Source organism: Epinephelus lanceolatus, chromosome 6, assembly GCF_041903045.1.
Source record: "Epinephelus lanceolatus isolate andai-2023 chromosome 6, ASM4190304v1, whole genome shotgun sequence".
Taxonomy (NCBI): Eukaryota; Metazoa; Chordata; class Actinopteri; order Perciformes; family Serranidae; genus Epinephelus; species Epinephelus lanceolatus.
The window spans coordinates 23,934,120-24,078,298 of record NC_135739.1 but is presented as its reverse complement, the minus strand read 5'-3'; the positions used below and the strand labels follow the sequence as shown (position 1 = coordinate 24,078,298).

The 144,179-nt window shown below is 43.1% G+C and overlaps 1 protein-coding gene across 13 annotated transcripts; it reads right to left on the bottom strand.

The window, feature by feature from the left end:
- Window positions 1-58,496: 58,496 nt before the first annotated feature.
- On the bottom strand, window positions 58,497-125,398 carry ephb3b (eph receptor B3b). 13 transcript variants are annotated; one of them, XM_033620710.2, is made up of 16 exons: window positions 124,594-125,398; window positions 93,534-93,598; window positions 87,807-88,479; window positions 84,208-84,363; window positions 82,869-83,204; window positions 80,402-80,538; window positions 79,592-79,754; window positions 78,916-79,024; window positions 77,278-77,330; window positions 76,810-77,028; window positions 74,459-74,706; window positions 73,681-73,896; window positions 72,155-72,340; window positions 71,529-71,728; window positions 67,791-67,946; window positions 58,497-65,639 (listed from the first exon to the last, which is right to left on the bottom strand). In XM_033620710.2, the coding sequence occupies exons 1-16, from the start codon at window positions 124,655-124,657 to the stop codon at window positions 65,531-65,533; spliced, it is 3,090 nt and encodes a 1,029-aa protein (XP_033476601.1). In that variant the 5' UTR covers window positions 124,658-125,398; the 3' UTR covers window positions 58,497-65,530. The 13 variants fall into 13 exon arrangements, with proteins under 13 accessions (XP_033476601.1, XP_033476604.1, XP_033476605.1 ...); XM_033620713.2 differs by having other exon boundaries at window positions 72,155-72,304; XM_033620714.2 differs by having other exon boundaries at window positions 76,894-77,028.
- Between the last annotated feature and the right edge of the window lie 18,781 nt (window positions 125,399-144,179).

Genomic DNA, 144,179 nt, shown 5'->3' with positions numbered 1-144,179 from the left:
TTACCACAGCAGAAGTGCAACAGGGCATACCTGCATGTGTCACAGTTTCAGATCCCTATCAACCCACAGTTTTTATCACATGTCACCCTCCCCTCCTCTTTCGCATTTCTTCCTTGACCCGCATCTGTCTGTATATCTCTCATCGCCGTGCCGTACAGTAGCCACCTGAAAGAACAAGGGAGGGGAGGAGTAAAGGGAGGTGGAAGGATGGATGGCGCGAGAGCACAGAGGTCTATGGGAGTGATGACGGCTGTCCACACCTATCTAGAACAACAGTCGTTATGTTTACAGGAAACCAGTCTGACTTGCTGTTCAAACTTGTAGTTCGCAAACACTTCTGGTTAACAGTTTCAAAAGACTTGATTTTACATAGCTTCTTCTTTCAGGTTGTCTCATCCTGGTATTTCTGTCCATACATCATACATGAGGATGAAACAAACAAAACAAAGAATGTCAAACACAATCAACACCACCATACCACCACCTGTCGTACACTCGCTGTCCTACGTGTTCTGGCAAAGGACCAATACAGCGATTTGTCAGGTCAAAAAAAGTTCATTTTTTTCATCAGCATCCCATGGGTACACATCTTATGAAGGCCACCATGTTGACTGCTATTTTCAGAATGTGTATCCAGAAGGTCTTAACTTGCTGTAGAAGAGGAGGAGCCTCATGCTAATTAGCTAAAACTGCAGCAATTTTCAATAGTCCCCTGTGTGTTCAGTGCAGTGTTAGCAGAAACAACTAGAGAGTCTGAAAGAATTAGAAACATGAACAGAAGAATGAGGCAAAAGGCACTTTCAAACCAGAGACAACAAAAAGTGAAGGTCAGTAGTAAATAGTAGAAAGCTTTTTTTTGTGATCGATAGATTTTTTTGTTTTGTTTTGTTTTTGCTGTGGTATGTGCAGTGAAACCAACTATACTGATGACAACACAACTGACTTTATACATAAAGTGTATTGATTTTTGATTGATTTTCTTTTTTTTTTTTGATGTCATGCACACTTACATCCATTTTCACCCACTTATCTGGGGCCGGGTCACGGGGGCAGCAGACCAAGCGAAGCACCCCAGACTTCCCTCCCCCCAGTAATGCTTTCCAGCTCCTCCTGAGGGACCCAAGGTGTTCCCAGGCCAGATGAGATATGAAATCCCTCCAGTGTGTTCTGGGTCTACTCTGGGGCCTCCTCCCAGTAAGACATGCCCGAAACACCTCCAGTGAGGGGCGCCCAGGAAGTATCCTGATCAGATGCCTGAAGGACTTCAACCGACCCCTTTTGACGCAAAGGAGCAGCGGCTCTACTCCGAGCTCCCTCCAGATGTCCAAGCTCCTTACCCTATCTCTAAGGCTGAGCCCACCCACCCCACAGCGGAAACTCATTTGGGCTGGCTGTATCCGCAATCTCATTCTTTCGGTCACTACCTAGACGTTACAGTAACAATTGTCATTGAATCTGATACAAGTTAAATTCTAGTCATTTGCATGTTTCTGTCACTTTAAGTATTCAACACACTAAAGCAGTGACATTGGCATCCTTTGCATGAGTGGAGACTTCAAATAATACATTTTAAATTGAATAAATTCACTAGGGAGAATCAATGAGAATATTGCTGATTGCTCCTTTATACATTGATTTGCTTTCCCTTTAGCTCGTATTTAAACTTTCCCCTGAACTCATTTATCTTTTGGCGAGTAGAAGACTGCATTTCTCACACAGGCCCAGGACACATTAGCCTCCACACTGCTGAAAGAATATGGCCATATGCACCCCAGGTCACCTCTGAATGTGGTCTGATTGACTGAATGTCAAGCCGAATCGAGGATGCACTGGGTGCATTCACGCTTGTACTTAGAGCTGCCCACTTTTGATCTGATAACCCAAGATGTTAATACCAGGTGTAAACAGGGCCAGTTACACTCCTCCAAGTGTCATTTACAGCAGTGTCATTTAAACTGATTTATTCAGCTGATGCTCCTGCTCTGTTTGTATAAGAGCATCAGCTAAATGTCTAAAATGTGAGATAAAAGTGTTAGATGAATGGAATTTTTGTTGTCTAGTGCAGCTGAAAGCACTGCTCTGAGGTTAATTTGTCTTTATCTGCATGCAGCAGTTGCTGTTCTGAGTGAGTATTTAAAGATGCTAGATGCTAATGATTTGCAATTTCATTCAAAGCTTGAGTGGAGCTCAGTGAACAGTGATTGAAGGGTTGCTCTGCAATATGAGCATGTCATGATGATTATTATTATTAACTCAGCAGGCTCACAAGCAGAGGGGCATTGACTACACTGTGTAAAATAATGTTTGCTGTTTCTCCAGAAATATATTGATGTTTACAAAGGATCCTATAGAAGGTTGAAAGCTACTGCAAAAGGTGGCATCAAACAGCTCCAAATGTTAGTGAAAGAATCTATAAAATTAAACATGCTTTGTACCAAACTAAATGTCATGGTAATGTTCTGTATTTTTGGTATGCGCTGAGGAACTATGACCAACATTTTTGGTGTCAGTCCATCCATCAATCCATCTATCCTTTTTCATCCGCTTATCTGGGGCTGGGTCATGGGGGCAGCAGACCAAGCAAGCATCCCAGACATCCCCCCTCCCCACCAATGCTTTACAGCTCCTCCTGGGGGACCCCAAGGTGTTCCCAGGCCAGATGAGATATGTAATCGCTCCAGTGTGTTCTGGGCCTCCTACCAGTGGGACGTGCCTGGAACACCTCTAATGGGAAGCATCCAGGAGGCATTTTGTTTACAAGCTTTCAGTTGTTTGACTACTCTTTTCTTGCCCCATCAGATTTGCTCTAGCAGTGTTACTGCGTGCAAACATTGAAAGCCCAAATCAGACCAAAATTTTGCAACAAGATGAGCTGTAACTTGCAACTACTTGCAATGCATTGGTCTGCTACATTCTGAAAACCTGCCAGTTTACACCAATGCAACTGGTTTAGACGGTATAACGTCTCCATAATAATGGCCCAATATACTTCTGTTCTGATTTCCGTTTTTTCAGGCTTATTTTGTAACAGAATGTAATTTGTAGCTTCTTAAAATATGAATCAGGAAAGTGATACAATGTGATATGATCGATACGATACACTACGATATGATGCGATACGATACGATACAATACACTACAATACGATACGATGCGATATGATACGCTACGATGTGATGCGATGTAGAACGATATACTTTATGGTCCCCGTGTGGAAATTTGTCTTGGACTTAGGAGCTGCACAAGTATTGCTGCCTTACAATAATAGTCCTGAAGAAATGAAAAGTGTGCACCATAAAAACATAAAAACATGGTTCAGGAGTGATAGTGAGATACTTGCTACAGTTGCATTTCTAGTCGTGATGAAACGGCGAAAACAAACAAAATGACCTGAGCCTCATGGATGGACCGTATTCATAATAAATTAACATTAGCCACACTAATTTAAATAACCAACCAATTTATTAGTCAGTGAGTATGTGTGTGACATCTGTGTATACAGCAAGCAGCAGAAGTGACCCACTGTCCGACACCAACGCACCGTGGTGATGGACACCAACATATGTGTCAAGAGCCGTGGGAATATAAATGAGACGCACTCAGGCTCGGCGGGGACGGAGGGCTGTTGTCAGAGTATACCACAGCAAGCAAACACACTGTCTGCAGACTGTTTGCAACTGACTTGGCTAGCAGCCTTTGCTACAAGCCAATTGGCTTTTGAAACAGGTGACATTACGTATGTTCTAAAACCAGCCCCAGGTGACACCTTGAGTCCAGCCGAGACGGACCAGTTCACACCGCTGAAACGTATTTATGCAACGTTAAAATGGTTATGTCTTGTTGCAAATCTTTGGTCTGAGCTGGGCTTTGGCCATTAAGTACAAAAAAACACAATATTATTGTTACGAAAAGTATGGCCAAAACTAGAAAAAAATAAATCCCAAGTTGTATTAAACCTGAGTCATCCTTCAAGGTTCATCTGTCTGTCTGGTATCAATCGTTCCCATCAAGTAAAAAAAAAAGTGACAGCCACAGAGTAAGAGTAATAGGCTGAGGGAGAGTAAGAAAGAGATAGAGCGTACAATACATAGTCTCTTGTACCGCCTAAAGCAATACATCTCCCTGGAGAGGTTACCACTGACAACAAGACATAAAGATAGAGAGAGAGAGAGAGAGAGAGAGAGATGGAACAAGAAGGAGAGAGGGAAGAGGGAGAAAGGTAATCACCTGCTACAGGCATGAGAGGTATGGAGATGAGAGCGCGTACTACTTAGACATTTCACATCACTCACACAGCCATCTTCACATAAGTGAAAAATCACTAACATCAGCTGCATACGGAATTGCTGGGGTAACACCTTGTACCAGGTGGTCACTCATGGATATTCATAAAGAACCCTGGATAGGAAAATTAATGCAAACTTTTAGAATTTCACAGTAGAGAAAATGCTGTTTTCACATCTGTTAGAAGCAGCTGCTCTTAGATTTTAGGTTACAGAGCAATAAGTTCTAGGTATGGTTACATCTATGAAAAGAATCTAGGCAGTGAAAAAGTTTAATTTTTTGGGGGGAGGTGGTTTCTTTCTAATTATATGTCCTTATTTAAAGGAGCAGTGTGTAGGGTTTAGTGGCACCTAGCTGTGAGGATTGTAGATTGCAACCAGCTGAAACTTCTCCTGTGTTCAAAGCGTGAACTTCCATTTAGGATTTCTTCAGTGTTAAATGTTCTAAAGGTTGTTACCAGGAGCTGAATTGACCCTTCGTTAAGTCCCGTCCTCAGATGCAGACTGGCGAATTATAACGTTGCACTGGGCCAACAACAACACAGCTGTGCTCCTTTGACTCTAATGCAGTCGTTTCAGGTTTCCTTCATTTTCAGGCTGGTTTTGTGGATTTGGAGCTAAATGTTGTGCCTGGGGCACATCGTGTATTAATGATACTGGTTACCTGGAGAGGTTGGAAAAAGATATACGTTTCTTCCCTGTTCCAAAACCAAAATCAAACCCTGAAAAGTGTCGGGTTATCTAGCTAGCTACTGAAGATATAGCCTACTGAATGTATACACATGCTGCTTTTGCTTTTTAATGATTATAAGTGAAAAAAAGACCGACCCTGCTGTACAGGAACCAGTGAAGGGAAGCAGGGAAACTTTGTTGATATTCAACCAGCTGTGTATCATCGCATTGGCCACAGATGAACGTTGTTTAACTTCCCCCAGAGATCCCCGCCCATCCGGCAGCGGCGGTCCGAGTGCTGGTGGTGGCATGGGGGTGAAGCCACACACCATTCATCTGCACACACTGCGATCCCACACAGCTGGTTCAATATCAGCAAAGTTTCCCTTTATATTCATTGTCTTCTGTGGCGATCAGCAGTGATGTGGTGGTTCACTTTTACACTGTGATCTGTAGCCTATAGTTCGGCTTTAGCTTAGTCTCGATCCGGGGCTAGTCTAGAGCCAGTGTTTGATATGTCCTTTCCAGGCTACTGTGGAAAAAATGACGGTGCATAATGGTGGATGAGGACCTGGTCCTTATGTAGATATAAACATCTCATTCTAAGGTAACAAAAACACAAGAATTCTTATTTTCAGGTAATTATACATTAGAGGAATAATAAATATCCCCCTAAATCCTACACACTGGATCTTCGATGCAAGTGAAAGACAAGTCACATGCTCAGAGTCGTGGACAGTTTGGGGGAACTGTTTTCTGACTGTAAACTAATTGTGTTGAATGTGTCTGCTTTTTCTGCTTCATTTGAGCTGTTACTGAAGCTTAGTGCAACCATTCGTACAAACTCCAGAATTAATCACACTTCCTTTTGCTTCCTCAGGATTTTAAAGCATTGGGAACTTGTTGCTATCAGATATAAACCTTGGTGTTTCTTAGTGTCATTTGTATTTGCAGCATCACAGCTGAGTTCACGTAAGACAGACACGTTTCCAGTAAGGGTGATTAAGTGTATAATTGTAATACATACAAATATTGCTCACCTGTTACATCTTAGAGGAAGTGACATTTTAAAAAAGGTGGTCAAAGATGATCAGATAGTGTGTACAACAGTTGAGCGTCATTATCCTAAACACTTATTCAGGAAGTAAAGCTGAATGTTAGCACACCCAAAATGCTGGGAATTCCCCTGCAGCAAGTATGGTCAGTAAAGATGAACCAGGAAGTCAGTCTGCAAACTGTGTTTACAGTCGATAATTTGGGTAGTAATTTTGTTTGCCTTAGTTTGCTCTTCCAAACTAGTTTGGTTAACCGCAGGGGTTTGTCTGTCTGCTAATGCTGCTTGTCCTGTCAGACTTCTTTTTAGCCATTCCTCTGTGTTACCAGATATCACCACCTAATTTACTGAGTTACAATCTCATTACTAGTAATATGAATGAAGGCTAAATCTACAAAAATAAGATCCATGTTGTATGAACCACATTCATCCTTTAAGACTTGTCTTTCACTAGATGGTATCTGTTTAAGTAGATGTCTGTAGCTGAAAATGTTTCAGCTGTTTAATATGTCAAAGCTCTTCACTTGTCATCTAAATTTATGAAGAATTCGATAAGGCTTCGCAGCAAGGCTTTGCTCTTAAATGTGTCATTATGGGCTTTGAGAGAGCAACAGCATCTGAGGAATGCAAGCAGCTGACTTGGTTTTCTTGGCACGTTGTGAGTGACACTTGCAGATTGACACTGACTGACTGCGCCTCTGGGAGACTACCAAAGGGTGTGAACCAGTGAGTGTCGGCGTGTGTGACTGTATCTGTTTGAGCATGCGTCTCTCTAGTGACAAATGCACAGATGTGTGTCAGATTGACAGAGTATTGTTGTCCATCAAGGCGGTTGGTTATCTGTCCTTAAAGCCTGTCACAGTAGTTGATTTCACCATATTTGGTTAACATAATGCGTATTCAAAATTCACATTCAATAGGAAACATTTCCTCAGACAGATCACATACATATTTATGCAGTGGAGTGTCTTTGTGGTGTATTTAATTCTAACACTTAAAGACTAATTATGATGTGTTTGGCATTTCTAGCAGAGCACTGCTCAGTGCTGTATTTCTAATGTAAGTTTAGCTTTGATTTGGTTGCCTGTGTTATTCAAGATTGTGCTTTGTTGCTTTAAGTGGCTCAACCGACAAGTGAAAACATTTCACATTGCTGAGAGTCACTGGCGTCTTTAATGTGGTTTGAGTTGTGATTAAAAAACTCTCACACCTTGACATGTTTGTCCCCAAAGAAGACCACAGCGAGGAAAGCTTTGTTCACCAGCCAAATCATTCAGGTAAGTATGCACTCGCACACAGACATAAACAGACCTTGAACATTGCAGACACGGATACAAACACAGCTCAAGACAATGCGGCGACAGCTATACGCATCAGAAGCAGAGCCGCTTGAGTAGGCACATCAATTCAGACAACGAGAGAACGACTTTTTTTATCTGCAAACTTAACAAGACAGGACTGAGGTTAGAATATGCTAAATGTTTTTCAGTCAGAGACACTCACTGTATGTGGAGGGATTGACCACTTATAGCAATTATAGAGTTAGAGAAACGCTCTCAGAGGAGCAATGAGGATTCTGGAGGGACAACTAATCCTCCCTTAACAAACACATGTGAACATTAAATCTTAGCAATATCAACAATACCTAAAGCTTAGTGCATAAATACAATGTTAGGAGTAGTGGATGGAGCTGCATCAGCAAACAGCACTGGCATAAGCATATCTGCAGAGTAATGTGAGTCCTGTTAGGCCTATAAAAGCTGCCCTGTACACCTTTGTTAAAGTGTTTGTATGTATATATTGCAGCTTTCAAAATATTCACAAAATGTTTTAAGAAGGGCTGGGTATCAATACTTGATATCTTTGAGGTATTGACTAAGGTAATGTTAGCTGTGTTAGCCCTGTCATTGTGTGTGGGTGAGGCCAGGTGGACAATTGTCGCTGATGCAGAGCTCACACTCCCACAGCAGCAGCAGCTACAACCTGTGGCATGGTGAAGTCAAGCATGGTGTATTTGATGGAGTTGGCAGTTCAGCGTGCCGATATGCCCCCAAAATGTCAAAAAGTATGGCTATACTACACGCCACTCCATTCACATTATAAGTATCGAATGAAGTACTCTATTGGTATTGGTAACACTTAAGGCCAAAACACACTGGCTCCCGTAGCAGCTCTTTTTCTCTGCTCCTATGGCAGCTCAACTTCTTTCCTCACCATAGATGTATAAGGAGAACTCTGTTGCCGTTGCTGTCTCATGTATGACGAGGAATGGATGATGTGAGACATGTTGTTGAGGTTGAGAAATATCCCGAGCTAGATGACCCACAATCCTGTCCTATAAAGGCAGTGGCCAAAAAGACATTGCCTGGTGAGTCACAGCTCTGGAGATTGGCAGTTAAGATGAGAAATGAGGATTAATTAGGGGCTGTCCACACATGATTTTAAGCTAATGCATACTTTTTCTATCAGTAGAAGTAGTACTAACTTTGCGTGGTCGTCTGTTGATAAGCTGCAGCGCGACACATCCAGTGTGTGCTATGGAGAGCACTTGATGTGCATCAGATGACGCGTTGCGCTGTGGTGGCACTGGTGTGTTTACAGCTTAAGGGTTGTAGTATTAGTACTGTTATTGTACATTTTAAAACGATACTCAGCCTTGGGGCCGTTTCATAGTCGACGCATTGGGACGCATCGAGACGCATTGGCCACCATGATGCGTGCTTGCGTCTCAAAATGTGTAGTCCATTTTTTTGATACGTGACGCAGCAATGTGTGTAATACCATGCGTTGCCAGCGGGGGTGATAATGCAAGCGGCATACCTGAAATTAACCACTTTTTGTTATTCACAGAAGAAGCAGGTATGAAATATGGCGGGGGAGGAGGAAAAACTTTGCGAACTCGTACGGGCACACCCCCATTTATATGACAGTTCTAGTGCCCTGCACCCTAATAGAATAGCAGTACTAGCTAGCCGGAATGTACCGGTGACTCTGCTACCCCCTACTGCGCGAGCAATATATTGCATTTCAAGTGTCGCCCACATCGCTTGCGGTCAATGTGTTGAATATGAAAGGAAGCGCATAGCTAGCGTCACTTGCGTCACTTGCTCACATTGCGTGCATCGACTATGAAATGGCCCTTAGTTTTCAATGCCCTTCATTTAAGAACTAAATATTGAACAATTATGTATAAAACAGATGAATGTTTGCATTGTTAAAATTTAATTCTATCAAAATAATCAAAAATCTAAAAATATTGAACATAGAAATTAACCAGTGCAAAGTTATGTTGAATACAATGTCTTAGTAGTTCTTGCAGTGGCTTTAAACCTTGCAAAGTTCTCTGTGAATGTGTATGGACAGGCACACACACACACACACACACAGTCATGCGTGGACTCACACACCTTGCCCAGAGCCAGTGCGGTCCAATTATAGGAAGAGCCCAAAGTCCTGCTACATCAAAATGAGGAGGAGAGGATTAAGACCTGGGAAGGGGGGGGGGGGGGGGGGGGGGCAGCAGCAAACTGGCATGCAAGTGGCTGACAGGCCCTTCAAGTATCATCCTGCACTGTCTGCCTGGGCATGTACTGGCGCAACCTGTCTGTGTGTGTATGTGGCTGTGGTGCCTCATCATACACTCCACTTGTCGTAATCTGCTTCCTGTACTCTCTGCTGCCAGACCTACATGTATTTGGGCTTCCTGGGCCACAAAGGTTTAGGAAAGTGGCAGCTAGATAGAACCTGTCACTGTGTCAACTAGTGTGAACCAGAATGGTAGTCAAACATTGTGTCCTTTACGTGAGAAACGACTGATCTGGGTTGGGGGTTGCTGTTTTGTCGCTATTAATGTGTGCTATTTATACTATACACATTTATTTGACAGGGTTGATTTTGACAGGGTTTATTTAGGTGAATTGATTTATAGCATCTGAAGTTCTAGACACAAGTAATCTTGATTGAAAATAGGTCCGCGGCCTGATGTCTGAGTTCAACTAAACCAATTTCTTAGAGAGCAAACCGCATTACGTTTGCTGCATTTTAAACATGCTCACATGCTTGCATGAGGTGCAAAGGCTATCGCTTCCCAGCCCCCCTTCTTCAGTCACACACTTCCTATCACAAACAGGCACACACACACATACACATACACGTACAGTTTAGTTATTTATTTTTCTCACAAGCTGTGCCTGGAACAGATGGCCAGTTTCACGGGCATGTTTGTGAACTCATGGGTTGGGTCAATCAAACCATTTTATGGGGCAAAGAAAAGGAGGGAGAGTTGGAGGGACAAAGTGAGAGGGAGGAAGCACATAAAGGTAGAGGACAAAACACACGCTTATCAGATTGTGTTGCTCTGCTGTGCACTCAACTCAGTCTCTGAATGAAGTGTTTCTAATCTTAATCTGAACAAGTCTTACTACAAGCAGAGCTAACACTTTAGTTACATTCATACAGATTAGTCAGCCAACTCACATGGAATGATTATTTAATGTAGGGTATGTCCAGCGTAGATTTCTAGTGTCAAGGCTCTTGACCTCGTCACTCCCCAGAAGAAATCACCAAGATCACAACAGCAGGGAATGGGGAGTGGCAATAATGACATCCACCCTAAGGGGAAGGTCACTCAGAGCCTGCAGGTGGATATTGAGGTAAAGCCAGGGATTGTGAAATGCAATTATGAACAGCCAGTGTAACAGCAGCACGACGGCAGCAAGAGAGCACTCATGGCTTAAAGAGACAGTTCAGATTTTTTTCAAGTGGGGTTGTGTAAGGTAGTTATTCATAGTCAGTGTGTTACCTACAGCAGTGGTTCCCAGCTGGTGGGTCCATTCCGTATGGACCGCAAGTGACTCACAGACAGAGGTTTTATTTTGAGGTACTGTTTCCAGCTGTAGAGTGAGTGACTAACAGACACGTATTTGACCGAGACAGCAAACTGGCTTAGCGACTTGGCAAAGTACGATGCTAAATATGTTAAACTGTGTGGACCTTGAACTAATGACAAAGGAGAAATCTGGACCCCACAGCTGAACCAGATGGGAACCACTGACCTACAGTAGACGGTGGCTGTCACTCCCAGTTTGAGAAGCAGACAGGAGTGCCAGCATGAAAGCTCGGTAATGTACTGCTGTGGACGGGGGCAGCAGCAAGATATATTTTAGCCAAAGACCCACCAAAAAAACTCAGTTTCAGTTAAAGGGAAATTTCGGTTTATTTCAGCCTGTCTCCTATCGTCCTAAATTTGTTTCAAGTGTCTAGTGACATAAAAATAATAGTTAGCATGTTAGTCATTAGCCTAAATACAGCCGGGGCGCATAGTAGCGTCAGACCTGTTAAAACGTAAGTGAAAGGGCAACCTTCAAGTGCAAAGTTAGTCCACTAAACAAGCTTTTTTTTCCACAAAGACCGCCTCATATCGTTAGGATAAATGTCAGAGAACATATAGAAAACGACATGTAAACGTGTTGTCTTACCTTACTGGTGTGGTGCCATGTTTGTTTACCATTTAGCTCTGCTTTCCAAAGCGCTGCCGAAATATCGCGAGAACAAGCAGCAACAGCTGGAAGGCAGAACCGGACAGTAGCCTGAAAAGTTCATTCATTTATTTTATGGAAGATTTATAGAATAATGGCTGACTTTTTGCCAGACTTCGACTTTGTGGAGGAGGAATTTGATTTTGCAGAGTTTGATGGCCGCCCTTATTTATTTGAGCCAGAATACACTGACGAAGAGCTTCGTGAAATTGAAGAACGGAGGAGGAGAGAGAGAGAGAGGCACAACAGGTAGAGGACGAGAGAGGAGGAATGGCTGCTGCAAGGCTGCGTAGCTCTGGAGATTGGTGGTGTACCTGTGAATGCTGTGCCCCAGTGCCCACAGAAGAGGAATGCCTCTGTTGCAAGGAATGGGACTGTTTGCAGCCTTATTTTCAAGGTCTGGATGTGACCGAGGACGAGACACCTCCACCTGGAGTAGTATCCAGCTGGGCTTTATCTAGAGCTCGCGAGATTTCAGGCACGGTATGAGATCGCCACTTGTTCTTGCGATATTTCGGCCGCGCTTTGGGAAGCAGAGGTAAATGGTTTAAAGTGTGCCCTACACTGAGAATCGTTTCAGTGCTTTACCTTGCTATCAGACAGCCCTTTTCTTTGGCACTACATTTTCACAAGAATAAAACTTCCGTATTCCTAGGCTTAAGCAGCCCATTCAGTCTCCGTCTGCAAAATATATTCTTATGTTTACTCTGGTTCATAAAGGTATCCTCTTGCCTCTGCAGACAGCTGCATTTCATCTCTGAATCTCAGAATCAGACATTTTTATCTTCTTGCATTTGTCTCTTCTAATAAAGCTGCTGAAAGTCTGACCCAGACAGTTGATCTGTGGCACAATACAGTGTGCTTACAGTGCACAGTTGCACTTATGTGAAGGAAGACGAAAGTTCTACGGTCGAGAAAATGTTGTGCCAAAGTTAAGGGCTGTCTGCAGCAAGATAAAGCAGTCGAAAAATGTACTCAATATAGGCTGCTTATTTATGTTGCTAAAGTATATCTTGCTGCTGCCTCCGTCCACAGTAGTACATTACTTTGCTTTTGTGTTGGCACTCTTGTCTGCTTCTCCGACTGCCATCTACCGTTGCTAACACATCGACTATGGATAAGTACCTCATAAAACCCCACTTCAAAGAATCCCAACCATCCCTTTAAGTGCACTGCCATAATCAAAGGCGCACGCTGGATATAAAAATCCAGGGAGAAAGGTAAGCCATCTGAGTGTAGTGGCACACTCGAGTTGACTCCCTGAATTAGTTCACAGGCTTCATTTCTGCACATTCATAATTAAAAGCAGTTCGGAAACCTTCCTCTACTGGTCGCTGAATAACATTTCTACTGAAGCTTTTAGAGGAAATTAGCTTCACTCAAAAACCCTATGAATGAGGTTATCGAATGAAAGGAGAGCTCTTGATTTTACCATGTAACAGAAGAATTCAATCTGGAGACTTCAGGTTACAGTGACACTTGAGGCTACTGCCATTAATGTGTAACTCTGTAAAGGAAATAAACAAAATGAATCATTGAAATATTCGTTCTTTTTTATTGCATTGTCATTTTAAGTTTCCTCTCTCATTTCTGGAGAGACTTCAATTTACTACCAAATGTTGATAAAATGTCATTTTGAAGTTAAGCTTGCTGAACTGAAGTGAGAAGAGCTCAAAGGGGCACAATCAGGAGGAAAAGAGTTTGAGTAGGGGGATGGGAAGGATTTTATAGAGTTTGTTCTGGCAGTCAAAGAGACAGTTTAGATTAGAGTAAAACCTCAGGTGAGGATCCAGTAGCATATTCCAACATGAGGGTAGACCTGCTGTAGGGCAGGTAATGGCAGCCCAGCGTAGTTCTCCTTCTCACTAATGAGAGTTCATCTTATATTTGGCCTCTCTGATCTGAGAGACAGCAGCTTGTTAAAGCTAACCCTGCACACTTCACCCCGTATGAGCTTTCCCTATACTTTTAAACTTTTAAAACTGCCTAGAAACAGGAAGTGCAATTACCATATTTTTGTTCAGAGTTGGACAAGGGGCACAGGTCTGGTTTTAAACTTCAGGTGGGATAAGGAGTTGTGAATAGGAGGGGTCAGGGTTGCCACTACATAGTTCCTGATATTAATGTACTGGCAAAGATGACATAACAATATCTACAACAAGTGGAAAACTGATTACCTCTCCTACATGGTCTACTGCTGGCATCTGCACTCTCTCCCCCGTTATGAATGTTGGAGCCTTGAGCTCATTCAAGGATCTTACACGCACATTTATTTACCTAGAACATCTTTTTATTTTTATTTACTGTTGAGATCTGCTTTCTGAAGCTATTCAGTTCCATGTGATATTGCTCTTTCTGTACACCCACTTCTTCAGCTTCTATGTACTGAACCTAAATGTGGGGGTTTGTTATCCAATTCATATAAAAAGTTACAGGAAGTTGGGTGTGACCAAAGTCTGAGATGTTATTAATTGGAAGAGAGTTAAGGGAAACATCAAAATCTCATCAAGAAATTTTATCCATGAAATGATTAATTAGAAATGTATTCATAGGCTGTGACATTCATAGACTTTACTCCCAACTTCAACTTTGCTCCACACCCATGTGCCCCTTATGCAACAACAAAGATAAAGGAACCTATGTGCATACAATGTTGCATTGCCCAGAAGTGGTCTCAAGTGGCCTCTCCAATGCGATATATAATTGGAATCGACATACCCTGTACTCCGACAATTTTACTCCTAAAGGATGCTTCTTCATCATCTCTTGAACTCAGAGACGACTGTTGCTTTTAGGTTTGACAGCTGCAAAGAAAATGCTAATACAAAGGTGGAGGCCCCCACATACGAAGGGTGACTGAAAGGTTTTGAGCCTAACCCAGAAAAGGGGTAGCTAGGCAAAGGGTAGCTAGGCATCATCATTAACCACATTCATGTTTCAAACTCTTTTTGTTTTAGATTTGCGGATTCTTGAAGTGAGTAGTTGTCAGTGATTTCTTGAAAATTGTGGTGTGATCAAATATCTTCATCTCAAAGGAATGTCACTATCTGAAATCCACCAAGATATACTCAGTACTTTACATGACAATGCCCCTTCATATGCCACAGTCAAACACTGGGTACAAGAATTCAAGTGTGGCAGGGAGAGAGTTGAAAATGGGTCTTAGGGTCCCAACCTGAAGAGTTCTTTTCCATTGGGATAAAGGCGCCTCAGCACTGCTGGAAAAAGTGTGTTGCCCTTGAGGGGGATTATCGTGAAAATTAAAAGCACTGAAAAATGTATATATGATTTATTATTAATACTAATACTGCAAAGAAACTAAATAAAAATGTAATCACAAAAAAAGTATCTAATCCATCATTTATGACTACATTTGCATTCTCTCTTCTCTAACCTTAAAGTCTGAATATAACTTACACCAGAATCACAAATCATTACAAAGATAAATTAGATGTTGTCTCAATGTGTATCAACCAGATTTTTCACTGTTTACACGATTGTTGTTTCATTATCTCAGGACATCTGTTGGGTAAGAAATAGTTTCCCAGTCTTGACATAGACCAGTATTTAGTATTTCAACACACAGTGTAAGGATGAAAAAAATTAGACAGTAACACAAGGAGAAACAATGTGTTAATTACCTCCAAGTCAGTTAGAAATAATTGCCCATTACAGCATACTTTTGTTGACCAATTAGCAGGGCAATGGTTTTGGCACCTGAATATTTCCACACAAGAAAACATAACATTTGACTGCTGTGTGGATTAAATATGCTGTGTTATGCTGGCCAAAGTGACTTGATAGACAAGATGAGAACAATTCAATAAAGGGGATACATAAGCACCACTTTATAGTCTTGAAGGCAGACAAGATCAAAACAAATATATCCTTTACATTTATTATATTTATATTGAAACACTAATGAATACAGACCGCCACACAGCTTAGACCAAAGCAGCAGTAGAAAAAAAATCAATCAAAATCGATATGTACTGTGAAAGCCAAACAATGGTTGAGACTGAGAACTGAATTTAAAAAAATGTTTGTGCTCATACACAATATCAGAATTTAGATTTAGCTGCTGTAACTGCTGTATCATCCAATTCTGTCTTTATTCATGAAGGATATGAGGCGGTTGTTACTATCATAAGAACGCTTGAGTGTTTGCTTACAAACTCCATGTTCCTCTGGGTAAGAAGCAATGTTAACACATATTTTGACCCCTCAGATTGTCAGTAAAGTTTGCTTCTAACAATCCCAGCTCTACCAAGCAGCTGCATGCCTTGGATTACATTATTTTCTCCACTTTGCTGCATTGTCTAGTTTGGTACACTGTAGTGTTTGGCTGTGGTGTGGGCTGCCACTGTCAGAACCAACTTGATTGTGTTTGTGTGTGTTTCAGGCTTCCTAGCAGACTGTACCTCCCAAGGTTGTGCCTATGGGGAAAACACTAGGAGAAGAGGATCTCACTGAGACTGCTGTGAAGACAAACACTTGGCAGTGTTACAACTGTCTTGCTCCTCCGAACGTACTCTGGTAGTGCATGTGCAAGAGGAGAAAGATGCCAAAGGAACTGCAATCACGGTTCTTGATAGGAGCAACTTTTTAAGACTTTGCAACAAATGCAGAGGGAAAGAAATGATCTATAATAACAAGGACAGGTCGTGGCAATGAGCACAGATTGAAATCGAAGGAAAAACAAAGACGGGGAAGGTAGTAAATGGCCCTGAGGTTTTATGATCCCGGAGGGCCAAATTTGCTAAATGGAAGTTCTTGTAGCAGAACACGGTGTCTGTGAAATTGCTTCCCTTGAGACGTGATGCCTGTATATGTCACTGTCCTCACAGGGCTCACGTCTCCACATGGCAGGAAGGACCTGCCTTTGGCTCAGGGTCAGACCTCTGAGGAGATGACCTGTCTGTGTCCTGCCTCTGCTTGTTCATGCCTTCCCTCTGCGACTGTCTCTTGCTTTGTCCTCTTTCTGTATCTCATATTCCTCTCCGTCTATAATACTCTGCCTCTTCCCCTCCTGCTTCTCTCTTGCTCACTCCTTCCTTTTATACTTACTTCTCACTCTGCCCTTCTTTGTCCTTGTTACCATGGCTACTGCCTTCTTCGAATGAGGTGGGAAGGCAAGAGGACTGATGGAAGATACAGGGGCCTATGATACTCTTGCCATTCATCATTGTCCTTCTCTCTCTCCTCTTAAATCTTTATCTCTTTCAAGTCTTCAATTAACCGCTGCCAGAGGAAAGTCATGCTGAACGAGTGCCAGATCCGTGCCTTTTTGCTGTCCTGTTTGTCCAGTAATTGTTTACCTCAGATCAAAGACTCAGAAAAAGTCAGTGGTGTTAAGTCGGTGGTGTTAATTTAGACAAGCTTTCAAAGAGTGTATGAGGATTATTTTGAATTCTAATTTGGTTTCAAACCTTTGTCTGGAAGACATAATGAGCAAGAAAATACCAGATGATTTTGGTTGGCTAAAGTACGCAAGTGAGGATGTGTACGTATGAGGAAACATAAGGAATTAAGCAATGGAATAAACCCAAAGGATCTATGGTATATGCTCACAAGATGCATGGGAGAGGAAGACAGATGAGCAGCAACGGAGGAACAAGAAAGGGGAACGGGATGTGCAAGTCTGTGATGCAGATCAAAGTCTAGGTGATACCCAGGGAGGGAAGGAGGAAAGAAAGGAGGAGAAAACACACACACACAGACAGTGTTTGTGTGTGTGTATAGCCACAGAAGGAGTGAGGCCTGTGAAAAGAAAGGGCAGTGATCAAAGAAGAGATGAAGCAATGGAGGAGGCAAGGGGAAGACACAGGGAAGAGTGGGAGGTACAGTCAGAGCCACAAGGCCTGTATGCACACAGCAACTTTATTGTTTCGTGCACTATCTTTATGGGAATGTTTTTCTTTCATGATCTCTTCCCTCTTTTTTACTGGCAGATGCACACACACACACACACACCCACCCACACACAAACAAACTGCCATCACCTTTTATACCAACTTTGCATCTGCCAGGCAGGGGGAAGCTCCACGGCCATAAAAGATGTGGTCACACTGCGCATCACAGCTTCGCCTTGTTATCATGACCATAGAATGCCCACATTCAAAAAACTGGCAACTGATGTTGCAGATGTCACGCCGACTTCCCGCATGACCTCATTTGCCGGGCTTGCCTAACTAATGGACGGGCACCAGTGGAGGCCGAAACAAGGAAACAGCAGGAAAGTTTAAATACACGTGGCTGCTGCGCAGCAGCAGAGGAGGATATTTACATAATGCCTCCCTGATTACCCATCTCCCTGCCTGCTTGCACTTTTATGTGTTGGTCTCGTGGATGAGGTGAGAATGAAAGAAAAAAGTAACATGGGCTTGACTGGGATTTCCTGTGTAGTGGTGTGATGGCTAATGAGATATTAATTTGCAACCTTGACTTTCATGGCCTTGGTGTGCACAGATCAAAGGGAAAGGATTTGTTTTCTTGATGTGGGAGGTGTGGAAAGAATCTTATTTCCCTCCATTTAAGGTTACACCAGGTTTTTTTAAAAATTCTGTTCTTTATATTGTACAAATGTCTATGCAGATCAGAGGTGCTGGGATGCGCGAGTCACGGCAGTAAAGAGTATAGCCCACACATTTTTGTTGACAATGCTACATTAAACAGTACGTGCACAGATCAGTACTGTTAGGACTGTACAGTTACAGTCATATTTGAGTTAAGCTGTTGACTTTGATATTAGAGCGCAGCTTGGGCTGCATTTTCCTGACTTAACCCGACCCGATTCCGAGACAGTTATAACCAAGCCTGGCCGAACCCTGACAGACTTAATGATTTTTAAGTCCGAAACCCGACCTAAGCTCGACACAGTTTGTTACCTGACATAGTTATTGTTATCATGTTTACAGCCTACAGTCTGTTTACCGCGATCACACATGGACAGTGTGTAAATGACCATCAAAAGGCTGCTGTTACGCACAGTCAAACACGCCGCACACACAGCAATTGGAGCATTACCACCCGCATTGACGACTAAATCAAAATGCCTCCATACCGCCGATTTCCCTGCATGGTTTTCGTGATAGCGAGTTTTGTCTAGCATCCTCCATTTTCATTATTTCAGTCTGAATATTTACCTCCTCCTGCCTGATATGTAACGTTTGGCCTGTGTTGCGTTCAGGCGTTGTCATGTAAATAACAAATTCCAGCACTTGAATAGGCCATAGCACAACACAGCAGCATGTCAAGTGGGCCGAGCCTGAATCTAACCCGAGCTAAATTTCTGATTTGTTATCCGAACCCAGCCAACCCATCAGATTCTGACGGATCCCGTCGGGCTCGGGTCGGATATCAACACTCTATTTGATATCCTGCAATTTATTCTCAACAGACTTGTTATCAAAGTATACCGGTCTACCTGTATCCTGTCAATAGACTAAAATAGTATAAAAACACAAGATATTTCCTACCCAGTTTGACTACTTCTAATGCAGGGGAAATAACTGCTTATCCAAACAGAAACACACTTCTTACTATCTTTGTACTTTTTCCCTCAACATCAAAATATACAGCATCGCCCTGAGGAAAACATGGCTGTCAAAAAGCTTTGCTCTAAATAAAAATCATGTATTCCTTGCAACCAGGTTACAAGTGTACAGTAGACTTTCATTTCATAAAATATTTTCTGAATTTGCTGTGCTAGCATCTCTCCAATGCTGGTGAGTGTGTGTCTTGTATCCAAATGTATGCATAATGCTGTGTGAGTCAGAGGTTGACCTGACAGCACACAGAAAGTTAAAGCAATGAATTATTTATATATTTTTTTAAAGAGACAGACTTTATATAAAAGTTCACAAAAAAACAGCTGGTAGAAATAGTTTATTAGAATTTGCTCTCTGCCACTCAAAGCTGCAAAATAATTTCAGAAAAGCTCAGCAGAAATGTTATGACAGGGTTGCTCAAAACAATCCAGACTTTGTTGTGAGTAGTTTCATTTGTTTTCTGCCAAGGTGGCCTCACCAAATTGTGTTAGTGGTCATGGATGAGCAAATGTTTCTGACGACTGTGAACTGGATGTAAAAACACAAGTTTGTAGACGTTTGTGGGATTTTATTTACAGAAATTAAACAATGCTGCTGCAGTTGTTCACCAAGAACCACTGCATCATATCTTAACTGTACACACTGTTTACAATCATATCCATGTTGACAGCAGCACAACTGTTATCCATAGCCACTTTTTCCTTCTGCAAACTCGTGGGTGTTGTTTTATTGTATTCAGTTTGACATGACCCTTTAGTTGTGTCTCTAATGGTTAAACCATGGACCGCGTTGTAACCAAGTTATGACATTTACAGTACACACAACGCTCTTGGTTACTTGAGCAACTCAGTTAAGAAGGGAATTTTCTGCGGCTATAAATAGAGCAAGTGTTAAAATAGACAGTAATTCACATCATCTACGTCACATGAGACGATCCTCGAACCCCGCTCCAATCTGAGTCACTCCATACTCTTCTGCGGGTCAAACCCCGTTCACCCAGATGACAGTTTTACCCGGCAACTGAACACCTTGTTACGTTTGCAGACAGGCAGGAGAGAACATAACTCACAGAGGGCACTGGGGGGCCAGCCTTGGCCTGGAGGTTAGATGGCCCCAGAGCTGCTGAGCTTCTCTTTACACTCCTTATGAATGATGCATGGCTGGCTGGATTTTGGTGTGGTGTGGGGGGAAAGAGACGGAGTGAGAGACAGCAGCCGTAGAGGCAAATGAGCATTGATCAAGGGCGATACAATTACACTGACCTCAGCTAGTTCCTTCCAGTTGGTGCCCCCAGGAGCGGAGGAAATGGCCTTAGACAGATGAAAAGATCTTGCTGCGTGCATGTGTGTGTGTTTGTCTTTTGTGGGAATCTTGTAACTGTAGTTATCTTGCTTGAATTATAAGTGCAGAACAAGATTCTTAAGTCTTGGACCCTTAAAACCTGAAAAAAGGTGGAAAGGAAAGACCTACTTAATTCCTAAAAAACATTTAGCGCACTAACATTTTCTTGTCCAGCACGGTATGGTAATGCCTTAAATGGGACTGTGAGTAGGTGACAGGGATGGAGTAGGATAAGAGGGGGTGAGGGGGTGCAGGGGGGGCTTGGTGTGAGAGAGAGCGAGGTGTGAGATAAAAGGGAAGGATGGGAGGAATGCAAGAGGGAAGAGGAAAGGTGATACGGTGTGCTGGGGAGTCGACAGATTGATGGATGGCTTTGCTGCAGATGGATACTGAGCAGAAACAGAGCTGCAAAAACACACTTTAGCACACACACCTAAATGTATCCAATACACACACTCGCACACACACATTAAGGCTACCATGATGAAAAAACTCACAAATTGGTGTGCGCCGTACATACACATGTGAAAACAATCACACTGGCACTTAAACAGTCAGGTACGCTAATCAGAAGGTGGCATTCAGGTGCAGACATTTAACCCATAACACTTCATCTCTCTCCTCCGCTAACACACGCACACACATTATTAATGTGCGTCATGCAGTATGGGGTAGTGCGCTGACTAATAACTGTAAACAAGTATCACCATGGGGCCTATCACGCAGCCCAGTAATGGTTATTACCATCATCACTCTTCCTATGATTATCTAGGCCCGTCGTTAGCTAGAACATCGTTCTCAGCCAAATGTACCACTGCTATTGCAGAAATATACGAACCCCCTCTCCATTTTGCTCATTTACATTATGAGCACATCTGCTCGCAAGGTGTCACCGCCGCTGCATTAAAGGTTTCAAGCTGATCTACTGTCAAAGACAACAAAAAAAAAGAGAAAGAAAAATAATAACGCTTGGTTTGATGTATCGGCAACAAGCAACAACTTACTCGACAAGACTGGAATGCTCCCATCTGTTGATGTGTTGTAGCGCACGGTGGTGGCAAACTGTGCAAGCTGAGTGTACAATAACCACATGGGGAGCGAGGGCTTGTGGGTTGTAAATGCCAGAGAAGTCTTGTATACTAACAAAACAAAAAACAACTGTGAAACCCTGCGTGCAGCCTAATGTATCTTATTTTGGGATTGAACAAGAGCCGGAATGTATCTGAGATGAGGAGGCGCAGTCCGTGTCTGGGTGGTGTTTGTGTGTATATGGGTCTGGGCGCACATTTGGGATTAGATCTCCTTTTAAGTGTTGCATGTCTTTATCTGCCAATATGAAAACAGTCTTTTTTAGGTCTTCAAAGAATGTGTCAGCAGCTTTTCACTTTACAGTCCTTCAAATTTGGGAGGCTGCAGGTCAGAGGGAGGAGAAAAACATGATTTATCTTTTATATCCTCTCACTTCTCTTTTTCTAAATATGCCATCCTGGCAATCAGAGACCTTCTATCAGAGCTTCTTTTCAGTGTATTTTGTCCTTGGACTTGGAGAGTCCGTTTTATTCCATTTATTACTCAGCGCAGTAATGTTCCTCCCCAACTTGGCCTGATCAATAACTATGCTGTTTGATGATGTGCTAAACAGGCTACTTGAGTGCACATGTATATTGGTGAGTGATCAGGATCCTTACCGTGAACATTATGCCATCAAACATGTTCATAATGTTTAAATTTATCATTCAAACACACGTATAAAGCCACACTGGGATGGTTGTGATGTACAGGACGTCCTGCAATTATATGAGACATTTATTACTCTGGAAATGCAATCAATGTGAGTGATGACCACCATTACACTGTTTACATGGGTGCTAACAAAAATAATCAGATAAGACGTCCACTTTAAATGTGCAATTATATTGGCACTTTTGTTGGACTACCACTGTGATTTTGTACTCGAGGCACAGTTTTATCAGCGTACTAATGGAGTTATTGACGCACTTTATATAGTTCATCAAGTTGCTCAAATTATTTATGTGAAATTACTCAAGGTGACTCCTGATATAATGACACTTGTGCCAGGCAGATCCCTGTATATTTTTAGGAATTCAAAAGCTTTTCAATGCTTGTTGAAGGTCATTCTTATCAATATTGAGGTTTATTGTGTGTGACTGGGGTATATATGTTAAATATTGTGTCAGCTTGGAATTGTAAGGTTCTATCTGACATTTCTGTCACAATTGAATTATTCATATATTCCTATTCTGTGACACTGATTAACATTATGCAAGGTATTTCTTTCATTTATGTGCATTTTTTTTTACTTTTTATTGAGAAAACAAAAAGGTTCTATCTCTAAAATCAAGCTCTAACTTGTTTCTATGAGGTTCTCTTTGTGAGCCAATCAGCACTTTGAAAGCACACACGAGTACCAATGACATTATATTATAATTATCTAGCTTTCAGCTTTTGTAGAATGGCACGTTCCGCTTCTTTGTTGTTTGTTGTTGGGATGAAGTACTAATGCAATTGCAAATGAGCGGTGCCGCTGGCTAGCTCCCACCTGACCCGGCTTGTCCACTTTGCAGAGGCTAACATTAGCTAACCAGGTGAGAATGGAGGGATGGCAGTGGGCACTAAGTTAATGGAGCCAGCTGTCTGTCTGTCAGCAAGCCAACACAAACTAAAATAGATGGCAATATATTTACGGTTCTTCACAAAACATTCAAATTTCACCCCCTCTAAATGGATGGTGCTTTGAAATGCAGTTCTAAAGCTCACTGAGTCAGTGGGGTGCTGGACCAAAATAAAATGCTTCTTGTATTTAACATCATTTTGCATTTTGTGTTTGTGTATTTGTTTTTTTTAGTTAACTGGTTCGTTACTGGTAAATGGGTGCCAGGCTTCCAAAAGCAAAAGTAACCGAAGCAGACATCTCTAGTACAGAGAATATCTAGAATATCATTACACTGTACCTGTCCCACTATCCCCCCATTGTATTAAACCTTGGCCCTTTAAGAAAATGGCTTGATTTCTTTCAAAAACATGGGAAGAAGGCAATGAACGACGGAGAAAGAATTGACCCAAAAAAAAATTCAAAAAAAAAAAAAATTGAGAGCAGGAAAATTATTTTTTAAAAGAAGAAAGAGAGAAAAAGAAAGTTAAAAACAAACCAACAAGGAATGACCTTTTTTGAAAATTATAATAATTATGTACCATTATTTTAAATATGTAATAATATAATAAAAATAGTTTTCCCCACAGTTTTTTTTTAAATATTTTTCTCAATCTATTATTTATTTTGCAATTTGTGGGACATTTCTTACCAACTTTCTCGCTGCCTTTTTTCCTAATGTTTTTGAAAGAAATCAAGCCAGTTTGCTCAGGGTCAAAGGTGAAATACTTGCGAAAGGTGTCTGAAAGCAGCACAAGAAAAGTTAAGTCCCTCCAAAGGGTTTAAAGGGTTAATAATCAACCATATTCCTACCTAAAACTGACCTGTACACTTGACAAAATATTTAGCACTGACCTTTACTTAACCTGCAATGCTTTTTCGAATAAGAAAAATAAGATTTGTCCAGGAACAAGAAATAAATGTAGGAAAAATGCCTAAAGCCCCTTTTACACTGCCAGATTTTCCGCGAATGTTGGGCCGTTTTGCCGGCAAGCCGCGGGCATTTAGACACACACAGCCGGATTGGTGAGCTGACCTCGTAGGGTAGTCATATTGGCAGAACCCTTTTAATTTAAACAGACCGAGGCAGCCTTCCGCAACAGGTGGGGCTGTTGAAGACTTGTGGGAGGAGCTGTTGATGATGCCGTACATGCGACCCACTGGCGGTGGACTAACAGGAAACAGCTGATAGCAGGAATTAGCGAGCAGCTAGTAGCAAGAGGGAAACGCAAACCTGACAGACACTGTAAAGATGAGCAACTGGGGAGACAAGGAACTGCGTGCCCTCCTTGTCCTTGCAAACAAAGAGAGGCCATTAATCGTCAGATGACGGGGACGGTGAAGAACGGACCAATTTACGAGAGAATCGCCGAAGGACTGACTAGTTGTGGCTTCCCTCACATGTCAGTGTTTACATCACACGCCGAGCTACACGTTTTGTTACTTGCTCACGCCCCCCATTGCCCCAAAAAAGGCTTAAACAGAAGTAGGCAGGTGGCATTTTACCGCACTCTCAGATTTTGTTTTTATACTGCCAATGCTGAAAAAAGACTGATTGGGCTTTCCTGCAAATTTGCACAATTCCTATCTAAAAAGGGCTTTAGATAGCACTTTGTCATACATGTAGACACTATGTTACAGCACTGATTTTATGTTTTATAACAAACAATACTTAAACTGTTTGTATTCCATGAAAATCATTGCTTCATTTCATGTTTTGCAAGATAGAATCTCGTATATTATCAAGCAGAAAGTGAGTTCTTTGGATTAGAAGGTTTTATCTGCATTTGACCTGTTCCTGAACACCCCATTTACAAAACTGACAGGATTTTAATATTGTACATTTAAAATAACTTTAGAGTGTCTCTCATTTTCAAGTACGAAAGAGACTTGTTCCACATTTCAGGTAACGCAGATAAAACCTTAAAATCACAAGGTGGCGATTGGTATTGCGCCAAGTCCAGAGTTCGTTTCTTCAAATTTCGGAAGAGTCACTTCATTGTTTGCGTATGTGAAACCGAAAGGCAGAAGTACTCAACAAGCTCTCTGTCGCTGGATAAATGCTTTAAAAGCTGTGTTTCAATAAAGTCTTCAGTTAAAAATAGAGCACACACAATGGGCTTAAACAGGAGACCAAGTGAAAAGCCTCTTGTATCAGGGTACTTTGATATTGGCTGTTCATGGAGTAATAAAGACAGCACAGTCTGCAGTCTACAATTTAAGGTCAGGTATAATGGAGTCACAAGTAGTCAGACACTTGTGATGTTTCCATGAACACTCAATATGAAGCCCAAAGCCGTCCTCATGGTTTGTCCTATGATGGGTGTAAAACCATCGCTGGGCCCCTTTTAAGCTTTGCTGAAACATGATCTTCTGTGTTGCAGCTTGGGACCACGTTTTTTCCAATCAGGAAATGAATGGCCCTTAGTCACAGAGGCCCAGATAATAAACTCATTCACTGTAAATTAATTAACAAACACAACAGTAGATAGTTAGAGGGAATTATGGAAATTGCGGCATGCATACATAATGTCACGTATATAGTATGCTAATGCTGCATATTTTAGTGTGATATCTAATGTTATCCAATGAGACAAACAAACCTTCAAAACAACACAAGGCCTTTATATGACCCATGTGCATTTGTTTTAGTACAAGTAGAATGTATTGATGCTCTCTGTTGATCTGAGGCGAACATTTTGCTTCTGCAGAGATGTCAGGGTCAGCCACAGAAAAGTTACCGTGCTGGGAGAATTTCTTGCTCACGGACACTTCAGCAGAGCCAGTGCCTGGAAAAACTTCTTGGCTTTCATGTGGTTCTTCATTTTCTGCTTCCTCTGAAGAAGTTAGTGGCAAGCAGCAGAAGACATGGTAGAGCCCATGGAAACACAACAACGGCTATAAGCTGGACTTGATCCCACAACAAACCCACGCTAATAACTCCTACTCACTGAGCCTTTCTCTGCCACAAAATTATTACCATTAAAATGCAAGTCATCCATATTTTCCTGGACACTGTCTTGTTCTCTCTGAGGTACCGTGGACGGAGAGCTGCATGCAAGTGATTATGCTTCAGAAATTTCCTCCCACAGAGTGGTTATGATGGGCAAGGACATATTTAATATTCAATAATCATTGCTTTCAAAATTGTGGCAAGAGACACATTTTTGTACATGACATTCTCATTACTCAGTGCAGTGTCTATCTGTTTCCACATACTTGTACACACCTTTTTAAAGTGGCTTGCTAAGTTTGAAACACCTGATGAAATTCTACAAAGGTACTCTACATACACAGGCACTATGGTTTTCCCTTTCCTTCGCTTCTATCCCCTCTACAGTCATCGCAGGCTCACTTTGTAATGGATTGAAACAGCAAGTGGACCAGAAGCTACACTTCCTCAAGATGATGGAAAACAATACTTTCTACTTGACATAAATACACAAGATAAAATTAATTGCTTATATGAACAAGCTCCCGAGAGGCAGAGAAACACCAAAAACCCATTACTGGACCACAGTGGCAACATGAAACACGTGGTTAGTTTGTGTCTGCTTAGTGTACCGAAAGATGTATACGCACACAGATGGATGTAATGTACAGGCACACGTAATTACTATGGAGAAGATGCATGCACTATGATGTGCAAACTGATACTTAGAGTTTGATTTTTTTTTAAGGTTGAGCTGATGATTTTTGTTATATTTACCTTTAACCAATGACCCACACTGTTTAGTAAACAATCAGCTGGAACTGAGCAGCAACGAAGATTCTGCTGAAACAGCTAATTCCCTGCACAACTCTCCAGTTGTGGATTGTAAGTACATTTAGTCAAATATTGTACTTAAGTACAATTTTGAGGTACTTGTACTTAACTTGAGTATTTCCATTTTCATTTATTCATTCATTTTCCATAACCTTTTATCCTGTTGGAGGTGGGTATCCCCTAGTACCCCTTTCAGTACTGTTGACTAAAATCACATGTTCATTTATGCGAGAGTTGCAGCGGTGGGCAAAGTATTCTGATCTCACACTGTAGAAATACTCTGTTACAAGTCCTGCATTCAAAGCAAAAGTACAAAAATATTGGCATCAAAATATATTTAAACTACCAAAAGTAAAAGTATTCATAATGCAGAATGCCCCATTTCAGAATAATATAAAACACATTCATTCATTTTCTGTAACCGCTTATCCTATTGGGGATAGCCTATCCCAGCTGCCATTGGGCGAGAGGCAGGGTACGCCCTGGACAGGTCACCAGACTATCACAGGGCTGACACATAGAGACAGACAACCATTCACATTCACATTCACACCAACAGCCAATCTAAAGTCACCAGTTAACCTGCATGTCTTTGGACTGTGGGAGGAAGACGGAGTACCCAGAAAAATCCCACGCTGACACATGGAGAACATGCAAACTCCACACAGAGTTCGGAGGGCTTGAACCAGGATCCCTCTATGAGGTGACAATGCTAACCACTGCACCACCGTGCCGCCCATTTTATCTTACTTTATACTTATACTTCACTACTTCAAAGGCAACTATTGTACTTTTTAAGACACTACATTAATTTGATAACTTTAGCTACTAATTACTTAGTTTATTTATATTGTGTATCAATAATCTAAATTTGCAAATAGGTTGTAATATATTATCACTGGTTAAGCCACCCAGCAGTATATAGAGTAATCAAACTTAACTTCACCTTTGAGAGTGGCAGCATTAAAGTGATGACCACATTAATCCATCAGTATGTATGATCAAATAATATACATTATTGTCATATTAGTGATATTGTTAAATTATTTGTGGCATGGTGTTGCAGTGGTTAGCCCTGTTGCCTCACAGCAAGGGGGTTCAAACCCCAGGGTGGGGGAGCCCCTCTGTATGGAGTTTGCATATTCTCCTCATGTCAGCATGGGTTTTCTCGGGGTACTCCGGCTTCCTCCCACAGTCCAAAGACATGCAGGTTAATTGGTGACTCTAAATTGGCCATAGGTGTGAATGTGAGTGTGAATGGTTGTCTGTCTCTATGTGTCAGCCCTGTGATAGTCTGACGGTTACAGAAATTTAAGTTATATTATTCTGAAATGAGTCATTCAGCATAATGATTAGTTTAACTTTTGGTAGTTTAAGCATATTTTGATGCTAATACTTTTGCTATTTTACTTAAGTAGGACTTTGGATGCAGAATTTTTACTTCTAACAAGAGTATTTCTACAGTGTCAAGTTAAAGATGAGGATACTTTGCCCAACACTGCAACTCTCACATACATGAACATGTGATTTTAGTCATCAGTTCCAAACGCTACTAGCTGCTGGGGTAGTTGAGTTCTGGCATGAAGTTATTAGTAGGGTGCTAAAAACTCAAGGTCACAAAAGTCATCCTGTACACCTGTGTGAATATGTTTGAATGTTAGTCAGCTGGTGGCAGGAACAGCCATTTCAGCCACTGATGATGACGCACACATGAAACAGCCGGCGGCTGCAACGTCCCTGCTTTACCTGAACTTATACACTGCTCCATGTGTTTTCTATAAATAAAAATAGAAGTAATAAACACAGAAAGCTGTGATAAGAACCATCTGTGGGATTAGCAATCTTTCTGGATGCTAAATAAGAATCCCTATTCCATTAGGGAGGCTGACTGAAAATACACGTTCACTCTCCTCCTGCCAGCTCAGGTCGTAAAACCCAGACACACTCCAGACTCTTTCCTCACAAAAATCTCAATGCTCATTATGTTGAGAAATAATAGCAAATATGCCAGATATGTCTTTAATAATGGGACCCGTCACTGTCGCAGTTTCTTCCAAACCCAAGTCCTCAACTATATTGACCTACCTGCTGTTAAAATAAGAGTGTGACAAGCCTGGAACCTCAATAGGCCAAAAAGTGCCTTCTTGGCAACCTCTACAAACCACCTCTCACTGCACACTGTTGTGTCTATCCATCATATTCTGTGAATGGGCCTTCGAAAGCTCTTTTTCAATAAATGACAGGATTTCCACCTCTTTGGGCAGTAGAATCTATAAACAGGCGACGCACTGTCAGTCATGGCTTCAGTCACTGATCACACTGGTACAGAGCACCTGTGAATAATAAAACAAACAGAGGTTGTTCTGACTATTCTGTGAGTGAAAGTGTTTTATTATCTTTGAATTACCTGGAACTGAAGACCAGAAGTGGTTCATTATTGCCTGGGAGAAGATCTCTGTTTGCTACATTACTTTATCTGTGATCAGACATGTATGATAAGTGACTCCTTGTTAGTAAAGCTAGCTTATCAAAACAGTTTGACAGGCAATACCTGTACTGGCCAAATTGCATTTGCAGACTTGTATGTAGCAGCTGTTGGACTCAGCTGCCTTTCATACCACCTGCAACCATTCAGAAAAGAGAAACACATGAAGCCTTTAGTCACGGCGCATACAGGCAGTAAAGAAGCACTCACTGCTTGTGTGAAAGTGTATATGTGAGTGTATTTGTGTATGTACATTCCATCGCTTTCAATATTGCAGTGTGAACAGATCTGTGTGTGTGTGTGTGTGTATGTGTGCACTTCTTTATCTGTTTGTTTGATTGATTATCCAGCCACCTCTCAGCACCGTTATACTTTCCTATCTATCACTCTCTTTACTCTTTACACCCATACACATATGTACACAAGCCATATAGGGGCTGAAGGAGGCCCAGCTAACGGCATATTAGCCACCTGTGGGCAAGCCAAGTGCTGTGTAAATACCCAGGGGAGGGAGGGGATGAGCCGTGGCGCCCTGTCAGGCCTAATCTAGGAAGACACCTAATCTCCACAATCCCCTGCGGAGCCTTCTCCATCACTCCCAGATGTATAGGAATAGTTCCTAAAGGAACGCCCTGTGGAGTTTTCCAGAAAATAATGTGGGCCACAACAGGCCACACTGGCCAGATCTGAAGATTATGAATTAATTAATTAATTAAGAACTTCTATCAGTGTGTATTCTTAGACTGTGATGTCTCATCTTTTAGAGAGCGACAAGTAATGTTGAAGGTCTACACATTCGTCTGTAAAGAAAGTTCTTTTCTTGTTTCCTGAAAGGAGTAAATAATTTTCTCTGTGTAATTAACCAAATTAACCATTGTCACATTTTTATCTTTATCACACTGTGGTGACTAAGATCAAGCACTTCATACACTTAAGCAAATTACAATTTTCACCGGCTGCATTGAGGTGAGAAAAGATATTCTATTGTTATAATAGGATATTGCAGTATTTCCATTATAAGTGCTTTGTATCATTTGACAGCCAATTTACAGTGATACAGTTAATTCTCTGGCTTATACCGTAAATGCTTTTTCATGGTAACCCTTGTGGGACAACTGTTATCATAGGTGTTATGGTATGAGACAATAGGGATACATGTCATCCCCATTAGTTTCATAGAATTCATTTGTCACTCTCAAGTGTCTTCAGCAATCTCAGCCTCAAATGTCCGAGTCGTTAATGCCATATTTGAATTTGAAATAAAAGCACCTTTTCCAGCAAACACTTTAGGTATAGTACCTTTGGTAACCCTTCAGAAATGGCACCTAGCATTTCCACTGCAAACAGTACTCTTAAATGTGGGCGGGTTGTTGTCACTTGCTGTTCCGTCCAGCACTTGCTGTATTTCCTCATTACCAGTGACACAGATGGAAGTCTGCACCTCGTTTATCGTCTACAGAATGAGGTTGCACGCCGACATTTTCAGAACAAAATAAAACAGGCTGCAGTGAGAGTCTCTCTCCATGGGATATTTAAAAACAGCAGGTTTGTGCATTTAGTCCTTATTAGGCAAGCTCAGGGGTTTAGTGTTGCTGTAGCCCACAGGAACAACGCTCCACAATGGGGTTTTTTTCCCTCCCAATGAGGATTGGAATATATGCTGTTCACATAATCCAGTCGAAATTAATATGTATATATTTAAATGCTTGAACATCCACTCATTAATAAAAGTGCATGTCATCAAAGAGAGACAATAAAAACTAATGAAATGGTCAAAGTTGTCAGATTGAAATTTAAGGTCTGCTGATGGATTCACATTGTCAACTCAATTTTTTTCTGAAAGAGGCAGCAAAACATCCTTTCATTTTATATTTATAGTTTACAAATATATCTAAGACTTGCCACAGTATGAATAGAGGTAACATGAGAGTGGCGCCTTGCTAATGACCAATCAACGGACTGCAGTGTTTCTAGCTCCAACTAAGATCTGTGCACTAGGTACCCCAACAGAGGGGTGACCAAAAAATGGGGATGGTACGGAATGGTTCCATGGGTATCATCCCCAACTTTTATCTTTGGAAACAGAAAAAAAGCATACCGAACTGAACTGTACCATACCAGACTCCTTGGTGGAATTGGTCATTAGCTTAAAATAGAGTCTGGTCACTTGCTGGCATTGTTTACTGATGTATTTATTTTCATTAATGAAGCAAAACCCAATTGTACTAGGAATAGTGTTTGGAAAAGAAGTCTTTAGGAGTCTTTTCTGGTTTTAATGTTTTATGATCCATCAGATTTTCATATCTGACTTCCATGTCTGTGTGAGGGCTAATGCAGCTCGCCCTAAAAACCCATTTAGTTAAGAAGCAGGTTTTGCAACAGACACATTCTTGGGTCAAGTCCTGCTTTCAAATATGTGGGTTTTTTTTCTATCATACAAAAGTGTTTTTAATGCACCAAGAAACATGGAACTTGTATGTTCTCATGTGACCCTGGCAAGCAGCTTTGCAACCACTGGAAAGTATTCACTTTAATTTTATGGATTATTTTTATTTCCATTCATTTATTTTTAACAGCTGCTGTTCAAATCACGACTTTCATGCTATTTCTCACCACACTTTTCTGGTCAGGATGTCATTTTAGGTGCCAAAGAGTTCTATATATATTTAAATGCTATATATAATACAGATGAGTAGTATCCCATTAAGAACACACTGCTGTCTTTGGTGAAGAGGCTTGAACAGCTTGCAGTCAATGTCTCCTCCAAAGATGGAAATGACGTCCTTGACTCTTATTCATGTATTTCAGCAAAGGTCTGGGTTGGAGAATGAGCAGGAGGTGGTGTTAGAGACAATGAATAATGAATTCCTCCAAATTTGATCCTTGTACAGTCACACCTCCAACACTTAAAATCAGATATGGTCTGCAAGGATGGATGTTTAATAATTCAATTGGCTGCTAGTGAAGGACATTTAAACACATGTGGTTTGAGCAATCCGTTGAAATGACTGGCCAGAGACAAGTAGCGGAGATCTCTGGTTTTTACTGGAACAAGCACTTTCCTGTGGAAGTGGGTCTAAGCTGAACCTCCACCCTAATCCAGTTACTCACACCCAAATGTTACTAATAGTGCAGCTGCACTTCAAATATCACTTGAAAGGTGATTGGGAGAGGGGAGAAAAAACAACAACCAATTTGCATTTTTCAAGCACTGCTCTGGCAGGTGGAGTGCTAATGAACAACTCTATGATCCATTAATCGGGATCTCGTTTGTACATGGCCGTCATCACAAAGTGGCACTTGAGTTTGCGTGGCTCCATCAGAAGGGTTAATGGAGACAATGGTACTAATCAGTCCAAAGCAAACAGCTCTCCTCCAGTTTAAATTCGCCAGACAGCCAATCATGGAGGTAATGGTCTGTTGGGGTGTCTAGATTAAATGTATCACTGTGCATCAGTGTCATAAAATTGGCCTCGTGTGAAATGCTAAGCATGCACAAGGGCATGAAAAGTGTGAGGTAGTCTGGTATACGCCTACAGGACAAATGCCACTAACCTATGTAAGCAATAAGATAGTGTATTACTAGAGCAGGCATTTAGGGAGGTTTGATGGCCTGTTATGAGTCTTAAAATCAGTGAATAAACTTGCATAATGCTGTGTGGTTATAGTTGTGATCGTTCCAAGGGATGACATCCAAACCACCTCAGGGAGAATTCTGCAATTAAATCCCACAAAGCCAAAAAAAAGCGTGCTTTTAAGATTAATTTTTTGGTCTTTACTTTATCAAAGCAAACCAGATCTTTCCAAAGCTTCGTGTTCACAGTGTCACCGTATACTGTCAAACCACAGTGCGTAGCTATTACCTCTCCTGTCCCCATCCATCATATGTAAACCAATGCCGCACATTACATTCCACCTATCTTACATAATCTACCAGTTCCTCGGCACCCTCCCTCTCCTCTCCTCCACGGTGACAATTAGACCAAACAAAGTCTATTCTCTGCCTGCTATGTAGGCCACCTTTTAACCGGTATTGAGGATTGAGGTGTCAGGGAGGATTACAAGGTGAGCTAACAATGGCACATACAAAGCAGGAGACACACACCTAGGTGTCTTGTTGCTAAGCATAAAAAGAGAGTGCGGAGACACGCTGGCCCAGCCTTGACCTTATAAGTTAACCGCCGATCAAGAGCCAGATGACAAGAGGGTGGAAAAGAAGACGATTGCTGAAAAAGAGGTGGACTAGTGATGCGGAACAAAAGAAAGTGTTGGAAGTTCTTTGCTCTGTGCCAAATCAAATAAGTGGAAATGACATCTCAATCATAACAGTAATACCCTCCTGTGTAGCCTCCACATAATCTAAATTGAAGTGTCATGGGAGGAAGTTCCATCTGTGAAAAATATATATATACATAAGTGATATTTTAATGATTAATCCAGGGCTTGTAGGTACCTTGTAGGTCATAACACATCAGCTGCGTCATGCCTTACTTCCATAAGAACACTATCACATATTCTGTGGCAACCATTTACAGCCCCAGACACTTGAAGTGACATCAAAAAGCTGGTGGTGATGTAGGTTGACTGTGTCACCTCATGTCGCCTGTGTCTCGGCAAGAAACTTGCTATTGAATAGACTGTGTGCAGGAAAAGAACTCTATACCAGCAGATGGCTGTCGTTTGTATTCATCATTCAAAAATGGAAAGCAGTAGATCGACAGGTCTGCTTTAAGATGCTAGTTAGCCGCTTAGCACATTTACAGCTCAACCCTATGCTGAAAGAACAAAGGATATTTACTGTGTATTAGTGACAATACAACAAATGATAACAAGCCCTTTCCAGTGGTTAGAAAAATATTGATTCATTCATTTTCATTCATTTTCCATAACCGCTTAACCCATTGGGGGTTGCAGGGGTTGCAGCTGACATTGGGCAAGAGGCGGGGTACACCCTGAACAGGCCGTCAGACTATCACAGGGTTGACACATAAGCCCCTTTTACACTGCCAGATTTTCCGCGAATGTTGGGCCGTTTTGCCAGCAAGCTGCGAGTGTTTAGACACACAGAGCCAGATTGGCAAGTTGATCCGAGGTGCCCAATTTTCCGACTTGTAGGGTAGTCATATTGGCAGAACCTTTTTGGTTTAAAAAGAACGAGGTGCCCTTCCGCCACAGGAGGAGCTGTTGATGACTTGTGGGAGGAGCTGTTGATGACACCACACGTGCGAGCCACTGGCGGTGGATAAACAGGAAACAGCTGATAGCAGGAATTGGGCGCCCTCCTTGTCCTCGCAAATGAAGAGGCCATTAACCATCAAATGACGGGGACTGAGAAGGACAGGCCAACTTATGAGAGAATTGCTGAAGGACTGACCAGCCGCGGCTTTCCTTGGAGCAAGGCTGTTTACATCACACGCTGAGCTACACATTTTGTTACTTGCTCACGCCCCCCATTGCCCCGAAAAAGGCACATTCTGTATAAACAAAAGTAGGCAGGGGGCATTTTGCTGCACTGCCCGATTTTGTTTTTATACTGCCAATGCTGAAAGAAAACTGATTGGGCTTTCCTGCAAATTTGCACAATTCCTGTTTAAAAAGGGCTGTAGACGGACAACCATTCATAGTCACATTCACAATTCCAGTCAATTTAGAGTCACCACTTAACCTGACTTGTATGTCTTTGGATTGTCGCAGAAAGCCAGAGAACCCAGAGAAACCCCACGCTGACACAGGGAGACCATGCAAACTTCGCATGGAGCATCAGCATTCAGCATGCTGAATTGTCCAAATAAAAAAAGGTGACAAGCAAGACACACCACAAAAACTGGGACAACAGATAACACCGACAGCCTGACATTGACTAGCCGACCGCTGGCTTGGTGTCAGACACATACGTGAAGCTACTCTCCACAATAAACACTGAATATGATCAAACACTGGAAACACCTGTTTCATTAAGTAGTTGACCTTTGCTCTGTCATAAACAGCATCCAGGTTCATATGTTACTGGAATGAATATTGAAATAATTTGACATGGTTGTAGGACAAAACAGAGAAAAATCAATACAACTGCTGAAAACCGAGAGGTGTTGATTATAACAGGATGACATAAAAAGCCATTCAGCTTTACAAATTAGATTGACAATGCCAGGTTATCACTGTAATTGCACCACAGTCATTGTGCACCCCATGTATTTCCACCTCATACAGTGAACCATACATTTACGTCAGGGCCATAATATAAACACTTGACAGGGGGTGAGCCCTAATGAGTCAACATGGAGAGCTGTTAACTGTGCAGTCCTGAATGATTTATAACCATAGTGAAGGCTGTGGCCAGTTAAGTTGAAATATTACTCAAGACACATAGCAATTCATCTCAGTTCATCATTTTGTTGCTTTGTCCTATTATATCTTTTTGTCTCATCTGGTCAGCCTTTATTTCCTCTTTCCTCTCTGCATGTGTCCGTTTTCATCACTTGTACGTGCAGTACATTATCACAGAAAAATTATACACAGTTAAAGATCATCGCCAACAAATATATATTGATTATGACACTATAGAGAAGGTGCACAGACATGGCAGGCAACCGGTACTCGTCAAATTTACCCATTTGGGAATTAAAACAGCATCCATTGTGAAGAGACTAGATTTTCTGGTTCACCATCCCTCCTCTTTGCTCGGCTGTAAATACCTGAATGAGGTCCCAGTTTTCGTCATGTGTCCCCTCCAACCAGTGCGTAGTGATATGCAAAATGGCAACAATCTACTCCGGAGACAAAAAGGAAACAAAGCAAATGTCAAACTGTGCTCCCCTGAGCTGGGGCTGAGACTGTGGGTGCAGGGGTGGGGGCACGTTGGTGTCATGCAGAGGCTATGCTAAATTTGTGTGTGTGGGTCTGTGTGCGGGCAAGGGCTTAAGCGTGCAAGCAGATGTGCCCTAACGCATGTGTGCTTGTGCGCATGTGTGTTTGTGTATGCAATTATCAGCTTCATGAGACATTACTTTGTCACAACTATCTCCCCTTGTCACCCAAGACATACACACAAATCTCACAAAGCTTGATACTTAATGCATGGGGGAAGGAGGGTGTCTGGTGTTACTGTGGGGCCCTAAGCCGTTTAATGACGCCGGGCACCAGAAGCCCCACAGATGGCTAATCTAACCATTGTCTTCCCCACCCAGCCCCTCTGAGCAAACTCCCATCCCATTGGCCCCCCATGCAGCATGCTACTGTTTACCCCTATTCTAACCAATTCTAATCCTGTTTAGCAACATTCTTAGAACTCTGAATGGCCTTTCCCCTGAACCCTCTCCCCTCTCCTTTCTCTCCCCGCTCTCCCTTTTGTTTTTTCAGATGATAAAACAGGACGGCCGGGTGAAGAAGGGCTGCGGTTATCCTCACTTATGTAAAAGGAGAGATAGGGCCATTGGGGAAGGGGGGGGGGGGGGGGGGGGGGGTGGGAAGACCTTGGAATGTTCAGGGTTTCTTTCAAGGCGAGTTCATGCCCCAGCTAATTAACGATTATGCTTCATAGTTCTAGCATTCACTAATATGCGGAGATGATGGATATGGTGCTGACATCCTCAGCCCCCTGATGCTGCTCCCGGAGCCTCCCTCTCTCTTTTCTCGCATAGTCTGTCAGTCTAAGTCTGCTGCGTCGATCTGAGGCCCCTGTCTGGCTGACTGATATTCTCAGAATTCCTCTCCCTCTATCTGGAGGGAGGTGTCTGTGTGTGAGGATGGCATTGTATGTGGCACATAAAAAGGCCTCAGTTTTAAATCTCATTGCTCCTAAGCGCACATATGCATAACTAGACACTCACGTACACACACACACACACACACACACACTGGCTGTCTGTAACCTCTACCAAAGTGGGAATGTCACAAAGCAGCCTAGAGAGGATCAGTGGATTGGGCCTGTGTGTTCACGTTGCCCTCTCTGCTAGTCTTTTCACTTTTGTTTCCATACATATCAAAGCATTTTTCTGTTCTTTCGCTCAGCCTGCTAATATGACACATTGCCGTTTATACTGATTTGAATAAGTGGATAAGGGGCACAAAGGCCCACACAGAATAGGGAATGACTTGAAACTCTTTCATCGCCCGCTGAAAGGGACATTGTTACTGTCCGACCTCACCGCCGAGTTCCAGAGGCATTTCAACAGCGCGGGGAGATTACAGGCGACGAAAGAATCCACTTAACACGTTTTGTTTTGTATTTCTATCTTTTCCTCTCCTCCTATTTGTTCAGCGGTGGACTTATGAAAAGGAGGAATTATACGCAAATGGGATTGCTGTCTATCTGTTGCGCCCAGGTATTGGCACGCTATGACTTCAAAGGCCACTGGAGTGCTTTGAAGTGCGGCTTGAAGAGAGACACCTGTTTTTTTGTGTTGTAATAATTGTTCAACACACTGATACTTAACACCCCACTGAATGACAGGCTGGATTCTGTGAACATGACATCACAATCGGTCTGGGTCACAAAATCCTCAGATCCAATGACGTGGCAGAAGAAAGAACACCAGGGACACTAAATGATACCTTACAGAGGCAACTCCCCAAGCACTGGTCAACAGATACTTACCAAGACATGCATTCAGCTACAAACTACAATCTATTATTTCAACTGATCTGATTCACTGGCACCTAGCTGTTCCATTTTTTTAATGTGCTGATGCAGCATCATCAGCCACCTTCTGCTACCGAGAGCTATCATTTTCCCTTTAAAAGCTTTATGAGAAGCAGCTCAGGTAATTAAGAAAACCCACTATCAGCCTACATGGCTGCTGTCTGTGCATGTATATTTTTTATCACTCTTAAATATTCAAGATGTCCTAAGGCAACCTTGTCGTTAAAGGGTTTTCCATGTCAAGATGACGGGGAAGGTCTTGACTATGGGGAGGACCCAGTAGAGCAGCAGGTTTGCCTCAGCTGATCTGTAGCCATGCCTGCGACTTCTCAGTCGTGCCTGTGAAGATGAAAATAAAAAAGGTATTATTTTCTGACCTCAAGCCAAGCAAATGTGCACACTCTCAAAGTATTTCTCACATTTTATCACCTTGCCTCATCTTCTTTTCATATGGTGTACGCTTTTATCCAAAGGACCTTACAGTACTAAGAGTGCATGCATTTTTAGTATGGGTGGCACGTGTTCAAATTGAAACCCCGCAGCAATAAAACCTCGTCTTCTCATCTTTCCATCTCTCTCTTTTTTTTTTTTTTTACTAAACCCTACGACAACCCTAAATCCAAGAGACCCTGCCTCATAAAACGGGTAGGTTAGTGTTGGGCTTACCTTAACCTTGTGTCAGCATATTGTGGTAGAATATTTTATTATCAAGTAGTCATGGCAATTGCACCTGCAAACAGTTTTCTGTTTTCAAATCCAGCAGACATAAAGCAACATTAGCATTCAGTTTGTGTCATGGTCACCTGGTGCACTGAAGTCCAACATTCATTTTGCTGGGACTCAACCATACAGTTAATAAGCAGACACTTAGACAGAAACAGTGTGCTTGGGTGTTATCTGATGACTGAGTAATGCAAGTTCAATCCTGACTAATTATTAAAATGTTATTTTAATGCATTGCAAAATCAGTATTTAAACAGGAAAAACTGCCTTCTGTTGTTGCTGCAGAACAAAAAATTCAGCTGCACTGGCTAAATGAGATTCCATTATCATACTGTTTAATGCTGACTCTGCACAACATTTTACATATGTGGTATAAAATGATTGTAATACATTTTACGAGAGGAGGAGCAGTGCTCTACGCACGCATGCAGAATATAGAAGACGAGTGGGTGTCGGTAGATAAAACAAAGTCTGCTAATTGTTTTGTTATCAGGTTTTCTTCATCTCCTTGAGGCATTGACTTGGGGTCACATTCTGATGACACAAGATTAAATAATGATTTTATTAATGGCAAGATTTTGATCAGCTCTGTGATGGAAAATGCGCTTTGCATATGCTTAAAGTAACGCAGTCAGAGTCAAGTATGAATGTACACAACCATCCTCCATCCTTACCTTTATACCTCAGTATCAGGGTATTCTCATTCTGCCTCACCTCCTACAGCAGGTTTTTTGTAATGCAGATGTAAAATGTATTTTTCTCATTTTTTCGAGCCCAGGGCACATTATTTACAATTTAAGTCTGCTCATTCTGAAATTTCATGAGACCAATTACACAGGTATCCCATCCGGAGACCTGTAAAAGAGAATGGCAGGCCAGCAGCATCAGCAGCATGAATCTACAATGTGGTTTCCAAGCTGAGCAATAGGAAGGGTCCAGCACAAAGAGAAGCTCTGTTCCCCCACTGATGAGCCAGCACAAACTGCCAGTCCCCTCACTGAATCATTCCCCTAGTAAATGTCCTTCACCATCGGCTTTTATGCAGCACAGCTCCCTCGCCCAGACTTCAGGCACTGTAAATGGCAAGCAGGGTCAGAGTAATTGAAATCATTAATCGTGTTTTATTCCACTTTGGGGCAAAGTAAGCTTGAATTGGAAAGAGGTAGGTAATGGCTTTGGATAATGTACCAGTCTTTGAGGGAAGCGAATGAAACAATATTGAGTTGTATAGACTATTGAGTTTCAAAGGTGGGATAGTTGTAGATCATGTACCATTATGCTGTCATAATAAAATCATTGATTTATCTTTTGGAATTAATCTCGTACTGTATTGATTTATCACATTAAATTTGAGCCACAAAGACAAAAGAATATAGAAAACCTCTCACACACATCTTGGTATCTCATGTTTTCTTGTAAAGCAAAACAATAGTTAAATTTATTAGGTAAATTGATACGTGTACCTACAACGACAAGGGAAATATGTCAAAGCTTCATGTGTTTTAATTTTTTAGAACATAAAAACATCAATAGTTCCTTGACAGTGTTTCAAAAAGACTGAATTTTATACCCAAAAAAGCGAAATTATAAAAACTGAATTAACACATTAATTAATAAAGACACTACAAATGTTTCTCTCTCATTAGGTAATCTAATCACATCAAACCTTGTGTCACTTCCAAGAGGCCAGGGTAACTACTATCATATGTGTCCGGACCAGACAGGGCTTAAGGTGACTGTCTACTTGATTGCATGTCCATTACACAAAGCACCCTGGGGTGCAAGGGCACAACATGTCCTGTACCCCCATGGGAGCCGAACAGCAGGCTGACCTCTGGCGCCATGCTCTCAGCTTGGCTGTGACCTCGTGATGTTCCCCCCACTGGTTCAAACAGGCCAACAATGTCAGCTTGTGTCTGACCTGTCTCCACCTCACCCTGCTCGAGTTTCAACATCGATAGACACACTGGGTGAGGACGCTAAATATGGCGGCCCCTTCGTTCCCACGGAAGCTGCTCACTATGCACAAAAAAGTTTGCTCTGTCCCGGACTGTAGCACAGGCTCGTTATCATCTTTCTCTGCCCTTGCCTGGCCTTTCCACACATCACTTCACTTCACATATATCTACTTAAATATTATATTATTTTTATATATTGGTTCATAATAATAGTATTTATAATATAAGTATATAAAAATCTAATAATTTATTATTTCATTATTCTTACATAGAAATATCAACAATATAAGTTGTTGAGGGTGCTTTAGAAGGACTGCTACCTGAAACAATGAAACCCCCCTCTGAACTCCAACCAACATGGCGCAGTCTGGGTTCACCCTGCTATAAAGCCCATTGGATGCTCTCATTTCCTGTTTAGCAGTTTGAACCCAGCAGGTAAGCTAATATGGATGAGAACTCATGCAAACAAACATTTTGCCAACTGAAACTGAACATAACATTAATTTGGACTGAATATATTAATGTTTGACAAATGTGTGTATTACAAATAAATGTGTAGCTATTTCATTGGCTATACGCATACAGAAATAACCAGAAATGATTGTTGTTAGCATGCTAGCTAAACTCCATGTGCTCACTATGCTAAACCTCATGCTTTAAGCTACATTATGCAAACAAGAGTGGTGCAATGATGGTTTGCAGACCTACACCACTACAACTAAATCTCTGTGTTGCTGTTGGATTAAATAAAGTCTAGTATTGCTGGGACCAGTGTGTAGTTTGGCAGTGTGCAACCCACTCATAGAGGGCACGGGTTAGCACAGTGACAGCTCCCACTTCTGCTTCAGTTCTGGTTTGCTGCCCTCTTCACTGACCTGGAAGATTTCATCAGCCTCCTTTGCTGCAGCCAGGCAATCTGCTATACGGACTGGCTCATCCTTTTACTGGGCAGGTGTTGAAAGATTTTGAAATCAGGATTTCGAGGACTCAACAAAATGGTGGGCAATCCGAGTTACCAGAACTGAGCAGATTCTGCCACCTTACCACATGCTATGTGTGAAGAGCTGACTTATTGCCAGCTGTATTATATACTCGACCGGCCATCCTGGATCAGTTGCATGGTTGTGTGAAGTAAATAGATTAAACGATGAGCTGAGGTTCATTCCAGTGCAGAGTGATGCTACTACTATTGCTTTCTCGTTTTCCTTTGAACTCCTGGTTTTCTAGATTACAGCAAGGCTGTGTCCAGCTCTTTTTTGTTGTACCTGAAATCAGCAGAGGACTGTTAAGCCCTCAGCACCAACTCAGGAGTCATTCAGATGACATATCTCTTTTATTTCAACTTGTTTTGTGTACTCTCACTTGTTCACTCGTTCCAGGGCAAAGCCTGTGTGAAATGTTGTTTAAGCAACCCCTCCTCTATGTGACTGTGCTGCTAAACAAGTCTGTGACGCCCTCGATGCTTGAGTAACCACAAGCCGAAAACCACTGGGGTAATATTACAATACATCCTTTTTTGATATCCATACCTGCAGTGATTTAATCTTTGATTTAAGATGAATAATTACATAATGCTTGTTACACTTATATTTAATAGGTCTGCGGTGAGGTTGGGTGTGTTTTGATTACTGGCTGGAGGCACAGAGAGGATGTGGCTGCATCCTCCTGTTCCAAAGCAGGTTGATCGCCTCGGGACAAGGCCAAGCATGTCTGCACACTGACACTGTGTGGCATGGCTGGGCAAGCTTTAAGTGCTAACTGGAGATGGAGTGGGACTGTTTTCCCTCCCGTCATGCCAGCTGGCGCACCTGTCGTTATCAGGTTAACTGGCTTGGGATAGGTTAAACTGTGCTCACCTACTGATACACAAGGACGACTAAACGCAAAGGTGATAACGACAGTGACAGTTGACTCCAGAGTTTACTTTTTTGGTTTGTTTTGTGTCTTTGCCAGGTAGCCTTCTTCATCAGTAGCACGGGCATTTTGCCACATTTATCTATACTACATAATGACGAAAACTCTTGTCAGTGGGTGTGTGTCTGTGTGTCTGTTCCATGTTTTTTGCCTCACTGACTTGATCAATCCATGTGAAATTTGGTACAGTGGTAGAGGGTCATGGGAGGATGCGAATGAAGCAATATTACATCAATTGGCCAAAGGGGGGCGCTATAGCAACCGATTGAAATGGCAAACTTTGAATGGGCATATCTCATGCCCCGTATGTCGTAGAGACATGAAACTTTGCACAGAGATGTCTCTCCTCATGAGGAACTAATTTGCCTCCAGAACCCATAACTTCCGATTAAACTGATTTTCTGCCATTTTGAATTTTTTGAAAAAAAAACTTCAAATCGATCTCTTCCTAGGAAGTTTGACCGATCTGCATGAAACTTGGTGAACATAATCTAGGGACCAATATCTAAAGTTCCCTCTTGGCAAAAGTTGGAAAACTTACTAAAACTGAGCTTCTATAAGGCAATGACTTTAACTATCTGCCTTTCAACGTGCTACCTCAACTACTAATGTACAGTTTTAGCCCACTAACTATCCCACTGTTGGCAATGGTACTACTGTACTTTCAATAAAGCAATCAGACTATCAAATTCACAATTACTCTGTCTGAACACATTGCTCTTCTTAATGGGTTCAGTTGACTATTTAATCTGCAATTTCATATGACCTGTATCCCAAACACACACCATGTGAAACTGTACGTGGGCAACTGTGCACTCAATGGGTATGGACTAGTTGACAGTTTAATAAGCAATCAAACTACTGCAAAACAATAGCAACCAAGACCAGGGAAACACAAAGCTCTCTTGTTTATCTAGTTTATGTTACACCCATTCTCAGGCTAGCATCCAAATCTTACACCCTTAGACAGCGCTGGCAGGAGCGTGGGAGCTCAGCCTGTGCTAAGGTGCAGTGTCTCTTTTAGGTAGTTATTTCTGCAGCCTTGCTGTATTGCACTTGCTAGACATCCACAAGATCACTCATCAGTAATCTTTGTGGGTGGTAGCAACATTTTGGATTTTCTGTCGATGGAGTTTGAGTTTATGCTGTCCTTAGGCATTAAGGAGTGCAATCATCTGATGATGAAAGCCTCATGAGATTGGCATTTCACGCTAAGTAAGCTAAACCAGCTGTGTCATTAAGAAAGATGATGCATCATATTGAAATGCATACTTTGCCAAATTGCTCACAATGTTCTGCTCACTGGTGTTTGTCTTTAATCCACAGTTTGCCGGTTAAAAGTGTAGTAATCATTAAGAAAGGATAACAACTTTACCACAATGGTGTAATAAAATTAATGAAACTGTAATTTTATTTCTGCTTGATTAAATTCTTCAGATTGATGACACGCGTTCTTACCGCCAGGTCCCCAGTCTGCAAAGTACTCCCTAACCTCGACAACTTTCAAACCTGAAACAAATTAACTTTAACTTTCACTGATCTTAGGTGAATACAGATTATCTTAAAAATGTGTTTAAAAAGACATTTCATCTTTCACAAGGTTAAATGTTTTTTTTTTTATGCTTACCACTGATGAACCCCGTCAGATGGTAATGAATTTCCTACAAAGTAATCCGAATAGCCTTTCTTCTCAATAGCAATTATATGACTAAACCCCTTCCAAGAGGTGTGTGAACCCATTTTGTGCCCTGATTGAAAGCTATTCATCACAGTTGGCAGTCTCCTCACTTCTTGCCCGTGCACGTACGCGCGTCACGTCTTGGTCCTCCGCAAAAAGCTTCTTACTTTTCAGGAGAAAGCATAATAGTCAGTGCGTGTATTTACTGCTCAATGCAAGTTAAAGGCCTTTTAACTTTCCGCTGGTAAACACTCAGCACTCAGGGAATAAATACAAACTACATTAAGTTATTGTGGATGTGTCAACAGTGACATTGGAAACCTTCTTTTGTACCTCTCTGTTTGGTCATACGCACTTGACATTGAGTTGCAGTCTTCACTGTATGTACGCAATGTGGCGTGGTTGAAGAACATGTTAAAATCAGACACCTGGACGTTATTTTGTACTGTGTTCAACAAGCCAGCTAAATAGAAGTGGATATGCTTCACTGGTGGTAAACACAAAAATACAGAGAATGTGCATATGAGATAGTTTATATGCATATATACATCACGCTTCACTAGGCAACAATATGACAGAAAATGTAGGCTGCATTCAGGTGAGCATGCTGTGTCACATTGAATTGAAATGTTGGATGGGAAGACAGTGGTAGGGATTTACAGCATGTGCAGTGTGTGTCCTATAGGCTACACTGGTAGCACGCACACTTAATTTCCTCAGTCATGCGTCTGTGTCCACACAGAGGACAACGGAGGAGAGAGTCAGTGGAGGAAGGCAAACATGGTCGAAGAAAGGGATGGCTTTATAATAAACCTACAGTGCGTCATGACTTCTCACCAGAGCTGAACTCTATTTTAGTAAACATGACCGCTTTTTGACCCTCGGAGCAGGGGGCAGATGGTGATGGGGATTAAACCGAAGGCAACGGGCGGGGGGGGGGGGGGGGGGGGGGGGGGGGGGGGGGCGATGGTGGTGTAGTGAGAAATTAGCGTCCCTTTAGAGCTCAGCTGTGTTTTTTTCCTTCTTTTCTATATGCCATAACAAAGACATATTACCATAATCACTGCTTCTCCACTATCATCAAATCAATTCAATTCCCCTCCACTGTTCTCAAAGTCCTCTGGGAGAAACATCAGTATCTTTGTGTTCAAGGTGAACCGTTTGCGCTCCTGTGTGTAGGAATGCATGTTTTGTGCCTGCCTGTACTGTGTATGTGTGTCTGTGTGAAGGCTGCACCTCTGAGAGCGCTGTTTGTGTGAGCATGTCGAGAACGCTCCCTGGCAGAGGCAGTAAAGTCTGGCAATAATCACCGGTCCAGTGAGAGGGTGTGTGTGTCCTAAGGAAAAAAATCGGCTCAGCCGGTAACCACGGCCACATTATCTCAACTACACACAGCGGCGAGTTAACAGCGAGAGAACGGCGCTCGTGACCAGAGGGTCAGCAGTTCAAACCGATTTGGAATGTCTAAACAGGAAGGTGTATGAGATGTAGTGTTTGCCTCTCAAACTCACCCTGTCATTACTATTTTTCTGCCCTTGAGCAAGGAGACGTGACCCTCTAAGTGCTATAAGTGGAGCGATTTAGCAGCCAGTGGCACAAAAATAATGCACGTGGGTCAGCTTTTATGTGTGTATGGCATTCAGTGCTAATAGCAAACTCTCATCCAGTCACTCGTTGGAGCAATTAAAAAACAAAAGATTGCAATTCTGGCATTCCTGAAGCTTGTTATGTGGTATTGTCCCTGCACTTAACTGCAATTAATGAATTGTTGGAAGACTTTTGTGTGTATTACGCATACCTAATCGCAAATGTTCATGACATGAAGGCAGTGGCCGATCTTCCTACAGGCAACACAGGTCCTGCACTGCCTGTCGACTGCACTCATTAGTCGGAATTTATACTTCTGCGCTGGATCGACACCATAGCTGTCAGTAAATCTTGTGAGTTGTAAAGCAGCCACATTATGTAGCCCTACATTGACATTTTTCATGATTTTGGACGACATGCTATACTATGACTTTTTCTCATAATTTTTAAAGACATACTATACTACTACTTTTTCATGGTTTTTGACGACATGCTATACTATGACTTTTTTTCATGATTTTGGACGACATGCTATACTATGACTTTTTTTCATGATTTCTGGTGACATGCTATACTATGACTTTTTTTCATGATTTCTGGTGACATGCTATACTATGACTTTTCCTCATAATTTTTAAAGACATACCATACTACTACTTTTTTTCATGATTTCTGATGACATGCTACACTATGGCTTTTTCTCATAATTTTTGAAGACATACTATACTATGACTTTTTTCATGGTTTTTGACGACATGCTATACTATGACTTTTTTTCATAATTATGGATGACATTCTATACTACTACTTTTTTTCATGATTTCTGATGACATGCTACACTATCACTTTTTCTCATAATTTTTGAAGACATACTATACTATGACTTTTTTTTTTAATGATTTTTGACGACATACTATACTATGACTTTTTTTCATGGTTTTTGGACAACATGCTATACCGTGACTTTTTTTTCATAATTTTGGACAACATGCTATACTGTGACTTATTTTCTTGATTTCTGATGACATGCTTAATACTGTGACTTTTTTTCATGATTTTGGACGACATGCTACACTATGACTTTTTTTCATGATTTTGGACGACATGCTATACTATGACTTTTCATGATTTTGGACGACATGCTATACTATGACTTTTTCATGATTTCTGACGACATGCTATACTATGACTTTTTCATGATTTTGGACGACATGCTATTGATTTTGGACGACATGCAATACTATAACTTTTTTTCATGATTTTTGACGACATACTATACTATAACTTTTTTCATGATTTTTGACGACATACTATACTATGACATTTCTTCATGATTTGGGATGACATGCTGTTTTATTAGATCTTGGTGCGGCTGGAACATTTAATTGGCCTAAAAGGTTCTGCACCAAGCTGATTTAAATCTTATTTATCTGATCGTTTTCAGTTTGTTCACGTCCATGATGAATCATCCTTACGTACTAAAGTTTGTTTTGGAGTTCCGCAAGGTTCTGTGCTTGGACCAATCCTATTTACTCTATATATGCTTCCTTTAGGTAACATCATTAGAAATCACTCTATAAATTTCCATTGTTATGTGGATGATACACAGTTGTATTTATCGATGAAGCCAGAAGAAGCTAATCAGTTAACTAAACTTCATAAGTGCCTTAAAGACATAAAAACCTGGATGAGCACCAATTTCCTGATGTTAAATTCCGACAAAACTGAAGTTACTGTTCTTGGCCCCAAACAACTCAGAGACTCTTTATCTGATGACATAGTTTCTCTAGATGACATAGCTCTGGCCTCTAGCACTACTGTAAGAAACCTCAGAGTAATATTTGATCAAGATTTATCTTTTAATTCTCATTTAAAACAAACCTCACGGACTGCATTTTTTCGTCTGCGTAATATTGCGAAAATTAGGCCTATCCTGACCTGAAAAGATGCAGAAAAATTCCCACGCTTTTGTTACCTCTAGGCTGGATTACTATAACTCCCTATTATCAGGTAGCTCTAATAAGTCCTTAAAAACTGTCCAGCTAATTCAGAATGCAGTGGCACGTGTACTAACAGGAACTAAGAAACAAGATCATATTTCTCCTGTTTTAGCTTCTCTGCACTGGCTCCCTGTAAAATCCAGAATTTAATTTAAAATCCTACTGTTAACTTATAAAGCTCTAAATGGTCAAGCTCCGTCATATCTTAGAGAACTCATAGTGCCTTATTATCCCACCAGAACACTGCGCTCGGAGAATGCAGGGTTACTCGTGGTCCCTAAAGTCTCCAAAAGTAGATCAGGAGCCATTCTGTGGAATCATCTTCCTGTTGTGGTCCAGGAGGCAGACACCGTCTCCACATTTAAGGCTAGACTTAAGACTTTCTTCTTTGACAAAGCTTATAGTTAGGGCTGGCTCAGGCTTGCCTTACTAGCCCCTAGTTAGGCTGACTTAGGCCTAGTCTGCCAGGGGACCTCCTATAATACACCGGGCACCTTCTCTCCTTCTCTCTCTCTCTCTCTCTCTCTCTCTCTCTCTCATGTCCTGTTACTGCATCTTGCTAACTCAGCCATTCTGGATGTCACTAACTTGGCTTCTTCTCCGGAGCCTTTGTGCTCCACTGTCTCTCAGGTTAACTTACATCGCAGTGGTGCCTGGATAGTGTGACGTGTGTGATTGTGCTGCTGCCGTGGTCCTGCCAGATGCCTCCTGCTGCTGCTGCCATCATTAGTCATTAGTCATATGTCTACTGTTATTATACACATATGATTACTGTCACACATGTATACTGCCAGATATTAATACATACTTTCAACATATTGTACCACAGTAGCCAGAACTATAACTATAATATTATTACTTTCATTAATGTTGTTGTAAGCTACTGTCATTACCTGCATCTCTCTCTCTCTCTCTCTCTCTCTCTCTCTCTCTCTCTCTCTCTCTCTCTCTCTCTCTCTCTCTCTCTCTCTGTCTCATTGTGTCATATGGATTACTGTTAATTTATTATGCTGATCTGTTCTGTACGACATCTATTGCACGTCTGTCCGTCCTGGAAGAGGGATCCCTCCTCAGTTGCTCTTCCTGAGGTTTCTACCGTTTTTTTTTCCCCCGTTAAAGGGTTTTTTTGGGGAGTTTTTCCTTATCCGCTGTGAGGGTCCTAAGGACAGAGGGATGTCGTATGCTGTAAAGCCCTGTGAGGCAAATTGTGATTTGTGATATTGGGCTTTATAAATAAAATGGATTGATTGATTGATTGATTGAATAGCCAGAATCATAATAATAATATTATTATTTTCATTAATGTTGTTGTAAGCTACTGTCATTACCGTCTGTCCTGCATCTGTCTCTGTCTCTGTCTCTTTCTCTGTGTCTCTTTCTGTCTCATTGTGTCACATGGATTATTGTTAATTTATCATGTTGATCTGTTCTGTACGACATCTATTGCACATCTGTCCGTCCTGGAAGAGGGATCCCTCCTCAGTTGGTCTTCCTGAGGTTTCTACCATTTTATTCCCCCATTAAAGGGTTTTTTTGGGGGAGTTTTTCCTTATCGGCTGTGAGGGTCCAAAGGACAGAGGGATGTCGTATACTCTAAAGCCCTGTGAGGCAAATTATGATTTGTGATATTTGGCTTTATGAATAAAATGGATTGATTGATTTTGGACGACATGCTATACTACAGCTTTTTTTCATGATTTCTGATGACATGCTATACTACAGCTTTTTTTCATGATTTCTGATGACATGCTATACTATGACTTTTTCTCATAATTTTTGAAGACATACTATACTATGACCTTTTTTCATGATTTTGGACGGTAATACTGGGTGTAACACCCCAATTCCAACCCCTGAAGCTGAGTGCCAAGCAGGGAGACAATGCTATACTGCTATGGACAACATACTATACTATGACTTTTTTTCATGGTTTTGGACGACATGCTATACTATCACTTTTTTTCATGGTTTTGGACGACATGCTATACAATGACTTTTTTTCATGATTTCTGAAGACATGCTATATTATTACGTTTTTTTCAAATTTTTTGAAGACATGCTATACTATGACTTTCTTTCATGTTTTCTGATGACATGCTATACTTTGACTTTTTTCATGATTTTGAACACATACTATACTATCACTTTTTTTCATAATTATGGATGACATGCTATACTATGACTTTTTCTCATAATTTTTGAACACATACTATACTATGACTTTTCTTTCATGATTTTTTTTTCATAATTATGGACGACATGCTATACTATGACTTTTTTTCTTGATTTTGGACGACATGCTATACTATGACTTTTTTTCATGATTTTGGACGACATGCTATAGTATTACTTTTTTTCATAATTATGGACGACATGCTATACTATGACTTTTTTTCATGTTTTCTGATGACATGCTACACTGACTTTTTTTCATGATTTTGGAAGACATGCTATACTATGACTTTTTTTCATGTTTTCTGATGACATGCTACTATGACTTTTTTTTCATGATTTTGGAGGACATGCTATGACTTTTTTTTCATGGTTTTGGACAACATGCTATACTATGACCATTTTTTCATGATTTCTGATGACATGCTATACTATGACTTTTTTTTCATGATTTGGGACGAAATGCTGTTTTATGACTTTTTTCATGTTTTCTGATGACATGCTATACTATGACTTTTTTTCATAATTTTGGACGACATGCTTTACTATTAGTTTTTTTTCATAATTTTGGACGACATGCTATACTATGACTTTTTTTCATGGTTTTGGACAACATGCTATGACTTTTTCTCATAATTTTTGAACACATACTATACTATGACTTTTTCTCATTATTTTTGAAGACATACTATACTATGACTTTTTCTCATTATTTTTAAAGACATACTATACTATGACTTTTCTTTCATGATTTTTTTTTTCATAATTATGGACGACATGCTATACTATGACTTTTTTTCATGATTTTGGACAACATGCTATACTATGACTTATTTTCATGATTTTGGATGACATGCTATAACTTTTTTCATGTTTTCTGATGACATGCTATACTATGACTTTTTTTCATGATTTTGGATGACATGCTATACTGTGACTTTTTTTCATGATTTTGGAAGACATGCTATACTATGACCTTTTTTCATGATTTCTGATGACATGCTATACTGTGACTTTTTTTTTCATAATTATGGAAGACATGCTATACTCTGACTTTTTTTCATGATTTATGACGACATGCTACACTATGACTTTTTTTCCTTAAATATGGACGACACGCTATACTATGACTTTTTTTCATGATTTTTGAAGACATGCTACACTATGACTTATTTTCATGATTTTGGACGACATGCTATACTATGACCTTTTTTCATGATTTCTTATGACATGCTATACTATGACTTATTTTCATGATTTTGGACAACATGATATACTGACTTTTTTTCATGATTTCTGACGACATGCTATACTATGACTTTTTTTCATAAATATAGACGACATGCTATACTATGACTTTTTTTCATGATTTTTGAAGACATGCTATACTATGACTTATTTTCATGATTTTGGACGACATGCTATACTATGACTTTTTTCATGATTTCTGAAGACATGCTATACTGTTACGTTTTTTTCAAGGTTTTGGACGACATGCTATACTATGACTTTTTTCATTATGTTAGACGACATGCTGTACTATGACTTTTTTCATGATTTTGGATGACATGCTATACTATGACTTTCTTTCATGTTTTCTGATGACATGCTATACTTTGACTTTTTTCATGATTTTGGACAACATGCTATACTATGACTTTCTTTCATAATTATGGACGACATGCTATACTATGACTTTTTTCATGATTTTGGATGACATGCTATACTATGACTTTTTTTCATGATTTCTGATGACATGCTATACTGTGACTTTTTTCATAATTATGGACGACATGCTATACTATGACTTTTTTCATGATTTTGGATGACATGCTATACTGTGACTTTTTTTCATAATTATGGACGACATGCTATACTATGACTTTTTTCATGATTTTGGATGACATGCTATACTGTGACTTTTTTTCATAATTATGGACATGCTATACTATGACTTTTTTCATGATTTTGGATGACATGCTATACTGTGACTTTTTTTCATAATTATGGACGACATGCTATACTATGACTTTTTTCATGATTTTGGATGACATGCTATACTATGACTTTTTTTTCATAATTATGGGCGACATGCTATATATGACTTATTTTCATGATTTTAGACGACATGCTATACTATGACTTTTTTTCATGATTTTGGAAGACATGCTATACTATGACTTTTTTTCATGATTTTGGAAGACATGCTATACTATGACTTTTTTTCATGATTTTGGACGACATGCTATACTATGACTTTTTTAATGATTTCTGAAGACAAGCTATACTATGACTTTTTCTCATAATTTTTGAAGACATGCTATACTATGACTTATTTTCATGATTTTGGACAACATGCTATACTATGACTTTTTTCATAATTTTTGAAGACATACTATACTATGACTTTTTTTCAAGATTTTGGACGACATGCTATACCATGACTTTTTCTCATAATTTTTGAAGACATACTATGGCCTACTGTTACCTTTGTTAAATATTGCTGTTGTCCCTGGTTTTATACAAGAGGAAAACATCGCCAGCTGCTAGGCTAATGTATACAATGTAAAATGTCATATGCTTGTGCTAATAAGCATCTTATATTTGCTCGGAAAACGTTTTTAGTATGACAGCTGTTTTGTCAGTGAACCTTGTGAGTGGTTATGGAGCCAAATTATGTACTGTTTCCTTTGTTAAATGTCGCTGTTGTCCCTGGTTTTATATGAGAAGAGTAATACAATGTAAAATACCATTGGCTTGTGCTTGCATTAGCATGTTGGAGCGGGTTTGAAGCTCAAAGTAGGCAGTTCTGGTAATCGCCATCTTGGCAGTGCCTGACTCCGCCCAACTCCCGGCCAATCAAGAATGGGCAAAGAGGCGGGCCAAATGAAGCGTGGTTGCTTAAACACGCCCACCTCGCTCGAAGCTGCTAAGTTAGCTAAGGCTAACAAGCTAGGTTAACAAGCTACACTGCTTTGGCTAGCCCCGTGGTGCTGGCTGCTCCTGCTCATGCTGCCACTTGGTGCCAGCTCCCTCACGAAACAAAATATCCAAAAGGCACAAACACAGCTGAGAGGTCAGGTTCAATGACTTGCGAATTAGCTCAGATGACACCTAGCAGACAGCAGCAGCTAGTTAGCCACCCGTGACGGTGCCACCTGTCACTCAAAGTGACCACGCCCTTAGGCCTAATTATGCGCAACTTTAAGCCTTAATAAAATTTAAATGGATGAGATATAAAAAAAAAAAATCACCCCCTGACAGTAAGGGACTGACTCACTTCTGGAGCCTGTCTCAAGTGGCCATTCAACGAACTGCAGTTTTTGGCACTTCCGCATTGGCTTCACTCGTCATCCCTGGAGGTTGCCGCTTAGTTTTGAATCAACTAAACATTACAGCACTTCACAGAAACCTCCGCCGCCAACTAGTATTTTGGAGGTGTAACTGCAGTGTGACACAGACACACCACTGCACAAGTATAAATGCTCACAATGAAATAGGCGACGTGCATAGGCTATGGCGTAGGCAGGGTCTGTGGCATGAGTATAAATCCCGCTTTACCTGAAGTTGCATGTTGAGGATAATTGGGTGCACCAATAAGGTGAAATTCATATAAATTAAACATAAACATCTTCAGTTGCTGCATTAAAACACATTGTGAAAGCTCAAAGGTAGATGTTTCCTTTGATTGCCATACAGCTACTTCAAAGGCAATTCCATAAATATTTTATATTCGTATTCAGGAGATAGAACACTGCAGAAAATCAAATCAATGCCAAATATAAAATGTTACATGTTCTGACATACTGTCTGTGGAAGCAGAGTGAATTGAATAATACACCATATTAATTTACATTTGTGTAATTGAAACCATTTTGTAAGGTGCAGGTGCTGCTTCTTTTCAACTCAGCGGTGCACAGTGTGCCGGGAGAAGTGATAGCTATTGGATTGAGCTGTGTCTGTGCATGTCTTCCAAACTGTCTGCCATGCCTCTCAGCCTATGTGATGGTTTTTATCACATCACACAGGACCACTGGAGCATGTGTGGTAGGAGGTGTGCTTGTATTGTTGTTGTCAAGCATGTCTAGATTTTTTTTTTTTTTTTTTCTTTTTAAACCTGCCGCTAATCCTTTTTTCTGCTCCCGTCAGGGTGGGATGGCGTTCATATGTCAACACAGCAAAACCGTCTCCTCTGAAGACACGCACACATTTGCAGCTGGGTATGAAGACATGAGAGTAAACACGAACAGCCAGAGGTATGACCACACACAGTCTCACATACGCACACACACACGATGGTTACCTGCAACCACCTGAAGGATGCAAAAATCACAACCTCTTCAGTTGAACAATTATACTGAAGTACTTCAGAGCCAATGATGTCAAAATTCTAAATAACTACAGTAAATAAAATGTAAATTTAGTTACTGCACTGGTTTCTGCGATCATGCCACATTGATTGTGTTTGTATTTAATGCTTCCTTTGTAATTGCACACCAATATACAGTAATCATTAAGTGTAGGATTAAGGGGAGAGGGATTAAGGGTAGACGAGAGCAGCAGAACAAACAGGACATCACTGGTGTTAAAATGCTCTTACAACCAATTTCCTTTAAAGTCTGACATTCTCTTCCTCTGCTATTAATACTTGCAACATAGTACTAGATAATACTGCCTCACAAATTAGCACATGCTATAATCTTATTATAGAAGCTGAGTTTATGGGCAGCCTTTGATGTGTGGAGCGTAGCTTTTATTTCACATTTTCCATGTGTTTAATATGACGGCCCTAACGATCTCGAATGTAATGAGAGGCAATTGCCTGCGCTAACTATGCCTCTATCGAAAGCCTTTATTGTTCTTCATTGGACACCATTTACACCCTGATAGCGCACTCTGCTAAATTAGGCTTGATGCAAATCTTTGTTAATGAGCGGTATGTGAGCACTGTGTGTTTAGGCTTGTCTCAATACAGCTATTAAACACAACGCTCACTGGTGTAGCATGAGGGCAACAACTATCCTTAAAGCGTGAATGTCTGATTAGTTTATTTAAATCAGTGTCTAGTTTAACAGAATGATGGCTTCTCTCTTTACCGGCTGTCCTACATTTCTGCTTTCACAACTGCACCTCCTCCTTCTCTGGAAAAAAAAGAGGACACATTTTACCCAAGATGCATCACGATCTGGCCTTTGCATGACCCCCGTGCGCCATGATGCGAGTGTCTGGCCGCGGGCGGGGTCACACATCGGGCACTTTTGTCCAATCAGATGCTCTGCTTTGGGTGAGGGGCTGCGATTGGTGCTGAGCTCGGTGACACGATCGGAGTGGCGTCGCAGAGCGAATGCAACAAACATACCGGCGGAAAGAAAAAAAAAAAGTCAGACACACCACAGCTTAATCTGAGAAATCGGACAATGTCCCACTTCTCATGATTCATGTTATTTTATTGAACAGAAAGTGTTTTGGCTTTCCCGCTGTGTTCTCCTTACATTCAAGCTGCACTTCTTTCTTTTACCCTCCGCCTTTGTTTCGTGACAACTCGGGGCGACTCGCACTGTTTACAGGTCATTGGCGGTGCAGAGAGGTGAAGCCGAGTTCGTAATGAGTTGACACTTGGTTCCACATAAAAACACCTCACTGGCCTTCGAACCCACACAGCTGCGCAGCCCCACAAGAATGTTAGCACATTATCCAACACCCCCCATTGCCTCACCTTTGTCTGCCTGCCACCTGACATTATGCTGCTTCACTTTGGCCTTGTTAGAGGTCCTTAGTGGGGTCAAGGGGTAAGACTGGACACCTGATGGTAGACGTAAACGACTATAGTTTGTGTGTGAAGTGTGAACAAAAAATTTATTTGCCCCCTTGATCTGATTTTTATAGGGTCATTGTGTTCCAACATCCACCACTTTGTTAAAAATAAAACCATAGTACACATATGAAGCCATTGGAATCTGGTTGTCATGGTTTTAGTGGTTCCCTTTTCCTCTTTCCGTCCATCTTCCACCTCTTCATGGTCGAGTTTCTATTCTTCCCTTCATTTCGACACTGTTTTGTCTCCTTTGTTGATGCTATGGTTTATATGGGCTTATTATTTTTCCCTCCCGTTGATTGTGTGATGACAGCATTTTCTGCTGCCTTAGGCTGCATGTTTGGGTGTTCTGTGATCAAAACGGTTCAATATTTTGCCTGGAAAAGGCACAGGAACGAATTGGTCACAAATTGGCGTCGACATATCTCCTTGGGTGGCCTGCAGGATGAATCCTTTTAGTATTGCAGTAATTATCAAGGGCAAATTTCCCCTGGCGTATTTAATTCACAAGGGAGTTGAGGTTTTTTAGCATTTTTTAAATCTATTATTGATATTATTATTTCTGTTTTTCTGTTTATGAGAGATTTCACCCTGCTGCACTTATTTTCTTACCCTTGTGTGACATAGTTCCAAGGTGATGAGATGTGTCAAAAATATTGAAATAACTACTGTCGTTTGTGATCTGTTTTCATTTAATGACGATAGCGGAACTGATGCTTATAATCATTTCAGAACTCACTCTCAAGTTAGCCATATGTTGATTTCACAGATGAAATAAATATGTGTTTTGATGGGGACAAGCGGTCATGGCAATAATCCCATATTCTTTCCATTCCGACTGTAATCGAAAAATTCCTGTGGCACAGTAATGCGAAACATTTCTGAACAGTTTTCTAAACCCCCCTCGTTTGTTGTGGATACACAATAACACAACCCTTTACTGATTTTTCAAGAGAGACAACAAATAGTCCGTCTTTATTGCCAAGCTTGGGCGCTGATGTATTTTATCTTGTGCAGTACAGCTGCAATAAGGAGAGATAAGGCCGAAGCTGGGAATGCGCTCTTTTCAATTCCATCTTCTTTTTCCATGGCCCTCTCAAACTTCCTCAAACACGCCAGACTGTTTTTTTTTCCCCTCCGTAAATCAAGGACAGTGGGGAGGACGAGGTGTGATTGCTTTCACACCCAGGAAGTAATCACACCAGACCTGCCACAGCTCTGATTAAGACTGATAAATATCGACAAGCAGTTAATGAGATGTCAGGCAAGAACAAGGCCCTTCCCTTCATGTCTACCGATGACACCAATGGAGGGGAAAAATGACCTCGACTCGGCAATGTCATGACTGTCTTTCATGTGTGCAAAGCACAAAGCACAAGCTATTAATTATCTTTAGTTGGTGAGCAAGATTATCGATGGTGCAGCTGGATTATTCACATCAAAGAAATAGTGACCAGCAGATGCTTGTTGGGATATTATTCTTCATAATTACGTCAGCTAAACTGAGAATGATTATTGTTAATTCTCGTTCGGTACGACCATTTTTTTTTTTCCGGTAACAGGTTCAGACAGACATAGTAAACAAAGGGCTCCTGCAGGCAGGTCAATTAGCTGATTAAAAGATTATCTTTTATGTTTGTCTCCTATCGACTGCTCTGCACATACAAGTTGACGCCCATCCTTGAGCTTAGAGTCTAAAACCTATCAATAAAACTCAAGTAGGTACGGATTAATGTTTCCATATTGAGGTCATTTATGTTTTTGGTTAGCGTAATGACACTGTAGTGTTTTTTTTTTCTGTAAAGTAAACATGCCTGAAGCCCTTTGCAAACATGGCAGTGCATAAAACTCCCCGAAAGACACACAAACACAAGCCTGCTAGACATCTGCTGAACCATGATGAGGACGTGAGCACAGCAGGGGGCTGGAAGAAAGTAGAATCATTATCTCACCGATCATCATGTATGCATTGCTGTATGTGTGAGCTCTATTCCCCTGAGCAGCAGCCCCCCTCCGTCAGAGCGGTTTCATGCTAAGCCATGTGATTTATGCATCATGGTACTTGTATTGCGTTCTGTTTACAGTATATTAGGGCTCTATCTTGATAACTGCAGCCATGAGGACATCTTATCTTCCCACAGCGGCATTTTTCATGTGCTTGTTCAATGGCCTCGTGGTACCTGAAGGCTGCCATGCCTCTCACATGTGACAAATTCCCACCAACTGTCCAGCTTTGACCGTGAACTCCAGGTCACCCCACGGCTCCCGGGCGCAGTCCTGTCGAATATTGTTTCCCCTGGCAGACATACTCAACTCATCAGAAAGAAAGACCATGCAGCTGCACCCAAACACCCAACAATAGGATGCTTGTTCTGGGGCATTAAAAGGTCGGTTCCCCATTTTTGGGGAAGGGGGGCGATGTGAGCGGGTGGTCAAATATTTCAGGGGTTTTGCAATAGGATAATCTATTGTGATGTTCCCATGAATGGAAGCGATCATCAGGAGCATTGGACGAAGTGAAAAGCTCATTCTTCTACTATGAAAATATGTATTTATAAACTATTAAAGCTTGAGCATTCCTATGTTTTGCACAATACTCAAAATGCCTGATGGCAGTTACAGTATGTGATGAAAATGCCAACTAAGAGCTACTTTTAAATTCATTTATTTGTAGTCACGACTGGCTAAAAGGCCAAGATAAATAAACGGGGAAACATGCCGAAATCGGTGCAACATAATGAATGTATTGTTCGTGTAACAGGAATTAATCAAATGCCAAAAAACCCCGGAAAGTGATAATCACTTCAATCAGGTCTGCAAGAGAGTGCATGTGTTGGAAAGATGGTGTGGGGGTGTTGAGGAGCGGTATTAAAAAAAAAAAAAAAAAAAAAGGAGAGAAATAAACAAAAGCATAGTGTGTGTGGAGGAAAGTCTGGAAAGAGCTTAACTAATCAAACAGGACATTTAATTAGCATTGTCATGACGAACAACAAAACAGTACAGCAAAAACAAGGAATGTGACGTACCACACACAGATACTGACACTTCACAGATGACCGCTGGAAATGAAATTTAAGGAAATTAATGATTTTGGGTTTTGCTGGCAAATCTCTCTGATGACTCATATCACGCATATTGCTTATTTTGTTGTTTGTTTCAGAGGACCCTTAACTGAGGGAAGGAAACAAAGGTGCAGACACACACACTCACACACACACACACACACACACACACACACACACACACACACACACACAGTTCTTTGTTGGAAGTATTTGCCAATTAGCAAGTTGCGGGGTTGGAGTGGTAATTAGGCTTTCCAGTCGGCTGGTGTCTGTGTACAGCTTAGCTGAGACAGGTCCGAAGCTAAATGCCTCACTATTTGTCCAGCAATTATGTCAGGTCCCCATGTCACAGTACAGACGTGACCAATTAGCTGTGCCAAGCTAAAGTAAAAGAGAGGGATTATGGCAGAAGAGATGGGAGAGGATGAAAAAGTAGACAGACAACGGGTGTGGGGGGGAGTGTTAGCGGGGAGCTCGTAAGAGGGGGAGAGTGAGGGATCGTCTGTGGGGAATAAGAGAGAATAAAGGGAGACGGAGTTTGGCTTTGGAAATGAGGGGAAGGAGTGGGTAAGGAGGGTTTAAGGGAGCGGATTTCTTTTTCTTTTTCCCCCTTTGCTGTGTGTTCATGTTTTGCATTGATCCCCGTCCTGACCGACATGTGGCTAAGACATGCTAATGCATTGCGATATTTATGCTAATACCGCCTCACTGACCGAGCAGGGATAAGAAATTGATCTTAATTGACGTCTCAATAATTCCCCCTCACATTATATGGCATATTTTGATGAAAATGGCCTGCACACAATCAATATTCTCCAGCTTGGAGTAATGCGACACTATGTCAATAGTTGTAGGAAAGTATACAGTGCAGTAGTTCATCTTGGCATCGGGCCATATTTACCTCAAACTGACAGATTATACTATGTATCGAGTGCTGAAGGAGCAGCCGCGATCTGGGCCAGTCAAAACAACTCAAAACTGATGATATGGCCCCCAGTTTGCCTCCGGATACATCAAATGTAGTAGTTAATTTTTGTTTCTGTACATGAGGCTTTTAAGTTTCCTCTGCCAAAGTGTTGCCAAGAAAATGCAGATTATTTGTGCATGAAAAGCTGCTGGTCCATCATGTGACAACAACAGTGGGGAACGAGACGCTGTAGAAGTTGGGGAGATCTGAGATGAAATTTATTCTGCCTGCTTCAACACAAAAAGAAACCCACATAATCCTCTGTTGAAACTTCTCCGAGCGCATCTAGAGGGGGGAGTGTTTCAAAAATATCTGCTCTACCCAGACACCGAGACCACCCGTTCCAAGGCTCTGTATTTAATTGGACAGGGAAAGGGAGAAGAGGGGAGCCAGGGGACAAGGCGAGGGGTGGATAAGGTAGAATCTATGATCTGAGCATCTTTCCCTTTTTTTTTTTTTTTTTTGTTGCTAGAAAACAAGACTGTTGGCTCAGAGCCTGCAGAGATGAGAGGAGCTTGTATAAATTAGTAGGCTTGAAAGACAATATGGGGAGCTCTAGTGTTGCATGGATCTGTGGATCGCAAACTTTTTGATTTGATAATGACATGCCTTGAAAACTCCAGTGTCCGAGAGAAAATCAACCCCCACTGAGTTTGTGAAATTTTATGAGATTTGGAGTTATCCCAGCACAATTCCATATACCTGCAATTTAACTCCACCTTTTTCGCGGCTAAATTTGGCAAAGGATAGTGGTCTTTAACTGCAATAATGGCAAGGAGCTTAGCAACTAATGGAGCATTAGAAATAGATGAACTCTGGGTAACTTCTCCCAAGGATCAATATCCATTCATCAGGTGCCTGTAGCTATAAAGATGAAAGACAGCATTACAAAAAATATTTTTATAGACGGTGTTACTCTGAATGTCCTCAGGCTTTTCCAAGGCAAGCGGAAAAATGCAGTCTAAACCTGTCTGAAACACAAACATCAAATCAGAGAGCTTTGGAAAGATGAACAACTCCTGCTTACAGGTATACTGAGAACATTTATAGAAATATGCAGGTAAAGTCTGGGAGTGTGGTATATTTATCTGAACTGGGGCTTTTGTGCTTCTTTTTCAACACGAAATGTTACTGCTGGAAAACTGCATGAAGTTCTGGTAATGATTATAAGAGCAAGAGACAGCCATAAATGATAAGCAGTGAGAGTGAATGTGTCATGGGCAATTACTCATCTGGAGAGCACATGGAGGAACAACATAAAGACTCGAGATCAGGTCACATTTCTTAAATAATTTAATTGCAAAAGGGTCTTTTAAAAATATTTCTACAAGAATGCATCATTTTTTTTAGTAATTTGTTGTGTATGTCTGCACCATTAAATACATCTTAATGCTTTTTTCAAAGAGGAATTAACAATTGCATTTCTCAGCGCTTCACTCCCCTCGCAGTTCACTATACATGTACAGTACTCTCTGAAACATCTCTCACTTCCTCGTATGAAGAGGGTGGTGGAGGGGAAGGGGGGGGGGGGGGGTTCAAAAGTGACCAAAAGACAGATGTGGAGTGAGCTTGTTAGAAGACAGAAGAAAAGACAGTACTGTGTATTTATTTAAAACAGACAACTGAAAGAAAAGAAAGTTAGAAAGGTTTTCGGAGGAGGGCGTGTGTGTGTGTGTACGTGTGTGTCCGACCATCTGTAAGGGATGTAACACGGGGAGAGAAAGGTGGAAGGAATGTTGGGAAAGTTTGAATCCTATTGGCACACAAAGAGATAACCACATCTGAAAAAGCCTAAACTCTGCTGATCAAAGTGTTTCTGTATAAAATGGCAATCCTTGTAATTCACACACACACACACACATACACACACACATGCACGCACACACACACAAACGTAACAGTCCATCTTAATTTCAGCAACGTGCAGTCAGAGGGAGTTTCTTCCCTCTCTGTGTATGTTAAATATTAAACACTCCCATGAATGTGTGAAACATCCACTTAAAGATTAATTGTTTGCAGTTGATGTGGTGGCAGTTTAATCATTTTAAGATGCGCAACAGTGCCAGTCGAGCTCATCACTCACGGCCGGTTGACTTTGGTGAACACAACTCCAGACCCCAGCGCACCATGTGCACCTCATCAATAGTTGATGCGAGCTCCAAAGCGCTGCCATTTTTCACGAGTGGGCATGTCTGCCATCTGATTGTGTTTAGCCTCCATATGCCCCCCTTCCCTATTTTGATGCTCATCAACGGTGTCTTATTTTGGTGCCACATGCGACTTTGCAACAGTGGGGCTTAGCTGATTGAATGAATGAGCCGAGTGCAGGAGGAGGGAGTAATACTGTATGTTCCTGGGAGACTTTGGGTAAAAGTGAGCTTCTGATTGCATTAATTCTGCTTTTCTCTCATTTCCTAAAGTAGGCTCTGTTACTCTGTTCCAATCAAAACGCTGCTTCGCTTTGGGGAGAAAACAAAATAATTCTGCAGAATGATATCAAGAAAGAAAAGAAACTGTTTGCTCATCTAACAGGCACTTTCAACACTTTCTTATCATGGTAACAAATCATGTTGACGATACCTGCGCTTCTGATTCTCAGCCATTGTATCAGAAATCTGCACTGACACTGATGAAAACAATTTAAGGATATGAGGCTTATATCCTGTGTAGTTTGAGCACACAACAGTCAAATTACCACTGGACTGTGTACTACAACTGTTACAGGTTAGTAAGCCCTTTACAGAGTATACTAGCAGTAGTGAAAAAGTCTATGTGGAATAAGATGAAACAATATAAAACAGGGCTTTGCATAATATCCCCCATGGCTTTTGAAGGGACTTAAAAGAGGCTGACAAAAGTAATATTGAAAGACACTGCATGGCCGCTAACATCACGCTATCATTACACACCTAACTAATAATATTCACATATTGCATTGATCAGCTCCAACCCAAACAATATGGAGCCCGTCTGGAAGATCACACCAGTGGTGCAGCCCCATCGCTTAATCCGCTACCTTCAAACACCCCTCTGTGAGAAGTGCAAATAGTATGGTCTCCGTGATGCAGCTGCTATCATTTAGGATGAGGGGGTCTGCAGATTTTGGCTGTCTGCGTGCCAGGGCTGTTGATCCTGCACTGTACTAATCACGCAGCAGCCCGAGCTGAGACAGGATGATTGCAGGCCAGACAGGAAATGAAGAGAGATAATGATAGGTCAGCCCGCCGTATGTCGGCGCTCGCTGCGTGCTCGCATCCTCGCAATGCCAGATTGGCTGCTGCATTAATCGACCTGACAGACAAAGACCAATAGGTTTCTCCTGACAGCTCTGGATCCTCTGATGAGGATCCTGTTGCAGGGGGGGGGGGGCAAACCGCAGGTCTAGCGATGGCGCTCTGCCGCTGAGGTGATTGAAATGATTGGCAAGTAGGCTGCATCATCTCTGACCTTCCCCCTTAAGAGTCCAACATTAGATGGGTGGGAGGATCCCGTTGTTGGAGGTGGTGGTAAAAAAGTAAAATTAGAACATAGGTAAACCACAGGGAGGCTGCTGAGTGGTTTAAAGTTGGAAAGAAAATGTGCCTAAAAGACGATTAGTAACAGCTCAGTGCTTCACAGATGCTCTTTGTGTCGAGAATGAAAATGGATTGGGGAAGCTTAATATCCAGTTCAGGTGGCACCCACACAGACTTGAACACACCTACACAGACACTCACACACAATGGACGGAGAGCAAAAGGGCCACGTGTCACTACCAGCGGTCTAACCATGGGTGTTGTTCGTCTCTTCCTCTCTACCTGCAGACTTTTCCCCCCATCGTCTCTCTTCTCGTTTTGCTTCCTGCTAATATCACTCTGAATCAAACATTTCACAACAACACTTCCATTTTTGTCAAAACACCATTTTTCTTTTGTTATTTATCGTATTTTTGTTACAAAACATGTACAGGCTGTTTAGAACAACAACAAAAATACAATATCCAATTTATATGCAATTTCTTTTGTAATATTCATCAATTCATTAGGTGAATCCTCTTGCAGTTTTGCTTTCTTCTGATTGTTCCAAGTCCACTGTCCCAAATACAGTCCATCTGGGTGTTGGTGGGGGTGGGAGGGGGTGGGAGGGGGGCGGGGGCGGGGGGCGAGGTACAAATAAATACATAGGGCAGGATGTCAAGAAATTAAAACAAGAATTTTGATTATTTCTAAATCCAGATAATAGTAAGTAGAAAGTAAGGTGTCCATCGTGGTTTCTCTCAGTTTCTGCATGGTGCATATATATATATAATTTCATATATATATATATATGTAAGTCCTAAGTTCATTTTTTTGGATTCAATAAAAAAAGGATGTTTAACAGTTGTCCACAGAATATAGCGTAATTGTTTCAGATATATTTGCTCCATGTCACGGTTCAGTTCATGCGTTAATTCTCCACGGTGGCAAATAGCGGAAGCTGTATTGTACAGTATACTTGTGTGCAACTTGACACACCCGCACATCCAAGCACACTTAATCACACATACACGCACACATGCGCACGCACACATACAAAAACGCACACAAAAGGCCAAGTGGTCTTTCTATAGTGTTGCCACAGTCCTTGTCTCCCCCTCAATCACAGAGAGTGTCCAACAGGGGGTACTCAGGTTTGACCGGCCATTTTGAAACCACAAATCTCCCAAAAAATGTGTAAGAAAGCCAAAAAAAAAGAAGAAGGAAAAAAATGTGTGTGGACAAACAAAAATAAAACATTTTTTTCATGTGTAGAAACACACTTGATGAGCAGGTGATCCCAAGCTGTGGAGCTATCCTGAGTCACTTCAGGTCAGGGGCAAGAGGTCATCTGGTGACCTATTGAGGATTCAGCAGCCAAAACAAGTGTCCAAAAATGTGGCTGCCTTCCTTTTGACCTATTTGACCTCTGTCATCCTCTTGACCTTTGACCCCAGCCCATCATAAATCCTCTTCCACCACCTCACCCTTCTCCAGCAAGTGCCCTTTTAAGATAACACACCTTCAATATGAAGATGGAGAACGACACAAACGTGCACAGTAAAACAACTTCTATCAGGGGAAGAATAGTCCTCTGTCTCCTGTGGGTCTGAAACACCTCTGTGTTTTTGTTTCGGGGTCTTTTTTTTTTTTTGCGTGAACATTTGTCCACCTTTTTTACACCAGGGTGTTCATTCTTCACTATGTATAACGTCCATCAAAGCTGGGTCGAGAGGTCACGGGGAGGGGCTCTTGCGTGAGGATTATAGTGTGACATTTCAGTTACAGGGCTAAGGCCAACCTCACTAAAACACACATGCATGCAAACGTCAACCCACACCAGAGCTGGTGAGGCACGCATGGGATATAAAGGGGGTTAACTTTTCTTCCTCTTTCAAAAAAAACCACACAAATTCTGATTGGATGGAAAAAGAAACAATGATGCATAACAAAAAAAGCAGGAACAGGAAATGGAAGTGGTAGTGAAATAAAGAAAAAAAAAATAGTCAGAGGCACTGCAAGCCAGTTTCATAGCGTCTAATTGGCAGAGATGGGTCAGGCAGCTAGGGTTTTCCAATGGCTCTCTCTGGCACAGTTCCTCCCCCCTTTTCCTGTCTGGCTGTCCTTCGACTGCATCGGTCTGTGTGTCCCATTCGCTCACACCTGGACAGGAAGTGTTTGGTTCATCTGTAGTCTCATGTCCTGAATGCTACCAAGAATCTTCTTCTGATGGCCAGCCAACGTTACCCCTATCCGCAGCAGGTCCCTGTGGAGTGAGAAGAAAGGAGAAGAAAATAAGAACAGGTGGCTCAGTCATAAAAAAAAAACAAAAAAACACAAACATAAGCAGACAAACATCACATGTCTGAAGTTGAAGCGCAGATTTCACTTTTCACCCGTAAGTAAACACACGCTCTACCAGGTGGGAACAGGGACAGGCGAGCACCTTGGCAATCACCCGTAAAATGGCTTCCAGAGGGTATGTCAACAAAATGGGGACACTCATCCAGCTATAGTGAATGTTGGTTTTAATGCAGCATACTTCTGTTGCTCGGCAGGCGGGCAAGAGGAGGGGAGTCAGAGGGCCATAATGTGATAGTTAATGATTAAAGAGCATACTTAGCTACTGTTCGGCAGCTGGCAGACTTCACAGAGTCCACACCAGCCTGCCACTTAGCTACAGAAACAGGGAAGCAGAGGTTTTTTTTTTTTAAAGATACTAGACAGATTAGTCAGTTAGCAGCCTGTCATTCATGCTTAGAATGGGTCTATATGTCAGTAAATCAGCTTTTACTTGGCCGCTGTTGCACAACATTCCTCAGCGCTTAAAAATACTCGATACAGCAAATAAGACTGGAAAGTGTAAATGAGTCTTTTAGCCGAGGGCTCACAGCAGCTACGGTGTGATCTTTAGAGTAAGTAGAGAGCCTTAACCTCGGGTTGAGGGTGCAGTGGGAAAATGTGAAAATGTTGACATACAATTGACATTACTACACCCTTAAACAGGCCTGGGAGAGCGCACCTGCTTTGGCCGTCATTAGTCAGACGGCATAATCTAATCATCATGGCCATGTTGGTTTAACGCTGTACAATTATATCACGAGAACCTCTCTTTTCCGCTCGCTTGTTTGATTTCCCCAGTCGATAGCTGAGGAGAGAGCGGACGGCGTCTGGAGCCGCGATTAGCTGGCTGTTGGGGCTCTGCCACAGTCTACGTCCTCTCCGTTTACTCCAACGCACGCACACACACAAATACTGGCTAATCTAATATAACACGCAGACACCACACACTCTGCTTGTCTCAATGGCTTCGTGGCCCCATCCATTTTAGTGCAAACGCGTGCACCTAAACTTACACATAAGCAAATGCAAACATGTGCACACACATACACACAAATCCACGCTGCACGGCCATCCACTCCGAAGCCAAATAAGGGTGCATCACCGCAATTTCACACAAATAAATAGTGTTTTTCTGGGTTTTTTTTTCATATTTCGCCATCCCCATCAGTGCAGCGATGGAGGATGAAATGATAATAAATGGGCACCATTAGAGGAATTACTGGCCATTAAGGGCAACAGAGAGCCACAGTACACCACACCTGTCAGCCCAGCCAAATTGAAACAAATTACCCCCACCTCCATTGCCTATTATGCAGCTAATGAGGATAATTTATTTATCATTATAATCCAAATTCATTTATTTGATCATCACTGGCCTCCAATTTCCATGACTTCCATTACATCATTTCCTGTTGGTAAACACGGCAGACGGTGGGCGAGTCGTCAAGGTCAACTGGAGATCGTCGTTAAGGAAGCAGCGACGGGTGTGTGCTGAAAAACGGTGCTACGCTACTGAATTGCTTATTTGTCGATTGTATGTGTGAGTATTTGTTTGCTTCTAAAGCAGGTGAGTTTTATTAGTCTTAATCTATTATCCTCCCCGACAGCAAACCTGTCCCGATTGGTCAATTACATACCAAATTACAGGGAAAGCATGGAGGATCTTTTTTCTTTTCGTACTCCTGCCCCCAGTGAACCTCATGTTTTCCTTCTTAAGCCTTTAGGAGCTATAGTATGTGCACATAAATACTGGAACTCACAAGAGGAAAACTAAAAGTCATCATAGCACGATTCATCTCCATAGCACAACAAATGTATTTCTGAAAAGTAAATACACATTGTATAAATAGTGACATAGTAAAATGTGCTTTCCTTTGTTTGCTTTACGTCTGTTATTCCTTTGACGTCTGAGCCTATTCAAAACCGCCTTTCCACGTCTTATCATGTTTCACTTGGCCACCAGACTATTTTTATTCCCTCAAGGTCAATCTGTATAACATTAATTTGACTCTCAAACTCAGAGCAGTCAATCACGTTAGGCCTGATTAGCTGCCTCGTCTCCCTCTCCACTCACTCTGCTGTCATCTGGGCCACCAGGTCAAAGGAAGCAAATCCGGCGTTGACGAAGTTGTCACGGTAGCGGCTCATCTTGATGGCGTCCAGCCAGTCCCCCACAGTGGTGAAAGTGGTATAGTCTGGTACACAGCGGTCAAGCAAGGGCTGGGATACCCTACATCGAGGAGAGGAGGGAGGAGGGAGAAAGAGAAACAGAGAGAGAGAGAGGGTTACGGTCGTCACTCTACTGCCTCTACCGGCCAACCTCACCCCCAAACGCCCCCCGGCCGAGCGCCACCTCTCCATTTCTCCACCTCTCCTCCTCTTTTCTCCCCTCTCCTCTCCTCCTCGTGTAAGGAGTTGTGTGCAGGGGGGGTGGGTGGGTGAGGGGGGGTCATTTTTATGACTGTGGAGGGACTGGCTGGAGGCATGGGTGGTGGTGCTGCAGCTGGTGAGGCAAGGTGATGTGTGTTCACAGAGCAGATGCCGATCTCTGATCGTCAATGATGACTACACACATTGAAATTTACAAGGAACCAGATCAGTTCTGTGTTAAGAAACTATAATAAAATGCTCTAATTTCAACAACAGGTGTCACAGTGACCACAGCTTTGGTCAAGAAAACATTTACCTGGCAGAATCAGTGATCTAAGAACGCAGAACGTGTTTCCTATTTTAAACCCTGGACGCATCTGGATAGCTATTTTCCTATTTGTTGGTTCTTCTATTTTTTAAATGAGATGTCACTGTGCTGCACGGGGACTGACAAAACAGAAAAAAAACTCCACTTGAAATTGAATCTGAGTGGTTGTATGAGCTGCACTTTGAAACCACATACAAATGTGGTTTAAAACTGATCTGGGAAGATTGGATTCCATGTGGTTTTTCCCAGTCAGCTCAAATCAGATTTGGGCTCCCTGTATGAACGTGAGCTTAACGAGTAGGTTGTAAGCCGCGTGCTTTCTAGTAAATTGTTGATGCATTTACAGTACATCTTCATCAGGGTGTGTTTGAACACATGCGCATATGTTCTGGAACATCATCAAGAGGATGTGTGCAACACAATCTCACAGAGATGGAAAGACATTTTGCTTTTGTTTCATGAGAGTGAAGAAATATCTGATGCTTTTCCCATGTGTGTGTGTGTGTGTGTGTGGTTGCATGATCGGACAGACTCATGAACCTGATGACTGTACATCATGTGTCTGTGTCTGTGTTTGCATGTTCCTCCACACCTGTTAACAGCCCAAAATGGCCTTTTTAAAAAAGTACCCCCCCCCCCACTGCTGATCAATGCTGTAGATAAAGAGGCCACCTTGGGAGTTTTAATAAAACTGTGCTACAACTCAGAAAGAAGTGGAGCGGATGAACAAGAGAGGAGGTGGAGGTGGAGGGGGAGAGACAGGGAGGTGCGGGGAGCTGAAAGGAGGAGAAACAGATGAGGGTAGCAGGCTAAAGAGAAAGAGCGCCACTGTCTCCCCTCCTCTCTGCTCTGTTGATCCCTGTCATCCTTTTTGATGGCATTAGATTCATTAACAATTAAAAGAGGAATGGAGAGAGAAAGAGGAGGAAAAGAGAAAAGGCATGGAGGGGGGAGTTAATAATAGTGATACAGAGGCTCCATTGAGTGGTGTAGATGGAGTGATTTTTAATAAGGCCTGCGCTTCGGAGCCCAAGGCCTCAGGCCGTCGTTAACGCCAGACTCTGGCTTCTCTTAATGGAGTATTGTTAGTCCTCCTCCTCTCTAAAGTTGGCTTCAAAAGGGTCCAGACTATAGCCGGCCACATGTGAGCCACAAGCAGAAACACAGCAGGAATGCTGGGTAATATTGTACGCGAGCTAGCGAGACAGTTACAGGCCAAGTGTAAATTCAAGGTCAGGTTGGGGCTGTTGAAGTTTCTCCAAAGGCTTATGCTGCACTCACAGGGAGTCAGGAATTTAGTAGATGGCAGATGGAGAAGTCTTTCTGGATGGCATGGGAAAAATGAACAGTCCGACAGAAGGACAGGATGGCAAAACAAAACACGCATGACCATATGTTGCTATGGTTATGACGAAGTGTTTACACAGAATGGAATTAAATAGAATGATTTGATGTTTATTATTTTGTGTGATTATTTCAGTAATGTCCAGCAAATGTCCAAATGTTTTATCTTTGTATGTGGCAGCTACATAACATTCATTCATTTTCCATGACCGCTTATCCTGTTAGGGGTAGCAGGGGGGGCTGGAGCCTATCCCAGCTGACACTGGGTGAGAGGCGGGGTACACCCTGGACAAATCGGCAGACTATCCCAGGGCAGCTACGTAACATGCGGTTATGAAATCCTTTGCGCAGGACAGTAAAAAGTTGAAGCATTTTAACACTGGACAGCAATGCCGTCTACTGTTCTCAGTATTCTCTGCCGGCTCCACCTAATGTTACCATCATGCTCTTGCACACTAAAATGATATCTGCTTTGCTATCTACTATCTGCCTGAATCCATGTGAGCACAGTATCAAAAAGTTTAGAGAGTATGAGTTCCTGCATTTACAACAGAGACCGAACAGTAGAAGGGTAAACACAGAAACATCTCATTACACTGTTGCCGGAAGCATCACCAAACCTCAGCTGCTCCTTCCACTTTACATCTACAGTCATGTCAAATATGCAAAACACACACACACACACACACACACAAGCAAAGGCCTTTTATCCCAGACAGCGTTAGCTAACCTCCAGCCATCCTTCAATGCCGACCAGGACGGCGGTATCATCTCTCACTCCTCCCTTGTTAGGTTTGTCGGCAGGAGGCCACCTCTCTGCTGGCCCGTTTAAAATCTCGTTAGTGGCTAATTAAAAGGCGCTCCCATCTCTTTTTTGCATCGCCTTAATCGAGCTAATTAACCGCAAGCCTAATCTTCTAAGAACGTCACTGCGGTGGCCAACCGAGACCCTGGTTTCCCCCATGAGCCCAAACCAGGATTGTCTGCGGCCCTCCCTCAGGACAGAAAGACCCTGATGCAGGGACAGATAGGTAGGTCATCCCCCTCCCTGTCGCTCCAACTCCGCCACCTTCTATCCTCCAAATTCTTTCCAAGAAACAGGTTGCAAGGGGAAGGTAGTGCAGCTAAATGTAGATGTGACATCATTGATTGAGCTCCCAGTTGGCAGACGAGTTGCTTTAAGGGGCCGTATCGAGCGATGGTAATTTGGATTTGCATAATGGCCCGGGCTGCATTTGTGAGAGCTAAAGAGTTGCATGGGAAGAAATCTGCACTTTATAGGAGTTAAAAGATTGTTACAGCTGAGTCAGAGTGACTCACATGCACACATGCACCGTATCTACTTGGATAAGGAATATTTGCACAGTGGAAATCGTTATCGCGGTTGCTCTGGCTCGGCTGCAAATGAAATGGCTCGGCCAGTACTCTCACAGCTGAAAAGTCAAGTGACTTAATTCAATAAACTAATAACCTATTACTGTAATATATCACCAGAGTCCAGCAGGTCTCCTCCAAATATGACCGAAGATTTTTAGAAAGCAATCAGCACTAATATCCATTATGCAATGACCATAGTGAGACATTATTGCCCTTTAGGAAGACCACTAATTCAACTAATAAAACTCAACAAGGAACTCCAGAGAAACCATATGAAACACTGTCTCAGTTTATTTCTATAATCACCAGCTTCCAGCTTTGACAGAGCTTTCATACTGATTCTGAACCTCATACTGCCAACACACTTTTTAATGTCAGAATATTACAACTTACCCAGTGGACTGTGTGCTGTTGGTGACCACCTTGAGGCTGGCAGCATTGCGGATAAGCTTATCCAGCGTGGCCACAATCTGGGTGAATTTGGGTCGCAGGTTCCTCTCTTTCACCCAGCAGTCCAACATGAGCTGGTGCAGTGCTGTGGGGCAGTCCATGGGTGGGGGCAGTCGATAGTCCTGCTCCACAGCATTTATCACCTGAGGAAGGACGACAGAGAAATCACAATCACTTCTAATCACCGAGTCCGGTGTAGAGGGAGGACGGAACACAAGGAGAGAGATGGGTCGATGAAAATAGCAAGTGAGGGAGGACAGAAGAGGATGAATGAGGGAAATGATGCGAGAGTCAGAGATAAACAGAAAAAAATGCTGTCGGGAATGCATAGAAATAAGGGCCAAAGAAAGATCGGCTTTCAGTGGTAGTTGTGGGCGGGTCTATAGAGAGAGAATGGCTTTCGGACAGTAATAGCAGAAGTGGTTGAAAATGTTTTTTATATCTATATTGAAGTGTAAAATGCTGACTATTTCAACAGAATGACTTATCTTATAAATTATATACACAAATGGCACATTAAGTGTTTATATTTCACATTACAGAAAAAGAAAATCCTCCTATCAACTTACATCTTGATTGCTCATGTCCCAGTACGGCCGCTCGCCATACGACATCACTTCCCACATGACGATGCCGTAGCTCCACACATCGCTGGCTGAGGTGAACTTCCTGTAGGCAATCGCCTCGGGAGCTGTCCAGCGAATGGGGATCTTCCCCCCCTGTGGATATGCGAATGAGTAGGTGAGCATGAAATACTGGAGGGATGGAGCACAAACACAGAATCACACACATACAAGAGGGAGAGAGAGGGTGAGAAAAACATAGTCTAAGGGAAGTGTTGATGCACAACACATGGGTGCATGCTGTACAACCCCAAACACCACGTACACACACAAGGTTAGTAACAGAGTTACAGAGAAATGATGTACAAACATGTGAAGCTAGAAGAATATTTAATGTGCTACAAACTGTAGTTTTTAACATCGATACATCACCATCATAGATAGATAGATAGATAGATGTCTACACACCCAGAAACACTCAAACTAAACTTCTGTGTGCAGGCCAAACAAGGTTGCCTATCTTATACCAGATCTCATGCTAATTTTTGACAGTTATACTCAGTCTCAAAGGACCCTATCCTATGTGCGTTAAAGGAATACCTCACCTACAGAATGACAATTTGCAAATCAGTTAGTCATGATATGCAACCTTGAAGTCAAGACGAATACTTTTAAGCTTAAGCTAAAACAAGACATCGTCTACAAACTGTCACACAACTCGTGCAGTTTAATCCAGGGCTCATTCATGCAGTCGTGTGCTCAGATAAGATAAGTTTCACTTTCAGTTCAGTTTTACATAAGTTTTAGTAAAGAAGCATGTGTTTGGGAAGTACTGAGCATATGACTGGATACATGAAAGTTGGATTACACTGCATGAATTGTATGAAGGTTTGTAGATGCATGTGTTGACACTGTCTTGCTCTTGCTAAACACAGACCCCGTTAATCAATAAATCAAAATATTCACCGTTTTTAATGGAGGCATGGAAAACACCAAAGCTTTCTTCACAATTTCAAGGTAATAGGGCATGACTAATAGCTATACAAATGGTCATTTTGTGGGTGAAGTATTCCTTTACCCGCTTTGGCAGTTCTTAATGTTATTTCGTACAAGACCAGGAGCCAGAGTCAACCAGAGGATCCGGCAAAGTTTCTGGAAATTTACTTCAGTCACATGTCCCACCTTTATAGGGATGAACACTAATTTAGCTGCAATGTGTATTTGTTTAGTTAATTGTTTCAACTGTTCTAATTTCTTCCCTCCTGCACCTGCCATCCACAGTGAGAAGCAAAAAAAATAAAACTCCCTTTCTACCCATGATGGTCATGCCATGTGGGAACAGACTTGACACAGATCTATTTTTTGAATACACCCATACTTGGCAATGCCATGGATTCAATTGTAAAATAGACTAACTAATATAATGGTGATGCATCAATGTTAAAATGTTACATGTAGCACCTTTAAACATTGATTTTAAACATGAATACACTTACACAAACACATACACACACACTTATTCTCGGACTCACCAGGGAGCTGGTGTAGGTGGGGTCTGAAGGGTCGTCCTCGAGGAAGCGAGATAGGCCGAAATCAGACACCTTACACACTAGATTACTGTTGACCAAGATGTTACGGGCAGCCAGGTCTCTGTGTACGTAGTTCATGTCTGACAGGTACTTCATGCCTGCTGCGATACCACGCAGCATGCCAACCAGCTGGATCACTGTGAACTGCCCGTCATTGAGCTGGCAAAGGGAGAGGGAGAGAACGACAAGGGTAGATTGTAGATCAAGGTTGCATGTTCAAAGGAGTATATGCTTATCTCCTTTTTTACCTGTATGTGTCCTACCTACCTATTTTTCTGTGTGTCTTACAGTACTTTCTTTGCATATGTTCTCTCACCTGCATCTTTCATCTCCTATCACTTTACACTGTAACGTCTCTCTCTCTTTTCTACCTATCCATCCTCCATTCCTCCCTTTGCCTTTCGCTGGCAGACAATGTAGGATATGACTTTGAGGCAGTGATTCACTGGAGACTGAGCTCTTTGTAAATGTCACCAATTGCCTGAATGCAGCATTTGTCAGATAACCATTGTGGGCTTTGCAGCAGAGCTTAAGAGGACCTTTTATGTCTCCAAAGAAAGTGAGATAACTAAAAGCAAGATCAAGCAGATCTGGATTGGCTTATATGTTGGATAGTGTTGTATTATTGATGAAATCACAGATACATGTGTTACAAGGAGTAGCTGATATTAAAGCTATTCTTGGGTGTAATGTCTTCATGTGTGCCGGCTTTTTTTCTCACCCTTAGGAAAGAGTCCAGTGCTCCATTCTCCATGAACTCGGTCACAATCATCACTGGCCGACTCTTGGTGACCACGCCTTCCAGACGGATAATGTTGGGGTGGTCGAACTGGCCCATGATGGAAGCCTCAGACAGGAAGTCTCGCCTCTGGCGGTCAGTGTAGCCAACCTTGAGGGTCTTGATGGCTACGATGATCTCTCGGCGCCCGGGCAACTTGAGGCGACCGCGACACACCTCCCCAAACTCTCCTGCGAGAGCCCATGCGAGCCAGCCAGAGAAACAGCAAAAGAGGAATAGAAGGAGAGAGAGAGAGAGAGAGGGAGGGGAGAGAGGCATGACGGAAGAGTGAAGGAGAGTGGGGGAAAAGAGGGGAGAGGGGACAGTTAACTGGTTAGAACCAAGGAGCCAGGGAAGGGTAGCAGGAGGGGTGGGACAGGGGGGGACTGCAAGAGAAGCCAGGACTCTAGGCCATTGTCAAGGGATGGTGGTGATGGGGGAGCATACAATGACTTTGTGCTGTTAAGCTACTGATTAAATGAAACAGCGTGGTGAGTTTGAGGCATGATGACAAAATGATTTGAAAAGAGTTGAAAAAAAATAAAATAACGCATGTTGAAGAGTGACACGGTGTGAGAAGCTGAGGGACAGAGGAGGACGAGGGGAAGGATCAGGGGCAGGGGGGTGGGGGTGCTAAGCTTCGGAGTGGCTGGAGAAACGGGCACAGGAGGAGGAGATAGGTGGAGACAGAAGCTTGGGGGTTTTTGGGGTTGTGGACGCTTTACGTTTAGAGTCTACACCAAGCGTGTGCAAGAATGCGAGAGAAATTAGGCGATGAGAGCGATGTGTGTCAACATGGGTGCAAGGGTGACAGAGTTGAGGGAAGTCAGGGGGGAGAGGGCAGGGGATGGAGGAATGGAGGGATGGATTGAGGAAGGGGGTAGAGGAGAGGAGGGGGACAGGGAAGACAGGGGTTGAGGGTTCGTCACTTTAAAGGTGAATGCTGGGAAGCGACGGGTTTCAAGTAGTAGCCTCAGAAGTAGAAGAGCTGTCGTAGTAGTAGTAGTAGCAGTAGTAATGGTAGTAGCAGAAGCAGTAGTAGGGACTCCCATCTCTGCCATCACAACGTCCTCCATTTTGGCTCAGATACAATGCTAAGAAAACTCAACCTCAATTGGCACAGTCCTGCAGCTTTTGAGCAGAGATATTACTATCAAATATGTCAGATACATAAAATATTTTACTATCTACAACATCAAATGTTAGGGAGGGTTTCTAAAGGAGGGGACACAACCACATAATGCCAGGCACAGGGGTTAATATAGTGATCCAGCAGAAGCACTCTTTCATAAAGAGGTTCTCAAGACACTAAAAAGTGGGCAGAGTCACAGATGGCCAATCCTGGACAAGAAATATTTTAATATTCTACGCCCCAGCCAGACGGGATTAATATTTCAGGGAGATGCAGGATATAAATATTAGCCATGCTCCATGGTAACAGGAATTGCTTTGTACAACCAGACACATTCCCCAGGCTACTACACATAAAACAGTTTAATTTAAAGATAGCCATAGCCCATTTGATAAGCCTGTAAGGTCAGATTCTCCATATGAGCTTTCAATAACAACTGTATGTGAGTAACCAAGTTATGGGGTTGTGTAAAATACTTTCGTTACACCCTGCAGAACTCAGATGCAGGTGACTGCTCGACAATTTTAAAGGGAGGCAGGGATGTTAATGTGCAAATACTTGGGAGTTATATCTTAACAGGGAAAGTGTCTATCTGTATCAGAAATGGGGAAAAAAGGGGGTCCAACAAGTGTGCCAGAAAACAATAGGGCTGTAATTAATACTGGAAGAGATAAGAGTGAAAACCACACACATGCGCTCGGACAGGATTAACATCTTCCCTCGGGAAATAAATCCTGTCTGTATGGGGCTTTAGTTTTGCATTGTCCAAAAATCTGGTTCCATTAGATTCAAGAATATTTTTCAATCAGTTAGAAATGACTGCTGCTCCATACTTATTTAAACTTAATGAATTTCCATACACAACATCTCTCTCAATCCAGGATTGGGCTCCATTTTAAGGACACGGGTGAATTTGTGAAATGATAATCCACCATACAATAGGTATTACAGCTCATCTAAATGCACATGGCATGGTAAACAACGTAAGGGTGCTAGGACTGTGAGTGATGCTAACTAAGAGAGGACATAAAGCTAGTAATGCTTTAAACACAGAGTGCTGGAGACATCTGTAAGACTGTAAAAAAAAGGGGTTCCTAAGAGATGACGAGTGTGGGAGGGGAGGGAGCAAGGAGAGGGCTAGCGATGAATTGAGTGAAAGTACCGCTTGGTGTGAAGTCCTCTAACGGTATGGCCTGGAGGTGACTAGCAGTCTTCCCCCTGTAGCTCAGGAGCTTTGGTGGGTTACCTGCGCCGATGACCTCCTCGATCTTCACGCAGGAGACATCAATCTCCTTGGCAAACTCGCGCACGGCCTCGTTGGGGTCCTCATAGGTGAAGGGGTCGATGTAGACTTTCATTCCCGGTGTTACTATGGGGGATTCAGTGGCAAGAACAGGAAAGTGAATCTATGACGTCAAACATAAGTTTAACAATAGATAACTCCATGTAAAGGTCTAAAAACGTATTCTTTATCAACCAATTATCGATCAAAGGAAGATCTGTAAGCTACCCTAAGTGTTTGGGGATGCTCAGTCATTGCTAATAGTAATGACTGAGCAGAAGTATAGGAATAATGCTGCTGGAGTGTAAATAATGCAAAAAGGAGGGGCATCTCAGCAAAGAGACTTACTGTACTGCTGCAGTTTCTCTGTGTACTCCGACTCTGAACCATTTCTCTGCTTTCTGTTGAGGAAGATGAAAACACAAACTGAGTCACGTGGACTTCACACAGCAGGGTGCAAGTACCGGAAAGGAACAAAGATGGGAGGAGGAAAAAAGATCCCTAATAATGTCTGCAGAGATGTAGCCACGCTAGACATGGTTTGGGGAAAATGTTTTGTCTTTTTTGCATCGGAAGCAAGGGATACACTGTAGATAAAGACTGGATCAATGCCTGGTGGTACAATGATTCATACTTGGGGACTGTAACATGAGTCTAAACAAAAAGATCATACCATTGTCTGAAGCAAGCAAGTGAAAGCCATTCACTCTCGGTACCCCCAAAATGAGCAACCGAGACAAAAGCGGACTCAAACAGCAAGCTCAGCTGTCTCGCCTTTTCTCGCCCTACAGACATCACACTGTTCGTTTCAATTCAATCTGCCGCTTATTTTCTCCTCATGGACTCTCTCTCTCTCTGCTGTCATTCTCTCTTTCCCTTTTCACCATTTCTCTTCTCTCTTTTACCCATATCTCTCAGTTTCTATATCCTCATCTTCATGCACGTGTCCCTCCTGCACCAAGGCAGGGGTGGGGGGGTACAAAGACGATGACAGAGCGAGGGGGCTGGGTTGTTGAAATTACATGTTAATGTGCTTCCTTTGTTGTCTAACCAGTAACCAGGGCAATAATACCCGATGGTGATTTGCATCTTATTTCAAATTCTAATTCGGTTCTGGAATATGCCGAAGCTCTGCGTTTTGTATTATAACTATTTTCTCCCTCTTCTTCTGTGGCAGTCAGAGCAGTGGCTAAGCCAAGACCCTGAGAGAGACACAATGTAGCGGTGTGAAAATAGAGGCGAGTGAAGAAGCGAGAGGGAGAGGTGGGGGAGCAAGGGAGATTATTATTCAGTCTAGCGTGACCGATGCCCACGCTTGTCAGCCGCTGCCTGAACTGGCTTGTGGAGGGAACCCAGTGGGCGCTAGTCAGCGGTGGGTGCCAACCTTTCACACCTATATACACACATGCACTGCATTTGCTGCCTGACAAATGAGTGGTATAAGGATAAACGAGTGTGGTTAGACCCAGCTGATGCAGTGTCAGACTTTTTGAAAGGTGCAAGCACGCCACACGCATCTTCCCAGTCAATTGGGCCCAGCAGACAGGGGCGCATCTGGGTTCTTTGTGGTCGGGCAAACGCACAGTTGATTCTGAGTGCTGGGCCATGAGGACAGGCCTATCAGGCCCAACAGCTGCTCCACCATGCTGTGTCCAGTGAGCAAAGTAGCATTTTGGCCAAAGCTGTTTACTATTCACAGATTCAGAAGGCTAATCTGGCATTCAGCGGCCTCACAGGTGGCACAGCAATCCACTGAGACTGTTCTGGGGTGGTTTGGAGGACATGCAAACAAAGTTGACATTTGAAGCTATCTCAATTTTTTTTTCCAACTTGAAGGAAAAATGTTTTCCATAAATGTTTCTGTATGTCCTTGCTGCTTTTGTTTACTACAGAGTAAATGACTCAGCGTAGATGCGCTTTTCCATCAGGCTCATCTTTCACATGTTCTGACTTTTTAAGAGGATGAGAGAGGATTTAGATTCTGACCTGAGGCAGACAATAGCAATGACCACAACTGCAATGATGAAGACCAAGGTGGCGGTGGCTGATCCCACGATGAGTGGCAGCTGCTCCTGCCATGACTTTGGAGGGTCGGCTTTAGGTGTCAAAGAGAAAAAGTGGTTACTTAGAGAACTTGTCACAAACATACACCCACATTAGCTGCAATCCATTCGTATAGCTGAAGACTGTGCCACTGTGTGCTCTGCTCAAAGTCTAACTATAGGCCTGTATGCCTCTCACGCCCACTTCATAATTGTATGCTTACACAGGTAACCATGCCCTTGTGTTCTTCAGGCTGTGTTAAGCAGAATGCAGAGCAACCCAGGACTACTGAATGCATTTATGAAAACTGTGACATAGACTATTCAGTTCTTTTCTGTGTCTGATTACGGCTGAGTATGATGTAGAGCAAGACTGGGGCTGATACGTTGACTGATTGCTAGGAAATGGTAGATTTTCACTAAATCATAAGTCATTTTCTCTGTACGGATTTCAGTCTTTTTCCGTGAAAAATAGGCATAGTAGCTTCTGGCTCTATAAGCTTTTGAGCCTCCATTATGTTCATAAGCTTATGCACAGCACTATTATAGAGGTATTGCTGCTAAGCCACAAATATCCCAACATATCCCTGAGTAATGAAGTAGGTATGGGAGTAACATACTTTGCAGGTTGGTGCTGAAGTCGGCTGGGCTGCTGTAACGGCCGTAACCGGCTACTGTTCGGGCGCGGACTTGCACCACATATGGCGTACCAGCCTTGAGACCTTCAATGCGGGCATTGCTCCGTTGGGCAGTCATTGTATGGGCAATGGCCTCACCCTGATCCTGCAGAGACAAAGACAGTCAGTGATGAAAACAATACCAAATAGCAGCCCCCTGTGTTGTCCCATTCATCATCATCATCCCCTCTCTGATGCTCTACCCTGCCTTACATGGCAGACCAATCAAACCATGCAGGCGTGTGAAAAATATGGAGACAAGAGCAAGCGAGAGAGAGAGACAGATTGTAGCCGGTGTGTTAATCCAATGGGAGGAGGACATGACAACAAACAGAGCTGATATACACTGAGTGTCTTTGTTCTCTCCCCGAGGCAGATCCAGTCACAAATGTCTGGGCCCCTGGAAAATACAGAAACTTTCTAACGCATGGATTGAGTAAGGACGGGGGATAAGAGGGAGGGCAAGAGGGAGAAATGGAATTAGGGGTACAGAAAAGGGCAAAGCATAATAGAAATATGGGAACGGATTGGGAGGAGAGAAAGAGAGAAAAAGAAAGGAGGGATCGAGGGATGGGAAGAGGGGAATAAGTAGGCGAGCATGATCACACAAGCTAAGATTGGAAATGGTGACTTGCCTCACTGCAACCATGTGTTTATCAGCGGAGGCATTGTTTTCCAAATTTACAGAAACACAGATGAAACAGAGACCATGCAAGTCAATGAAATTGGATTGAATTAGAGGCGTTGACTTACATTGCCGCTTACCTTCTCATGGTACTTAATCTCATAATCCAGAATGATTCCGTTGGGTTTCTCTGGAGGCAGCCAGGACAGGCTCATGGTGCTCGCTGTGGCCGCCATCAGGTGAACTGTGGGCACTGCAGATGGAGCTACACGGGACAAAATAAATAAAGGAAAATCCGCTTTATTTATCGTTTTCTATGTTATGTCTCCTCAAGTTCTATGCCCTTTGTATGTCCACAGAAGCCCAAATACAAAGTCTTAGGCTGTGGGCTTTGTGAAAAGCTTTGGCCAATAGTTAGTATGCAGAACCATTCCCCACTAATGCTCAAATTCTCCCTCCCAGAGTCCTCCGGGAGGGAGAGGGGATGTCTAATTCTCCTGTGACAAGAGAATCAAACTGCAAAACTGATGGATAAGTCTCTGGTACATGCAGTTCCTTCTGCCATACACCAACTGTAGGCAAGCTAAGGGGCAAGCACACACATACAGATGTAGACTTTTCACTTTTCATTTAACTACATGCCTGCTGAACTACTGCTGCACTTTTGCTCCAAACTCTCAAGGAAGTGTTTGGGAACACTCATGTTTTCCTCTGTGTCTAGCCTTCGAGATATGCATTATGTATTACACATATATGTACATGTACATGCATGCACTGTTTCGTGAAACAAAACACACTTGCACTCCACCCACCTGAGCTTTTCATGCTTTGTTCACATGTGCCTATTAATGGCCAAGTGCTGTCTGCCTCCCTGTCTCTCTTTCCTCTTTTCTAAGTTCAGGCTTGTTCTGTACCTCTGACTCACTCCCTCCTCTCAGTCTACTCCATCGCTTTTGTTTCATAACTTCAACTGTCAATCTCCAGTGGTACCTTCTCTTCAAACTTTAAGTTCCTCACTTTTTCCTACATGCACACCAATCACCTTCTTTAATTTCCCCCGTCCTCCTCTCCACTTTTCATCTTCCCTTTCACCACTGCAGACCTCCATCTCCGTTCTGTCTCAGTCTGTCTCCCTTCCTTCAAGCTTTTTAATCCCCAGTTTTTAGTTCTTTCATCCTCCCCCTTGCATTTCCTTTCTCCTTCTGCTGCCTGTGTTTGTGGCCAGACATCCTTCTGTTTCTCTCTCACTGCTCCCCAAACCTTCCCTCCCCTGCCTCTTTCCCTCCCATGCCATCCGCCCAGGCCCACCACATCTCTCTTTCTCCTCCAGAAGACAATGCTTCCTAGGCAGATCCCCGGGTTACTCTAGCCAGGGGATTAGGGGCCCTCCTCCGGGAGAAGACGTTGAAGTAACCATGGTGGTGGCCCCTGGGGCTTATCACCGCCCTAGTATTTATTTTGGTTCTTAAAAGGTGAATGCACATGCAGGGATGGTCTTGGGACAACACCAGGGGATAATCTGATCACAGTTGATGCTCTCTTGGCCCCTCCTTTCCCTTCACCTCTTTTCTTGCACCCAACTGACCCCGAGCACCCAAAGATGGACAGTGGTCCCTGTCAGTCCAGTGGTGAACCCCTTGTAAAACAATGAAATCCTCACGTGGGGCCCTGTAGGACCTTTGGGTCCTAGACGGGCAAACAGAAGGCATTCCTAAAGCATCTTTTAGGAGGTTAGAGGTGAGGAGGACAAGGCCATGGAGAGAGAGGAGAAATGATGGGGGAAGGAGGAAGGGGATAATCCTTGGTGTTGTCTAAGCCTGCAGAAATAGTAAATTTAACATAGCGGCTAAACACACCCAAGGCACAGTTTAAGAGCCTGGGAGAACCTCAACAAAGAGACCGACCCAAGAACTAAGGCAGCACTGAGGTTATTTGAGGTAAACCGAACCAACTAAAATTGCTCAATTTACATAAGTAATTGCAAAAATGATCTACCTACCTACCCACTAACCAACCACATAGACCTGTCTACCTATTTTAATCCAAAATAATTAACCCTGCATTTGATATACGTTGTGCATCTCAGTGTTAAGAGGATCAAATGCAACAGCTTGTCATTACTACCTTGAATTGTCCTGTATACATCAACTGGTTTTAAGTCTTCTGTACACAAAAGCGTTTTTTATCTCAGCACTGATTGCTACATTGGCCTAGTTGCTGTTGTTGCTGTGGGCTGGAGGAGTGGTGGGTTGGAAGCAGTGGGCAGCTAGAATACTGAGGGTTCAACACTTTGAATACACATTGCCTCGCTATTGCTATTTGCAGCAGTGTTAGTACAGAGCATGCTGTGGGCGTGTGAAAAAGGTCCCTTTCTAAGCTCATTCAGAAGAATGTCTTCCTTCTCAATCCCTGTTCAAAGGGGAAATATGTAACACACTCCTACATGCATACAAGAAATTGATCTCTACTTCTTAAGCGCAGAACGTATTCTCTGACATTCTTTTGTATCTTCTTCCAGCCTTTGAAAGTTGGCAATGCCTACAAGTTCAATATTGATCTCTGACAGGTAAGCCATGAGGCTGCAGCTGCACCTACCAGCCTGATTTGTGGTGATGTTCACCGCGGAGAACTGAGGCGAGTAGGGGCTCTTGTTAGAAACACCATTGACCGCCTGGATCTCGAAGCTGTACTGGGTGTGGGCTTGGAGGTTACGGACGGCGACGCGGCGCTGGGTCAGGCCCAGGTGGCGCGGCGAGATGTCCACGTTGTCGTCACACCGCGAGCACATTCCCCGCTCAGGCAGGCACTTCTTACAGATGACGTTGTAGAAGATGTCTTCCCGGCCACCCAAGTCACGAGGGTCACTCCATTCCAGTACAAGCGAGGTTTCGTTAACACTGGAGATGACACTGCGTGGTGCTGAGGGAACAGCTGCAAAAGAGAAGTAAAGTGTGGATGAGATGAGGCAAACAGGTTTGGAATGAGAGCAAATTTAATCTCCATGCACAATAGGTGTTAAGAAATTTGTCTTGGTGACAGTACAGAGACACGCTGACAATAGGCAGAGATTCATATTGCAAAACACAGTTTACATATCATTGTGCACACATACATTCATTATTCCATAGCTGCTATCAATGCAATTCATGACCCAAGAATTTTCCTTGTGCTGTGGTATTAGTACATTTTTCATGCATTAACTAGAACATTTTTTTTTCTTCCACATAACAAGAGTCTGTTCCAGCAGTTCTTTTAAAAAAAAAAAAAAAAAAAAAAAAAGAAAAAGGACAGGAGTTCAAATTTGAATTGCATGCTCATTTCCACTGTGTGTCTGTGTGTGAAGTACTGGGGGGGACGCGCGAGACAAACTATTGGCAGAGCCTTGGCAATTCTTATCCAATTACCGGAGCCTTATCTCTCGCTGCACTGTGGGAGAATCAGCCCCCCACCCCAGCAACAGAAAAAAGGATCTTCTTCTCTCTTCACCAATGAATTAGCTCCTATGTGTGTGTGTTTGCTGTTAACGAAGGCACTGCTGCTAGAAAAATTCCTCCGCTCTCTGTCTGCAAAGGGATGGCTGCATCGAGTACAGATAGACTTCCCGGGGAGGCGGGCGGGGGAGGGGTTGGACGATAATGTTTCGGATAACGTTGGGAAAGCAAGCAGACTTGTTTGCCATCTGTGTGGCATGGTGGGAACGTACTCCTGAGGGCTTTTATTAGTCGCTGAGGACTAAAATTCAAAGAGGAAAGTTTGAAAGACTTTTACCACACAAGTCAAGAATTTTGTTTTATGGATAAAAATACATTCGATTACTGTCTGAATATGTGGTATGCATCTAATTCTGTCTGGGTTTTTTAAAAGCATGGCAGTAACAGCGTGACTTTAAAACATGCTGATGCCATTCAGTCAGCTGAAAGCAGTCTTTACTTACTGGTACAGGGGGAATCAGGAGAATCCGTGTCTGAGCGGTAGTAACCATTTCGACAGGAGCAAATGCTGGATGCCCCTGAGCTGGCACGGCTGTTGGCTGGACAGGGCAGGCAGAAGCTGTCTCCCTGTTTAGACTTGAAGGTGCCAGGGCTGCAAGCTGATGGCAAAAGAGAGAAAATGGAGAGAGAAAAGTGTGAATAATTAAGGTAAAACAATTTTTGCTACACTTCTATTACATTTGTGTGGGTCACATTTTCCAAATGGGCAGGAGGCCACTCTCATTCTGCGATGAAAATACTGAATTTTACTCTCACTTATCCTCAGCTTTAGTATGCAAGCCTTCACAACAGGATGTAATGTCTTCACTATAGTGGATAATTTAACAGCATTCCAGCTCACTGGTAAAAGCAGCTTCTTTGATGTGTTTAGCATGTGTTTGTTTATATACATGTGTGAGCATGATTTGTTTTTGTCACCACATGTTCCCTTTTTCCTAACGGACGGGGCATCCTCGGCAAACTGTAGTGGGAAAAGAAGAGGGTTTTGAGCAGCATGTTGCTGTTTGCATAAACCCGTGCTCACACGATGAGACTGTCAACCCAAATTACATACACGACCCTCAGAGCCAAAACCCTGGCATGGCACTTTCATCTGAATTCAGTCTTTTATGAAACACATATAAACATACACACAGAGAATCAGAGAGGCTCACACAGCACATGCTGAGGTGTACACAAACATGGGTCTTGGCACAACTGTGCAAAGATACATGTCGACACAAACACATGCCATCCTGGCCACAAATCACTTCAATATACTCAGTGTTATGAGGCTTTTGTCTGCATTCTTCTGTCTGTAAGATCCATCCCAGTAGAGACCTACACAAAACTGCCTTCAACATTGTTTTATCCAAACCGGTTCTCCATTGGCGGAAGCCTAGTTAATCAGATGAAAACACTGCTGGCCTTTGTAAATGCCCTTTCTCCATTTATAGCCACTGTTTGGAAGTTTATAACTCAGGTGATAAGTTGCAGACGTGCAGGGAAACACTGACAGCAGCACTGTGATCCAGAACACTTTGGCAGGCTCCATATCTTTGATAAACTGTCTCGTTAAAAGATGAATGAGTTTGCCGCAGTGCTTAATAAAAAAAGACGAGAGCAGGTAAGACAGGCAAAGTTTACAGGGGCCAGTTGATTAGCTGACCCACTAGTGCGTTAGCTCGTCAATGTCAAGGACACACTGCTATGTTTGTCCCTCTGAATGATAATCATCACCATAGCTCCCGCGTTTGTTTTTCGCTCCCTGTTGAAAACAGGGACCACTTCCTGCTCCTGCTGTTTTACCGTTTTTTTTTGAAAGTTCAATATTAGCACAAAACCACCAGTTGACTGCACCATGTACATTAGCACTGAGTGTATTTGTTCTTCCACCATTAATCACAGTCATCCACACCACTGGCTAACAGGAAGTGCTGTTTGATAAACAGATAAGAAATGACCTCGAGTTTTACCAGGTGGGAGAACAACTTCTCTGATTTGGTACCCTGACCTATTCAAGTTCATTTAAGTTCACACAAAGTAAACTACAAGCGATTTCTCAACTCCCGTGGGATGACAGTGTTGGGTTTTGAACGTGGTTGGCCTTATGAAGGATGTTGATGGAGCATTCCTATTAAAAGGAGCTTTTTGTTTCAGGGTAGGGCTGAAAGCGCTGATCTATCACTTCCAGTGAGTAAAGGGGTCATCCTCTTCCTTTCATCAACTCTCCCCTTAGAGGAACCACTGAAGAATGGGGAAGAAGGAGACACAAGGGGCTAGAGAAAAAAGGAGGGAGAGGTGGAAGAGGTGGAGGCATAGAAAATGCTAATCCTGCAGGCGCCCCCCTTTCCGCTCTCCCCTGTGTCTTATCCTAAGCTCTATGTTCATGCAGAACATAGAGCTTAAGGAACTGATTAGAATGTATGCTGAAATTGGAAAGTGTGGAGCATGAAGGGAAAAGTAAAGAATATTGGAGGTGAAAAATGGGCAGCAAACGAGTGGAAAGGCAACAAAAAAAAGGCTCATCGATTAATATTAATGCAGGCATCCTTACTGTAACTTTGCTGGCATATTAATGCGCGCAGCAGCCTTCAGATTAGAAAGGAACGAGACACAGAGGTAAAGACTAATACAGCAGAAAGAGAACGATGGCGGAGCTGGAGGAGATGCTGCATGTTGGAACGAGGACAGGAAAGCAGAGAAAGCAAGAGTCATAGCGAAAGGATGATGAGAAATGAGCATGGAGAGTGGACCTGAGGAGAGGTAAAGTGAGAAGAGAAGAAGAGAGAGGGATTTATCCCATGTGGTTCCCAGTGAAGCTTGATTAGAGAACGTTTTATCAGGACCCAGTCACCAGGGCTTTAACCTTGAGCTGCCAGGAGCAAACAAATGAGTTTTTAACCACACACACCATCCTTGAGATTTACTATGCTCCCTCTCTCTCTCTCCCACACTCAAACACAAACGCACACACTCTCCTTTTAAAGGTGAGCACACATATTTAGGGTCTGCCAGAAGCTGCCTGTTTAAAGTATCCACCCACTCTCTGCCTGATCACCAGTATGGGTACTGAACTTAAAGGTCTTCCCAGCCTCATCTTTCTCTACTTTAAGGAGAAGAATGATCCCTCTGAACCAAGGCAGTCAAGCTTCACACACACTGTACACATGCACAGACACCTCGCATTCGATCAATAACCCTGCCAGGTCCCCTCGCGATCTCATTCTGCTGTCTCCATTTGACCTACGCACCCTGAGCCTAATTTTACGCCCCCATACCCCTCAACACACACACGCAATTTCCATTTATCCCACTCTCTCCTCCTGCTGTCACCTGCACTCCATTTCATTTGAGACCTCGCTGTTTAAATTCACCTTGCTCTCAACCCCTGTGAACCCGTCGTGTTTTCCATCAGACCTGAAAGCATCATAAGGCCTCTCAGAAACAGACAGCCTCCCCTGCATTTCCATTTATTTAGCAACCAGCTGCCAGGCAAAGCTGAGGTCAGAGCAGTGAACAGCCTGCCTGCTGACACCGTCATAGCGTGTATTATTCTACCTTGTAGTCATTGGATTAATGTGTCGAAGGATACAAGGCAAATAAACAGCTCATAATAATGTGGCAGCTGGACAATATAGTGATAGAGGCTGTAACCTGTAGCCAAAACAATATCGGTTCAATCTCCCCAACATTCGGTTTGTGGACACAACAGCCATTTGTCTAGATGAAGCGTCCTTCAGCAAGACTTTGACCCTTTACCACGTACTCATTGTAATTCACCCTGCGTAGAACTATCAGATACTGTGTGCCTAAAATGCAAATGTAACTTTTCACAGCAGTAATAATGTGATACATTATTGATCGCCATAGGGAAATCCCCCCAACCCCACCACCATCTTCCAGTAGGGTAAGACTGTGGAATAAGCTACAAAATATCACACAGTTTTGTAAAGATTCATGGACTCTCTGGGTCAGTTCAGCAGCTAACATAGGCCTTGGTAGGTATTTTAGGTCAGTCAATCCTGGACTGACCTCAAATATCTGTTGTGAAAACATTCACCTTGACATTGGGTATCCTTCATGGCTGGTTCAAAACCAGCTGAGCAGGTGCAGGCTCCTACGGGAACCATCCACTCGCCATCTCCGTTGCAATAAAGCTTCAATGGCACGGACACCTCCAGGGCATTGGGGACGCAAGTTCCTGGCGCAATGACCAAAGAGGTTGCCTCAGCCCCAGTCGCTGTCTCCGGGAAAACGGCAAAGTTGGCGATGGTGGTGGAGCACTTCTTGTAAAAGACCCTCACTGAGATGAGCGACATGCAAGCACCAAGGTCCTGGAAGGCCAAGTAGAACCCGGCTTTGGACAATGGCCCGAAACTTCGGACTTTTGTGTTTACCCGCCCAGACTCAAGCATGGAAAAGCTCTCATCTGGGGCAATAGTGTCCACCTTCACATAAGGGTTCTCCATCCAGAAAGGGCTGGTGGCTGTGGCTGAGTCCGAGTCAGACTCATAGTAGAAGAGGTTGAAGGTCTCTTTGCAGGAACCTGGGATGTTGGGAATGCTGTTGCAATCGCGCACTGTGAATTTCATCTCCACATATACACGCAGCACGTCCTTTCGTGGGATGAAGTCACTGCGTAGCCAGTTATTCTGGTTGAGCTCACGTACATTGCAGACTTGGTACGTCCGGATGGGGTTCATGGCATCATCATAGCCACTCACCTCTTCCCACTGAAAAGAGAGCAGAGAAAAGACAAACAGGTTAGAGCCTGTAAATACATATTGATATCTTCAGATATATAGGTACTCAGACAGACACTCCGTACACCTTGTATTAAAACTCTAAGAGCTACATTCAGTCACACTGCCTGATAAAGAAAGAATGGCGGAAACATGGCAGGGGTTAGGACCTAGAAAGAAAGAAGGGTTCTCTTTTTTGGGAGGGGGGGGTATTTTCAATTACATTCCCTTTCCTTTGCCATGCTACGCTTTTCATCTCTGGTTAGTGTAGCGAAAAGCCAGGGACGAGGACTGCAAATTCATCTCAATTACAGCAACCTGTCACCTCCTCACCACAGAGCCACCACAGCATGTTTACCTCGTATCTGTTTGGAAGTAGCAGCCACATTGCTTCACAACCAATTACGCTTCAATTACAGAGCAATGATCGCAACGTCCTCTAATAAAGACGCCGGTTAACCTTCGTGATTTTCGGTTTTTACACTCCCCTACATCTTTCAATGCTACTACAGTACCCAGGGGGTGAATTACTCAGGATAAAATGGGATTAAATTTTCTAAACTTTGATTACCAGCTTCATTAAATGAGCACGAGCAAACTAGACTGTAAAATCTTTGCTGTGAGACACTGTAATCTAATGCATTTTTCAATCTCGAATGAGGACACCACGATTAAATCATTTTACTTCAAATAGCGATTCCTGTGTGTATAATATATCTTTGTCCGCGTGCATGTCCATGTGCGTGTGTGCTGAGGGATCTGCTCCCCTTTCCCATCAGACAAACAGTGCATTTACTTTTTAGTTAAGCCGAGGCCTGGCATGTTTATTTGCATAGCACTCTTCATATACAAAGGCAAAGTGTTTTGCATAAGGGATGGCGAAGCATTAAAGCGTTTAAAAGACAATGAGGAGGAACATTAAAAAGAGCAATGTAAAGCTAGGGAGATTGAAGTTGTGCATGGCTGTCATTAGACCTGCTACCTAAATCCATGAGACTGAACCTGTGGCCGTCTGATTACAGGATGGTCTGTCACATCACTCAGCCCCCCTAAAAGACTAGAATACTTAAGTCTTTAATGCTAAGACACATCTATAACAAATTAAATGTCTATGGTTGTGCTCCTGGGACCAAAGTTTGCCTCGGAACATCTGACTGCGTCGAAGTTCTTGCATAAAGGCACCAATTTGTTCTCCAGAGTCAGTTGTTTTCGTCTGAGCTCTGTGTTTCTTAATTGAGGCTGTGATATGGATGTGGTGGAGACAAGGCTATTCATCTCAGACCCTGGAGGCCATGAGGGAGAGAGGCAGAATGGGCGTAGCTCAGCCGTGGCATTAAAACGATGGCCCGGCGAGAGCGAGAGAGAAGGAGGAAGCAACCGGAGGGAATCGATAATCACCGACCAGGTCAATGAGATGGCTAAAAGCATGAAGTGTCAATGGGTATTTAGTTCAGTGTAATAAATCACCCACTGCAATGCGTTCCTGGGTGTGTGTGTATAAGGTTGTGCGTGTTTGTTTAAATGTTCTGGTGTGAGTCTGTCTGCTCGAGTGTGTATACCTGCTCTGTCTGTTTAGGAGTTTCTATGCGTAGGTGTGCGTCTGTTTGTGTATGTGCGTGTTTAGAGAGAGGTCACCCCCCCCGAGACACGCACCAGTGGCCAAACACTCCGAGCGCCTGCTTACCAAGCCTGAATGAATTAAGTAGGTCATGTGAAAAAGGGTCAAGTTTCTTGGCATCGATTTCCAGCAAGATGAATCGTTATGCAAGATTTGCGATCCACTCCATTTTCTCTTTGTCCTTTCCAATCAAAGCTTTAAATTTTACTTGCAGATGACAATGAACAATGCTTCTGTGATGCAATATCACCCTCCTCGAAGGTCCAAAGGCCCACTGGAAAAATATTTTTCGCATGTACTTTGGCAAGACTCAAAATATGGATGTGAAGACGCAGGTTGTGCTGCCGGAGTTTGGGACATTTTTATGGATGTTTTGATTGCTTTGGTCATTCATCAACCTTACATGAATTCAAAACGAACATTAGGTGTTAGCAGCCGTTGCTACAACTGAGATAAACTAGTATTATTAGCTTTAGCTGCATTAGCTGAAAAGCTGTAACCCCAACAAGCTTATGTGTGCTTTTATTTTTCTGTTTGTTGTTAGTACATATGAGCTCTCCGAGGTTAATTCTAAGGACGTGTTAGCTTGTTCATAACATGTTTTGGCTTGCTTTGGGTCTGTGAAGCATACAATGATACTCCTAACAATAGTTATTATCTCCACAAGGTAACTAACTTGGTATACTGTTATCAGCGGATAGTTCTGAAAACCCTGTGGCTGTTATTCCAGGTCTGAGGGGAGCCTTTCTTTAAAGTGGAATTCCCCTTTCATGATACATCTGTTTTGGAAGATAAATGATACGCTATATGCACAAACACACAACACAGGGAGACATAGTGAAATTCTGAAATCTGAGCAACAGCACGAGTGCAGCTCGAGATAGGTGTCGACATGCACACACACTCATACTTTGACAGACACATGCATGATGCACAGATGCTACAGGCTATACAGACAGATGCAGACAGTGAGACAGCGAAATCATCATACCAGAGTACAGACACAGAGGGGAAAGAGTAAGAAGGAATACATGTACACACAGGCACACACATATCAATAATTGAATGCGCTCTTACAGACACACATTCAACGGCTTTCACACCTATCTATCTTTTACACCGAGAGTGGTGGCATTAATAGTAGCACTTATGTGCTGGTTGTCACTGGATTCGCTGTCACAAATACACACAGTTTATGTTTCCTCTGTGAAGCTTTATGTCTGATGCTTTATCTGTATGTGTTGTGCAACACTGTGAAAAAAACAGAGCAATGCTGTGACTCAGACTTGGCTGGACAGCATCCCTGGGATAGTGTGTGTAGTCTGCGAGTGGGTCTTTTACGAAGATTTTTTCTAAGAAATTGATTTTTTTTGTCTTACATGCTGTCTCCCTCTATCTGCATGGACATTTCTGTGGATTTTACCAAGTCTAAGTCTCACTGCTGTCTCCCTCCCTCCCTCCCAAGCTCTCTCAGTATGTTGTTGTGTTTGTCCTCCTAGCCACTGTATCAGTTTGTCTTAAACACTCGTCACCCCTAACAAAAACAGCCTGCGATGCTCCGGTTGCAAGACCTCAAAAGCATACAAATAAACACACGCACAATACATTGTGCTTAAAGACAAAAACATCAGGGAAAATAGATTATTTGTGTGCGAGAAAAATAAAAGGAGGGAAAACAGGGTAGAAAACTCAAGGACAGCCACCGTCTGTGGCACATTCTGCTACTAAACAAAAAAGGCAGGGGAGAGACTCATCTTGAGTCTTTCGATTGGTAATGTGGGAATTCTGGAGTGCAAAAGGCTCTCCACTGTATGTATACCTATTGAAAAGGAGCATCTGTTGTGGGTTTGCTTGGAAAACAAACGGGAAGGCGTTTTTTAGTTCCATTCTGCACGGGACCGGTGGGAGCATCGCTGCTGCATTGTAGCTTAATAAGGAAGAGGGGGGCAGATGGAGGCAAAGGAAGATGGACGGATAGGGAGACGGAAGGACGATGAGGAAGGAGGGCACGAAAGGCTGTGAGGGGGTTTGTCCCACTGATTGTTGCAGCTGAGGTGGCTAGTGTGTCTGGCTTCATTAGTGCTTAGTTACTTGGAAGTAAAGGAAGGGGAGAATAAGGAGGGTGGGCGACTCCGAACAGCTGGGGTGGAATGTCCCCGCAAGTGTGTTGGGGTAAAAACAAAAAATAAAAAATGGGGGCCCGCCTTTCAAAACACAAGGGCCAAGTCAGAGGGCCACACAAAAGCGAGGGGAGGAGCGCCGGGGGTCTTTGAAGTGTAGCTGAGGAGGGGTCAAGACTCTTTTTGCTCCTCTTTAGGCCATTGTGGAGACCACATGGGAAAGCAAGACGGGGCTGTCACTGGCACTTTGTGTGTGGTAGATTTGGATGCCGGGGCGTGCAATGGGTCAACGGCAAGAAATATTTTAGTGTTTAAAAGGTTAGTTCACGAGGAAACTGCCAGTTTTCACATGTTTTAAGTGCTCTGAGGGGAGGGGAAGGGAACATCTGTGACTGGGTGGGTCGGTGAAATTGGATTGCAGTGTATCTTTTTCTGCTCCCTAAAAAGCGCATCCTGTTGAATCCCAAAACATATCCTGTTGAGTGATTGACCGGTTGAAGGTGTACAGGACTTTTCAACTACCAAGAGACATGCAGACGGAGCAGTGTGTACTATTGAGGGGGATTTAGTGGCATCTAGTGGTGAGGAGTGCAGATTGAAACCAGATGAAACTTCACCCAGTTAGGATTCCTTTAGTGTTCTTTGTTCAGGAGGTTTTTAGTGGGGGCCAAATTATCTACAGAGGTCTCCTTCTCTTTAAAACAAATGTACCTGGTGATTTAAACTGGTAAAAACACTGAATAAAGCATTTTACTGTTACAAATCAGTATTTCTCTGACGCTGTTTGGCATGTTGGAGACGGGCCGCAAACCTAGCACCTGCTAAATTGTGCTCACTTTTTTTCTCTCATAATTGTAAATCTTGACATTCAGGAACTTTTTACCAGGAACAGAATTATCTGCAGTGGCCTCTTCCTCTCCAAAACAATTTGACCCACTGATTAAAGCCGGTAAAAAAATCATCCAAATAAAGCAGTTTCACGTAAAAAAAAACAATTAATTTTTCTGGCATTATCGTTGCAGAGGGGCTTCAAACTTTGGTGGCTGACACCAAAACACAAAGTGCCATATCTAGTGCCAGTGCTTGATTTGTCCGTTGTGGGTTACTGTAGAAACATGGTGGTGCAACATGGCGCTCTCCATAGACAAGCACCCACTCCCTATGCAGATATAAACGGCTTATTCTAAGGTAACGAAAACACAAATCTTATTTTGAGATGATTATACACAGAAGTAAAAGTACTAATTATATTACTTCCCATTTCTGCCAATATATCCATACATACAAACTGTACAATGTAAACTCACCCCAGTCTCAGGGTGTGCAGTCCAGGCTAATTCTGTCGTGGCCCACTTCGTGTCCATCAGCGTCTCTGTGAACAGAAACAGAAAAAGAAAAAACAACCAGGTCAGACAAAGAGGAACAGTGTGACAGCGGAGATCAATAGAACTTTCAATAGTTTTACAACAATGTCATAAAACTTGTAAAATGAGCCGCGGAAGAGATAAGAGGCTTTGACCAACGTTGTTCTCAGATAACTGGGTGAATAACTGAATGACAGAAAGCGCGGGCTCAGAGCGATATTAGATTCAATTCGACAAAGAGGTAGTGTACGTCTGTGTGTGACAGGGAGGCCGAGAGACAGTGGGAGAGTGAGGCAGAGGTCTAGGTGGGTGATCTGCGAGGTATTGTGTGACATTTTATTGCAGCGCCTTGTCTGGCTAATTAGTCTCAATTAGACGTTTGCTTTTATACAGGGGAAAGGAAACAACAGCGAGGTCTCACTGAGAGACAGTTCCGCTTCCCACAGGGCGCCGCAACAGACGCACACACTCTTGATAATACCCACACACATACGAAGAGTAACAGGTTGTAAAACTGCACAAGATATATAACCCAGCAGAAGGCCTGAATGGAGGGGGAGGGGGGGGGGTTATAAAGTTAGGTGTCACAAAAGAGGAGCTCTTGAGCGGAACAGAGGTCAATACGCTTCAATTGGACTCACTTTCTGTCAATCCTTGAACACATACACACTTCAAGTTTACATTTTACGCCTGTCTCTTGGCACACACAGAGGACGCACAACCATCATGTACACAATAGACACAAACACACAAAATGGTGGATCTCCCCTGCAAATCCCCTTTCTCCTCTCCACTTTCCGCACTCTTGTTTCTCCTGGCAAAGATGCCGGCTTTGTGAGAGCAGGGAAGGAACACTATAAATGTCGAGTCTTTTACTACTTGGCGCTCAAGGCACAGTATGCAGCCACCGTTATTATCTCAACCGCTGCGCTGTTGTACAAGATAGTAAAAGATGATGAAACGGCGCTGCCAGAGAGTGAGCTTGAACCGTCCCTGGTCATGGAAGGTGCTGCGAGATGTGCCATTTTTCCTGCCTCAGTTGCAGGGGATGAACCTGAAGGAGTCTCTCAGCCAACTTTGCTACTCTGACTACCTCTTTCTTCTTTGATTCCCCCCCCCCGCCTGGTAAGTTGACAGGAAATGGGACCTGGGCGCAAAATAAAAGAGGATTTCCCCACCCCTTCTCCACATACCTGCTGCCACCAGTGCTGCATTCAAGAGCAGCGGCGGTGACAAACCCAAATACCTCTCGAACTCAAAGACCCCTTGTGAATTATGTCGAGCTCTGTAAGAGATGACATGCTCCGAGAGTTGGGAACTCCCATTGAATTCCATCCCCTCGTGCTTTGAGTGACAGTGTCTCTGACATGTGTATGCACCTATTACACCGGTGAGAAAACATGACTTCCAAGAGAGTTTTTGGCAAAGCAAGAGCTCTTTCTGTGCAAAAAAAAAAACCCACATACAATCAGATTTCAAACGTAGCTTTGGCTTGTTGCCCTCAGGCGAAATGGTCTGGAAGCTTCAGTGTGAGCCAGTTCACGCAGCGAGAGCAGTCTCTCTGGGAGTGGCTCTGGGAGCTCAAGTGAATATCATGTACTCCCAGCAGCACAGGGTCAAATCCAGCTCGCAACCTTTGTCACAAACAATCCTTTCCCTTTCTTTCCTGTCAGTTTCCCATTCCCTCTCTGTGCTGATAGCGGAAATGCTTTCAAACAAATCATGAATTCAGTCTGCTTTTGCCGAGAGCTCTCTTTGTAACCAGGTGCAATGAGCCACGTTTGTCTCTTGAGCAAATAAGGGCCTACTAGTGTTTTCATCTCAGAAACTGTGTCAGTGCACATTAGCTGCGGGACTTCCCCTGACTCATACCATGACAGTGTGTGATTTGGGACCTGTTACCGACAGCTACGCAGGTAGGTAAGCTGCTGTGGTGGAAATTATACACCTCTGCTGCCTGGTGTTTATTATTATGACTGGGGCCGTGTGTATGTGTGCGTCGGCTTGTCATTAGAGCTGACCTTGCTGAAAATGACAACACGGTGAAACACAATGACATATGGGGAGAGCCAACGAGGGGGGGGGGAGACAGAGATGAGAGAGAAAGAACCAGAGCTGGAGAGCAGAAAGAGAAATATGCAAAACACACACACACAGATGTGCCGTCTGACTCAGTGGTTTAGACAGTGGATCATTCGAGAGTGCGTGTGCAGCAGTAACCCTTCCCTTCTCGATGGATCTGCATTGTTTAACCTCATGCAGTTTGTGTGTGTGTGTATGAATGTGTGTATGCATGTCTATGTAGGAGTGTAATTGTGTGTGTGTGTTTGGTGCAAAGCTCTGTATTGTGCCCAAAGTGGAGCACCAATCCGGAGTCAATGGGCCAGAGCAAAAGCACGGAATGACCCCGACCTAACCCTGCCGCTCCCTCTGTGTGTGTGTGTGTGTGTGTGTGTGTGTGTGTGTGTGTGTGCGCATGTGCATGTGTGTGGCAGTTGTGCACATTTGTCTCTGCGCACCATGTTTGTGTGTGCAATATTCATGACCGTTCAGCATATCCAGACACCTGCACAGTAACAGAAAATACACACACACACACACACACACACAGAATAAAGACAACAAAACAAAGTACTATATGCCCACACACAAAGCAACCGTTTCTGTCTGCCAAACCGAGAAACTCGTGCTATACAGATGATAAAGGATGAGAGAGAGGCAGAGTAAGACAGATTAAAGAGAGAAAGGTATTTTTTTTTAAGCAAAACAACCTCCGAAAGCTTCTAAGACCATGCTGGCAGCTTGCCTAATGGGCCCGGTCAAGAGAGGAGAAAAAAGAAAAATAAACGGAGGGAAAACCAGAAGGACGAGTTGAGGGAGAAACAGCCATTGTGCGGCTATGAGATCCTCCCCTGCACACAGACAGTGTTCTCGTTTGCCTTTTAGCTCCATACGTTTCACTTCACTTTCTCAAATCCTGGAAGTGTAAAATGAGAAAGGGAAAGATTGTAGGTTGTAAAGAAGGGGGGGGAGGGGGGGGGGGGCCGAAAGAGTAAATCAGGCAAATGGACATGCAAATTTACTGCCGTAAAACACACACACACACACACACACACACACACACAGAGTGAGAGTGAAGCATGCAGATGTGGGAGGTAGCGCAGGATCAGGATACACAGATGCACAAGGCTGTTTAATCCATCTTCCTCGCACGCACTCTTCACTTTCTTCTCATTTATTTTCAATTTCTTTCTCATCATCCCTGCGAAACGACGGGTCTAACTCCCCATCGTTTCACTTTCTCCGTCTCTTTCTCTTCACCTAACCCCCCTTTTATCACTCACTTTCTCCAACGACTTTCTTCCCTCCACTCGGAAGTGATAGCTTTGACCTCTTTTCATTAGTCGTTTTGCTCTTCCTCTACACCCCCCTCCTCTTCTTCTTCGCCGATCTCTATATCTATGCTTGTGTTTTCACGCTGCGCCGTGATGGATGTGACGCGCGGTGTACAGGGGAATGTTTTTCAACCTCCCACCGCTTACGAAGACTATTCAATTAGAGAGTCGCTGTTTGAGTAACCTGAGGAATCCTTTAGTAAAGTGTTATTTATGAACGAGGTCAAATGCACCTTAGCATAACAAACATGGAGAGTGTGTATGTGTGTGTGTGTGTGTGTGTGTGTGTGTGTGGGGGGGGGGGGGGGTCGGTTTTGTTTTCTCTGCGAACTTTGATTGTGTGAGAAAAAGTGCAGAAATGCAAACAGGCTTGGGGAGATCATATGCAGGCAAATACATGCGCACATGCACACACTCACACACACAAGCGTGCACGCGCAAAGCCAACCCCTACACTTTAATCCCGTAATGACAGGGCAGGCCTAATAACAGGGGAGGGCACTGAGGCATTCGTCCCTATGGCCTCATCCAACACACACACAATCACACGCACACACACACACAGTTACAAGCCTCTTAAAATATTTCTTTGTTCAAACAAGCAGACTTCTTAAAAGAAAGACCGAAAGAGGAAGGGGAAGAAAGGCTATTGAGAGGGAGGAATGCGCAGTCGTTTTTGGGTTGAGTCCCCAGATCGCTATAGGAGCAGACAGGTGAGGGATTTAGCTTGGATCTCGCCGCGACTATGAGCTTTTTACCATGCATGTCTTTGTTAGCGTGACCTCGCCGGATGACACCTGAAAGACAACCAAACCAAACACAGACAGTTCGAAGATTTACCCCGACAGCCCTGGAGATATTTCAGAGTCGCAGAGTTTGAGATGTAAACGAAAAGCCGACTTATCGGCTTCCTGTTAGCTTGGCTTCCTTCTATAGGTGCGAAAGCAAATGGCGTCTTCTCATGCTAGCATTAATGAAACATGATGACAGCAGGATTTTGTTTTCAGCCAGAAAAAGTCATGAAAAAAAAAAAAAAGCAAAAACTTCAACCCTCCCCGATGACTCCTTCCTTCCCCCAGAATACTTCCCTTCAGGCTTCTCCACTAGTTAATTATCTGCTCCCTACCTCTTCTCTGAGTTGCTTTTGTTGTATTCTTCCGCAGTCAAACAGACTAAGCACATGGCAACCTGGCATGGGGTAGCCACTCCATTAAAATACTATGCCGCCTGGTTGCCAAACACTTGAGCCTCTGTTTAGCCACAGAAACAGTGAAATGTGTCAACATTGAGAGCGAGGACCCCACGCTCAACTTATTAGCGCTATTAGCCTGATTGCTTTCTGTGCTATCTTTGTTCGCTCCTCTTTTGTCATCCGACGTGAAGCGGAGGCAGAGAAAGAGGAAGAGAGAGACACGGGGGGGGGGGGGGGATGGGGGGGGGGGGATGGGGGGGGGCAAGGAGGAGAGATGCTATTCAAATTCAAATTGTCTAAGCAGCCTTTTTGCCTTTGTGCAGGGCCAGAGTGCGATGATTAGGAGAAGTCCCCTCCATTTTATGGCGAGACCTCCCCTTCACCACACACACACACACACACACACAGTCACGGTAATTGGTTGCTTCGACATGGACAGGCCAAGGAGGTGATTCCTCTGTGGAATTCCTGAACGGACTTGTCCCCCCGTGACAAAATCCCCCCTCCCCATCAGCACACACACACACATACACTCACACATACTTCACCCCGCTACCACTCACTGTCAGTCATCCCACAATGGCTGTCACACAAGAGGTTTGTCCCGTGTGTGTGTGCGCGCTAACGGGGTTACGCCGCCGGTGCCTCGGAAATAAGCACCCTTCCACCTTTCTGACGCTCTTGCTCCCTCTCCTTGTCTCTCATTTTTATCTCCCCACACTCTTTCGCCTCTCACTCAGTCTCACTCTCGTATCATCTCTCCCAATGGGGGAGTCTAATGAACGAAAGTTTCTGCCCTCCGCATTTGTCGCTGGGCCCCTGCCCTCAATTATTTTCCCTTCGTCAAAAGATACCTTGGGGCTGAATACAATTTGGTTTGTAACAGCACGCCATTTTTTTTTTTTTTTTTTTTGCCCGTGTGCTTGGCCTATCGTGTCTGCAGAGGCAGTTTCTGCCAAGCAGCTCTTACCCGATGACTCTGGGACTTGTGATAAATAAACAAAAACAAACACAACGATGTTCTTTTCTGTCAGAGGCTTTGAGGGAGCAGAGCAGAGCAGTCGAAATGGAAAAAAAAAAGAGCTTTGATCGCAGCAAGGAGGACATTGTGAGCGAGTGCAGCTGCTTTTTGAAATTACATGTGTGACTGTATGTGTGTGTACGTTTGGGTGTGTGTGTGTGTGTGTGTGTCTGTTGCAACCAAGGAGTGTATTGCCTTTTTCAAGGGCTCATGAAGTCTAGTCTAGTTCCTGTACTGCCGATGGACTGGGCCTCTTTGTCTTTACCCCCTCCTTTTTTCCTTTCTCTCGTTGGTTCGCCGTCTTTCTCTCATCTCTCCTTCCCTCCCTGCCCCTCCCTATCCCCTTCTCTCACTAACTCTCCTAATTACAAAGCACAGAGGATCTGACAAACAGGTAGCCCTAAGGGCAGCTGTCTACAAAACCAGGTGTGCCTCGGCGTGTGTGTGTGTGTGTGTGCGACTGCATGTTAGTCAGCATGTGTGTGTTTGAAAGCGTGTGTGCATGTATGTGTGCATGTTTGGAGGCAGACGTCATGCTATGATAAGTATGAGTAGTCATATGTGTGCCTGTTTGAGTCACTGTTTGCGTGATTGTCAGCAGTTGAAATGGGAGCTTCTGCTTTGTTTACTGTGTTGTCATTGTGGTTTTTAACCTTGTGCCTCTCAGGATTAGTCGCTCTAATGTCAGCCACTTAGGAGCTGAAGCTTTTTTCGCTGTTGCACTCACTATCCTCCCCTGAACTACATTCTCTTACTGACTTAAATGAAACTACAGCTTCCCCCATACTCCTTTTGTGTGTGCATATATGTGCACATTCTCTCCCTTCTATTCCCCAACTTCCTAGTTAACCACCCAACCCCTCGCCCTGCCCGAGACCCGGCATTCACAGCTGTCTGCATTGTTCCGTGGGTTCATTGAATGGCTCTGTGTTCTGTTGCTATTGAATAAGTCACAGCCCCTTCATCAACAGCACTGACAACATAACACATACACACACACAAACACTCACATTCACGATTGGGGGGTGAGCCATTAGCACTAGTTTTATTGCCTACTTGCTCTCTGACAGAAGTACTTTAGATTTACCTTCAAAAATCCAATTCTGGAAAGGTTAAACGGGGATCCTCGATAGTGTGAGTGTCTGCATTTTGTCAGGAGTGCCATCTCTGCTCCTGTTAGCGTACCGCGATCTAATCAGCATTTTTTTTTTTTTTGTCGTTGTTTGCTTTAAAATGAAAGCTCTGGTGTTATAACAGCGCAGCAGATTGCCAGAGACATGCAGTTTAACTCACAGCTGACTGACGTGGTGGTTCCAGCTCAACACTTGAGCTAGCTTTGAACCTGCAACCTTTCAGTTACCGCTTCATTTCCCATACTGTGAGAGCTGCACTTAACATTTTGCTCTCAGAGGGGAAATCTGAAAGCTTTTGTTCACCGTCCATAACATTCCACATTTATCTTCGTGTCTCTCGCTGCTCCTTTACGCAACATGTGCGCGGCTGTCCTCACGTGTGTGTGCTGCCTGCACGAAAAATGCTGATGCAGACTACGGTGACTTAATAACAGTTTTGGGCCGCTGTCTTAGAAGACCTCCCCACCTCTGTTTTGTTTTTTACAGCCATGCCTCCCTGCGTGACGTGAAGTTTACTGGGTTTCATTAACCACCAAAATATTCCTCTGAAGCAGTCATCCCAGACCCTGCTGGTTTACGACACTGAGATGTTTGGCCTTGTCATATGAAATCTAATTAGGGCTGCCAGTGCTTTAGCTCACCTCTAACTGGAAAGCAAGCAAGGGGGGCCTCATGTTTGATGCTGACATCATGTGAAATTGAAATACAACTCCCACATTTACCGTAAATGAGGATAATGTCACTGCAAACTACCTCTTCACTTTTTGTATTTTTCCACAGGTTGAAAAAGTTCTAAAAGAAATCAGACTTTAGTAATAATTGATTCAAGTATTGCGTCATCGTGGCATTGATTTTATAAGGTTTGGTGTCACATTTACCACTTTCATTTCATTTTTGGAAAGGCATGTTCCTCATTTGCAAATGATTACGTTGAGGGCATCAGGTCTGCCTGTGTTTAACCACCAGCAGGAAACGGGCACAGAACCAGATTTCTGTAGGGACACGGGATGTTTACATCACCTAACACGGAAACTATTGCCTCAACCTTCGCCATAAGTGAAGTGATTTTTCATTCACAACGCTTCCTGAAAATCCTCCACACCTCTCTCTCCCTGTTTTACAACATTTCATAATTCAGTCTGGGTTCAGATATTTTTTTTTCCCCCTCCAACAAAATTCAACATCGAATCCTGACGGTAAACACTGTTTAAGCATAAGACTCCAGTCATGAATTACATTGTGACTTGTGCAGTGTGTGCCTCTGCGTGAGACGCCTAGATGCCATGATGTGATTTCCTGGCGAATGACTCAGCCAACTGCGTCTGAAAATGCAAACAAGCAAGCAAGGAGCAGGTTCATTTTTGCCCCAAGGATCTGCATATGGAAATGTGGATCTCCTAGTCAAATTTTGTGGGTATTTGCGCGTGTGTGCATGTTTGTATTAGTCAGAGTGAGAAAGGAAGCGAGACAGAGTAATTTGGCTGTTTATTTGTTGGGCGCTCGTGTATGATGGAGTGCGCGTGTGTGTCACTACAGCTGTTGATTTCATTCCGCCTCACCTCACGCTCCCTGGGGGGGAAGCAATACCTGGAATACAATTCATATTTAAAACACAATATAGTGTAACTGCAACCTCAGCAAGCTCTGATTGATTTACTAGTCTGCCAAGCAGATGAAAGGCGAGCAAATACATCACACAAATACACATGAGAACACGTAGGTGCACATTTCAAACTTCTATAAAAAGAATTCTTTGACACATACCGAGATAACAAGCAGGCAACACGCCACCAAACATCAACTGCACAATTATCTCGCTTTCAACCACACCTATTTATAACATATGCTGTAAAAACTGCACTCTCTGTCTTTTGCCTCCCTTTGTTAGTGGGGGCTCAGAGTCTTGCTGAAGGGCAGTGGAGGTGGAGGCTTCTTGGTCCCCAGATTTAGCTGCAGAGTGAACGCTCCTCGCAATTTATGCTGCTCTTTGGTTCAGGCAGCTGCAGACCCAGACCCAGTGTGAGTCTGGTGAAACAGAGGAAGAGAGGCTTTGCCAGGTAAGGCTAAGAGATAGTGTTATCTTCTGTCAAGTTTACAGCTCACAGGAGTTTCAGGATGCTTTCAAACCTAGCGTTCACTTGCTTTGGTCCGAATCAGGGACTGTTTGTTATAAAGTTGCATTATTGCCTAGAGTTGGTTCGTGTTCTCACGGCAGCATTTACAAGTGGACCAGATCAAATGCCTTGCGCGAGGAAGCTGCTCTTGATTGGTCAGAATTTCCATGTGGGAAAAATCCAGGAAGTAAACAAAACCTTGAAAAAGAGTACACTTGCAAGATAAATGCGACACTTTCTAATGTCACAATGGAGGGACAACTACACAGGTTGATTTTAGCACTGCTCATCGTGGACTATATTGCTGTCATTGTTCATTTTAGTCAAACCATACAGTTTGAAAACGAGGTGTGGCTCCAACTAGAAAACAATGTTTTGATGCATTGGATGTGCTGAATGTGCATATTAAGGCAGTACAGGAGGAGGTGCACATTAATAATCCTCCAGGACTGTAACATGCTCATTTTTAACCCAAACAATGTGTCATGTGACTGCAGTTGGTTCGGATCGAGGTTGGAACACGTTCTCACCAAAAACGAACCGCACCAGAGTTCGTTTGTAACCGGACCAAGACCACCTCTTCAAGAAGGTCTCGCTTTTGTTTGATACCTTGTGTCGGCAAAATAATTATTTCAGATCTGTTGTTACCGTAAATAGCACGCATTAGCTTTGAGGGCTAACTTGGCTTGTTTACTATGTTACATGAACATCACTGTCATTCTGAATATCCAGCCGAACCCTGTTCAAACTCTTAAACTCTGTAGAGGAAAAAAGGAAAGATAGTCGAATATTAAATAGCCAAATCTGATTAGACTTTCTGAGTCAGGTGCAGTCCTTAACAAAAAAAAACCAAAAAAAAAACAAAAAAAAAAACCTTGAATTTCTAAAAGCATTCTTTACTTTATTGCAACCAGAGTTCATGAACTGCACAGCCAGCATGATGAAAAATATTCTGTCACATCTTCCAGAACAGATAGCCTACATGTCTCTTCATCTATCCATCTCATATTCCATGTAGTTTGGCATTTCCTTAAAGCTTGTTACTGATGTTCAACAATTGCCTCATTATATGTTCATCTACAAAGAGAGAGCAAGATAAAAGGGGGGCGGCGGAGTAATTTACTCAATGAGATAAAGCAGCGCCGATATTCTTTGATTTGCTGCTTTGTCTGGCCAAACCTGCGGACTGCTCCTCGGTGGATATGGCTAATGAACAAACGGCACACCATAACTCGCAACCCTGATAAGAATCATGCGAGGTAGCACAGACGCTAATAAATATGAAGTGCCTCAAAGGTCAAATGAGAAGAGGGAAAGATAGATTATGATTTAATTAGTCTTGAAATAAGCTTCATTTTTTTTACTCAACAGTCTCATTTCGGTGTTCGAAACCTTAACAAAAAAAACCTAATTAAATTGAATCAAAGGAGGGCATGCAGGTATAAGACACACACCCATGTTTACACACATTAATTTGTTTAAACAACATCAAGCATCAGCTGCTCTCTGTGCATCTTTCTGTCATTATTCAAGGAAGGCAGTCTGAGCGCCTGTGTCTGTCTGTGAGCAGAAATTCACCTGGCGCCTCTGCCTCTCTAAGGGATTTTGGGTATTAGTGGTGCAGGCTAACATTGTGACAGGTGAGTGTCAGGACTCGCTAACCCCATCAAAGTCACATTTAGCATATCAAGTCTGCCAATGGGGTGTTGGCAGCCAACAATCTGCCCTTATACTTTACCTTCATCGACCCCCTCCCTCGTCACATTTCTACTGATTCTGTGTCCTTTTGTGAGAGCAGAGACTCCTTGGGAGAGTGGCCTTGTGGTTACAGAGACCACACTGGAGCTTAAACATCACAGGTTTGATCACCAAGGTCAGCGCGTGTCCATTAATAGACCGTTAAAATGTCCTTGAGAGAGAATGAACCTCTCTTTGTGATTATAAGTCACTCCGGAGTGGTGAAATTGAAATGTTGGAACATCCACGTCAGATGCAAAAAGCAATGAATGAGGAATGCATGTGAAAACAATAATAGGATGTGTGCCAACAGTCGCTTGCATTTTCAATGCATTACTCCTCAGCCTAATACAGCCGCAGCACAAAGGAAATAACTATTGAATATGGGTTTATTTGTCTAGATAAGCAAGGGAGAGGCAAGTGGAGAGAGAAAGAGAAAAGGAGAAAGAGATTCCCAGCTTTGGGTGTGGTTGCTTGTGATAAAAAAAAAAAGTAATTCAGCACACTCTCATTTATACAGCGTTGCTTGTAAGTCTCCCTAGATTTCAGCAAAAGCAGAAAGGGGAAGAGGGAAGAAGGGAAAGGCTAGGAGACGTGGAAAAATGGGGAACGAGGGGGGAGCGAGAGATGGAAGTGCAAAAGAAAAGGAGTTATTCAAAGAGAGAAAGGGAGGGAGCGAAGCAGAGAAAGAGATGGGAATGAAAGGTAAGGGGGGGGTAGTAAGGTAACAAAGAGGGGTTGAGGAGGGAGGATGGGACACAGAGGAGAGAGAAGGAGGGAGAGGAGAGGATGGAGAGCTGGTACGCGCTCTCTTGTATTCCCCACAGCCCCTGTGCTTCTTTCATTGCCACTGTGTTTTTGGCATGCTGACATGCAGCGGCCTTCAGAGACTGTGTGTCTGCGTGTGAATGTGTGTGCAGACGTCTACAATGCCCTGTGTATGTTTGTGTGTCTGCCTGAAGTGTCTGTGTTTAACATGCAGCCTGATGGGAACTGTTTTTGCTCATTGCCGTACTGCAGCGCAGGGAGCTTTCGTCTACTTCACTGCTGTCCTTTTCTCTGCTCCTCTCCTCTCCAGTCCTTTACTTTCTCTTCTCTCCTCTCCTCTTCTTTCCTTCCCTGCTCCACTGCCCCTGTGCCAACCAGGGCATCCATTCATAACAGCTCGATAGCTCTGGCAACAGACTGTGCGGAAGATAACAGCACAGATTCCCAGACCAAACATATGAAAACGTGATAGCAGCAACTCGTCCTTGGGGAGTAATGTGTGAATTTCAATGGAAACATTTCATTGGTGCCGGGAATGTTGTGTCTCTGTGTGTGTGTATGTGCGCATTCACACGCTCACCTGTGTGAATGAATGAGAATTTGCCTGTTTGGGTGGAAGCTGGTGATTATCTGAATGTCTCAGAGGCACTAGAAACATAAGCATGCACAAATTCACACACACACATGCACGCTTTTGTTAAATAGGAGGTGGGCTATTGTGCTGCCTGTGCAGCCGGATTGTGTGTGAGCAGTTACCTCACAGCTCTAATAGCAGGTTTTAAGCAATTTCGTGTGTCAGCAATGGCTGACTTGACAAACAGAGCTCAATCACATGGGAACACAAGCCCATACTGTACACTTACATAATGCTAATGCATACACATTATGCATAATACATGATTTAAACAATAATAACACCAACACACATACAAATAGAAAATGAGACATGTTATTAAGGCTCATGCGCACACACACGTGCACACAGACACACACGGACACACACACAAATCCTGTTTGTTCACTGGGGGAGTAGCCTAGAAAGAGCTGGAACCGGGCATTGAATAAAAGCCGTGGCTTTTTGAATGGCTGAGCACCACAAGAAAAGGGCTTAGCACCCAGCTTTGCCATTCTGTTTCAATAGCCACTGAGTCTCTCTCACAAACACATGCCCTCTCTGTCTCTCACACACACACACACACACTCTCTCTCACACTCTCCCTCTACCATTGTTTCTCTTAATACAGTCTCTCCTAATACAGTCATCTGCCAACATATCAGATCACCTTACAATGCACTTCCAGTGCAGCACGTAATGATCGTGTTGAATCTAATTAAAGATGGCTACTTCCTGTTACACCCGGAACAGCTGCCTGTGCGTCTGCAGCGAGGGGCAAAGCCCCAATGCGGTCCGCATTTTCCGCATGCCAGTGGCTTCCAATTACTTTAAAACAGTTTAAAAAATACTGCGGTGGTAGAGACCAAAGGTCTTTGAGGTTTGCTTTTTTCTTTTCTGCGTCTCTTCGGAAACTTGCACAGACAGGATAAACAAAAAACAGAACCAAAATAGGAGCTGGGGACTACCCCATTAGCGTGGACTCCAGCTAGACATACTAAAAGCCGTCTTTTGGCTCATCGAGCAACCACTTATGATTTATGAAGATGTTGCAGGGTAATTATCAAGTCAATTATCACCGCCAGTCATGTTAATTTCCCAGGTATGCCCTCATTTACCTGTGAGGAATAAAAAAGAGGAGGGTGGGAAAAAAAGAAAAGGAGGAAAAAAAGCAGATGGGGAATTTTAGTAGAAGAGTAATTATACTCTACCCCCACCACCATCACACATACACATCATCTCTCCCCCACTCCCCTGTCCTCTCCTTTCAAAAGGAAGGATAAGGAGGACCAGGTGACGAGCAAAACCCTGCGGGCAGATTGGAGCTTCTCACATCAGCTCGTTAAGTAGACAGAGGGCTTGTTGCAGTTTACCTGCTCGGCCAGTCATTAGCCATTCAAGTCAAAGACACCGAGAACAAAAGCGCGACTAGGGTAGTTTAAGTCAGGAATGCAACCTGTCAGGGCCCTGCAGGCCTTAGACGCTCACACACCCTATCTGTTACAGCTATGCAGATCCAGATACACAAAGATACACACATATACACAGGAAAACACAAATATCTCTTCCTCTGAATCCTCAAAGAAGTTAGGGAGTGGTGCTTTATGTAAAACAATTAAAATCAAAATGCACATGCAACGTTGCAACCACAAACAGGAAGGGGAACAATGGCACACACACACTGACGCTGGGCAGGTTGTCTGGTTTTGTCCTTTCTCTTTCCCTCACTAATCCTTTCATCTTTCCTTTCATTCCTGCTTTATCTCTACCTTCATGACAGAATCTCCTCTTCACACGAATGGCTACCACTCCCATTTCGTCTCTGTCTTTTCCTCCTTCCTAGGTGTGCGTTTGCTGGCTATAGCTAACAAAGCAGCTTTGGAGCTTTTGCAGTGAAGTAGTTCAAGTTTCCACCCCGCAAAACCTTGGCAGCCGCATCAGTCTCTTGCATGAGATAGCTGTATACAATGTCATTTCTGCCTTTTTTTTCTTCCTTCGCAGTGTGAGCAACGGTTAATGGCCTATGATGACAAACAGCTGCGGATTGATTACTGAAAAGGGTTTGTGTATTTATTTCGGGAACCAGGCTTTTATTTCAATTCTCACGCGGGTGGAGGCTGATAAATGTGCTTATTTGTTATTGGGCATCATTAGCTTAAAGTAAGAGGTGCAGGGGCAAGATCATTATTATTTATGACTATTTTGTTTTTCGATGCCACATACCCGCAAATGGCTGAGTGAGATTAATCACGCTGATCTGTGTTGGAGTGGAAGCTCTCTCTTGTCCCTCTCTCATGCTCTCCCCTCCCCTCGCCGCCGAAATTCTCGTCGTACCCGCATTCTTAATCGCCACTGAGTTAATTAATCTCACACTTGGCTGCTGTAATAACTTGACTTGTTAGACCTCCTCTGTGCAAATGGACTTCGCCTCTTTAGCAGCTAAAAGCACCAGTAATGAAGCAGCCAGGAGACGGGCATTGAGAGAGCGCGTCAGGAGCGTCCATAAAAAAGCTTAAAATGCGGTCATGTCAATGCTAATATCTGCTCGACCTTACATGTACATTACATTTACATTTTAGCCATTTAAATTACATCCCTGCAAAGTGGCTTTGTGTGAGAGTGGCACTGCGGAATAAACTCAAGTGCAAGATGATATGAGGAAATAAAAAAACATCCGTGACAGCATTCTGACAACAGATGCAACAAAACCCTAATGTGACTCTAGAGATATGATGCAATTTGATGGAAATAAATAAAAGCTGAGGCAAAAGGAGGAGAAGTTGTTGTGCTATTTGTTGTATCGCTTCAAAAAAAAAAAAAAAATTATTACCATGTTTATTTAAGGCGTAAGTATAATTGCTGTAATTAACAAAGTCACTGCTGTGAAGATTGGCAGCCTCTAACCTCTAAAATACACGTCATATTTTGTGCCACACAGATTCCAGGAGCCTGGCTGTGCAGCTTTATAGCGCACAGAGGGATTAACTTTACGACACAAAACAATAACTACATTTATATTGCAAACAATGCAAAACTTCATTTTACTTCCCCTATTCCAGAAACATGATCTCAGAACGATGTAGGGTTGTTTTTGGATTGTATTTGCTCCTAAGGGTGGAAGGAGAAACTAGCAGCACCTTATGGGAAATTTGGTAGCAGCTTTACCTTTATATAAAAAAGGAAGTGAATGAAGTACAGGGAAAGTTAGAGCCAGACTACAGCACGCACACACTACCTGTTCTCAGTTCTGCTCTGCATTATCTGGTCAATACCATGGTCAGGGATTGGTGAGGTCCCAAACCTTATTACTTATTAATGTATTTAACCTATGGAGAAGCCACTCGATAGATAGCCACGGCACAGAATCCGGGCTCTGGGCAATTAAAAGAAATTGACGGATGGACAGACAGACATACAAGGCTGCTGGGGTCCATATGGCAGGGGGTTTTCAGAGGCCCACTTCAATTACATAAAGACCTCTGTGCATTGGCATGACACACAGAGGGCCCCAGACAGCAACACCAGAGAAAGAGGGAATAAATCATACAGCGGTTAGTACCACGCACACATGGACACACATATATGCACACACACGTGCACAGAAACAGACAGACTGGCAAGGACGCAAGTCCCAAAATGCTGAGGCTTTACGCGCACACACAGCACAGGCCGACACAGACGCAGACAAAATGAGCTTTCTTTCTTTCTGTACCACACATACACAAACAGAAACTCACCCTGTCATGCTCGTAGTAAGATGGATGTCTAAATAATCGCGCCATGATTACAAAACCACTTGCATCACCGATCCATGCTCAAGGACCCTCACACACTCCAGCAAGTCCACTAAAGCCACGCCACCTGACTGGCCTAGAGTTTATGCCTTCACTCCTCTTTCATCTGAAGGTGTCCTGTTGTCCTTAAAGCACCTAAACAGCAGCATAAATCTAAGAGACGGAGGCTGGTCGTACATCAGTGCAAGGGAGGAGGAGAGGGACACTATCTAAACAGGAAGAGAGGTTGGTTGAAGTTTCATGGTTTGGCTGAATGATGTGGATGGCAAATGAGATTGGGTGGGGGGGGGGGGGGGCTCTAGGTTAAATATATTTTTACGTCTGAAGCTTGTTTTTTTTCCTATGGAAGATATACAGAGTAGATATTTCTCCTTCTGCCACCTGTCTGTCTCCCGATTCCTCTGTCTTTCTCCTGGGATATGTAGGAGAAATATAGGCTACCCTAGATAATGTATTATTCACCCTTCATTGATGTGTAACTAAAGCTGGCAGTTAGGAGGGAGCGGGGTGTCACCAGTACCCCACACCACCACTACCTACACACACACACACACACACACACACAGTAGCTCTAGCCACAAGGCCGCCAGGCACCCATTGATTTATGTGCTGACACACATGTTTGCGCACATATATACGCATGCACACACACATTCTCCTGTATCTAAAACATGGATTTCCTTCTTGATTGGACATCTGTGTGTGTGTGTGTGTGTGTGTGTGTGTGTGTGTGTGAGTGTGTGCAAGGACACAGAAGGTCATCTGGGAATTTCAACAGGACCACAGAAGTATTATAGAGGTGCCACATTATCACCGGCAGGCATCAGCAGCTGTGTCTGTGTGTGTCTGTGTGTGCATGAGTATTGTGATGTGCCAGACACCCTAGAAAACCAAATGTGGGGTCTGGCGGCTTGGGAGGACAAGGAAAATAATATTTATATAACAGAGGAGGAAGATGGTAAGTAGAACAAAAGGACGGGGATTTAGTTCATATGTTTGTGGGGTCATTGGTTAAAAAGGTCAGGTTATAGGGACAGTCAATAGTGTATACATTGACCTTTGCTGCTTTGACAGCCTACTCAGTTCTGAAATAATATTATGTGGTTAATTTGACTACCAGAGAGACTGATGGGATAAATTGTGCCACAGAGAAAAGAAGGCGAGACAACAGTGTTTGGGGAGCTACAATCAGGAGAGCGACAGGTTTTTTTTAACATACATGCACAAATGTCCATCTGTGTGTGATTTCAAGTAAACAGAAATAACAGGGTTCTTGTTTTGGCACCAGAGTTGGCCAACAGAAGTAATAGTTAACTTTTTTATAACTTGCCCACAAGTTTCCTCACCTACCCACCTGCCTTATTGTGATCCTTATAACACAGCCTCTGGCGAACTTCGCTAGTTAAAAAATAACAACCCCAATGTTTATGCCTAAGCTCACCCATTAGCACAAGTGTTCAGCTGGGTTCACTTCTGTTGTGGCCTGTGGCGATACAGTCTGAAGGGAATGAACAACAACGAGGTGCAAGTTTGTTTTTCTCCCCAACAGGGGACACAGGAAATGAGATGCACCAGAAATATCAGAATGTTTCCATGCAGCTCATATGTGTTCCATCTACCTTCGACACATGCAAATACACCAGCCAGACCTCTTGGTGGTCCAAGTGAGCTAGGTGGGGTTGGTGCTGCTCCGACCGCAGGGTGTGGATCAGCACTGACCTGATTAGTCATCGCCCTGACCCTGAACCAGCGGGTAGGAGTGGGTAGAATACAAATGAATCCCCAGGGCTGATGGCCAGTAAATCTGACTTGGGACCGGTGTTTATGGGATTCAAACCGCACCACACAAGGCCACAGCGGATGGGCTAACTGACCCTGAACAGTGACTTCATTGAAAGGAAGGGAAAAAGGCTTTCGGGCAGGGTGTTTGCAGGGACTGATTGGTAGTTACAGTAATTATAAGACTGGCATTGCAGTTATGATGTCATGCTACTGGCATACTTCATTCAGAAAGGTGTTGTGAAGTCAGCAGTGTACATCTGTTGTTTTTCCTTGCAACAAGCCCTGGTTTAAAATAAGATACACATATCAATAAATCATGGCAGAGTTAAAACTGCAAAGCCCTCACTGTTCTGGGAGAGTGTTAATATTTCACCAACATGAAGCCTCCCATTCTGTTCCTTCAGGTTCTCTTCCATATCTAATGACTGTCGAGGCTCAACGCATCCGGGCTGCTCTATTCTTGGGTTAATGAACAGGTGAGAAATTACTTAGACAGACGGAGATGGAAATTGATTTTTTTTAAGTGTTGCCTCATTATCCCATGTGGGGCACTTTATCCAGTGTCTCAGAAACACAACACTAGACAACGTGGGGTTGTGTAACTTCAAGGTCATATGGGTGTTACGGTTCCGTGTGTGCACCAACAGAATGGGGGTCGGCGGTCTGGATTGAGACTGTATGGATTGTCTGGAAGCAGGGCCATTAGTGAGGGACTAATTAGGGGAGACCAAGTGGTCTCCAGTACCGGTCGAAGCCAAGATTCATAAATAAGTAAGTGCAGGGGCAGCTTGGTCGCTTAATTAACAAAGCGTGAAAAAAGGGCGTGAATCCCAAGAGGCACAAACCCAATCTGGTTGCAAGGGTGGGCAATCGGCAGCGATCCTGTCGATCTTGGTGGCATTGATTGATGGCAAGCCAAATTGAATCTCTAATCATCACTGCCGTTTTAGTTCCTGCACCCCTGGGGATTTATTGAGGCCAAAAGTGGCACAGGGGGTAATGCTTTTGTATCCCATTCCTGACACTAGTGGCATAAACATTGCAACCCCCCCACAACCTTTCTCCTCTCCTCACTTGACCATCCCCATCTGCCCAGGGGTTATCTGACCCCCGTGTGTGTTCTCGCTCACTCTTTCATGTCTCTGGCGATTGTTTTCACACTCTAAGCTGTTTGGCTGAGGTATTTAAAACCCAGACACCTCACACGACTCCCACTTAGACACCCTCTGCCACCTAAAGCAACATATTGCGTTACAGCCCACTGAGGCACTCTCGCTTCCCTTTCTGCTGTTCCCTTCGTGCTAATCTTTTTTATTGTCCAAGCTGACAGGCAAGAAACATGTTTTTTTGGAAAAAGCCGAGGGCGACGTGTTGAGAGAAAAGTGCATGTCAGACCTGTCATGTCAGGAAACAATTTTGGTCAGTGGAATGAGGGGAAATGATGTGCATTTGCAATGCCTTTCAACTGCAGACTTTCCTCTCTCCATGCACAATAGGGGAAGTCCTCTTGACAGTCAAGACCTTATCAAGTAGTAGGCAACAACAAAGGGTCGCTGAGCAGTAAATAGCATCTGTCTGCTAGCTGCTTACTGTCACTGTTGGGAGTTTGATATCACAGGGATGTGAGATAACAGGGAAAAGGAAAATAATACTGCAATCAGGACCTACTGTAACTGTGATAAGCTGAAGTCACAGAGGAGGGAACCGAAGAGGGGCAGAAGGCAGAACGATGGACAAAAAGGATGGGATGAAAGAACAAAGAACGAGAATGACAGTTAAGAGAGGGGGCGGAGAGATCATAGACTGAGAGCAAGGCTGGGAAAGGGACGAGGCCTATGAGAGTGACAGGGAGGTGAAGAAAGGGAAGGTAAACAGCATATAAAGGGAGGCTTTGTCTGCAGAGGATTTTTGCTTAATGCCCACCTTATTTCGTGGAAAGCCTTGAACCTTTCGGTTCTTCCTCTTTGGCAGGTTGGAGCGCCAAGCTGTCTGGCTGGCAAAATGTATACAGGGACCTTGGAGTTGGTGGTACCTGATAAACCAATGCTGCAGTTATAAAGCCTCACACTTCCTCTAATCAAATGGCAATAAAATATATTGGTCCATATAAATCAATGACCGTGTGAACCACAGGTAAACACTGCCGCTCCATAAAAAGAAACCAAATGTTGAAAAGTGACACCATGCTTTGTTCCCACTGATAACCTAGTTTAACAAGGCTTTGAATTTCTCAGGCATTTAACCGTGAGCAGGTAATAAAACCACAATGCTCAGCTATTGGTGAGCTTGCAACCACTGCTTATATTAGATTTGTGTTTACTCACTCACTCCCTCTGCCTTTTGTTCAACTCTAATTATTTTGTTCCATCTGCCATTGACTCAACCATTCTGACACTATCGGAGATTGCATCTTGAAATCGTCGCACAATGTATTCATTGATCTGCACTGGCTTGCCTGTCAGATTCATTAAAAAGAAAAAAAAAAAACACTGGCAGATTCCTTCCAGACTGCATCAAAGCCAAGACCTTTTATCTGGGGACCAGTGTCAGTGTATATGTGAGCAAGATACAGAGACTGAAGGTAGTGAAAGGTACTGGTGGTGGCAATGGACGTCTCCTCACAGGCACATTCCTGTATCTGGGAGGAAGCTACATGGTGTGAAAGTGGAGACTAGGCTGGTGGCTAACGTCCAAGTCAGGAGATTACAGTTTCTCTGCTCAGATGGATCTCGCAATCTCAGAACCTACTGCTGCTCAGTTCCTCCGCTCCTCACACTCCTTCGTCCTCTACTTCCACCTCCTACCTGTCCTCCACTCCTTTCCCCCCCCGACCTAAACATAATTGACCTTGGCTCCCTGCAACCTCTGGCCTGAGCGGCTGCTTCTCTCAACACCTTTTGAAATGAACCGGCTAGCCAATAAACAGAACTAAGTGGCTTTTGAAAATGAAAAACCCCGCTCTCGCCTCCCTCTCTCTCACTCTGCATGGCCTCACACACACACGGCTCCAACTTTGAGGGGCTTTAATAACTGATAACCTTTCTGACTTTGACTCAGCAGGCGGGGGAGCGGAGCATGGCGAGAGTTGGACCCACCATACACATCGCTCACCTAGCCAAGCTCGAGGCTCTAACGCCAGAGCAGGGCGGGGCGGTGCACACCTCACGGCCAAGAAGGGGCATCCCTGGAAGCGAACGAGTTTGCACCTGGCTGAAATCCGCCACCTGCTATCTCCAGCCTTCCCGTGATGCAGGAATCCACAGTGCTTACACGCTAGTCTCGCAAAGGTAAAAGGAAGGTCAGATGCCATGTATAAACTCTGGGAGAAGACGTCTTGCCTTCTTGATCTTTTTTTTAATCCCTTCTCTCTCCTTCACTTCACACACATACATACACACTGCTACACACCATCAAAACGCCATATTTCTGGGGAACCAAAGCGGATAAGAAATGAGGAGTCTTTGAACTGCCTGGATGTTTCAAGCCCCTTCTTCTCCTCTCGATCTCTGAGCTCCCCTGCTGCTCTGTTGGGACGGGGGAGAAAGGGGCTGATCGATGGGGTCTGACAGCGACGAAATGAATGGAACCAGCTGATTGATTCATTAGCAGAGGACCGAGTGGATGTGGATGTGGGCTCTGACCCGAAGAAGCGGGTGTGTGTGTGCGTGGGTGAAGATTTCGCAGCGGCTTGTGTGCATGTGTATTGGGCGGAGGTAATGCGTGCATGCGTGTGTACGGCTGCGAGATTAAGCAACTGTCACCCTTCATGTGTGTTAAGTGTGTGTGTGAGTTGGGAGGTCAGAAGGGATTTCCATAGGGTGTGAGAGGGGAAAGGGAAGCTGTTTATGGCCTGACTTGGCACAGAGGGAGGGGGTCAGTCCGTATTGTCCGGTGCTTTCTTCTGGCACATTGCAATTAGTCTTTCACAGCACTCGTCGTCAAATCCCTGTTAAAATCACAGCTAACAACCACTGTGTTACACAGGCATGTGCACACTGAATATATATTTGCAACTGCATGATATGTATGAATTATACTTTTTAATCCACAGTTAATTTTGAAGTTGAGTACAGTGTTCAAGGAAGACCAGATATTTGGGACATTATGAAAAATCCTGTGTAAAAAAAAGAACTTTGTTGTGTAATAAACTCAGTTGCAGTTGATTGCATCTTACCATCAAAAGGAAGAAAGTCTGAAGGAAAACCGACTGACTGAAGCTGATGGCAAACCCACAGGGTGGCCTCTCTTCCCTTCCTCTGTCTGCTGCTGAGAGCATACTTTATGAGTGTATCTGTGTCACCCTCACACACGCACCACTTTATAGCCCTCTGCCATCTACCGCTCCACCAAATGGACAGGTGTTAGGGCCATTTGAGTAACAAAAGACCAAAAGCAACACCTCCACATTTGCTAGATTGCCCCCGTGAAATGCTCGCCTTAGTAACAGACAGTTTTTGACCTTCATTTCATTGCCCTCTAAATATCCCACTCACTCCGACGTAAAGTCACTGTGTCACTGAAACTCTGTTCCAACTTGAGCTGAGGTTAAATAAATGCTCCTCACAGCTGGCAGTGCCTTCAGGAGGCTGCAGCGTGGAACCATGGGGATTATGTAAATATCTTGACAGGAGGTCATGTGTGATAGGTGCTGCCGCCGCTGAAACGTGTTGGATTCGCCGTATGGGAGCTGCGCAGGAGAGAGTGGGTTTGAGATGTTCAGAGTGAATTTGGTGCACTGTTGATATGAGAGCAGGGGTCTGGTTAAACCTGCTGCTGTTCTCAAGAAGACAAAAAGGGAGAAGGGAGAAATATTTAATAGAAGTGGGGAGCCCTCCTCTTGCCTGTGGGCCTTTTGAAGTGTAGATGAAGTGCAGGTGGCGAGTGTTTTTGACACCAAGGATGAGAAGTGGGGCAGAATAAGGTGTAATAGCAGCCTGCTGCAACACTGCACACCAGCAGTCACAGTCACACTCCTTACCAGGTAAAATCCACACTGTTTGAATACGCTTGTTAACCATAGTGCATGTGCGAGAACACGTGCATTATGGTTAATAACACACATTTGACGTCATTCTTGAATCCAGCTTTTCCCTTGAAGCTTTCCCTATCATCACACTGTGCTGTTTGAAAATTAACAAAAGCTGTTTTCCCACTCTTAAAGGGAACAAGGCCTGAAGCTAAACGTCCCACTACCAACCATCCAGCTATGGTTAAACCCAACAAAGAAAAACTCTCTCCACATTTCCTTCATCTTCCTTTTTTTCGTCTTGTATTTAACAAGACCGGCACAGGCTGAAACCAGGTGATGTGGTCTTTCTCCCACCTCAAGGCACACTGTTTTACAGCCGCGTCCACTCACCAGACAGATGTAACCGGCTATTTTTTAAAGACGAATATCAAAGATCTCTTTCTGCTCCAGCGGCAAAATTTGTTACAAGAGACTGTAGCTTGTAAAGAAATGGTGGGAGGAGGCCCTGAAGTCTACTCCCCAAAACTCCACCCTGTGTTCCTTTGAATATCCCTGCTTCGTCTGCGCTCGCCGAGTGACGAGCGGCGTAATGGCTGCCAAATATCCACGTAGGCCCCTAGTCATCTCTCCCAAGTGCCCCAGGTCCTACATGCAAAGAGCACAACTACCCTGATCTGTAAGCCGGCCACGCTGACAAAAAGAAGTCAAGCGCGCGCCTCTGACCCAGTCTGACTGCGCTTTTGACCTGGTGTGTTTGTGTGAATGTTTATATGTGTCAACGAGCCGTGGAAAGTTGCACAGTCGGTCCCTCTAAATATACACACATCCTCTTTCAGTGTATTTTTATTCGCCACTGGAAAAGGATAACCCCTGGAGCTTGATTGTGTTAGAACAGCTATTGTTGTGAAGGAACAAGAGTAGCCTTGGGGAGCAAGCCCCCCTCCAAATTCATCCACACAGACCCCCCCCCCCTCTGACCTATGGATAGGGGTCACAGGACGTGGGCTGAGAGTGGGTGGAAAGCACAGCGGGTCCTAACTCACTTTATAATCTGGACATTTTGACACATGGTAATTTCAGCTGCACTTTATGGACATCCGGTGCAGACAGCGCCTATAAAACGCCAACTCTGATGGCCATTAATATTATGTCAAACATTTCACCAGTATTTTGAAAGCCATTAATATCGTTCAGTAAGGACCAAAGAGGGGGAACATCCCTGTCTTAGTCAGCTCAGCAATGTGAAACACCCTTCAGACATCCGCACATGCACACACGCTATAAAACTTTCATATGCTGGGCTTTCCCATGACAAAAAATGAACAGGTTCTGAATATGACATTGAGTTTAAATGGTTTAGGAAGGATTGAGATAAGGTCGGAAACCTTTACGCAAATGGTTTTAAATGAAGGTTTAAGCTGAACCTCTTAGTTAATGACAAGGACTCAGACAGAGGATGGTGTCGCCATCTCTATATGCTGCCTTTATTTCCATTTCAGTCCACCTTAGCATAGCCTGACATACTTTATGCCAAGCAATGTGTACACAAACAATCTCCAACCCCAGTAACCTCCCGAACACACACACACACACACTCCTACCCCCGCGATGTACCACCCATCTTGCTCTCCCTGTTAGTGAAAATCTCTTTCCCTCACTCTCTTTCACTCCCTGCGTCTGTGTATGTGTGTGTGTGTGTCTCTCCCTTGTTCTGCTCTGCTGACTCCAGACACCAGCAGTGTGTCTGTGCAGTGAGCAGGCCCAGACACATTCGCCCTCCCCTACTTGCTCTCGACAGTGGGTGTCAAAGACCTGCCATCCCACAAGGCCCCTCTGTCGGATGCCAGGATGGACTGCACACACAAATAACATGCACAGAACAGCCATACACGCGGGCTGCATACGCACATACAGGTTGGGAAATTGCCCAAAAAATATCTTTAGCATATCCTTAGCTGACATAGGCTTGTTTCATGAACACAAATACTTAACAGTGAAGCAATTACAACTATAATTTCACCAAGGCGGGACTCATTTCAGCACTACACAGCTATATTAGTGTGGTTATGTTTGTGTTACTGCGGTAAACTACAGTATCTGTTGTGCTAATTGTGTCGGTTATAAACTACATTAGTGCCACTCAACAGTGTCATATGAATAACTGTATGAACTGTTTTGAGTACAAGCACTTGTGACCTAGAGCTGTTGCACATAAATATATAGCCATTGACATATGTCAGCTGAACAAGATTTAACGACATGTAAAGGTCATGCTAAAGTAACACTAACAACCTACAAAGCATATTGTATTACTGTAAGAATAATATGTGTAGCCTCATGTTTCTCGAACAGTATAATTTTGCTGCTAGTTTCTGTTTTTGTCGATCCTGTTTTGCAGCCTGTTGTGAAGTCCTTAACAAATGCGGCACAAAGGACATGACTTGACGACATCCCCAGTGTCATATTTTGTCTCGTCTCCAATAAAGAATCCACAGTTCACTGCTAAAGACTCAAGTACTGACTTCACCACATCCCTATTGTCACCCCCGCTGCCTTATTTTCACCATTCATCCTGCTTCGTCCACTTCCTGGTGTGTGAAGGCCCCAGCAGGCCTGACACGGCTGTTGCTTGCCTACATGTGAAATTCCAGCTCGGTGAATCTTTCCCCGCCGCCATATGAGCCATGAACCATCAGTTGGTGCACATGAGCGCTCCCGCAGGCCCGTTGCATCTGTAAAGTCTGTCAGCTCTGCTGCTCTCTGGGTCTCTGATCCAACTCTGCCCCATATATCCCAACCACCACCTCACAGCTTCTCCCCCTCTCCCTCCAGTACCATCCCACCCCAGCTCCCCAACATGTCGTCATCCGTGCACTCCCCCCTTCTTCCTGAGCGCCTTACGCCAATCTGAACCTAAGTCACTGTACATCTGTTCAACATGGCCGCTGCCTAGCATATGACCTACCGAGTGACTGTGTTCCCTGTCGAGGTCAATACACCAGGATACTGCTGAAGGTGATGCACAATGTCTACAAGGTTTATTTTATTTATTTATTGTTTTCTGTGAATGTGGACATGGATCTGCACTGCTGGGCCAATTTGTTACCATAAAGCAAGTATTAAAAATTTTAATGCACCAAGAATGGGAATTACAGGTTGGAAATGCAAACAACATGATAAGACATTTTTTTTAAATCAGTGTCAGACTGAGTTCACTAATAACAATAAAAAAATAAAATAATTAATAATAATAATAATAATAATAATAATAACAATACAGTGGAGCACTTTTATTCATATCATATTTGTTTCAAATTATTTATAATTCCCTGGGTAATAAAACAGCTTAATAGTTTGGGGCAATTTGTGTCTAATTATTATTATTATTTTTTTTTTTTTTGCAAGTTTAAATTCTGTCTTACAGGATATAATAATCATAATAATTATAATAATAGTGTGTATAATAATAACAATAATATTTTTTATTATTATTAGTATTAGTGTTTTTGTTTTTATTTTTATTTTTATTGTTATTATTATTTGGGAACCATTTGTGGCCAATGTGCATTAGTTACTATTGCATGAGCAGCGAACTCATCCTTCACCCAACCAATTGATTCAGGACGCATTGATAAATATCCCTTATGAATTGGTAATTGGTTTCTAGCAGGAAGACAGCGAGCCAGTCTCCCGCATCAAACCTGATTGTGCGGTTTTAAAAGGCTGAGCAGCGCTGATTCGCTCGATCAATAAAACCGCATCAATTGACACTTTGTACACTGTGTGTTGTTTATGTGTGTGTGTTGTGTGTGCTTTTGGTCGACTATTTGCATCTCTGTAGCTGCAGTATTTTCTTGTATTTCTCATGTGGCTCTGTTTGATAAGCCGAATATTTGTATATATATTTTTCAAAGAAATTAATAGATAGATAGATAGACAGATAGACAGACAGACAGATAGATAGATAGATAGATAGATAGATAGATAGATAGATAGATAGATGACCTCCACGTCGCCCTCAACAATGATTCATTAGTAAAATTGCCACAATGACTTTGCTTTTATTTTGCAAATTTACTTTCACGCCTCTTCAGCACGTTTCCACTCGGCCCTTTGAATACTCTGTGTGTGTGTGTGTGTGTGTGTGTGTGTGTGTGTGATAGCCACTAACACTTCCCTTTGTCACTTCAATTGTGACCCTAAATACATTTGTTCAGCAATTTGCCTGTGAATGTAACGTGGAGGAGCTCCTGGAGTATAAAGTTTAACATGGCAGCCTGCTCGCAGGCCACACATGACTGATGCCATAAATCCTGCAGCATGAAGGGCCTTCGGACAGCAAAGTGTGCCGGACAAAATGGCCCCATTACTCCCTTTACCGTTCACGCTAATTGAGTTTTAGCAAGAGGCTGCAGTTCCAAACTCCTTTAAAGGCCCAAACTTGAGTTTGTACTTTTTATTAATATGAAAGGGGACAAAAATCAAACAATTTGGCACATTGATTATTTTTCTGGAAGTCAAAGGGGTGAAAAAACACGTCAGTTTAATCACATTAGTGAAATAATGTAAAATCACTTCACTAAAGTTAAAGTTTACGCATGATTTTATTTGCTTAAATGTAGTTTACGCACGTTTTTCTCCTATGGTGGAAACTCCCCTCTGCGCCCTGTAGTGAAATTATCTATTTGTATGCCTACATTAACATATTTTGAAGGTTATTTTTTGCTTGATCTCTAACTTGAAATAATAATTTACAAACCTCCCTCGCTCACATTTTAGGATTTGCCTCACTGCCAGTGTCTGGTTATAATAAAAATGAAATCAGGATAATGGCGAGGGGACCTCCTCTGCTAAAGACAGAGCAGGGGAGAGAGTTAGATGAGAAAAGTGCCAACTGCAAACAGGCACAGGAAAGCTCCTGTGGAGGTGTGATCTCACCCACATAAAAACATAAACATGTGCGCTTCAAAGGTCCTGCTTGTGCGTAATCGCTCCACGAAATTCATCGCCGTAAATAGAATTTTAAAAAAAAGCCACGGAGGGAGAGAGTGGGGAACCCTGAGCTGCGGCCATAAAAGCCCATTTGTCTTCGTTTAGACAGAGAAGTATTCCAGGTGAGAGCTGTTCAACTGGAAATCACCGTAAGGGATTTGGGTTGTGGGATAAAGTGCAAGCAAAACGGGTTGGCGTTTTTTCCCTAACAAAATACGCACAAAACTTTTCCCTACTGAACACAAGTCTGCTCAGCTGTGGCACCGACAAGTTTCTTCACCTGAAACTCCTTCTAATGCTCACACGCTGTTGACTCCGGAAAAGAAACAGTCATACATCTCCTGTCAGCATCATATAAACACCAGGAAGTCACACAACAGGGATGCGCAAAGACAGTAAACACAGACAAACAACATCGAAGTGGCTGCTGACCTGTATATCATTACGGTGCCTGTTTTCCTGCCCTTTTCTTATGTTCTTCCTCCCTCCATCACAAGTAATTTACACCGAGGAGTAACCACAGCGCCTGTGCGCAACAGAGGACTGTCATCAACGCAATTTGTCTCCTCAGCACACTGATAGCAGCGGTTCAAAAGCCAAGGCCTTGCGTGCGCCCACTGAGGCCCCTGACTAGTCTGACCCCGCAAGCAACACAACGATCTACTTCTTATGAGGGCAAAAGCATACTGAAGAAAATAACTAAAAAGAGAACTTCAGATAATTAACACATTTGAATATCCAAAGTGAAAAATGAATAAATAAACTATTCCATCAAATTAAATAAGACATGAGCTACATATTTAATTATTTTAGAACAGAACCACAAAACAATCCTGATGACAAGAAAACCAAATCCTTCCGCTTATTCTTTTATAGGCCTCATTTGAGCCACACAAACACACCCAATCACTTATAAAAAAGACAAACTGTATGAACAGATTCAGATTATTGCTTAGCACTCGTGTTTGCAGCCACTGAGAACTCGGACACGACCCAAACCCTGCGTGTTACAGGCCTATAATTAAATAATTAAAACCAAACTAAATTTACAAGATTGAAAGCGCTGGGTTTGGCCCTTACATGTCAATTTGAGGGACAGATGAGGCCAAAGAAAGAACAAAAAAATGGAAAAAGGAGAGAGGGGGAAAAAAGGAAAAGAAAACACGAATTCATTAGGAGCATTTCCCCGGGGCTGTGTGACCCGGGAACCCGGAGAGACGCACGGTAGGTCCGGGGGAAACTTCCCCACCAGGCCGCTTGTTTCTCCCATAAACCCAGATATCCCAGAAAGAAGCCCCAGCAGCGGCCATGAATCACCAGGCTGTATTAAAAGCTTTTGTAAACCCCCAGCCAGGTCAGTGAGGCACAATTTATGGCATCACTTATGGAGAGTATAGATTGTTCTAACGAAATACACCAACTTCAAGCCCCGTGCGCAACCAGCTCGCTACTATTGTCAAGGAAAACACCTCTCTACATCTCTCTGTGTCTGTATCCACCTCTGGAGCCCCTTACTTATACACAACCCATCCATTCAAGCCATGTGTTTTAAGTCAGTGGGTCCCAAATGGGGTCCGGTGACCTACAGGGGTCACTGAGACGGGTCCAGGGGGTCCCAAGCAAAATAAAGAACTGCATTTTAAAGATAATTTTATTGAGGGGAAGTTGCTGTGAATGCAAGCCATCCATCCACAGAGTGGGGCTGTTATTAATACTTTATCCAACAACATCAAACTGCATCTAAGTTTGAGTAGTAGTTCTGATGTGGGATATTTAAGCGGCAAGTCATTTCTGTTTTGGGACTCTTATCACAGCTCTACCTCGGTCGCCTCTGTTATTTAGAGACAGCAATAAAACAACAAACCTTATCAGATACACTATTTTCACCAATGGGCACTGGTGTAGCCTTTACGCCTGCTGGCAGGGGGGGAACACTTGTGTGAAAAGCAATTTTAAGTCAGATGATTTCATGAAGAGTTCAAGAAGCAGCGTGTGAGCTTTTTTTTTTCTCAGCACCGACTGTAACAGGCCTACGGATGTTTCCCCCAAATTAGGGTCAAGACACTGGAAAGTGAGTTGAGAAATGGAGTTGAATCACAGTGCGCAAACATAATCTACGTTTTAATTAAACCTGCTTTGTGGTTGGTGAAAAGGCAACACGACTTGGAGTGAAATTAATTAACGTTTCCATTCAGTGCTTTATACTGTCAGCCTATATGCACCTACTGCATATAGGCATATACAGTAGATATTCCCGTTTACTGTCGAGTAGAAAATTGCCTAGCAAAGTAGAAGCTGCCTTGAAAAATATTCGACCCTTTATTTCACTTGTTTTACGCACAAAAAGCCAAGAAACTCTTCAGACATTGTGCGGACAGGTCGAGAAACAAGCAGAGAGAGAAAGGCGTTCACTGAGCCAGTGGCCCACTGTCCTACTTTCCTACTGGTATCACAAGCCAACCGGGAGCCTTGCCTGGGCTCCAGCATTCACAGTTCAAGCTTTAGGCCCCTTTCAACCTTATTTCCACTGCTCCTTATTCGTATTTCTCCAATCAGAGCAGAGTGAGAGACTTCATAATGTAGGGAAGGAATGATAGAGGAGTGGGACACTGCCTCGCTGGGGGGGGAAAGGAGACAGCTAGAATTTCCCATCGATTTTTACGCACGGCAAACATCAACACTCAGCTAAAACAAATGGCTTTGTTATTGGAGGCAGCTGTCATAAATATAACTGTAAATGATCAATCGATGGCACTTTGAGAAAAGCTATTAACTAAAGGAAAAATTAATATATAAATAGATGAGTGACAGTTAATTTGAATATTTGCTAAATGGCGTTTTGCGCTTCAAAGCGATTTTGGGATAAAAATAAATATATAAGAGCTTTTTTTGTAATGAATTGAGCAACAATAGATTATTATCGTTTTTTTTTTTGAGTGTGCACTTTGCCCTCAAACTGATAGTCCGCATGTCAAAAGGCCACACACTCATGCAGCCCTTAAATACACGCAGCCGACCTGAGGGAAAGTGTCTGGCGGGGCTTGGAGCCGCGACTCCCCGATGAGATACAGTGTGGAGCTAATTTCCTTTAAGTGAAGGAGAAAGCGCCAGCAGCCGGCACTAGCTGGTGTCACACACACACACAAGAAAAAGAATACACAACTACCATTCAAATGGATGAGCTTTCGTTGACACGCATTACAATTGTGTATTGAAACCTGCACTTGCCACATGCGCTCGGCTGCGTAAAGCCAATAATGCCATCAGTGATCCCTTAAAACAAGCCAGATGGCTACCTTGAAATAAAAAAAACGTTGGTTTCATTTCAGGGGTGGCAGAGAATGAAGAATTTTTTTGGGGGGATACAGGAGCCTCACCCGCTGCGGTGCCCAGCCTTTGAGAGAGGCATGGGTGCTGGCTCACTTGATATGGAGGAAAAATACGCTTTAGGCATCCTGCAACGCAACACCAACAGAAAGATGAAATTTCTTACCTTCAACGCTGGACACCACGGGCAGCAAGAGGCTGCATAAAAGCAGAAAGTAATCCATTGTCATAAAGCAGTCAGGTCGGACATGTAAATAGACCCACGAGAGAAAGAGAGGAGGGAACACAATCCTGGGTGATCCGACGCTCCACGCACCCAGTCCCGTCCCAGTCCCTGTCCCAGTCCCAGCTGTGTCAAGCCTCCAGGACCAGAGTTACCCCCATTCACCAAAACACGTCAGTGCGAGTGTTGGGAAGAAATAACACCCTTTGCGAAAAACGTGTGGAAATAGCAGCCCTTGACGATTTTCAGTGATCCCCCCAACGTGCCTTGTTAAACCAGAGAAAAGGCAGCGGGCGCAAGTCTTGCAGTCCTTTCCCCTCGCATTGGGCGAATCAGCTGAAAACAGGTAGTCCAGTCCGCGGTCACCATCCGGAGAATATTTCCAGCAATATCTCGTTGATAGTCAATGAAAAGAGAAAATTAAAAAAACAAAAAACAGAAATAACAGCCTGCGCGAGGAGATCCAAAAGACTTTCTCTGCGGTCAGAGCAGCAGAGGCAGAGATAGTCGCACTTGTGTCAGAGCCATGGTGTTACAGTCCCAAGCCTGGCATGTGCACGCTCACATGCGTCCACGATCAAGTGGTATTCCTGTGAAGAAGAAACAGCCGCGCCGGTTTGTAGATATTTATTCCCTGAGCGAATTTATCAGCTTTGGTTGCTGTGTGTGTGTGTACGTGTGTGTGCGTGTGTGGACCGTCCGCTTCGCTCGGCTTGTGCACTGGAATGAAGCACACACGGCTGTGGAGGAATAACGGCGGAGTGGAGAGGGAGAGAAAGACAGAGCGAGGGGGGGCACCAGGAGGAGGAGGAGGAGGAGGAGGAGGTGGGGTTAAGGCTGAAGCAGCTGCATTGAAAAAAATGTCTACCTTGACAATCATTTAGTCTCACATTTATTATCAAAATAAAATCCCTGTCTGCTTAAAACAAGGGTGCATTCAGAACATTTTTTACTTCATCCCAGAGCGGTCTCCTTTGTGTCCACACAATTAAGACAAGCAAACCAGACTGTCTCCTCCAGACACTTGATTTAAAACATTTCTGTGAGGGGAAATACAATAACTGGATATTTTGGCACACTTTGCGCATCATGTCTTCACTTGCATGTTTTCTTTTAAGGATATGCAAGCCTAAATTAAAGGCGTGATTGTCAAGTTTGTCGTTTTTTTTTATCGTATCTGTTATTTTTTATGCATATATTCAGCGTGTCACTCTGCCTTTCCTTTCCTGGGACTCCCAGCCCATGTGCAGACATGGACGCACAGCGCCTCCCTGCGGGTCGCTCCGTCTCGATGCAAAGCAGAGAGGAAGTTTCTGCTGAGTTTTTTCTTATTTTCTTTTCAACCGCCTGACATCAAGATATTAACGCATTTCGAAACAAAGACCATCAGTGGACACTTTGTGGACACCCCACATTTAACGCGCACCTCGCCTGTTGGGGAGCTTTCTGTGAGTATGACAGTGACATCATCACATCCAGTGCGCTCACACTGCAGAGTTCGTTTCCAGAAATTATATAGGTGAATAAAATATGCAATGTAAGACTAAAGCTGCTAAGATGTGCTCATGAGAAGCATTAAAGTTTCCCGTGGCTGCGGAGTTTGCTGTTCAACTTACAACAAAGCTGGAAAAAAAACTTTCCTGGACGCGCCGCGGAACATTTAACTGCTCACTTATTTAAATCGATCGTTTGTATTTATAATACAGTGAGACATTTAACTTAACTGCTCGGACCAAAAGGGAGCAAAGGCGGTGTTTTCTTTTTTTCCTGCAGGATTAAAGACCTGCAATTTACTTTTCCTCCTCCTTGGGTAAGAAGAAAGGGGGTATCGGTCACGACCAGGGGTTTTACAGCCTTTCTCCTCAATCTCTCTGCCTTTACACTCCTTTTATTGTACCAGTAAGTTCGGCGTGCTCTCAAAACAGCTGTAAACACAGTTGAAGAATTTACATAAGTCACTTTTTATTTACAGAAAAATATACTGTTGCTTCATGCGCATTTGTAAAGTTTAAGGGGTCATGATGGGGCTTTAACGCACGGACACACACTCAAATAAAACCCAGTGCTCTGTGGGGCTGTCAGCACACAGGTTACAGGCACAACTTGGCTCATAGTAAATATTTCAATGCTATTGACACTTACTTTTATGCTGAGTAATATGTCGCCCAATTTGTTTAATTTAAATAACCAGCTGATACATTTAATGAAGTCAGACACACAGTATATAACAGAGCCAGGGCTGACAGCAGTGCTAAGAGGCTGAACTTGGCACAGTCAGTATTAACACCAAATAGCAGGAGTCAGCTACATTATTAATCATGTTAAATATTAATGCTGCTGTATTTGAAGATAAGAAAGAAGCAGAGAGCCGAGCATCACTCCTCACATACAGTTATTAGTATTAAAGTTAATGTAAGGAATACCATCAAGCTGCTCCAACTTTATTCTGCATGCGTAGAATAACAATTATGTTGATACAGTGGAATTTATCGCCTGCTCTGCACACACATATAAAGAAATGTGTGAGGTGTGTTATGAGGAAGTGAGACCTGTGAAATGTCAGAGTGAAGCCAAAAGACTGGTCTGTTGGTGTAAAGTTGAAAGGTGATTGGATGCCATTTCCTGAGAGGTGCAAGCAGACAGATGGGACCATGTGCTCTGTGGTGTGTCTTTAGGTTTTATGGCTGTGTTTTGCCACCGTGGCAGAGATGGCTGGTGATAAATAGTTTAAAAAGATAATCTGGTGCCATTTGGATAATTTGTGTCATTTTATTTTCAGGATTACAGTGATCAGAAAAGTTGTTGTCATCACCAAAAAACTGCCACTTTATCTCTTTAATTACATCTTTCAGAATAATTCTAAAACTTTTTTCTTTTTAAGATAGTTTATATGTGAAAGTGCAGATGCTTTCATTAGGAGGAAATATTTTTAGCACTTTGATTTCACTGATCAAAAACAGGCTGTCATTTTCTAAAGTGAGAATGCAACCCCCGTATGGATTTTAATTGTCAGAATATCGCAGGGTAATTAAAACAGAAATTTTAAAGAGCTGTTGATGTGCTGTAATTCTGCTTTCAGTGTGAGGATACACTTGGCTGAAATGTTCCAGCACTTGTAGAGGAGCTCTAAATCTTTTTTTTTTTTTTTTTTTGGTTTGTTTGTTCAGGACTGGATTTGGAGACCAGAGAGGAACATTTCGAAGAAAAGGCTGGACTCGAGATGTGAATGAGAAATAAAGTTTTTTTTTTTTTCCAGCTGGGTGTTACAAGCCAACTTGTCAAAGGGATGTTTTCACTTTGTGTTCCCTCTTGTGTGAAAAACTTCTTTTATGTTAACATAATGTAATATTTATCTTTTAAAATAACTATAAAGATTATTGTATTGTATATATTGTGAATATAGATCAGCTAAGAGGCTGAAATCAACCAAAGTATTGTGCTTGAAAAGAAAGAAAATGAAACAATAACCTGTGCTGGTAGCGTGGATGTCTCATCTGCGACATGTCCCGTCAACAACTGCTAGTGTGCTGGCATTAGTATTCCTGTTGTTTGATGACATAGCAGCCCGGCATGTAGGATAACACACTGCTAGAGACCGTACTCTGTCATTTTATCTGTAATATTATCAACAGTTATTTGATGTTGGTGTAGACTTTACAATTTACTGTACTGTACCTAATATTTGCTGTAATTGTGACAACAGTGCTGGGTGTGCTGTTGGTGGTGTATAGAGGCTGTTACTGCAAATGTATTGGTAATTATAAAAACATCATATTCAGGAGATGTTACAGTTTTGTGTTTGTTTTGCATGGTAAATGACATAGATATCACAATAGGATTTGCTGCCAGCATCTTGTGTTTCCAAAGATTAGAGGCTTTTATTAAGTGTAAAAATAAATCTATGCAAACACAATACTGTTTCTAGTTTGGTTTCATTGGATTGTCTTATGATGAAAAAAATGTAACTTAGTTTAAACTTAAATTTTGGTCTCAGATGTGCTTATTTACTCATAAAGATTAAAGACTCCCTTAGATTTAGTCAAGGCATTTTAAGGGGTACGTCCCGCCGACCCGAAATTAGTCAGATTCCCACACGAATTCCTGGATAACTCACAACGACATAGTCCGTTTGAAAGGAAAATCATTTTATAAGTGAGGCGACGTGGGTAAGAGGATCTGTGGCAGCTTCAAAGAAAGACTGTCTCGTTTGTTGCCAAAACCACCGAAGCCCCGGCTCTCCTGCCTGGTCGCCATTAAAGGACAACCAGAAGCACAGAGAGTTCACGACAGCCACCTCTGTTACTTCTATTCGCTTATGGCTGCTCTTAAAAGGCAATGAGGTAGAAAAACTGGAGAGCAACTTTGCTAAGAAAAGAAAACATAGATTTTTTAACAGAATTTTGTTGGAAGTGTGTTCCACCTTTGGAGGTTTCTTCCACAAGATCAGAAAGCAAAAAATATTACCGGCTTATGATAAACAAAAGATTACCAGGGGTAAGACTTAGAGAATTGCTGAACCCCCAACTGTTTGCCAATGTGTAAAATAAGTGTGTCAAACCATAAATATGGGCTCGGTATAAACCAACACACTGAGGGGGGGGAGCTTTTTTCCAATGACTGGAACGTCTACATTAATAAATCAACAGTTTGGAGCTTAGTTATGGTTAGGTTTTTGCTAAACTTTTGGAGCAGGTTTATTTTTCTACGTTTTATAGTGTGTGTCATTTGGGTCAGGTTTGATGTCTGAGAATTTTTTCGTCTATGAATGGCAGCAGTAAAACTGTATATAGAGCCGCAGCATTTTATACTAGCTGTAGTGGATCAGGATCAAGGATGAAAACACCCACTGACACACACAGATAGCCTATTTCTGATATTGTTTTTCCTGGAGGCTTACCGGAACCATTACCCCTAACCAAAATACGCCTGACCCTAACCATTGCTCTTACCTTTACCCTATAATCTCCCCAACGAGGACAAGAGCACAGTTTAGCTGTTCCTGAATGCAACTGCTTTGAAACCAAATTGTAGACACCCGTTCTGTCCTGAAGCAGATCTGGTTTGGAGTCCGCAATTTGTTCCAAATGTGACTTAAAACAAACACGTATACACACGTACAGTACACAGACAAAGAGAAATGGCCCACTAAGTGTTCGTGAGAAGCACCTGGCACACATTAGAAACTCAATAAGTAAAGTGGCAGACATTTTACTGCCATATGGAAATTTCTCAAGCTTACACCTACTGCGCCCTCGCCAGACCCTCGCTAACCTCATCCATCCTTCCTCCCACTCATCTCATGCCAGGATATCAGTGTCTCTACTTTCTCTCTTAAAACGCAACACGTAGACACACACACACACACACACACACACACACACACACACAGACCCGAGACCTTTTCTGACACACAGTTAACTTCTCTTTCCTTCCTCCCTCACAAATCACATGCCCGGACGCAAACACAAACACACACAGTCCCCCCCTCTAGCATGCATAAAACTTTGGCAGACACACACACACACACACACATAACACACACACACCCCGTAGCCCTTATGTCTGGGTATGGTCTAATAGCAGCACTAATGTGATGTGAGTGTGAGGGGATCGCTTTACTCTGGCGATATTAGGGGAATGGTGAGCCGTTGGTTATGTTAGAGTGTCTTTTGACATGTGTGTGCGCTCGAGTGTGTGTCTGTGTGAGTGTGTGAGCGAACAGGCAGAGTACTGGTAGTACTGGTGGAGGAGGAGTTGGTGGTGGGAGGCTCTGGAGAATCTCAAGGGCTCAAAGCTGGAATCCAGGCAGAGAGGAGGTGCGTGTGTGTGTGCGAGTGTGTGAGTGTGAGTAGAGGGGGGCTGTTTACAAGAGTTTTCGGGGTGGGGAGGGGTGGGGTGGGGGGGTCTAATCCTAAAGGCCTTCACCACTGACCGAGCACTTAACACAGGATCACAAACGCAGCCTCAAGTGAACCCCCTCAAGACCACCATCATCCACCCCCTGCTACACACACACACACACACACACACACACACACACACACACACCCAACACCAAATCCACTGTCTCGCCTCCAGCTGTAAATCAGCACCTCCTTGCCGCCCCCCCGCCCCCCCCCCTCCACAACTCTCCTCTTCCCTTACCACCAGCAACACCCCAACTTCTGCCACAACCAGCTACTGTCTGTCTCTGGTGAGTATCTATCACCTTTCAGCACCTTCTTTACCGAACAGAAAAGATATACTTCACTGTCTCAGGTGACTGTAGATTTATGACTCAACCCCCCCATCACCCCGACCCCGCTGTCTTTATGCCGACAGACAGACAGACAGGCAGGCATTTAGGCCGACAGGCAGTCATAGATAGACACAGTCATACAAATATGAGGATCATGATGTCATGCAGGCACACGCATGCTGACAAACAGCCTGAACATGCAAATTACACGCTGTGCGGGCAAAAAGTGAGAGAAGTAACCTCTCGGCGCTATGACAGGATTACGTAGAGAGCGTGGACACAAACAGACGGTAGTGTGACAGGACGGGCACCTGGTGGGAAATTTAGGTATGGGGGTTGAGCCGGTGGATAAGTAATTAAATTTGCCTCCAACTCTGGCAAGAGAGGCTCAGCTTCTGACTTCAGAGGAAGCTTGTCACTGTAAATGAAGATTTTAAGCCATTACAAAAGCCTCATCCTAACCTCAACTAATGTTTCAGCTGCACAAAAAAGTGTGAAAGTCAATTCTCTAATTGCTATGTGACTTGAAATTTGAACGCCCATTTTTTCACATATCCCTGGTACATTTGTGTCCACATTCAGAATCAGAATCAGCTATGTACTATGTTATTTATACAAGAAATTTGGACACGCACACTCTCACACTCTCAAACACGAACAACAATGACATTTGTAGACAGTAAAAACTAGCTTGTTTGCAATCATGTGATTATTTTGAGGTGCATAATTCAAATATAGGGCAGGCAGTAATAAATCCATATACTGTGTGAACTGGAAATGGAGGAAGATGTCCACATAAAAGAGTTGGATAAATCTGCAGGCAGCAGGTATCATCAGAAACTTTAAAATCATGTTGGATGTGATCCATACAAAATAAGGAAAAGTGATTTTTCCAACAACTTGACCAGTTTGCCCAATGTGAGCATGGCCGTTTTTACAAATTACCTCGTCCTCCTGACCTCCTAATGTTACTAACATTACATGGTGAGCCAATGAAAGTGTACAGGAGTCAAGTGGACTGGAGTGTTTTGTGTGTGGTTGAGTTTACAACTGAAACAACTGGCTTTTATATTAACTTACAACTCTGTAACTTTACACAGATGCACTGCTGTCAGGCTAACGTTACTCGCTAATGTTAAGTAACTTACGCTTGACCATTCCCAGACTGTTCTGCTGAAACACTCTTAAAAATCTGTGTTGTAGCAAAAAGCACAGAGAGGCTGGCATCCAACTCGAGGCTGGTTTAACACAACACTTAAAAGTTAACATCATCAGCATATGATGAATTACTGTGATTTTATTAACAGCGAACAATGCCTTTGGCCCATCGAAGCACTCTGTTGACTGGATCTGAAGAAGCCACAGACGAAACGCATTGTTCGCTCCTAATAAAATAACAGTAATTCAGTTCAGTGTGTGGTGGTTTATGTTGATGATTTTATCTGAGATGTTCCTGCAGCTGACCAGCCCCCGATCCTTGGGACTGGCTGTGCAGAGGGAGTTCTGTTCACTTTGACATTAATGTTTGGCATTAGTTGACTTTGCGCTTCCAGATGGAGGTTATTGATCCACATCTACTGCTATTTCTTCATGAGTTTTTCTTTTATCTTTTCAGGACTTAAAATTTTCCCAGTGTTATTGATAAGAACGGCCATAAACAGCACAAGTCTTAGGCATTTCTCCAGCGCTGGTAGTGTTTGCCTAAAGCTGTCTGCGCTCCATGTGGACAGCGCACAATGTCATATTCATAGAGCTTTCATGCAACGGTGCAGAGTGCAAAGGGTGCTGGAAAAAATAAGGGATAAATCTGTCATCTGTCCGGTCTGTGCATATTAAAAAACAGCTGTTGGTTGACACATCCTCATCAAAAACCTCTTACCAAACAAAAAGTATCATCACTTTGTCATGATGTAATCTCCTCTTCCAAAATGCTTCCTGTTGCTGTTAAACATCACTTGTCTTTAAGATATTTTTTCTTGCAAGTACAAAGGCTGACCTGGGTACATGATGTATTATAATTGTAACCTGGAAAAGAAGACGCCTTCTATTGTTTCCTTGCTCATATGTTTGACCTTGAAAGGGGCTGAAGCAGTAGATTTTTTAACTCAGCATTTGAACCTTTTTGTGTAAAAACTATATAAAACACTAACTCTTATTCCAAGCAGCATATTTCTTTGGTCTGAAAACATGTCTGGAGGGCATCTTTAATCATCATATTAACTTGTTTCCAAAATGGATATGGTCTTTCTTTAAAAACACTTGCTAAAAGTCAAATACAAAAGCAAACACACACCAGTCCGTACACCTCTCAGCTTCTCAAAGGTGTTTTTCCCTGCCTGCTCTTTTGCCACTCTGACTCTGTTCTTTGTATTACAGTATTTTGTCTGGCCTGAGTGGCAGAGTACGTGGGGGGAGGTCAAGGCAGGCGCACTGGCCAGCAGAAACACTTCTGTACGCTTCAGAGCTTTTCCCATTAACACAATGGAAAAATCCCATGTGTTGCTACTATCATTGCCATTGTAAATGCATGGCCTTCCAAATGTGCGACCTGCTCCCGCTCTGCTCCCGAGGTACGCCTGCCTGTACATTCCCGATTTATATGCTGTCTCCTCACAGCCGTGGCTGAGCTTGAAATATCTCGAGTTAAACCCGTGCCAACAAAATCGCTTTAGATTCATAAATATTCTGGACGTTTCCATCGCGGCAGTGGATTACTTTCACGTTGGACAGAGTAAAGAACACTCAATTAACTTAAATAACAAAATGTTTTGAGGAAAATACAGCCATGACAAATTCCCAAGGACAAAGTCCAGACACGGAGGGAAGAAGGAGCCTCATTTGACGTCAGCTGATACAAAGGCCCAGGATGAATAATCACTGGTGCTGGTCCAATAACAGAATGACTGATTAGCCCAGAGCCCCACACTGTCTGAGATAACATTGTTCAAAGTGTCCAAACACAATGTCAACACAGTGTCTCCCTCGTGGGCCACGTTCTTCCTCCATACCCAGAAACCCACTGTTGACCCCTTGACCTTTCAGCATGCCCAGCTGCAAAATGCAATCTTCCATGCAGTCTGTGACCCTGAAGGTTGCCAGCGGTGGCAAATGGTGGCAGATGCTTTCTACTGTAGGTTACTGGAGGTCACTTTAAACATCTCTCCAAAACAAGTCAGGAAATTAACTTATTAAACAGGCCTGGAGGCATTTTCTGTCATATGAAAGGACATCAAAATCTGTGATAGTGTAGTTACTGCTGGACTCATATCTCATACAGAGGACTTGCTTGAGGCCACTGACTGAAGCAGAGGTCAATAGCTTTGGTGTCTACTTTTTATGGGCATCAAATCACAACAAATCGTCCCTGTCTAGTTACTGTCAGTCCGGTGAAAAGGGATTTTCTTCTCCCTCAGTGTCCAGCTTCACTCCGGCTCTCCCAGAGGTAGTTAGTCATGACAAAGTTTCTAACCACAAAAGCACATGGTTTCAGTTTAGCCCTCGCTACCATTCAACATGGCTCCTATCCGGCCGCTCTCCCTCTCTCCCTGCATGATCACACCGCTTGTATACGACATACCATGAACCAAAAGCTGCGTAATGGGAAGCAGATAGTCCGAACCACCGCCGCTACCCTCAAATCTGGACGCCCAATAAGAAATGTCATCCACGTATTTGGGGAAACTCTTGAATACTTGTAATGACTCTGCCTTTATGAGTAAGAGGGCTCTGCTGCTGAATCTTCTCAAACCCAGCTGATTGCATCTTAATGAGAACAAATTGTTTTCCAGAGGTGGTAATGGTGCAGGGAGTCAGCTGGTCATTTAGTGAGTTGGTCTTTTAGTCCGCCCGCTGGCTACTGGGCATGCTGTGAGAGAGCACAGACACCTGGCAAGATGGTGCAAGACTAAAGTCATTCAGTGTGTACGTCTGTGAGTGTGTTTATGTGTAAGCCAAGCCCTTATTACCTCAATGTGGCTGAGTGTGAGGTAGCCTGTGTATGCTTGTGTGTGTGTGCGTGCTATGTCCCTATTACCTTAGCGTATGCGTAATGTTACCAAGGTACTTATTACCCTGGCATGGCATTGCGTGTGTGTTTATGTGTGTGTGCCCCTTTTAGCTTCTTCCTTCATACCAGATGATAGTCCCTGAGTTCAAGTTAGCATTTAAAGCAACAAAACACATTGGGACAATCAGGACATTTAGAAATGTACCCTATCGCAGGCTAGTAACAGTCATGGTGCTGAAACGGACACAAGTGATTGGATTTTTTTATCTTTTATTATTTCAATAAAACTAAAAGAATCAGGTTTTTGCTCCCTAGTTTCAGATGCCTAAGCAACAACGTCACATCACACACACACATTTTTCTAGAAATCATCCCACTGAAGGTCATGTTATGCTGTAAAAGAAGTTTGCAAAGTGTTTGTATTCATTTCAGCCATGGTGTTGCACTCGGTTGTTCGCATGAAAGGTGACAGAAATAGTTGTGTCGAGGATGAAAGAAGATAGCGTGAAAGAGAAGCTTAAACCCTGACTCCTTTTTCACCTCTGCACAGCTGGCCAGTCATGGCATAAAGTGGGTTTGAATTTCTGATTGACGGTTTTTAAAAGTTACTGATATTGTCTGACACAGCCCCACCTGATCTGGCATTACAAAGGCACGGGGGTTTCCGAAGCTTTTTGACCATACGACAAGCGGTTCTGATGAAGACTACTGGCAGCTTTAGATTTTACTGTGAACAGTTTTCATTGGTAGGCTACTGCTTTCTGCAAAGGAAATAGTCCCTGAAAAAAAACATAGCAACAGGAAAATGGTTGAAATATTATTCTGTGAATTATCCAGAGTAATCAGGACATTGGTTTGGGGGGAAAATGCTTAACAATTTTTAACAACTAACAATTTTTTACATATGGCTAGACACCACTAGAGGTATGTAGGGGACTGCTCATTATTCATTTGGGGGGAGGGCAAAATGAGGAGAGATGTCTTAGGTCTTTTGTTTTAGCTTAGAGGAGGGGCATATAACTTTAAATGTCACTTTAGACTTTAAATGAACTTTAACTTTAACTTTTAAAATTAACTTTTAAAGTTTAAATGCATTCTGTATTTATGTTAAATAGCCCCTGAACCCCACAACCTGCCATCAGGTTTCAAAAGCATGCAACATTGCAAAAATTACACTATTTGTCATACTGTAAAAACAGAAATTATCGCAGGATTTTCACATTTCCAGTGGTCCTTGAACACATCATCAGCAATGAAAGCATCCATCAGGGAAAAAACAACCAAAACTAAGCTTAAAATCGTGATATTTCATCTAAATCATTTTATATGTCTCATTTAAAACTTCACCAAAAATAAAATGTTACTGAGTTACTGATATTTTTCTGGCCGGCCACTGCTGTGTACAGTATATGTGGAAAAACGTCATTATACATGTTGCTAATGTCGGCTGTGTGTGCATGGTGTGTGCGAGCAATGTGTAGGCTTATTAATGTTTGTTAGTTTTGTGTGGTAGGGCCAGGATGGGTATCTCTCATGCACCCATATTCTGCTAAGGTGCACACACAGCTTGTGTGACGATGTGGTTTGTAAAAAGGATTTGCATTTTCCTTCAGAAATTAGCTGTTTGTTATGGCGATAACTCCCACTCCCTTTGTGCTGTTTGCTCTGTGCACTGGCCCCGACTTTGGGTGTGAATATAAAAACAAATTTATTTCTACCTTCTACCTACTTTTCTACCTCTGGTGTTCAGAAGATGCAATATAAGGCAGTGCTAAAGCTTGTATGCAGTGGTGAAACAACAGTAAATAGTAAGTAGTTGGCAGGATTGACTGAAAACTGAACACAAATCTGTTGTTATGTCCTGCTGTTACAACTCCATCTTTCATGTCTGCACAAATGCATCACATGCTCACATGACTGTACTGCCTTTTTCCTGCTTTTGTGTAAATATCACCTATGAGTACCCACCAAATAAAAGTCTAGTCGTAGATGAAACAAACCCTCACTATCGTCCTGCAGTTTCACAACAGTCTGGGCCTCCTCCAGACTCGAAGCAGACAAACAAAGCAGAGCAACATTATTGTTTTGCCTCGGGGCTCTGACTTGTCCATACACTTACATATGATTACATCACCGATATTCGAGGCATCAAGTGAAGCTTATGCTGCTAGGCTGCACCTCATAATATTTCATCAACTTATGAGTCACAACAAGTTACACTGCCATAGGTACAGGTGGACTGTTTCACACATAATTGCTATCATATGCTGTCTGGTATCGCAGGAAGCAGCCACTATAACCAATAATCACGGACGGATAGCAGATGACTTTCAGCAACTTTTGGTTGTTACTAATGCTGACTCAACTTTTATTCGACTTTCATTTACATTGGGACTAATAAAAATGTGGACTCTTCTCAAACCTCTCAACAGTCTAAGCATATTTATCTATTGTTTAGACAGTGTAATTGTGTACGCTTTTAAAATTACTTTTGTCAGACGTCCTTTCCCATGCCACCCCGTCTAAATGCTACACAAAATCAAAGCTAAAAGCTGAATGACATCTGCAGCTGGCCATGCGGCTTTAAATATGAGGTTTGCTATAGCACGTCGCGCTCTCACATTCTCTACTCATGCATGCTGTGACAACCGACTGGCAGCACGAGAGAAAAGCAAGATCCCTGGCAGAGACGGTTATTTGGTATGTAATTCAAGAATATGCTCCCATGCACAGACAAGCCTGCACAGTATGCACATGGCAGTGGGGATGAATGCATGCAGTTGTGCAGGCGCACACAAACACATGACTGTACCCAACAAGCATTTGACAGACAGCGACACGCAGGAGGTGGCCAAGTTAAACCACTTTCTAATTCGTAATGACATTTACATGACACACAGGTTGACTCTCGAAGAAAAACATGAAAGTAGCTTTGGGAGGTGTTTGGAGCTGATATCATGACGGTGTTTAGTTTCTCATTTTATGAAGCAATGCACGCAGCACAGATTGGAAAAATACTACAATAACTGTAGTGCTATATTTACATGGGTGCAGTCCCTCATATAAAGATATATTCAACATTAAAATGTCCACTAAGTATACATGCTTGCATACACACACACAGAAGTTATGAATGTGCAGACTTTTTTTCCCTTTTCCTAAGCGGCTCCACCCATCTTTATGGCACAGATATACACAGGAAACAGTCGCGCTGCCAGCACCTACCCACACACCAACCCCTAACCACCAGTCTGCTGCCTTATGCCTGCCGCTGATACAAACAGACAACACAAAACGCTCTGCCAAGAAGCAATCAGTCAGAAAGAGTACCTCGGTGATTTGTTATGAGCAGGTGCTGTGAAGAAAATTGACAGGCAATGTTTTATCAAGACAGAGTGAATTTACTGTCGGTAAATTGATAGTAGACATAATGAAACAATAAAAATGTCTGCAGCACCAGTCGGGACAAGGTGCTCTGTGGTTGTGGCATATATGTGTGTGTACATGCATGTGTGTGTGTGTGTGTGTGTGTGTGATCCGTCGCCTTGCAATTCACCAAACTAGCACATTAGATACTCTTATTCATGCCTCATTGTTTTCTTAACTGATAAGGAAGTACTTGAGCTGTTTGCAAACAGTCTGTCAACAATGGGAGAGGACAATGGAGCTATTCACACGCCAGGGAGAAGGAGAACGGGGTAATAATAAGAGGGAAAAAGAAACAGAGGGACGAGGATGTGTGTGTGTGTGTGTGTGTGTGTGTGTGTGTGTTGGTGAGGTGTGTGCGGTTTGTGGGGATGGAGAATGGGTGGCATTCAAACAAACAAACTTCACCAAAGTGGCTAATTTTCAGCATTGTTGCATTATATCATGACTCCCTGCTGCAAGTCATCATAGGGTGTTTAGTGACTTTGCCCAGTGCTCTCTATATACCTCTACCCCTCCCACGACCCAAACACCCCCACACACACACAGGTCTGTCACCCATGGCGATGTGAGTGATCTCTGTATGGACGCTGCTGAGCAGCTAAAGGGGGCATCTGGTCTTTTTCCCTTCTCAGTCGCTGAAATGTAAACACCCCAGTTGCCTGGATTTGCCAAATGAGCACCTGGTATTTCAAAGTGGCCTCCTGGCTGTGTGACTTTTTTTTTTCAAGTTAGGGTGGGAGGCAAGGCTGTTCTGCATTATAGAGACATACACACAAGCATGCTTGCACGCACACTCGCTGTTGTTCACCACAAATGTATAGCGGGAGTAGAGACACGGGGTGAGACAGGCCAGCAGGCCCACACACACGCACATGTACACATTTGACACAACTACTTTAACTTTAAAAACAGCATGCGTAGGGTACATGCACACCATGCACTCTCACACACACATACTCCACACACTCCGTCATTCCCTCACCTGGCCTTGTGTTTAGTCTATACAAAGTGTAATGGTATACGGCAGGATTACTGCGACCCTCTGAGGTGCTGCAGTGCAGCGGTGTGGTGTGTGTCAAGACTGTCTGTCCTCGTCCCTGCGGGCTGCTGCGACTTGTCATCGGAACAGTTAGCCGCACGGAGCTAAGCCAGATCCCGAACCTTCACACTGTTAATCTGAGGGGGAAAAAATTGGGGTCATCACACATAATATCCATTGCAAAAATACAAATGTTTCCTGAGGTTGAAAGCAGATCACTGCTCGGCTTAGTGGAGGGTGAAGTATCCAAAGATGCACAAATATAAAGTGGGAAAGACCACACTGACTCTTACAGCACAAAATCAAACTAAATTAATCAGGAAAAAAAACACATTTTGGCACACAGGGCTTCATCGGGCGTAACCATGGATACCAGAGCTACAGTGGACTAAATTTAAAGTTGAGATTACAGCTAATTAGCTGGTCATCTTGAGTGGATTCATATGATAAATATGCCATACAACAACACAATGCACAGTAATACTAATAAGGAAAAAAAAGAAGTTTGGGAATGAAATTATGTGCCAACATTATTTTTAAAAGTTATCAGCCCAATATGTCCTTTATTTCATTACTGATGACGGACTAGCATCTTAACCGTACAGTTATGTCCACCCCTGCTATGCTGTGTGCTAACAAGCCCACTGTATCTCTTCTGCTTCATCTGCTGCCTTTTTACACTTTATTTTTTAAATTGGTAGAAGGAGGACAGAACAAATAAAATATGCGCAGTTGCTTTATAATTCTCGGGACTCAGTTCCCTGCACCATAAAGGAGGATGCGGCCCTCTGTGATGTAATTGCTCATCGTGTTGTTTATGGTGAAACTCGCCAAGCGACTCTTGGCCAGATTTTATTTTGAAACAAATAACATGTCTGAGAAAATATTATTCTTGTTCTTTTTTTGGCCAAAACCAACAAAAAAAGACAAATGAGAGCGACTATAATGGCTATATCGTAGCACAAGAAAACAAATAAAAAGCTATCATATCATTTTGCACACCCACAATGCCTCACACAATGTAATCATTCTTATGACAAAACTGCAGCCTGCCACAGACATATGGTGTTACAGACAACATCTCCATTTGGCCCGAGGAGCCTTTTACTCATCCCCCTTAACCTCTTCCTAAAATGGAAAATGTTGTCCTGTTGCTGTCGCTGATGTGATTTGTGGTCTGTTGCTTTTGGGGCTGATTCACATTCATGTGATAACTGACTGTGTCATGCCACCGCATGCCTCGACATTGACAGTGTAGGGCTAACACTTGGCTGTCTGTCATCGGCACACTCTGACACATCCTGGCCCACACCCAATCAGACCTGAGTGACGCATCGTGGGTTTGAAAGTAAGGTGTCTCCTTTTGGACTCCCAAACACATTCCATAGCAGTTAATCACTTGGATCCTCAGTTTGGGATGTGAGTGAGAGTCTGAGCTGTGTTTATTATGTATGTGTGTATGCATATGTGGTGACAGCGGTTTGTGTTCACTTGACTGGATGAATGAGTACAAAATTTGGGCTTGAGTGGGTGTGTGTAACAATCTGTTTTGTGGGACAAATGTTTGGTGTGTGAGATCACAGATCAAAGTGTGTTTTTAGGTCTCTGCGTGTGTGTGTGTGCGTGTGTGTGTGTGTGTGTGTGTGTGTGGATCTGGATGTATGTGAGTGTTCTTTCACGACTCAGCGAACAAATCAGGCGCACTTTTCCTCTCATGCTTTCAGGAAACTTTTCACGAGGGACTGCGATACCCTCCTCTACCCACTCCTGCACAAAAGTGGTGCTCTGCCTTTGTAGCAAATCTCTGTTTTCTCAACTGGTTGCATCCACTGGGGAAAACAGAACACATTCTACAGACAAGCCTGAGAAACACCCTGACAAAACAGACTACAAACAGTGAGCACGGGTACAGAAATGCTGATAATGTCAGTCTTCTTTTTTTCATCTCTTTTCCCCCGTCTCCATCCAGCACTACTGTATCTGTCATTGTTTGCAATTTTGTCTCGGCCATTTTCTGCTGTTCTGTGTGTTTCCCATGGGTGCTGATGGGAAAAAAGAGATCCTGGTAACATTTCATGTAGACTCTCCAAGGTTGCAGGACCTTGAGTCTTTCTCCCTACCAAACAACGGCCCACCTTTGCCTTTCGTTACCTCTCTTTGTCTTCCTCTCCTTCTCCTCTTTGCCCTTCCTTTCACTCTTTTTTATCAAAAACTTCTGCAAATCGGGAGCTCTGTGGTCTCCTCCTATGCGCTGGGGGCAAAGGTGCTCTAGATTAAAAAGAACCTCGCAAATTGAATTCACACTTGATGAAACAAACAGATTTGCATGTGTCTATCCGCCTGAGACGGGGTGGCCAGCTCCAGGCAAAGAACTGTCCCACCTCTGAACAGTGTAATGTGCTCAACTAATTAATGGGCTGTTATTGGAGAAATGTGTCACAGAGTTTGAGGTGAGGCGATGTAGAGCGCCGCGACCCCAGTCCAATAAAGGTCGAGGTCCTTGCTAATAAGATGGAAACGGGTCATTTCTTAACCTAGTGAAAGTTTCCAGCGTTGAGTCTGTACTTCTCCGTGTTAACTTTTGTATCCATCTACTTCATTCGCGTCTCGGAAAGCAAAGACAGATTCCGACTCTGTTGGTCTCTCTTGTCAAAAGGCTAACAATTTCATTTCTTTGTGTTATGGTGGCAATATGTAAAGTATTCAGGCTGCTTTGAAGCCATATTGCAGTGACAGCTGTGCATTTCAGTTGACAGCTGAGTCTATTATCCCCTTCCTTTTTTCATCAAAGAATGTGTTTCCTCACATTACATCAACTTAGAAATTACAGTGATATGCTGAGGCAATAAGTGTGTTAGAATTCCGTGAGCTCCTGGGTTCATTTATGTGATGCACTTTCTTCGTTTGTTGCCTTTGGTCCCAGCGGGTGGTGTTATTTTATGATAGCTATTTCTGTAACAGCTCAGGCCACACACCGCTACAACAAGGCCTCTTCGCCTAGTGTTTTGTTGGCCTTCATGGCAGCCACACTGCTGGTTGCCAACAGAGGTCAGTGGGGAGATCGGTTGGGCATCGGCGACCACAGATAAACCCTCCTCTCTGTCCATGGGCATGATGGGAAGGCTCACGGGACCAGCGCGGGCAGACAGGCTGACGCGTTTCCTCCCCCTCTCTGTCCCTTCAGCTATTTACCAGACGGAGGTCCCATCCAAGCAGGAATTTCACACCCTATTGACAATGTGGCTTCTGTCAGCTGCCGCTCCAGCACCCATTACCAGGAGCTCATCCTTCCTTCCGTCTCTTCCTTGTTTCCGTTTCTGTCTCTCTGCCTTTTTTTAATCCCTCAAGGGGGTTCTGCCCTGTAGGCTGTTAAAAGAAAAGGCAGGATCCGGACTTTGGAATCAAGGATCAGTGGCTGGTCAGGGATGTGTGGCTAGGGTGTGGCTTTGTCTCTAAGGTGCTCTATTGGTTTAGCTGGGGGAGGAGGTGTTGACAGTCAGAGTGTTGAAAACAGACAAAATGATAAGTCACATGACCCTGCGGAAAGGAAATATGTTGACTAATGTCAGGGAAAACATTTGGACAGCTTGCGACTCCCTGTGAAAGGGTGTTCATTTTTGGCACTGACTTTCCAAACCAGGATCCTGCTGTAATTTACTCAGTCAGGTTATTGACAGCATTCTCATGAAGATGTGAACCACCTAGATTCACCTTACTCCTTACCCGGGTGTTTCAGCGTCTAAAATTGCCTTTAATGTTCCAACAAACGAACAATTGAGCAATTTTCTAGGAGAAGAGGTTGATGATGTCAAAGAGTAACTTAACACCAGACTGAATAGCAGTGGTTTGCTGCCCTCTCTTTTTAAAATTTGCACTGAACCACACCCAGCAGTGATGTCACAAGATTTACCTGCACATCACTTCTAGCCAGGAGAAAAGTTAAACCACTGTAAGTCAGCTAAGATAAGATTTTCTGGGAGGTTAAGTTACTCTCTAAACATTTCATTAGAGCAGACAGATTTTCCAGGCAGCTTCTGGACCGAAGTTTCAAAGTGGCCAACCACTACGTCAGATCCACTCAAGCTCAAGCGTAATACGTATGGAAAATAGTAGAAAGCAATGGAGAAGCAAAGCAGCTGTGTACAGCGGGGGGTGCAATCGGAGTTGCATGTGAAGAATCACAATTGCAGAGATGAAAATTTTAAAAATGAAAAGGTAATAGGTTTATGATAAGTGCCACTGTCAGTATAATAAACTCAATCATTCCAATATCTCCTAAATAATGAGTCCAATATTAGTGTTTCAAATCATTTCATCTCATGAAAAGGTCTGGTGAGGTGAAGCAGATGGGTGGGTGGGGCAAATTGGAGGATGAAGACAGAAGGCCCATGCCGTGTGAGAAGGAGGATCGGCTCACAGTTGGAAGTAACACAATTCAGGAACCCAAGGAGCCGGGTTATACTTGATCAGAGCTATTTTGCATGACTTAATGTCCAACCATGTCAGACATCAAGTGTTTAAAGTCGCTGTACTCAAATGAGGAGTGTAAAGGTAGTTATTAAAGAGAAGGGGGAGAAGTGAAAGCGTTTTAAAATGGAAATAGGAACACAAATTGTCAGACAGTCAGTCCTGGCAGACACTCACAGTGTTGCACTTAGTTGCTCACATGAAAAGTGACAGAAATAGTCAAGAAGAAAAAAAGAGCTTGTGAGAGAAGTCCAAACCCTGGCTGCTTTAGCTCCAACACAACTGGCCAATCACAGCAGGAGTGGGTATGAATGTTGGACTCAGTGCCCTCCAATCCAACACTGGAAAGG

Coding starts and splice junctions, on each gene's coding strand:
- ephb3b (XM_033620710.2), bottom strand. CDS start 124,657: ATGACAATGGATTACTTTCTGCTTTTATGCAGCCTCTTGCTGCCCGTG. Junction 77,331..78,915: donor ATTGCTATTGTCTGCCTCAG/GTCAGAATCTAA, acceptor CTTCCTCAACAG/AAAGCAGAGAAATGGTTCAG. Junction 72,341..73,680: donor CCACCTACACCAGCTCCCTG/GTGAGTCCGAGA, acceptor CCATCCCTCCAG/TATTTCATGCTCACCTACTC.